The sequence below is a fragment of the Gracilinanus agilis genome, chromosome 3, assembly GCF_016433145.1.
Source record: "Gracilinanus agilis isolate LMUSP501 chromosome 3, AgileGrace, whole genome shotgun sequence".
NCBI classification, from domain to species: domain Eukaryota; kingdom Metazoa; phylum Chordata; class Mammalia; order Didelphimorphia; family Didelphidae; genus Gracilinanus; species Gracilinanus agilis.
The window spans coordinates 475652294-475781168 of NC_058132.1; the positions used below are offsets into that span (position 1 = coordinate 475652294).

Below are 128875 nucleotides of genomic sequence, written 5' to 3' on the forward strand. Positions count from 1 at the left end.
TTAACCCATGAAGAATAATACTGATTCATTTTTGAAGGCCTTTCATTAAAATGGTACATTAATATCTCATTAAATCTTATTGCATCTGAATGAGGAAGTATGTGACAATGCTATTATTTCCACTTTTTTGTAGGAAAAAATGAGTAACAGAAGTTAGATGACTTGTTCAAGGTTACCTAACATATTCAGGTGCACCCCACCCACTAATTAAAAACAAGCTATTTTGGAAAAACTGTGATTTACTAATGGTAAATGTTCTCCTAGTTTCTTCAAGTCCAGAAAACTTCTTATTATGCTCAAAATAAAGAGCAGCCAAACTTCCAGAATTTAGGTTTCAAGACTGCATGTCTTCTTTTGGTTTTAATCCCTTTTTGTTTGTTTGTTTTGCCATTCAAGACCAAATATGATATATCCTTGGGAGAATCCAGCAGCGCTTCTAGGGGGGTAGCTAGCATTCTTGCCTTCTTCACTTTCTCTTTTGAACCCTGTGAAATTATCATTTGAACATCAGGTTCTATTAATAACTTTTCAGAAACACAACATTAGTTTAAACCATGAGATACATGATATCAAATAAATATTGGAAAGAATTTTGGACACCTTAGACTCAGTAATTTGCTTGTGTTATTTTGATAAAAAATATTCATCGTGCCTCTGTTCTGGTCATATGCAAGTAGACAGAATACCTTGATCATGAGGATGCTATAACAACCTATAAGAGAAAACTTATAGACCCTTTGAAGATAATAGGCAAATGGCATTATATAAATAGCAATTTATCTTAGATGTATGGTGAATAATAAAAAGTAAAGATTCTGTCCACAAACTTGAAAAATCTCATGGAAGAATATCTAGATTCATACTGTATTTGTAAGTTACTTAGATGAATTTCTGATTAGAACTCCATTTGATTTTTCAGGATTTTGTTGAGAGTTCTGATACCAATCTTAAGGGAATTTATGGTGACTGCTTAGAGTTTTCCTCTTAGGTTACAATGATCTTAGGTTACAATGTTCCTAGAAAAATCTACCTAATTTCCAAGATCATGTCTTATCTCAAACTCTGCCCATTTCTAGAGTGATCAGCTGATATTTATTATCTTGATTATCTATACAATGAAAACTCAAGGAGAACAGGTTAAAATACAAAAATCTTTTGGATCCCTAAAATAAAAGCGAATTACAAGTAAGATGTTCCTTCTTTTCCTTTGCTGAAAGACTCCAAACTGAAGTCCATTGATTTTTCCACCTTCATTTGCTGTTATAGTCAGAAAACTTCTGAGGTATATACTAAAGCAAGTAGTTAAAATAATCCTCATAGCAACAAAATTGTCTTTTAATTCTATTTTAAATTTTTATTCAATTTTTATTGCCTAAGTCTTCAAAACATAAGCAAAACAGATAACCACTCTCTCGGAACTGATCAATTTTGTACATATATGCTTTTTAATTCCATCAGTCTCCTGCCACCTTCATTTCCTTTCCCCCTTCTTAAGCATTTTTTATATATCTATTCAAGTGAACTTTCATATTTTTATCTTTTTACTCCTGAAATATTGGTCTTAAATTATATTACTCTAGATCACCAAGCAATGAAATGCATTAATATGAATTAATAATACTAAGAATAGCCCAGTGACACCCTATAATAGTTATCACCTTTATTTCAGATGTATTTAAAATAACCACTTTTCAGATTTAAATCACAAAAGATCCATCATATCAATTATTACATAATGAATTTAGAGATCCTGGACTCACTTCCTCAGTCAGTCATGAATAGCACTAATCCCTTTATAATGTAACAGAAATACATCACATTTGTAGAATGAAAGATAAAAGTTAGATACAACACCTTTGACTTACCTGCAGCAGTTAGTTAGTCTCTGTGACTCCTACATTTGGGAAAGTAGCAAGCACTCCCAAAGTTCTTGCAACTCTGATGATCATACTTAGATAGTTATTATTTTTAGTTAATATTTATTAAATCTCAACAGAACACCAGACTACCTTGCAGAACATGGTATTAGACGGCCTAATAATTACTTGTATTATTAAAATTAGCCTGTAAAGGTAGTTACTGAGCTATTTAGGAAATGAATGACTACTCACCAACACTATCCCCATCACTATCTAAAACAGAACTATAATTAACAGAAATCAATGCAAAAGATTTTTTAAAAATCATCTCATCACTACACTCAGGAAGAGAACAGTAGAAAAGCATGTTTAATAATACTTTGTACTTTATAGTATCTTTTGATCTCAACATCTTATAAACATTACACAATTTAGCCTCACCACATACTCTGAAGTGGCTAAGAATTATGAACCTCATTTATTTGATGAGAGAACTGAAGTACTAGGAAGTCCTAAACATAAGGTCACATACAGGATATTCCAAATGTCTTAGTGTAGTTTTAAGACTTAATAATAATTTAAAGCTTAAATTAAAACTTCAAACCATATTAATACTTTCTTACCACCTTGCATTATTAGAATATTGAAGTGAATCTTGAAACCATATACCTAATTAGACCAACACTCTCTAGCAATGGTCTATTTTCCTAATCAATACCTTATGTTCTTTAACTTTATTCAATTTTGCTCTTTCCTTTGTTCTTTAAGAAACTCTCTGAATTCCGCAAGGAATTCAGGTGCTAAAGAAATCAAGTTTATCTGATATTTAATTTCCCTCTCCCAGGATAGGCAATTAAAAAAAAAAGTGTTGTTTACCATAGTGACTGCAAGAAGAAAAGAATGAACTGCTCTTGAAATCAATGATAGCAATTCAGTGCCAGTGTTCTAAAAATAATGCCTCTAATGGGCAGAAGTTACTTTTCAAGAAGTTTTCAAGACCTCAACCATTATTGTTCAATAATCTTGAACATCCTTTACACTTTTTTATAACCTGATCAAAGGCCTAGGTGGCTTCCCTTCTCCCTGGAATTCTCCTCCAATTGGTTTGTCCTTGATGCACAAGATAATTTTCAAAAGCTAATCTAGCACCCTCTCCTATTAACTTTGGAGACCTGCTTGTCGTCCATCTACAGTTCCAATACAAGACATATGCATTAATAGATGAGCTCTGTTGGGTTGTCCATCCAACTGCATATTATTATCTGAGCAATAAACATTCTTTGTTTGATTTTCTTTTTTTGAGAATTATGGGAATTACATGAAAAAAACAGTCTCCATTTTGTAAAACTGACTCCATGTTATGATTTAAGTTTCATTTCCCTGTAAAATCTACCTATTTGCTAATTATGGGAATTGAGTAAGATACTGTTTCATATCCGGGAAAATCTACTTGTTCTCTTTTTCCCCTTCTCGCTCCTGAAACTAACTCACTCATCTACCTGCCAACTCTGAAAGTCCCTAATCTTTCTTCTAATTAGAAATCAGGTTATATGATTTATATCCTGTTTATATCTCATTGAAGCCAGTCAGATTGAGACAGGACTTCAGATCCCAAGACAAACCTAGTAGGAAAAACTCCTTAGAGACCTTAGGCAGATTTTTTTTTTCTTTCATGGAAGAACTTCTTCAAAGGAAGACTGTCTCAAAGATTGGATTCCCTCTTATTTTTAACTTTTCTGAGTCAAGGTAAAATGTATCCTAACATATAATAGTGACTAGGATGACTGAAAGGGCTCTCAAATTATGCTAAAATGTATAAAATTACAATTGGATGCCAAATTTAGCTGAAGATAGGATTTTCAGTAAGAGATAAAGAGGCTATCAAAGTAAGTTTCTCATTTTTTTTGTATGTGTTTTTGTTTCTTTGTAAAATGCACTGAAAAATTTTTGTCTCATGTTTTATCTAGTGCTGTTTGTAGATTCTACTACCTTGAAACATGTCTAAGGGGTAAATACAGCCAGGCAGAAAAACTGTCGCTAAAGAGTTTAGTATGCTAGGGAAGATTAATAAAGTTTCATGCTTAAACAGTTCTCCCAGCTTTCTGTTATATGATGCTAAACTCCTGGTCCCAGTAAATAAGACTATTTCCTCTTTAGTCAGGCAATTAGATTAGATTAGCAGGAGATTAGGTTAAAAAGAAAAAAATCTTGCAAGATACCTACAACCATTTCAGCCAGGGTTAGGTTGGGTTTACAGAAATACATACATAATAAAAGAAAGGAAAACTGTTTCCTTCTTTGTAGTGTTAAACTGGAAAAAACACAGAACTATTAAATAGTCAGAAAAACCAAATCTTTAATCAGGAGAGGGATATGATACAAATATTTAGGCCTCCATTCGGTCACGCTCCCAAAACCACAGAGCTGAGAGCCCTGGCACTCTGGCTACAATATTCCTGGGAGAGTTTGCTACAGGGGTGCAAATGGTGTACAGGATCCTGGGTTCAAGAAGGAAATCTTTCTCAAGAATGAGAGGACTCCAAGCTTAGCTTAAAAGTAAAAAGAAAGATTTCTTAGTAAGATAGGATCAATGGCCAGCAAGACAGCATGAGTGGAACGACCGTGGCGGGTTGCCCTCCACGACATGGCACAGCAGCAGGAGTGGAGCAACTGTCGGGGGTTGCTCCCCAAATGCCCCAGTTAAGGGGTTTTTGTCTCCTTTTCAAGAGTATGGATGTGACTTCTGGCATTTGGTGGGTGGGAAGGGTCTCTCTGGGATCCTCAGGCCTTAGGCTATCAAAGTGTGGCCTGGAGGTGTATCTCTTTTGTCTATCTCAGCCTAAAGGACATCCAAGGATAGTGGTCTTTGCCTTAGGAGTCACAAGGGCAGGAAGGGGGGAAGGGAATTTCCCAGTTCAGTCTGCCTGAGTTAAGGGGTACAGGGTCCCTGCCATCTCTGCACAATGCCCATGTCATCTTCCCCCTCTCCAAATATCTAGGGGAAAAGGGATGAAGGTTTCAGTCTTCTGTAGCTTCTTCAAAACTGGGTATGGTTGTATAGCTGGTCTGCCTACATCAGAGAGAGAGAGAAATGTTGACTTTAGGCAAATGTCCAGAGATCCAGGCTGGAAGTGGCATCTTCAGTGACTCCAGTGAGAGCTTTCGTCCTAAAAGCAACTAGAGTAGTGACAATGTTACAAAAAAATCAAAGGGTTTAAATCAGGGGTTTTTCTGCCCAGCTGGCAAGATTAAAGAAACAGAAAAAAAGAAAAAGAAGAAGAACATAAAATGTAAGAATAGGAATAAAAGATTTAAGAGAACCAGGAGGAAGGGGAAACGGGGTCTAATCATTCCAGAGCATCCTTCAGCTTGTTCTTCTGGCAGAAGAAGAATTTGAGGTCCTCCAGCGGCTCACAGGAATAAGTAACGTCTGTTTCCGCTTCCCACCTATTTCTGGGGGAGGTTAAAGGGTTTAATATGAGAGGTATAAGTCCATGTGTTCTGCCCCTCTAATTTTACCGCTGTGGAAGTGGACAAAATTAGGCTATGGGGCCCATCCCATCGGGGTGTTAGCTGGTTAGATCTACTCCAGGTTTTCAAGTTTACCAAATCTCCAGTTCTGGCTAGGTAGACTAATAAGAGAAGGATCTTGTTAGCATATTCCCTCAGGAGCTGGTGGATCTGCCCCAATTGTTTAGAAAACCAAACAAAACTGTGAATAATTTCGGTATCTAAAAGAACATCAAAGGTTAGAAAGGGTCTCCCATACAACAGTTCAAATGGGCTTACTCCTAAATCTGCCTGAGGAGCAAGTTTGATTCTAGTAAGGGCTATTTGGAGAGCTCGGATCCAATCAACTTTTGCTTCCTCACATAGTTTGGTGAGGGATCTTTTTAGGGTCTTGTACCTTTTGCAAGGTGGCAGGTGGGTGAAATCGATCTGTCAATCCTCACCTGGTGATTCCCCTCTCCTTTGGATGGGCTTAAGGAGGGGAGGGAGTCTGGAAGCTCCAGGGCTGTGTGTTCGAGCCACTGGCCTCAGATCAGGCCCCAGGTATGAGCTAAAACACGGAGGGTAAATTGCTTTCTCTCCTCTACAAACAAAAAGAAAGGCTTTTCAAGGTCTAGAACTCCTAGGAATTTTAAGGTGGAAATTGTGTCCCTGTCGCAGGCAGCCTCGGATGGGTCACCAAGAGGTCATCAATGTATTGTAAAATGGAGCTGTTAGTCAGTTTTAGAGCTCTAAGGGCTTTGTTGAGGGCAGCCCCAAAATAGCGCGGGCTGTCTCCAAGGCCCTGTGAAAGGACACGCCTCATGACTTGTTGGGGTTGGGGGTCTGAGGGGAAGACCCACTCAAATCCGAGAAGGAATCTACATTTTGGTTGTAGAGGTATGCCGAGGAAAGCCTCTTTCAAGTCACAGAAAACCAGTGAGAGTTTCCTGGAATCTGAGTTAGGATTGTATATGGGTTAGGGACAATGGAGTGCACAGAAATTATTGCTTCATTAATATGCCCAAGGTCTTGGACCATAGGCCAAGTCCCATTGGGTTTTTTCACTGACAGGAGGGGAGAGTTCAGGGGCGACTGAGTAGCTCTTCCCCCCACGCCTTGATCCCAAACAATAGAAGGTACTTTCTCCCAGATTTCTGATAAGATGGTGGGAGGTCTTGGCAAAGGAGTGTCTAGGGAACTTTGAGTTGAGATAAGGGAAAATTTAGAACTTAGCTTCTCCATTATGTCTCTTCCTAATAAAGGACATGGTCTTACATCTAAGTATCTTAACCCCTGCTCCAATTACCTGATGCTGTGAAGGCAATGTAGGACCATTGTGGGAAGGAAGGGTGGAAAAAGTAGGTCTTCTATCTATGAGAAACGTAGCCCAATTACCTTCCACCTCAAGATTAACCCTGGGTCCAGCCTTTGTGATGTAAACTGGGCCTGGGGCACCCCTTTTCTGAGTCTTCAGGAGACTGGAAGGGAGGCGGATGCCTCTTGGGTCTTCAGGGTCTCTGCCAAGAGGGACACTGGCATTTGCAGTGTCCCTGTTGTCCACAGGCTGGGCATGGAGATGAGGGTGGTCTTTCCTTCAAAGGACAATCCCATGACCAATGCCCGTACTGTCTATAGGCATGGCAAGAGCCCCTCGGCTTCTGCCCAGGGGTCAAAGAAGTGAAAGCGCCTAGGAGCAGTTTCTCAGGGGTGTGTCCTTCCTCGGTTACCTGGTCCCTGTTGTAAAACACCTTAAAAGCAGCATCTATTAATTGGTTAGTTGGAGTCTGGGGTCCCAGATCAAGATTTTGCAGTTTTTGCCTGATATCTGGGGCTGACTGTCCTATAAAATGGAGGCCTAATAAAATAGTTGCCCCCTCATCAGTCTCGGGGTTGACATTTGTATATTGTTTCATAGCTTCTACTAGTCTGGACAAGAAGAGAGCAGGATTCTCCTCTTTACCTTGAGTAACTTCCCTAAGTTTGCTATAATGTACTCACCTCCTAAAACCTCTCTCCATGGCTTGAAAAATGCAGTCTAACCTATGATTTCTTTGCCAACAATGGCTCTCATTTCCATAATTCCATCCAGGGTCCTGTCCTGGCACAGCAGTAGTGCCAGGGACCCCTGCTCATGTGCCAGCTAGGGCTTTCTCATCTCCTACTGCTATGGCCAAGTCCCATATTCGCTTCTTTTCACCTGGGGTGCAACAGGTAGCAAGAATTATGTACACGTCTAACCAAGACAGATCATACTGTAGGGTGAGGGATTTAGAACCTTCAATGAATCTGGTGTGGTTTTCAGAGCACCGACCCAACTTCTCCTTAATTTTGGCTAAATCTCTCATAGAAAAAGAAACTGTACCCAAGCCAACCCCTCCGGTGAGGGCACCTCTCTCACAGGGAGAAGGTGAGCCCCAGTGGGCTAGGCTGAGGAATGGGCGAGGTACCAGGCAGTGGTGGGTACAAAAGAATGTTTGTGTTGGGAGTGGCTTGGGATATGGCCTTCAGCTCTAAGCCCAAAGGGTAAAGTGGAGGTTTTGGAGCCCAGGATAGAGGAGAGGAAACAAAGGACTCTAGGGTAGATGTAAATTCTGAGGTTGGGGGAAGGGGAGGCTGTGGTTGTATACTTGCTGGAAGAGATGTTATCTCTCTGTTTCTAAGGGAGGTGAAAGTGCCCTTGAATGTTAAGTCCTCCAAAATACCCTCCAGGCTGCTCTTCCCAGTAGGGGCAAGCAAAGGTGTTGAGAGGCAGAGCCTCCTAAATTCAGGATTTGGGTTTAATTTTACAAAAATTCTTATATAGAGAAATGCTGCCCATTTCCCCATCCTCATACAAAATAAATCCAATTGCATGATGGTCTTAGGATTTAGGGTGCCATTGATAGGCCATGCCTCTTGCTTATCTAGGCTGTAACTTGGCCATTTAACATTACAAAGAAAAATCAGTTTCTTTTTGCTCAAGTTGTTTAAAGCCAATCTGTCCCAATTTTCAAGGGGAATCTCTGTCTCTGTCCCATATTGATGTGGAAAAAAGGGCCAAACCCACAAAAAAACTGCAATCCAGTGCTACACACACTGAGAAACCTGCAACCCAGTCCCTCGTAGTGGGTACTGAGGAGAAACCTGTAACCCAGTGCCACACACCGTGCCCACTGAGGAGAAAACCAAAACCTGCCACCCAGCACTACACACAGAGCACATTGGGAAGAACCTGCAACTCAGTGCTTAAACACTGAGAGAACCTGCCACCCAACCAGAACGTCTTCTGGTAACAAACTGGGGAGTCAACCTGGGTAATGGCCTTACATTCTGTACCCTATGGGACTCACAAAGATATCATCAAAAAAATGGGGGTTTCAGGAGTCCAAGAAAGGCTCCTTCCTACCTGAGAAGTCATGTCCTCATGAGCAATCTGGGAACAGGAACAGCTTCCAGGAGAGCCAAAAAAATTGGGCACCAACTGTTATAGGGATTCAAATGGTGGGCCCCTGGGTTCAGGAAGGAAACCTTTCTCAAGAATGAGAGGACTCCAAGCTTAGCTTAAAAGTCAAAAGAAAGATTTATTAGTAAGATAGGATCAATGGCCAGCTGTTAGGATCCGAGCAGATGACCACCCAAGGAGCACACAGAGACAATGCAATCCAAGCAAAGGGAAGTCTTTATTTCTAGCATGCTAGGGGAAACTCAGCAAGAAAGTTCCAGGGGGGCATAGACAGAGTAAAGATTATATACGTTCAAGGTTCCAAGTTGGTGCTATGTGAAAGCAGGATGTTGCTTGGACGTCAGCAGACTTAGGGGCACCCTGCAGTCTCTGAAGTGGAACTTCTGTAGCCTTTGTAGTTAGTGGTTTGGGGCTGTTTCCCCAAGGATGTAGGGTTTTTGGCTGTCTCCTCAAGCATGTAGGGTGGGGGTCGGTCAGCCAGTCACGGTCATGACCATTTACTCTACTGCATTACATTCCCCACTTCTGGTTGTCCATAATGAGGAATCTTCCTCATGGCCACATCATCGTATGTGTCAGGGGAGATCGTGGCCAGGGATTGATACTGCTGCCTCAAGACCATGAGCTGGACAGTGTTGATATGGTCTTTAACGAACCAGAATAGGAAGAGATTATGCTGATTATGGGACTTGTCACAAAAAGGTAGACAGGAAAAACATTTCCTCATGTCCCAAGAGACACATAGTGATGGGGCTTCATGTACAGGCCAAACCTGTCAATGGCTTATGCCATCGCTGTGCCACTCAAAGATTAGTAGTTTAGATGGTCAGAAGAGGTCCAGTCCAGGTTGAGCCCTAGAATTGCCTCTCTAACCATCACAGAACATTCTCTGTATCACCATTAGATCCCAGAAACCTTCTCCTTTCTTAGATAAGACTTACCCATTACAGCTTAGAGAAATCTGCTAAGCAGTAGTCTAGAAACAATTTTCCATTCCCTCAAACAAGCCTTTCACATACCTACAAGGCAGATCACTCAGTCATTCTTACATATTTTGGTAATAATTAACATCTTATACTTTAGTCACAAAACCTGAATTAAGGAACAAGAGGGCTGGATTGAGCAGCTTCATAGTATATATAAATCAGGGCTGTATTATCTCCTGGACCTAGTCCATCCAAAGGACTAAGACAAGACTATATAGGAATCATTTCAAGATAACTGTCCAGAGAAATTCCAGAATCATTTGTGATTTTTCCAACACCATATACACTAATTTTAGAAATTATCTCTAGGTCATCTTCACCTTTTCTGATTCACTGTTACCATCATAAAATAAACATACCAGTTGGTATCCTTGCAAATATTAAGCAATAACTCCTAAGAATTGAGACACTGTACCTTTAGCATAGGGCTTATCAACTGTAAGTTTCAGTTCATAGTACAAATTGGTAAACAGAGGTAACAGAATCTATGATACAGTTAGGTTTACAATGAGCTTTTGCTTACATTCAAACAATTCTTAAAATACATGTTTTAGCAGTAATTCACATAAAAGTCATATTTAGTCAATAAGTACTTCTTTCTCCTTCCTGTGTGCAAGGAAGGGATAAAAAGCTTGTGAGCAATGTATTCTAAGGTTGTTTGGCTTGGTTTAGGTTTTTATTACTTAGCAACCTTGTCTCTTATCCCTCTTGTCTCTTATCCCTCTTTAACAAGTGAGATCATCACAATTTAAAATTTCGCATGTATCAAAATCTTCATAATAAATTATTCTCAACAGGTTTTAGTTTGAACTCCACAACTTGTAAATAACTTTAAGTCCTTTAGCAATCCTTCAATATGTAAGCAAACTGAATGTCAAAGCATTTACTCTCATTCCTTTCAAACCTCTCTTTAAAACAGAATATAGGGGGTAGCTCAGAGAAAGGTGGGTTTTGATGTTTCCAATTGTGGTGAATTTGGGAAACCTGAATTTTTGAACAATACTATAGATGTTATAAAGTTGCTATTAGCTTCCTGTTCATTTTTTTTCACTTTACACAGTGCAGTTACACTTCAGTGGTCACTGTTTCTTCCCTGTCTATTACACAGGAACTGTTCTCATACATTGTTTTTATATGCTTTTAAAATAATTCTTGTATCCTAGGTAAATACAATGTTGTCCAAATTTCTATATTCACAATAGACTAAATTCTTAATGCATATATTATTTTTGAATTACCAAATTTTGAATAGTACATGTTTTAGAGTAACAATTTTACATGCTCATATATTGTCCTAATAATCCTTAAGTTAAATTTTCACTAATATCAGTGTGATTAATGTTAGGTTGAATTCACGGTTGTTAGGCCTCAAACACTTACTAGGTATGTGACCCTGGGCAAGTCACTTATTCCTATTTACCTCAGTTTCCTTATGTATAAAATGAGCTGATGAAGGAAGGTGGCACCACTCCATTATCTTTGCCAAGAAAACCCCAAAAGGAGTCATGAAGAGTTGGACACAACTGAAACAACTAAACAACAAAAACTCATACTTACATAGTACTTGAAGATTTGAAAAGTGATTTATATGCATTATGTATCATATTTTATTTGCACAACAATCCTGGTAAATTTGGTGATATTAATATATTCTGTTTACAGTTAAGGAAACTAATGCTACAAAATATCAAATAACTTGCACAGGGACATAATAGCTAGTAGGCAGGATTCAAATAAAGAATTTCTTGATTCCAACTCCACCATATTATTCATTACATTGTTACCTGGCTCTAATGTCTAAATTGGCATTACTAATTTTACTCTTCCTAATATCCTATTTCTCTCCCTTTTTTTCACTTCCAAAGTTCTAGATTAATAATCTATATCAAAAAGATTGCAAACCTGGGATCCATTAACCAATTGGAACCTACAAGTCCAATGATAGATTTCATGGAGTTGATGAATTATTTTTTTTATAAATACATTTTAACCTATTTAGTTTTCTTTGTAATCTTATGTATTTTATATTACCCATTAAAAATTTTTCTGAGAATAGGCCTATATGTTTCATTAGACTGCCAAAAGGTTCATGATACCCCAAAGTTTAAGAACCTTTACTTTATGCAAGCTACTTCTCCTTTCTCAGTACTCTTTCTCCCAAAATATTTGTAATGAAGTAATCTTCACATTCCTTAAACTACACCTTTAGCAATTATAAATGATTGTATTAATTAATTAATTTATTTATTACCTCCATGATTTTCCTGTAGCATCTGATACTACTTATTGTCTTATTCTCTTAATTCTTTGACGGTCTTTCCTAAAGTTCTTTGTTCCTACTGATATTCTTTAATGTAGTTCCCCAAGGTTCATCCCTTGCCTCCCCTTTCCCAAACTTTTAATATGCTTGTGCTCTGGACTTTTCCACATGGGGGAGGGGTTAGTGGTAAGAATTGATGATGGTTTCAGTTATCAACTTCACTTCATATGCCAGGATGTGGACTAATAATAGAGATTAAGTAACCACACTTTCCTATGGAGAAATGTACAGTTAGGATCGTGCATAATCCACTTTTAAGATATTGTAGCTTTCACTAAAATCTGCAACCTTGCCATTGACTTAATATAAGGCAGTTTCTCTAAAATTAATCAGCTCCTTACACAAGCAAGTTTGAAAAAGGTAAAATGGGCACTCCACTTTTGCTTCTCTCTAAAATTCAATGCTTTGATTTTGACTTATTCCTTCTTGAAAATCCTAATAACATAAATAAATTTTCCCTCAAATGTAGAAGCCACGTGTTTTGTGTAGTTTTGTTTTCCTCCCATAAAATACATTTTGTGAAGGCATTGCAACAGAAAGGTTTGTCTTCTTCATATGTGTCCACTAGGTTTTAAAGAATGTCCATGAAGGAATATATAAATACTCTAACAATTACACAGACCAACAAAAACATCATTATTCCTAATTACATTTTTAGTAAAGCTTCAAGATTGCTCCCATGGTGCTAGAAGCTATCCAATTGTTCATTGATACCCAGTTTGGCTACCTGAAAAAAAAACTGAAGTGAACAAATTTGAGAAGTTAGTCAATGAATTCCCTGGAAAATTAGTCTTTCATCTATCCTAGTTTAAGATATTATAGACACACTATCTCAAGAGATAATTCAATACAATTCAGTTCAACAGACATTTATTGAGCATTATTCATGGATTCCAGAAATCTGGATTTAAGTTCCAAATCTACTAATCACAGGTTCATAGGATCATAAGATGAGAGGTCTAGAAATGGAAGAGAGTTCAGAGACCATGTCCTCATTTGCACGTGGGGAACCTGAATTTCAGAGAGGTTAAGTAAATTTCTTAAGTTCACAAAGGTAATATTAAGGATGTTATATGAACCCAGGTTATCTGTGTTCTTTTTACTATACCAGAATTTTTCGTATATTTGGTGTAGAGTAGAAGATGAATTACTTTAAAGTCATCAAATCTGGGTTCAAAATTGAACTTAATATTAATTAGCTATTAGTAATCTCAGACAACTCATATGTTATAGGCTCTGGATATCACAACATCTACCACCTTCATTTTGTATATAATGGAAGTGAGGTTAAATGTCACAAGTAATAAGCCAAGAGTTGACCTCTGATTCAAAATCCAGTGTTCTCTCCAATTTACTGGATCATGTTATAGTATTGAATTTCCTCATCTATAAAGTAAGGGTATTTAGGGTAGATGCTCTCTATTGTCTCTTGAAGAAATGATCTTAGGTTTCAAAATCATCTAGAAAATTATGTAATATCTATATCATAGCATTTCTGCAAGGAAAACATTTTTGACACTTGGAAATTCTATAGAAATATGTTACAACTAATTATAATAAATGGAGGCAAACATAAAAAGCATTTGAAAAATCTAACTGCACCTACTGGGTTCTGAGATAGAGGAATTAAAAGTTCAAGGATAAGTTTTTTTTATTTACTGGGTAAAATAAAACACAAGTCATTATTTTATATGCAAAAGAGATCTTAGAGATTCAGTTTAACTTCTTTATTTTATAGTTGAGGGAAAAGAGGAGGACCAAGGATAAATGAGCTGCCCATGTCATATGACTAGCATCAGTCTGAGTCAATATTTAAATCCAAGGTCTTCACAATTCCAAATCTAGCACTTTTTTTTATAATACCAAACTGCCTCACAGTTCTGCGAATTGGAATTTTAGTCAGGTGGTCTAGACTAGGATGGTTTCTGAAATGAGTTTCAAGGCAGGGTATTTCTTATAAGGAAAAAAATACCAAAAATATAATTATTAGAATTAGAATAAATGGTCATAGACAAATGATGAAGTTTATGATGCTGAGTAACTAAGCAGACTAATGGATGTTCCTAAATCCTAAGCTGTCAGACCATGACTCCCCTCCCCAAGAAGTTCATGTGGTTCTCTGTTACCTCTACAGTAGTGTCAAGGTTAAATGTCTCCATCTGTCATTGAAATCCTTTAGTAACCTATCTCCAGTCTCCTTTTCCAGATGTGTCACATATTTCCTAGAATACTTACAAACTGTGTGGATTTTCAAGTCTTCTTGTTTAATTGATTAAGCTGAGTACAATCTTTGTAATAACAACATACAAAACAATTTTTTTCTTGAAAGTCTTGTCAAGGAAGCCTTGAAATTTCTAGTTAAGTTCTTATCTGAGACTGCTTATTCACATCTTTTCCAGAAATTGTTTTAGACTTTTTTCCTCCCTATTTAAGCCACCAACCTTTCACCCTCAAACTAATACCTCACATTCAACTATTCTGAAATGAACTACCAGATATAAACACCTCTATATCTCATAATTTCACCTTCTTCATTCTTGTCTCAGAGCTATTTCGATTTTTCTCCTATACCCCTTCTATACCCTCCACGACCTTTGTCTATCTCTCATCTATCCCTTTTCTCTTCTGAATCCACTGTAGCTTCCTTTCTACTATCTTCTTCCACCTGTCTAAAAATATGCTCCTTTATTTTAAAACTCTCTCTTTCTCTCTCTCTCTTTCCCTTCCTCCCTTTCTTTTACATTCTATTTTTGTCCTCTCCTCTCTCTTCCTGAGAAGAAAAAGGGATAAGTAGCCAACATTATCAATAGAACAAGGTCTGATTTTTACTGAAATTTATAGAAAACCTTAAAACATGGAAACATAGGTAGATAATGAAGGATGAATGCAAAAAAGTAACAAGAATCAGGAATTAAATTTTATGTTACTGGTAGAATTCTGAATTGCTACAATATTTTTAGAAAACAGTTTGCTACAAACCTGTTTATACCCTCACTGCTATGAGTATATCTTGAGAATACTACTAAAAAAGAGGGGGAAGAATCTATATGTACAAAAAAATTCTTTAAGAACAAAAATAATAAAGTATTTTTATATCTAATAATTGAAAAATGAACAAGTTATGATCTATTCATGTAATGAGATGTAATTTCTTCTTTAAAATGACAAATGGTCAGAACACAGAAATACAAAGAGATTGAAATATAACCACAAATTTGGAACAATAGGTTAATGTTCACAGTTATGTAAAAATAAAAAATAATTGTAATAAAGACACCCCCAAATATACAAAAAAACAGGTCACAAAAGTCAATATGGCATTTATATTGGGAAATTATTTCATATATTAGTAAACAAATTACAATCAAGTGTGTTCTAAGTTTTATATATGATCATACTTATTTTGCATTTGGAAGTCTTTTGTAGATGATTAAAGGGCTCTTTGTTGATCTCACTTTGTGTTTTTTTAATATATTAATTTTTAAAATATATTCAATATATTAATTTATATTTTCAGAATAGTTGAATAATATTTATTATTAAAATAAATATATTTTAATATATTTAGTATATTAATTTTGCTAACTCTAATAAAACAAATAAAAACAATTAATATCATAAAAATTCACAAAATACATTTCCTACAATGAATCAAAACAATATAAAAGAGAGAACTAAACACATTGAATTTGTGTAGTTTACTTTTTGTTATAAAGGAAGGTCAAATGTGGGTTTCAATAAGCCCTTCACAGGATGGAGACCCCACTTCATGCAGCACACAGGAAGAGGCCCAGTTCCCCCCTCCTCCCCATGGGCATGTGGAGGAAAGCACATCCTCTCAGAGGGCAGAGCCTCCCCTGTCCGTTCTGTTGCCTAATGTTAGAGTGCTTATTGTGAGACTGAACAGACACTACACGGCNTATATATATATATATATATATATATATATATATATATATATATATATATATATATTATATAGACAGAAGGTAAGGGTTGAAAAAAATAACATAGTTCATTCTATGCTCATTTCAAATCTGACTTTGTCATCTTGTTCCACTTCTGTTAAGAGATCCATATACAGGTCAAAAACTCTACTCAAATCTGGTTTTCTTTGAAAAAAGTGGGGAGGGGAAGGAAACAAATATTCATTAAATGCCTCCTACATGCTAAGCACTTTAAAAATATTTCATTTAATCATCACAATAATCCTGGGTTTTAGGGGCTTTTATGATCTCCATTTTACAGTTAAGGAAACTGAAGAAGACAGTAACTGAGTGATTTACCCAGGATCACATGGTATCTGAAGTCAAATTTGAACTTAAGTCTTCCTTTTTCTTAGCCCAGTGCTCTCATTACTGAACCACATAGCTAAAGGAAAGATTGGAAACCTCTGAGAGAACTGAAGAATCATCTTTTCTCCTTAATTTTTAGAAAGTTCCAGATTTACCTTGTTTGTCTGAATTTTACATTTCATTGTCTTTTTAAAATTTCTCATCCAAATCCAATAATCTTAAGCAACTCAAATTTATTTTTTTTTTACTTTTTTTTTTTAAACCCTTAACTTCTGTTAACTTGCCCAGGGTCACACAGCTGGGAAGTGTCTGAGGCCAGATTTGAACCTAGGACCTCCCGTCTCTAGGCCTGATTCTCAATCCACTGAGCTACCCAGCTGCCCCCTCAAATTTATACTTTTTGTCATAAAAGTGGTTGTCTCCTGGTTACTAATAAGATTCTATATTTGAAATTGAAGCTCTGTACTTTGCCTACAGTTTCCAAAATTTCCTGGTATTTTTTAAGTCCAAAAATATGATATTAAAAATTTTTGTTTCTTCACATTTTTTCTGGGAGTTATATCATTTTTATGCTTTTCCCCTGAATTCCATTGCTTTAGTGTGGACCTAATTTTCTCCTATTGTGTTATTTTGAATGTTTTTCTCTTATATGTTTAATCACCTCTGATTTTGTGTTCCATTAATCATTGTATTCAGATGGTCCATTACTTGATTAAACAATTTCCCCAGAATATACCAAGCTGTAGTTCTTGAACTCTTAATGTTTTTATAATTGTATTTCATCAATTTTTTTCTGTGTAATACAATGAATTTTATTTCATGCATTTAAAATCTTATTCTGATGTAGATGAAAGTATATTATTTTTTAGTCATTTATTTGGGTTTATATTTGGGGGTTTTGGTATTATAAGATTACTCCTAAAAATTAACCATATGGAAATATATTTTGTATGAAAATACCTGTCTAGCCCCAATTAAGTCTCCTATACTGCACATAGGGGAAATAGTGAGGGCAGGGGGGGACATAGATTTGAACCTATAGCTTTGGAAAGCATGTATGGACGTTTGTTATTGCATATAGTTGGTAAAGAAATAAAAATAAAAAATAAAGTGAAAAAATTTTAAATAAAACTCATTCTGAGAAGTTTATATAGTTTTCACCAAAAGAACAAAGCTTTCCAAAGCACCCAAAAGAAGATTAACAACCCCTATTATATGGGTTCCTCTCCTTTTATCTTTATTTTTTAATAGTTAATCTTCCTTTATATTTCTCAATGAGTGATTTCCCACCATCCCCAGCCACACTGACATTTCCACAGTTTTTTCATTTTCCTACTATTCTATTTGTTATTTTTGTAATGTTTTTCCCTTATGGAAATTTCTTCTTATTTTCTTTCACTTGCTTTTATATATTCAGTCTATTGGAAATTTTTGTTGTATTGCTCCTTTCCTTGTAATATCTATAAGTTTTTTGTATTTTTATTCCAGCAAATTTTTTTTTGTCTCTGTTGTTCTCTTAGTTGACTTAACATGTCTGCTGCTGATTTGAGGTATTGGAAAAACTAGTTTATTGCCATCATTGTTTCAGCATTTTACCAGAACAACTCCTCATTTGTTTTTGTTTTATTTATTATTACTAACTGTGGAACAATTGCAATAACAAAATTGAATCAGAAAACCAAAACTCAAGATGAGCTATGGATTGCCATAAATGTTTAAAATATTAATAAGAACTTCAATAGCCATATTTGTGGCAAGAGGAAGAAGCACTAGTACTCCTGCTTAATATGGATGAGAAAATTAAAATGGACGATGGAAAGGAGGAATTTGAATAATCTCCACCAGAGAAAATATTCTCTAGTTGGAGAAAGACAAAACAGACACAATTAGGAGGGATCTAGAATTTCTGCTAAGCAAGGCAGAGAAAAATTAAGTGGTTTTCTCAGGGTCAAACAGCTAATAAGTGCCTGAAACTGATTTTGAACTCAAGTCTTTACTCAAGGCCCAGAAAACTACCTAATGTGCTTCTAGACAGAATATATTTCACATGTCTGATAAAAATGCATATTATATGATGTATATTGTTCACTCCATAACATGTAGGGTGAAGAGGAGTCCTTTAAATGAGAGGTATTAAGTTCAATGTTGTGACTGAAACAGACTGAAATGTAATTGGAAAATGTTCAATGAATGTTGAACATTTTTCAATGTTTCAAATTACAAAACAACAAAGATAATATTAATGGTTTTTTCCTTAGCCAACACGACTCTTATTTGAGTTTGACACAATTGCATTGTTACTCAAATAGCAGACATTTTCTGTAAAAAAAAAATGGAAAATGACCTAAATCATTAAGCCTAGACTGAAGTGCCCAGAAATTTTTCCCAATAAAGGAGTCTGAAGCCAACAATGCAAAATGCAAAGGGACTTTATTGTCTTAGCTTAAGCTAAGGGTCTCACATTGAAAAGTTGATGTGGGACTCTGAGCTGTGCTGAGTTGGGTTTTTAAGGGGTAGAAGGCAGCAGGGGACAGGATAGTGGGATGTCTGTAGGCAGCAGGAGACAGGATAGGGGGAGGTCTTCAAGGTAGGAATTCCTTCAGATAAGGGGGAGAGGTCTGGAAGGTAGGAATTCCTACAGACAAGCCTGTTTCACTATAGTGTCATAAGGGGTCTGGATTTTTAATTCTGACTCTTTCTAGGTTCTACATTCCCAACTTCTGGAGTTGGATCATAAAGAAATCTTTCTTAAATATCTGTGTCATAATAGACAGAAGGTGCAGGGGGATTGATCCGGTATTGTTGCTGAAGGACCATAAGCTGTACAGTATTGATACGATCTTTAACAAAGGTCACTGTCTATTTAGGCAGATAAGGGTACATAGTATGAGCAAAGGAATTTTCCTGCCTATAGTTTGCCTGAAAAACTTTTTCACTATGGGGGTACGGTGTTCTATGCTGTCTCTGGGGTACAATGTCCCACAATGTCCCATGCCATCTCCCCCCTCCTCCAAATATCAAAGGGAAGAGGGCTGATGCTTTCAATCTTCTGTAGCTTCTTCAAGCTGATAAGCGGTATAGAATCCCCGAGAGGAGGAAGAGGAGGAGCTATGGGCACAGGGTCTTCAGGAGTATCTCTGCAGTGAATGCCAGGGTCCTGAAGTCTGGGAGACCAGAGAATGTTTCCCTAGACTGGTAGACAGGTCACAAGAGGGAGCACTGTCCCTAAGGCAGAAGGATAGGACCCAGGACTGGGGCAAAAAACTAGAACACCCGATATAAAGAGAGAGAATTAGCACAATAGAAACTGACATTAAACATTAACATTTGGGTATCTTAGCCCACAGATTTTATCTCCAGAAATCATCCTCTGATAGGAATTCATCCTTTTAGGAAATTTGATTCCTAAGTTGTTTGCAGAGATGGTATGTGATGTTTCTCTTAAAGAATATACTTTTGCAAAGCTCACATTAATATGGCATCTATAAATATTGAATAACAATATTTTACAGATACAGTTCTTTATCCCAGATTCAGGAGAAAATAGAGAAAGCTTTGGGTTATATTTCCGTGCTCAAGATCCAGACTTCAGTTGTGGTAAATTAAGGCTGCAAGCTAAAAGTCATTTATTACTAAACTTCACCTACTTCTCAAAAATGTGTTCCCTAACAATTTGATAACTTTCAATTATTAACCTAATAGGTTGTTTGGGGAAATGGAAACATTAATTTTACAATTTGCATTGTGCTGATTATGGGAACTTGCTCCAAAAAGTAAAGGCAGATAGTAAAAATATTTCCTCACGTCCCAAGGGACACATAGTGAGGGGTTCCATGTACAGGCCAAAGCTGTCACTAGCTCATGCTATCCTTGTGTCACTCAAAGATTAGTAGCCTAGATGGTCAGAAGAGGTCCAGTCTAGGTTGAGCCTAGAATTGCCTCTCTAACAATCACAGAACATTCTTTGTCTTTTGCACTTTATCACCATTGGATCCCAGAAGCCTTCTCCTTCCTTAAAAGACAAGTCTTACCCATTACAGCTCAGAGAAATTCTGCTAAGCAGCAGTCTGAAAACAATTTCCATACCCTCAAACAAGCCTTTCACATCCCTACCAGGCTAATCACTCAGTTATTCTTACATATTTTGGCAATAATTAACATATCACACTTTAGTCACAAAACCTGAATTAAGGAATAGGAGTGCTGGATTGAGTAGCTCCATAGTAAATATAAATCAGGACTGTATCATCTCCTGGACCTGGGCCATCTGAAGGACTAAGGAATACAGGAATCTCTTCAGGATAATTTTCCAGAGAAATTCCAGAATCATTTGTGATTTTTCCAACACCATAAACATTAATTTTAGAAATTATCCCTAGGTGAAGGATCCAATTATAAGAGTAGAACATCTATCTATTCTCTTTCACCTCCCTATCTGTTCTCTTTCATCTCTCTTTCTCTCTCCTTCTCCCTCTCTCTTTTCCCCTCAAAACCGTCTGCTTAAAAAGCAGAACACAACTTCCATTCACCTATCACAAATCTGCATACTCAAGATACTAGATCAAGTCTCTTTTTCTGCTGTATTCAAACACAACTCACTTCTTCACTTTCTCTGACTCTGTTACCATCATAAAAATAAACATACCATTTGATATCCCTTAAGTGCTAATCAATAACTCCCAAGAATTGAGACACTGTGTCTTTAGCATAGAGCTTATCAAGTATAAGTTTCAGCTCAGAGTACAAATTGGTAAACTGAGGTAACCACTGAGGATTGAACAAAACCTATGGTACAGTCAGGTTTACAATGAGCTTTTGCTTACATTCAAACAACACTTAAAGCACATGTTTTAGCAACAATTTACATAAAAGTGATACTTAAAAGGAATATCATAAAGCATGTAGTATTACAGGGTTTATTTCCAATTACAAGATTTGAAACCTTTTAAGCACTGTAAACCTTAAAACAAGCCTTTTGACAAGCAGGCTGCGTATCTATTTTCAAGACCAGGAAGTCAAATGTAATAATAAAGTTAGTCAACTTTAATACACTGAGATGAAAAACCATTTATGATAATTTTTTTAAACCCTTGTACTTCGGTGTATTGTCTCATAGGTGGAAGATTGGTAAGGGTGGGCAATGGGGGTCAAGTGACTTGCTCAGGGTCACACAGCTGGGAAGTGGCTGAGGCCGGGTTTGAACCTAGGATCCTGTCTCTAGGCCTGACTCTCACTCCACTGAGCTACCCAGCTGCCCCACCATTTATGATAATTTTAAACAAAAAAAAAAACATTTTTGATCAATTTAAACACTTAAACCTATTTTTAAAAGCCTCTTATGACGGAAAGATAGATAAGGATGGAAAGCAGTCTTTTTGAGACTGTACTGCTAAAAAAACCATTTTACAAGATATCCATGACTTTTCTATCAACTTTTACTTACTTGAACATCTCCTTAAAACCTCTGAAGAATACAATTAAAATATACTCATCTTTAAACGCTTTAAGATCTTACTTATGTACTGTGTTGCTATATCAGTTCCTAAGTTTCAATGTGGAACAATTATAAGTATTTCTTTCTCTTTCATGCGTGCGAAGAAGAGCTTAATAGCTTGTGAGCAGTTTATCCTAAGACTGCTTTGCTTGGTTTAGGTTTTTATGACTTAACAGCCTTGCTTCTTATCCCTTTTTAACAAGTGAGATCACCACAAGTGAATTTAAAATTCAGCATGTATCAAAGCTTTCATAATAAATTATTCTCCACAGACTTTAGTTTGAACTCCACAACTTCCAAATAACTTTAAGTCCTTTAGTAATCTTTCAGTATGTAAAAAACTTAATTTCAAAGCATTTACTCTTTTTCCTTTCAAACCTCTGTTTAAAACAGAATAGAACCTCCAATTTAATTTCCTTTTACCTCAAAACATTGCTACATAACTGATTAAATTCCATCATTATTATTCTGATTTACCATTTGTTGTATCTATTTTGCTTTAGAATTCACATCTATTATTTCTTTATCCATTACTCTTACTTCTTCTGGCTTCTCCTCCTTTACCATTATTGCAAGAAGAGGAAAGGTACTATATTTAATTGCATGTAATCCCCCTATTAGATTCCTGGGCTGATCAAATTTTTCCTGGTTAATTTCATACAGTTTGTATATCATATGTCCTTAACCTATTCAGGTGGAAAACTTAATTATCTTTATAGCCTAAATGCATACATACTTTGTATTCATTCATCATTACTTTCTAGCAATTTAAGTCTAAATACATGTTAATCTCTAGATCACGGATTCCTTCTTATACATTGTACACATTTTAAAAAACAGTTCATACAACCCTAGTTGAATACAACACTTTCTAGAAATTCCATCTTTTGCAAAATACCAACTTCTTAGTACCTGCATTATTAAAACCCATGCATAGATTAACCACTTTAAAAAAAACATCTTATGTGTCATATGATTACTTGTTGCTAGTTCTGACAGCACATACATTAAAAGAACATCTCATTTGAAAAATCCCAAGTTTAAATTCTATAAGTTCTCAATAACAACATTACAACTTTTTCTGAATGACTTTTACATCTACAAAGTAGCCAGTACCATTATTGTCCTTATAGAATAAACATTTCACCTCTGTGTCAGATTGGCTATTAACCACATTTAGACAATTCTCAAATTCATTGAAACCAAGGGCTAACAAACTTCTAACCATGAGTTTTTGTGCTCAATAAAATCTGGTTAATATTTCACATTTGACTGACAAACAGTTACCACAATAAATAAAATTACATTGTACCATATCAAAAATCATTAGCAATCCTCAACTCTTAAAATCAAATCTTAAATGAAAAATGCTTCTAATTGTGGAGTAAAATCTCCCTTTCTGCTCTGAATTTTTCTCTTTTTTTGCTCCTTTGGGGGCCCATCCAAAGAAGAAAGAGGAAAAATCATTGAACCGATATTTGCTTTTGTCCTCTGCTGAGGATTTTTGACAGTGGGAAGTTCAATCTTTCAACTCTCCCCCATCCCCATTTTTTTGTGTGTCCAATTTAAGAATACATAGAGATGAGACTGTGACAAAGACAACAATAAACGGAAACATACAACTTTGTGACAAGCATGTTTTAAAAGGAAAAAAAATCAGTGCTTTAGGATCCATTCTTAAAAAGAAGTACTTGCAGTGACAAAATTGCTATCTGCTCCCAGTGGGAGTTTGGAGGTGAGTTGGTCATAAGGCTGACTGTGTTTCTTAAGGAAAGAACTTTAAATCACCTCCCCACTTCCTATTCAGATTTTAAGTCTGCTTCCAGAGCAGGCACAGCCTCTCCAGTGCTAAAGTCTGGGAGGTTTGAAATGTAGCTGGAGGTTTTGCAGAACAGCCATTAAGAAAGAAATTCCCCTTTGTGAAGCTGCATCTTAAACTCTTCCCCCTTCCTTTGTTTAATCTTATAGCTAGTCACACAAAAACAACACAAACTCAACAGAAATCTACAGGACATACTCTCACACATTCATACACCTTGGAACCCAAAGAAACCACTGAAATAGCATGACGTGGCCGGGTCCCTGCCTGGACTCCTCCCTTCTCTTCCAGTGCATCCACTGGTGCTATCTCAACTTACTGGGGAACTCTAACCCACCAAACCTGTGACTCCAACCCCATAAGGTACCCCTACAGGAATCTCTAATCCACCGAACCGGGAACTCAAACCCCAGGCAACAACCTCCAACCCCTGAAAGTTCCTCTTAAATCTCGGGAACTTGAATCCTGGGCAAAACTCTTGCAGTGGAGACTCCATCCCCACAAGTTATCTATAAATTTCTGGCCAGTCAAGTTGTAGGTATCCCTTGGTCGAGATACCCATGCCAGGCAGAGCTCCTCTCCCCCTTCGGCTTTACTGGGAGCATGTTCAGAGGGTCTGTCAAGGTTCTGGTCTGGCAATAGGCCTTCCCCAGCATAAGCTTTTGATTGGAGCCTACTGGTACTGAGCAGCCTCGGCGGCAGCAAGGATCCTAGGGAAATTCTCAATAGATCTCACTACTGGTCAGAAGTCAATGATTCCTGTGGGATCCCAGAATGAGCCCCCATATGAAGTGTCTGGAGAATTATCCCAATAAATGAGTCTGAAGCCAACAATGTAAAATGCAAAGGGACTTTATTATCTTAGCTTAAGCTAAGGGTTTCACGTTGAAAGGCTGATGTGGGACCCCAAGCTGTGCCGAGCTGGGCTTTTTAAGGGGGTAGCTAGCAGCAAGGGACAGGATAGGGGGATATATGTAGGCAGCAGGGGACAGGATAGGGGGAGGTCTTCAAGGTAGGAATTCCTTCAGATAAGGGGGAGAGGTCTGGAAGGTAGGAATTCTTACAGACAAGCCTGTTTCACTATAGTGTCATACAGGGGTCTGGATTTTTAATTCTGACTCTTTCTAGGTTCCACAAGACCTATAAAGGAGGGGGAAAATACATTGGGTCATTCTGAGAAAATCATATAAGACTTTCAAGGATTACCTGCAGAGGTTCAATGTCTCAATGATTATTAATTTCAAAAGAGGCAGAAAAGAAAAGAGATCTACATTCTCCCAATATGTTTGTCATTGCCATTAAAGATGTCCTGCTTGTGATCTAAATGTAAAAGTAATTGCCTGTAGGTGGAAAGCACTTCCAATTATTCTTTCCTGTGTTGATACTGCATTGATTATACCAAATTCCAAAATATCTTCAGTGCTGGCCATGGTCACCTATAAAGAGCAAAAGAACTAATAATCTGATATAGGATATCACACATCGTAAAAGAATGTCTGTTGTTTAAGTTGAATCCATTGCGTTAGTATACCAGGTCTTGTATCTGGGGCAGCTGAACAATGAATTGCGTATAAAACTGAGGAAGAGAATGGGCTGGATATCATTCAGAAACATGGTTAATAATAATAACAGTAGTTAATATTTATATAAGTCTTCTTATGTGCCAGGAACTATGCTAAGAATTTTATAAATAATACCTAATTTGATTCTTTCAATAATTCTGCAAGGTAGGTGCTATTATTATCCTCATTTTATAGATAAGGAAACTTAAACAAATTAAGTGACTTGCTCAGGGTCACATAGCTGAGTAACTATCTAACAACAGATCTGAATTCAGGAAGATGAGTCTTCCTGCCCTGGCACTCCACTGCACCACTTAGCTGCCATCTGGCACAAAGTAATCACTAAATAACTGCTTATATCCTTCCTTTCTAACATCACTTCCAACTTTAAGCCTCTGAATTCTATCTTCCATAACCAGCTAATTGCAAAGTCCTATTAATTCTACCTTGACAATATCTCTCCCATAAGCCCCTTCCTTTCTATTCCCATCACTACCTTACTTCAGGCCCTCATTGTCTTTTACCTGGCTTAGTGCAACTACAAACCACATTTATAGAGCAGCATTTGGTTATTCTGAGAGGTTCTTTTGGAGTTTCTCTGAGTTAAGTTATGGAGTCTTTCCTGTCAAACAAATATTTGATACTGGCTTCCCTTGATGAAAAGGTATAGTGTTAATAATATAACAGCTTTTTTAAAAAAACCTAGGAAAATCCAATGTCAGACATTTCTGAGAACAAACAGTACTAAGTTTAGAAATCCAGCTAAGTAAACAATTAAGACATGATATATTTTTAGCAGATCCTGTGTAAACAACAGTCAATAATGCTAAGCTCAGAATCCTTCTGATTATAATGCAGCACAACAAAACATAAGCAAAGATCTTGACTGCACTAGAGGGCTTCCCTTAAGACCTTTTGAATTAAAAAATAAACCTTTCTTCTCCCCCCAATAATCTCAAGGTAACAAGGATTTTTTGAATAGGAAAATAGCTGAATTAAGTTCTTTACTTACAGAAAGAACTGGTGGATAAGATCAAGGAAGTTAAAGAAAATGAATGTTATGCAAATTGAACTTTATGCAAGAATTTGTGGGCAAAGGAGGATTTTTCTAGAGCTTGGCATTAACTGCTACCTAATTCCATGGCACTAATGAGGCTTCAGGAGAGAAACTGGGAGAACCATTAAGGGCAGCAAAAAAAGTAGTTAAGAGTCTTAAGAGCAAAGGGCAAGTCAAGAGACATAACTAGTATTGAATTCAATGGTTTTTATGAATGCCCTCTTTTCTTTAATGTCCTCTGATAACTTATTGGAGCTCTGACTCATACAATGTCTAACCATAACTCCAGAATACACAAGAAAAAGCTTGTGTCATCTCTCTTTAAAAACAACAGCAATGATAACAAAAAAACACTCACCTTCTGCCTTACTAACAATTCTAAGACAGAAGGTGAGTATTTTTCTGTTGCCATCACTGTTGTTGTAGTAACAGTTCTAAGACAGAAAAGCAGCAAGAGCTGGGGAATCAGGGGTTTAGTGACTTGCCCAGGTTCATACAACTAGGAAGCATCTGAGGCCAAATTTGAACCCAGAATCTCCTGACCCCAGGCCTGGCACTCTATCCACTGTGATATCTAACTGTCCCATGCCATCTCTTTAAAATGAAATGAAAGGATAATATACTGGGTGTGCTAAAGGTTAAATACATTTTTAGATAAAAATAATAATGTGTAGATTTATTTTGTTTAGTTCTGTTAAACTGTTTCAAAGGAGAACTTTATTTTTTTTCCCCAAAGGGAGTACTATGAGGGAAACAGGAAAACAGGAAAAGGGAGAGAGCCTCTCTCTCTCTCAAGAAAGAAAAAAGCCTCTTTGAAAAACATAAAAAGACAGATAATGAAAGAAGGAAGTCCAGAGGGAGATGTATGGAATATAGCTTAGGAACTTATATACTGAATGAATAAATATGCTTGTTTAAAGATCTATACATGCTAAAAATCTGAGGTATCATAAATCATTATTTCTGTATAGTGTTCTATATATTTTTTCTCATTAAGCCTCAAAACAAGCCTAAGTAATTTTAACAGGGAAATATGTGTATATTATCATTCATGTTTTTATTAACAAATAAACTCTAGAGTTTATAGTTTCGCAGATACCTGAGGCAATAAGCTTAGATTCAAGCAGCTGGTATATGTTAAAGGAAGGAGAGGAACCTATGTCTTCTTGAATTCTATGGCAGACTTTCTATTCCTGTTTTAAAATTGAGGAAAGGGAGGCTTAAAGGCCACTGTCACACAGCTAACAAGTATTGGAAGTTAGATTTGAACCTAGATCTTCCCAATTCAAAGTGTAGCACTCTGTCCTACTATATCATACTAGTTCTATGAATTTTTAAAGTTTTTCAATATTTATTTGCTGCATTAAAATTCCCAGGTAACTCTCTTTTCTGAAAGTACATAACAAGGCCACTGGACAGACATTTAGAATATAGCCAAGAGATAGAAATGATATGGATGATTAGATGATTATTAGATATTCTGTTGACCCATTCATTCAAGATAATTGGCATATAGAGAGGCAAGGAGGTGAAACAAGCAACTCTGGGATCTATTATATTCTTTTTTTTAAATGCTTACTTTCTGTCTTAGAATCAAACTATTAATTCTAAGGCAGAAGAGAGGCAAGGATATTGGGGTTAAGTGACTTACTCAAAGTCACATAGCTAGGAAATGTCTGAGGTCAGATTTGAATCCAACTCCTTGCAAATCCGAATCTTATTCACTTTGCTACCTCCAGGAACTTATCCAGATATTTGATGCCCATAGTAGCAGTGAAAGTTATATTTGCTGAATGAATAATCTGGAGCTCTGTGGGTAGATGGTAATTTGAGCTTTACAGGATTCCAGCATCCTAAAGTGGCAATTGACTGTTGGAAATCTCAATATTGCCAGATTTTCTCAGTCGCCACTAAATAGGAAAGGCACCTTGCCAAAGAGTATCTGGGAAAGAGTTTCACATAGTAAAAAGAAACTAGGTTGCTTTAGAATTAAAAAAAAAACAACCTTGTTACTATTTTGTGACTATCTATTATTTTACATAATGTGTTATTTTAAAAATTAGCATTCTTTTCAAAGTGGCTGAAACTTAGGGCCTGTTCAAGTTCATCACATCATCCCCTTGAGAAGTAAGTAAGCTTTTTCTTTTTAAGTATGTGTGTTTTTCCATAAAATCTGGCTCGAACTTTCTGAGTACTTTTATCCTCTGGCTTTCTAAGATCAAATGCCAGGAAAAAAGAGAGAAACAATGTGAAATTAAAGATTCACAATGTGAAATTAAAATTTATTTGCCAGTTGAGCTCAAGGAAGTATTTATATGCAACTACTTTCTAGATTTGTGAAAAGCCGGACATACTGCACACGGGATTTGGGGAAATGCCAGGATACATTTAAAACTAATATTTAATTATGAAAGACTTACTGTTTCACTGACCGACTCTCAATCATGTATGCTTCTATTTATAAACAAGAGGAGGTAGTATGTGATAGAATGAAATAGAAAAATAAGAGCATTATTAAGCACTCTAGATGAGCTTTCCTCAGCTCTGTCTGGCACAACCAAACTTTGTGCTCTTAAAAAATGATTTCCCTTCAGGGCCACCTAGCAGTGCACATGCGTGCTCCATCCTGGCTGGATTGTGCTATTTTAACCAATGGCTGAAACCACCAGAGAATTCTTTAGATTGTGGCAAGGAATGTGGCTGTGTTTCGGAAACATTTGGAGTGAATGAAGCCCAACGCTGATCCACGTAGCACATTATGATGTGATAGCAGCCTATGCAGGTACCTGGAATCTACTAAGTAAACTTTCAGTCTGTTTGTGCCATATCTGTCCAGGCATTGGGGGCATGCGGAAAGAAATCAGTTTACTACCATCCGTTTCTTGGAAACTCACACTTGGAAATGTTACAAAAGTAGGGAAAAATATTTTTTAAGATGCTCTTTATAAATTTGTGTCATTAAACCAAACACAGGCTTTAGCTGAAACATTATTAAGACTCTTGGGAGAATTTATGTTGACAAGAAATTTGTAAGCATACTTATTTATTGTGTTAGACTTATTTAAGTAAGTATGTGTGTGTGTGTTTATGTGGTGGAGGGGGATGAGAATAGACATCAGGGATTAGTTAGACTGAGCACTAGAAATAAGCCCCAAAAACATTATTGGAAGGGAAAGATTCGATATGCCTTTTTCTCTCAGGATTGGGGCGAGAAGTTCAAATTTTCTCTCAAGCATACAGGAGAGATTATAAGGAAGGGTTAGGGGAAAAAAAACTATTAGATTTCTAATTAATATATTTGCTTATGCTGGTCTTGTTCCATATTCTCTTTTTATAGATTGTAGAGGTCCCAAGGTTGATCATATGATTATAGGTTTATAATGAGAAGACACATTATAGACTTTTCAGTCCAACCTACTCAATTTAAAGATGAGGAAACTGAGACCAAGAGGCACAAAATGACTTTCCCAGAGTCACTCAGCTACTAAGGAAGTGAGGCAAGATTTGAACTCTGGTTTTCCTGGTTCCAAGTTCAGTGCTCCATCCTCTTCACCACATAACAATGAGACATACCAGCTCTAAGTTTCCTCTCTTGCTGTTTGTTCTGTTTTTCGTAAACCCAAGAAAGAATATTGTTCCTGTCTTTAAAATCTGGTCCTGCAGCTTTCAAAGAGAGACCTCCTACAGAGATCAGACACAGGATGGACTAGAGAGAAGAAGGGATCATTAGAAGCAAAAACATATGCCATGGATCATGTGTAAAACTTTAAAAGACCATGAAAAGCAAGATCCATGACCCCTGGAATCTGATTGGTATTAAGAAACCATGGAGATTCCTTTAGCTGAGAGAAGAGCTAAAGAAGGAAACAAGGGGTGCAGAAACTGTTTATAGAGAAGGATTGTAAGCTTGGGTGGGTTGAGGAAAGATGATTAGGAAATATGGTAATCGTTGATCTATTTCATTTGATTTTCTTAATTTTTTCTTTATTGTTTTTACTGTTCTCTCAGAACATTTTCCTGTACTGCCAAATCTTTCTTGCCCTATTTCAATTTATAACCTCTAGTATTAATTCCTTTGGCACTGAGCAGAAACACAACAATTGATTTGTTTAACAATGACTGGTACAGGATCTATTTTTCCCAGTACCAATGTGCTGTACAAATGCCTGGATGTTAACTACATGAGAAATTGGGGATAAGAGGCATTGCACTAAAAGAAAAAGTAAGGAAGTAGTCAGCCTGAAGAGATCATCAGCAAAAGGCTAAGAAAGTATTAATTTTTATCTGTTGATTATATACTCAAAGATCGTCTAACCTGAAACCTAAACCTTCAGTTCTTATTCCTAAAAGATTCTGATTGGTTAGGTAATGAGAAAAGACAAAGCACAGTATTTGTTGTTATTGTTTTTTTAAGGTACAAGTTGTGTCTACCCTGGCAAAATAAAATGAGGGCTCAAAAAGTAAAAAATTACCACTGGGAGAGTCTAATGGTTTCCAAAAGACAAATCAAACTTGGTATTTCACTTAGGTTTACTTTGCTCTACAATGTAGAATTCTTCATGGTTCTACTTAGGCTTCCTACTTCATTATTAACAATAATAATGATACTGATAATAATAATGAGCTAACAATTATAAATTCTTTTAGAAAAAATTATTTCTTTTCAACACAACCTGGGATGTAGGTGCTATCATTATCTTCATTTTACAGATGAGAAAAACTGAGGTAAACAGGGGTTAAGTGACTTACTCACAGTCACACAGCTATTATCTGAGGTTAGATTTGACCTTGACTTCCTCACACCAGGTCTAGCACTTTATCCATTTTACCATGTTAGCTGCCAGATGAATTCTTAGCTATGAGACTTTATAATTGTTAAATACAACCACAGATTAGGAGTTTATTTTGCCTTGTTCCCAGAGCATGAGGTGATCAAACCGTGCTCAGCCTTCCTAGCCTCTAGCTGTCCTCCCCAGTCTCCTTAGCCTCTTTGGCGGATTTCTTAGTTGTTAGGTGAAACAATTTTAGTAACAGTTTCTCTGACCCATGCTTATTATTTAACTCTGCTCCTTTCTGCCCATGATGGGTACCCCTTGCATCTTGGTGTTGTGTGGTCACCCTGGATTACAATCTCCTTGCCTCTATTAAAGATCTTTTATTATTATTATTTTGGTAGTTCCCTTTAGTTCAGATTGACATCATTGCACTGTGCTCTGCATACTTCCAAAGGGAATGTGTGGCCTGATTTTCTCTTTTCTTATATCCTATTATTTTCATAGTTCATACTGGTGACTTGTAATCTTTCAGTGCTCCCAGATAGTTAATCAGAGCTAAGTCTACTTACTGCGTTCATGATCTGAGCTTTGTAAATTCCTAAATCAGGTTAATCAGGTTCCAGTCTATTGGCTTGTTTCTGGTTAGGAATTTCACTGGACTGCTTTTGGAATCAGAGACAATTAACCCACTGGGAGGTTCTGTCAGCTCAGACTGAACTGCACATTCCCCTTTGATCTGAGACTCCTGCCCTGGTTCTTCCATTAGATGCCTCCACCCTGGACTACAAGCTAGAACTGAGTTCCAATTATGTTCAAGAAATTAGAACCACACTGCTACTACTTGCTTCTGAGCTTGTTCCTTCCTCAGTATACAGGGGGACTCATTAGTGATTGCTTCCATCACACTCTTTGCAGATCCACCTCCCCAGTCTGACTGAGAACTGTATAGTGAGAGACTCAGCTACCAGATGGCAGCCATTCCTATGCCTTGAATTAGTTCAGAGATCCTCTGGGATCTCTTCCTGACCAGGTGCTTTCTCTCATGGTTCCCAGATTGAATTTTCTTTTAGGCTCTGCTTGTGTTCATTCTCCTTCACCAGAATCTGAAGTTCTATCTGTGTCCCTGAGCTTCTCTGAGCTAGAAAACTGACTCATTGTTACTTTTTCTTGACTTTCTAAATCAGAATTCAGTCTAGTGCATTTTCTAGATTTGGGGCAGGAGCACTGCTAGAGTTACTAAGTTATGCTTTTTTTTTTCTCTTCCACTATATTAACTCCACCTCTCTGGAACTAATCCAAGAAAATGTTACTGAGGATGTTTCACTATGGATGCAGTAATGGAGGCTGTAAACCAGTGATTCCCAAAGTGGGCACTACCACCTCCTGGTGGATGCTGCAGTGATCCAAAGGAGCAGTGATGGCCACAGGTGCATTTATCTTTCCTATTAATTGCTATTAAAATTTTTAAAAATTAATTTCCAGGGGGCTAAGTAGTATTTTTTTCTGGAAAGGGGGCAGTAGGTCAAAAATGTTTGGGAACCACTGCAGTGTAAACTGAGCTATGCCGCAAGGTATAGGGGGAAATAACTTAGTTTGGAGTCAAAAGACCTAGGTTTTTATCCTCACACTATAGTATTAACCTCACATGCTTTTGTGAAAGTCATTATACTCTCTGCCTCTCAGTTTCTTCATCATTAAAATGAAGGTGTTGGTCCATATTTAGCACTCAAGAATAAGGAAATGATAGTCTCATCATACTCTGATCTGGTCAAACAATGTTTAGCGTATTTGCTTCTAGATGATATAGTTTTGGAAAAACATTGATAAGCTAGAGAATGTCCAGAGGAGGGTAATCCAAATTGTGAAGGGTCTTTCTAATTAATACTGTTTCAAGATCAGTTGAAGCAAGTGAAGATATTACATTGGAGAAGAAATGACTTAAAGGGGGAAGGAGACTTGATTCAAGTTTTTGAAAAAACTTTTTACCATAGAAGTAGGATTTGTCTTTTTTGTCATATCCCCAGAGGCCAAAACTACAAAAAAAAATGAGAGGTAATAAATTACCAACAGGACAACTTAGACTCAATATAAGGTGTGTATACAAAAAGAATATAGGTTCTCTTATAAGACAGTGGTTCTCCCTTATACTGTAGCTCTTTAAGCAAAGACTACATGATCATTCATCAGATATATTTTAAATGAGACTCTTTTTCATGTATGAATTATGTTCAGTAAGCACTGAAATCCCCAACACTGAAATTAGTGATTCTATGTTTATCTCTAAAACTTCCTTCTAGATATGAACCAATGCTTCTAAGATTCCTGTGGATTCCTTAAACATTGCTGCCCTGAATCAGGTGCTTTAGAGATATAGAGGTCTTTAAATAAATGTCCTTCTTCAGTGCCCCAAATTTGAGTCTGTCCTATTGCTATGGAGAAAGGCAACCTATTCTCCCTGTTGAATGTGCATTGTTGTCTTCCTCCTTGCCACTCCAAAGCCATAATTCAGTTCCTGGTTAAAAATGTATACTTCAACTGGCACACAGAGTATGATTCCTGGAATTACATTTAGAATATCCATATGGACTTACATATGGAGAATCCCACATGCTTACCTTCAGATACTTACAAAAGAGTCTAAGAATAAATTCATGTATACCCCTGAAGCAAATGATCAATGATTTTCTTTTAAAGAAATCAAACTTTTAATTTTAACAAGTCAAACCTTTCAATTCTGGACCTAAGCAAAGAGCTTTTGTCTGGTAGAAATATAAAAAGACCTAGTAGTTTCTGTGATTCAAAATTAATAAGGAAATATTATGGGAATAGAGTGATAGAGGCAGAGTGATGTAATAGAAAGATCGCTGGATTTGGACTCTTGAAGTCCTGGGCTCAAATCTTAGCTCTGATGAGTACCAGCTGCGTGACCTTGGATGAATCACTTAACTTCTCCGAAACTTATTTTCATCATCTATAAAATGAAGGAATTTGGATTAGTAGCATCTAATTTTCTTTCTAGTTCTAAAATAATGACCTCTGGATGGGAATTAAGGACATCATTTGTACTCTGATTCATGAAAAATCTTCAGCTGTTAAGACAATGACATGGAGGATTAGTGTGGTGTCTCTGGTCACCTTTCACAATGGAGAGAGGGTTGGTAACTGCTGCAGTTTATGTCATAGAAGATGATGCCCCTGGTTTTTGAACAGGAAGCTTAACAGTTTAAGTTACTGAAAGGTACTTTGAAATTTTTTGAGAAGACCATATGGGCAAAGGAGATAGTACAGATGTCATTTATTATTCTCCTAAGTTGATATCTCAAAGGTTTCAGGGCTACCTAGTTCTTAGAGCACTCAGAAATATTTATCTTCTAACTAGCAACTTTCTAAGCAAACTTATAAAGGTATACATTAATTGGATTCTGAGTCCTACTCCAAAAGCAGAAGAAAGTTGTGATTCTAGATTACAACTAGTATCTGAGATGAGATCAGATTTATTTCCATTTTCTTTAGTAGGATTTCCACTTTGGGGATTTTTTCTGGACTTCTTCAATGAGCATATACATAAAGTAAAAGTTATATGTGTAATAACAATAACTAATATTTGTATAGCTTTAAAGTTTGGCTAGTGCTTTTCATACATAATTTCATTTGATTCTCATCACAGCCCTTTCTCATATCAACTAACCAGGCTTACAGATTTGGAACAGGGGGAAGAGACTTGCAAAAGGCTCTGCAATCCACTCTGTATCTACTTGTTAGTTCATCTTTTATCTTCCCAACATGATATTGTTACTTGTGAGCAGCTAGGTGGCACGGTGAATAGAGAGCCAAACCTAAAGTTAGGAAGACATCTTCAGTAGTTCAAATCTAGCCTCAAACACTTAGTAGCTGAGCAAGTCACTTAACTCTGTTTACTTCAGTTTCCTCATCTGTAAAATGAGCTGGAAAAATCAATGGCAAACCATTCGAGAATCTTTGCAAGGAAAATCCCACATAGAGTCGCAAAGAGTTAGATGCAATTGAAACAAATGAACAACTGTTACTTATATTTGGGGCTTTCCTCTTAAATGATCTTTTGTCCTTGGTGGCCTTCAGATACATCATTTATTACAGTCAGTTCTTTGTACAATCAGCCTTGGCAAAGTAGGATTGTATTTAATTTGTTCTAGAGTCTTAGAGTAGGAAGGGATTCTGGAGTGAGATACAGGGAGGAAGTCAGACAATCTCTATTTTAGAATATCTCTCTAACTTGTGAATGACCCTCCATTTGAATCATTCCAGATGAATAGCTGCCTTTCAAATTTCCAGACGAGCTATCAGAACTTGTTATGTTCTCTCCTTAATTAAGGAGCAGTTTTAAATTACTTCCTGATGGTATATGAATTAATCTCATGCAATATTTGTTGCCAGCTCTTCACTAATGTTTGGTAGTAATTTTGAAGAAACTAACACTACCTTTCATTATAACTTCATTTCTTCCCCTATTCAAAAACCCAGCTTTTATAACAAAGAATTTTAAAAGAAATGGGAGGGCAGAACAGTTAAGTGAAAATCAAGAATTATATGCAAGAATATATAGTATTCCATATCCATAGTGTCCCCCACCACCACAAAGAAAAAAAGAAGGTATATTTTCCTAAATTCTCTCTTGTTAGAATCTTTCTTCCTGATTAACTCTTGCCAAGGTAATATAACCTGGGAATCCTGACCTGAAGCCTTCCTCCAGTATTCACGGAGATATCATTGTATTTACTTGGCTCCACTTCTTAATTCATTGTGTGAGTAGGAGAGGAAGTTAGTTCATGCTTGTGCAATATTGGAAGAGCTCAAATCCAATCTCAGAATGAAACTTCTCTTCACTTTGCCTAGATTCATCATTCCAGAAGCTATTTTTTTAAAGCTAGGAACAAAGAACTACTTTGTACTTTAGCTCAATGAAAAGGAGTCAGCTTGCAGTTCTGACAACTTCTGAGTTCCTCAATTTGCTCTCAGAGACCACTATACAGGCATAACTCAGAAATATTGTAGGCTCAGTTCCATGCTACCATGATAAAATGAATATCCCAGTGCATATAAAAGTTTAGTATACGCTAGGCCATAGTCTATTAAGCATGAAATAATATTAATCTAAAGAAGCAGTGTATATGCTTAAATTTAAAAAATGTTTTGGCAAAAAGTGTTAACCATCATCAGAGCATGCAATGAGTAACGTTAACCATCATCTGAGTCTTTTGTGATTCATAATCTTTTTTTTTTTCCTGGTGGAATGTCTTGCTTCAATTTTCATGGTTGCTAATTGATCAGGATGATGCTCACTGAAGGCTGGACTGGCTGTGGCAAATTTTTTTAACATTTATTAATATTTATTTTTTAGAAAAGTTAACATGGTTACATGATTTATGCTCTTACTTTCCTCTTCACCCCCCCTCATGGCCAATATGCATTTCCACTTTTAACATGTGTCATTGATCAAGAACTATTTCCAAATTGTTGATAGTTGCATTGGTGTGGTAGTTTCGAGTCAACATCCCCAATCATGTCCGCATCAACCCATGTGTTCAAGCAGTTGCTTTTCTTCTGTGTTTCCTCTACTGCAGTTCTTCCTCTGAATGTGGGTAGCATTCTTTACCATAAGTCCCTCAGAATTGTCCTGGGTCATTGCATTGCTGCCAGTACAGAAGTCCATTACATTCTATTTTACCATAGTGTATTGGTCTCTGTTTACAATGTTCTTCTGGCTCTGCTCCTTTCGCTCTGCATCAATTCCTGGAGGTCTTTCCAGTTCACATGGAATTCCTCCAGTTTATTATTCCTTTGAGCACAATAGTATTCCATCACCAGCATATACCACATTGTGTTCAGCCATTCCCCAATTGAAGGGCATACCTTCATTTTCCAGTTTTTTGCCACCACAAAAAAGTGTGGCTATAAATATTTTTGTACAAGTCTATTTATCTATGATCTCTTTGGGGTACAAACCCAACAATGGTATGGTTGGATCAAAGGGCAGGCATTCTTTTATAGCCTTTTGAGCATAGCTCCAAATTGCCAGCCAGAGTGGTTGGATCAGTTCACAACTCCACCAGCAATGCATCAGTGTCCCAATTTTGCCACATCCCCTCCAGCATTCATTACTCTCCCCTTCTTTCATTTTAGCCAATCTGCTTGGTGTGAGGTGATACCTCAGAGTTGTTTTGATTTGCATTTATCTAATTATTAGAGATTTAGAACACTTTCTCATGTGCTTATTGATACTTTTGATTTCTTTATCTGAAAATTGCCTATTCATGTCTCTTGCCCATTTGTCAATTGGGGAATGGCTTCATATTTTATACAATTGGTTTAACTCCTTGTATATTTGAGTAATTAGACCCCTGTCAGGGTTTTTTGTTATAAAGATTTTTTCCCAATTTGTTTTTCCCTTCTGATCTTGGCTATGTTGTTTTTGTTTGTTCAAAAGCTTTTTAGTTTTATATAATCAAAATAATTTATTTTACATTTTGTAATTTTCTCTAACTCTTGCTTGGTTTTAAAATCTTTCCTTTCCCAGAGATCTGACAAGTATACTATTCTGTGTTCACTTAACTTACTTATAGTTTCCCTCTTTATATTCAAGTCATTCACCCATTCTGAATTAATCTTGGTGTAGGGTATAAGATGTTCATCTAAACCTATTCTCTCCCATATTGTTTTCCAAATTTCCCAGCAGTTTTTGTCAAATAGTGGATTTTTGTGCCAAAAGTTGGGCTCTTTGGGTTTATCATACACTGTCTTTCTGATGTCACTTACCCCAAGTCTATTCCACTGATCCTCCCTTCTGTCTCTTAGCCAGTACCATATTGTTTTGATGACTGCTACTTTATAGTATAGTTTAATATCTGGTACTGCTAGGCCCAATTCCTTCACATTTTTTTCATTATTTCCCTTGATATTCTTGATCTTTTGTTATTCCAAATGAACTTTGTTATAGTTTTTTTCTAATTCAGTAAAAAAGTTTTTTGGTAGTTTGATAGGTATGACGCTAAATAGGTAAATTAATTTGGGTAGAATTGTCATTTTTATTATGTTAGCTCATCCTACCCATGAACAATTAATGGCTTTCCAATTGTTTAGATCTAGTTTTAATTGTTTGGAAAGTGTTTTGTAGTTGTTTTCATATAATTCCTGTGTTTGTTTTGGTAGATAGTTTCCTAAGTATTTTATATTGTCTAGGGTAATTTTAAATGGTGTTTCTCTTTCTACCTCTTGCTGCTCTAATGTCTTGGAAATATATAGAAATGCTGATGATTTATGTGCATTTATATTGTATCCTGCAGCTTTGATAAAGTTGTTGATTATTTCTACAAGCATCTTAGTTGATTCTTTAGGACTTTTTAAGTAGACCATCATATCATCTGCAAAGAGTCATAGCTTAGTCTCCTCATTGTCTATTTTGGTACCTTTGATTTCTTTTTCTTCTCTAATTGCTACTGCCAGTGTTTCTAGTTCTATTTTGAATAATAGAGGTGATAATGGGCATCCTTGTTTCACTCCTGATCTTATTGGGAAGGCTTCTAATTTATCCCCATTGCATATGATACTTGTTGATTGTTTTAGGTATATACTATAGGAAAGGTTGTTCTATTTCTATACTTTCCAGGGTTTTCAACAGGAATGGGTGCTGTATTTTTCAAAGGCTTTTTCAGCATCTATTGAGATAATCATGTGATTTTTGTTTGTTAGCTTGCTGATATGGTCAATTATGTGGATGGTTTTCCTAATGTTGAACCATCCTTGCATTCCTGGTATAAATCCCACCTGATCATGGTGGATCATCCTCTTGACCACTTGCTAGAGTCTCTTTGCTAGTATTCTATTTAAGACTTTTGCATCTATGTTCATTAGGGAGATTGGTCTGTTGTTTTCTTTCTCTGATTTTGATCTCCCTGGCTTTGGGATCAGTACCATATTTATGTCATAAAAGGAATTTGGTAGGACTCCTTCTTTGCTTACATATCAAATAATTTGTATAGTATTGGGATTAGTTGCTCTTTAAATGTCTGATAAAATTCACTTGTAAATCCATCAGGCCCTGAATATTTTTTCTTAGGGAGTTCTTTAATGGCTTATTCAATTTCTTTTTCTGATATGGGATTATTTAGGTATTCTATTTCTTCTGCTGTTAATCTAGGCAATTTATATTTTTGAAAATATTAATCCATATCTCCTAAATTGTTATATTTATTGCCATATAATTGGGTGAAATAGTTTTTAGTTGATTGCCTTAATTTCCCCTTCATTAGAGGTGAGGTCTCCCTTTTCATCTTTTATACTGTCAATTTGGTTTTCTTCTTTCCTTTTTTTTATTAGATTGACCAGTACTTTGTCTATTTTATCTGTTTTTTCAAAATACCAGCTTCTAGTCTTACTTATTAATTCAATAGTTCTTTTACTTTTGATTTTATTAATTTCTCCCTTGATTTTTAGTATTTCTAATTTAGTTTTCATCTGGGAATTTTTAATTTGCTCCTTTTCTAGTTTTTTGAGTTGCATGCCCAATTCATTAATCTTTGCCCTCCCTAATTTGTTAATATATGCACTCAAGGATATAAGTTTCCCCCTGAGTACTGCCTTGGCTGCATCCCACAGAGTTTGATAGGATGTTTCATCATTGTCATTCTCTTAAATGAAATTGTTGATTGTTTCTATGATTTCTTCTTTGAGTAATTGGTTTTGAGTTATCACATTATTTAATTTCCAATTAGTTTTTGATTTGCCCGTCCAAGTGCCCTTACTAATTATTATTTTTATTGTATTATGATCTGAGAAGGATACATTTATTATTTCTGCTCTTTTGCATTTGTTTGCAATGTTTCTATGCCATATTACATAGTCAATCTTTGTGAATGTACCATGTGCAGCTGAAAAGAAGGTGTATTCCTTTTTGTCCCTATTTATTTTTCTCCACATATCTATTAAATCTAATTATTCTAGGACTTCATTCACCTCTCTTACTTCTTTCTTATTTATTTTTTGGTTTGATCTATCTAGATCTGAAAGAGGAATATTTAGATCTCCCACTATTATGGTTTTGCTACCTATTTCCATCTTGAGCTCTGCCAGTTTCTCCTTTATGAATTTAGATGCTATGCCACTTGGTGCGTACATATTGAGCAGTGTTATTTCCTCATTGTTTATACTGCCTTTAATCAGGATGTAATGACCTTCCCTGTCTTTTTTAATCACATCTATTTTTACTTTGGCTTTGTCAGAAATCATGATCGCCACTCCTGCCTTTTTATTTCACATTTGAAGTCCCAAAGATTTTGCTTAAGCCCTTTACCTTAAACTTGTGTATGTTCACCCGCCTCATATGTGTTTCTTGTAGACAACATATAGTAGGATTTTGGTTTCTAATCCACTCTGCTATTTGCTTCGTTTTTATTTGCGAGTTCATCCCATTCACATTCAGAGTTATAATTATCAGTCGTGTATTCCCCAACATTTTGGTATCCTCTCCTAGTTCTACCCCTTCTTCTTACACTATTTCCTTTTAAACCAGTGGTTTACTTTAAGCCAGTAACCCTTGTCACCTTCCTTGATTTACTTCCCTTTCTACCCCCTCCCTTATTATTCGCCTCTTTTTATTTTTAAAGGCCTAATGAATTCCCTCCCCCTTCTTCTCCCCTCCCTTTTTTTTGACCTCCCTACTCCCCTACTCCCCTTGGTTTATCCCTTCTGACTTTCTCAGTAGGGTTAAATAGAGTTTTATATCCCAATGGATATAGCTACCTTCCCTCTCAGGGTTAATTACACTGAGTGTAAGGTTTAAATATTACCTCTTAATGCTTTCTTCCTCTCTTTCTTATAATAGTATTCATCCCCTCCCCGTCCCATGCCCTCTTTGTGTGTAATAGAATATCCTATTTTTCTTATTCCTTCAAGATTCTCTTGGTGCCCTCTCCTATTCACCCCCCTCTTTCCTACCCACCCATATCATCTTAGACCATTTAGTATTCCAACCTCTCCCTATGAATAATTCTTCTAATTACTATAATAGTGAATACTATAATGGTGAATAGAGTTCACTACAGAGAATTATACATAACATTTCTCCACATAGGAATACAAATAATTAGATCTTATTGAAGCCCTTAAAGAGGCAAATTTAAAAATAAGAGTTTTCTTACTTTCCCTTCTGTTTCTTATTTACCTTTTCATGTTTCTCTTGATTTTTGTGGTTGGATATCAAACTTTCCATTTAGTCCTGGTTTTTTCTGTGCAAATACTTGGAAATCTTCTATCTTGTTGAGTGCCCAAACTTTCCCCTGGAAGTATATAGTCATTTTTGATGGCTATGTGATCCTTGGTTGTAGACCCAGTTCTCTTGCCTTTCTGAATATCATATTCCAAGCCTTGCGGTCTTGTAGTGTGGAGGCTGCCAGATCCTGTGTGGTCCTGATTGGTGCTCCTTGATATCTGAATTGTCTCTTTCTGGCTTCTTGTAAAATTTTTCTTTTACTTGGAAGCACTTGAATTTGGCTGTTATATTTCTGGGGATTGTCTTTTCAGGGTCTAGAGTAGAGGGTGCTCTATGGATCCTTTCAATGTCTATATTGCCCTCTTGTTGTAGAACTTCAGGACAATTTTACTGAATAATTTCTTTTAGTATGGAGTCCAAATTTCTATTAATTTCTGCTTTTTCGGGGAGACCAATGATTCTCAACTTGTCTCTTCTAGAACTGTTTTCTTGATCTGTAAGTTTCTCGTTGAGATATTTCATGTTTCCTCCTATTTTATTCGTCTTTTGACTTTATTTTATTTGCTCTTGCTGTCTTGATAGATCATTGGCTTCTACTTGCCCAATTCTTGACTTTAGAGACTGGTTTTCTGCTATAAGCTTTTGATTTCCCTTTTCAATTTGGTCTGTCCTGTTTGCCAGCTGTTTGATTTTGGTCTCCAATTTGCTTATTAATTCTTTTGATTTGGGGACATCTTTTTCAAATTGCCCAATTCTAGCCTTTAGAGACTGGTTTTTGGGTACAATATTTTGATTTTTGGCTACAATCTTTTGGTTTTCCTTTTCAATCTGGTCATTTCTGGTCTTTGATTTACTTGCCTCACTTTCCAATTGTGAAATTCTGCCTTTTAAATTGCTATTTTCTTGCCAGATCTCTTCTATCTTTTTCATAATCTCAGATTTGAACTCTTCAAGACTTTGTGACCCGTTTTCATTGTTTTGGGAAGGTTTAGATATGGTTACTTGTTTGTTCTCCTCTGCTGTTTGCTCTTTTGTCTGGATTTTTTCTGTGTAAAAGTTGTTGAGTGTTAAAGGTTTCTTCTTCATCCTTCTCTTTTGGGGTTTCTGATTCTGGCTTGATATTGTGAGCTATGTGCCATCTCAGCTTTATGCTCATGCCCAGGATCTGTTTGCACTCTTTAGGCTCCTGAAGTCTCAGGTCTAGTTGTTCTCAGGGTCAAGCCTCCTGGTGTTCCCCTTGTGCGTTCTTCTGCCTGAAGCTCCTTTAACAGTCTCAGGTGCTGCTTCTGCAGTCAAGCACCTCTCTGCACTGGGTCCCCAATCAAGGTCCACTCTTGCATTCAGGATCAGCCCCTTCGTCTGCGCCTTAGCCTGCACCTGAGTCCGCGCCTTTGCCTGTGTCTGTGCTCAAGGTCTGTGTTTAAAGTCTGTGCGTTCTTTAGCCTCTTGGGGTCTTAAGTCTTGCTGCTCTCAGGAACAGGCTCTGGTGAGCTTCCAAAGACTTAATGGGTGCCCCAAACTTGCTCTTACTCTTTTGCACTGACTTTGGCCCTGTAGGTGGGGTGGGGTGGGGGAGGGGTTGCTCAGCTCGCATTTTAGTGAGAGCTGTTTCACCCCTTTATAGAATGGAAATGCCGGATTCCACGTACCTTCAATGCTGCACCCTGTTGTGGGGTCCCTTCGTTCGTCTGGATTTGTTTTTATGTCTTCTTGAGGAGTCCTATATGTGTGGTTTAGGAGAGGTCAAGCAGCTGCTTTTTACTCTGCTGCCATCTCAACCTGGAAAAAACTGAATCATATCTGTGGCAATTTCTTAAAATAAGACAGCAATGAAATTTGCCTCATCAAATGACTTCTCCTTTTAGAGAAGATTTATCAATAACATACTGTGTAGTTTGATAGGATTTTATCCACAGCAGAATTTCTTTCAAAATCCTCTCAAATCTGGGCAATGTTTTATCAACCAAGTTTACTTAAACTTCTTTGATACTGTTTTGTCTCAGAAAATAGGGAAACCTGAGGAGAGGAAGAAAAGCACGAGAATGACATTTACCAAATAAATTTCCTGTCTTGTATGGCAATTGTGGCACTCCAAAATAATTCCAATTATAAAATCAAGGATCACTGCTCACAGATCACTATAATAGACATAATAATAATAATGGAAAAGTTTGAAATATTGTGAGAATTGTGAAACACAGAAATGTGGTATGAACATATGTTGTTGGGAAAATAGTACTGATATACTTGCTCAAAACAAAGTTGCCCCAAAACTTCAATTTGTGAAAAAAAAAACCCACAATAACTAAAAAGAGCAATTATGTAAAATTCAATTAAAAAAGGTGCCTGGGCAGGGTTATTGCTATTGAGAAAGTTAAGTGAAAAACTGGGATGACCCAGGAAGATGGAAATGTCTCTCTCTCAAGACTATAATTCTTGATTCTGTTGATATTGTAACACCACTACATATGTATTTGTATATTTATATTCTAAGCCCTTCATTAGGAGTCGGATGAATGTATGAAGACCTGAAGACCTTTTTCCTTCTGTAGCCATATGTCCTCCTTGTGGGATTATGTTTTTAAGCCCAGAGCTCAGCAATCAGGAAGAGGGGACATAAGTCAGAGTTATCTGGTAGATATTTAAACAGAAGCATCCTTCACCAATTTTTTAAAAGTTTATATTTTCACCTGTTTCTGCCTTGGATAGAGACTGGAAATAAAGTTCTTATTTCACAGTATCTTATTCCTGAAGTTGAGTTTATCTTAGGAGTAAAACTTTGTTTTATTAGTAACCTTTTTTCTTGAATATATCTGTATTTCCAGATATAGCATCAACCTCACTGCTATTCTTGCACTTTATCCTCCTTTTTAACAAAAACAGCTCAGTAGAGTCAATGAATCTGATAGCAAATGCAACCTTTTGCCCTTCATTGTTCCCAAATTGTCTGCTGAGTGTAGAGATTTCATAATTTCAACATTGTTCAATTATTACATGTTTTAAATTAGTCAGTATTTTAAATATTTTGGTAACTCCTATATCAGTGATGGCAAACCTTTTAAAGACAGAGTGCTGGGCGTGCCCCCTTCCTTACCCCACATAGGAGAGGGAGGAAGTGCTCCCATTGAGTTGCTAGAGAGAGGGGTGGGTTAAGTGAGGAATATCCTGTACAAATGTAGAGAGGGGGAAAGGAGTGGACTGAGCATTCTGCTTTCCTCTAGCTTTGTTGCCTGTGAGCCCCACACCTTACCTACCATTCAGCTTCTTGGCAGAGGGGCAAGTGATGTGAAAAAATGTCATCAGGCATGATGAAGAGGGGGAAGGAAGCAGGTGTACCTATGTCCTTCTGCCTTTCTAGTAATAAACTATGGGGGTGGAGAGTTGGGGGTGGGGGAACTAGGGGTGGGGCATCTGGGGGGTACCCTTGAGCCCAAAAAAAGTGCTCTGCATGCCATCTTTGGCACCTGTGCCATAGATTTGTCATCACTGTCCTGTAGGAATGAAATTGGTTGTTATATAATACTCCAGACTTAATTTTGCTTTTAATTTTCTTTTCATTTAAATTTCTATAGTTATTATATGTACTCTTCTCCAGGTTCTGCTCACATCAGTCTATACCAGTTCATCCAGACCTTCCAATGTTTCTCTGAATTAGTCATCATTTCACAAGGTAAAATAATATTTTATTTTAATGACCATGGTTTGTTCAGTCATCCCCCAGCTGACAGACAACCATGTTTCCAGTTTTGGGTTATCATAAATGTATGATTATGAAAAAATTATTTATGAAACCTTTCTGCCTTGGAATTTCTGAAGGTAAATGTAGGATACGACATTGCAGAGTTAAAAGGAAGAATTTTTGGTTTGCTGTTTATCGTAAAATATTTTATCTTATTTTTCTTAATAGGTTTTGCTTTTATGTACCATCAATTTCTTAATATTCCCTTTCTTACCCAGGTGTCAATATTTTGTAACAAAGAATCACTATAAAGGGAGGAAAAGACATTCAGCAATATATTGTCCACAGCAATATTATATACGGCATTTTGAACCTATTGCTTCCCTATTTCTGACATGAAGAAAGAAGGACTTCTTTTTGTTTATTTAATTTAATTTTGTTTTGTTCTAGACTCACAACAATACATATTTTAATACCTTTCAAATCACATTGACCCCATCAAAACAAAACTTTGGAAGATAACCTCTTGGTGTATTGAGTGCTGTCATAAATATTACTATGAAAAGGTCTCTGTGAATTTTATTATGATTAGAACTATGTATAAATGTTAGGGTCTCTTCCTTTCTTTCTTCCTTTTTTGAAAAAGGTCAGTGACTAGTGTTGCAAGTACCAGAATGTCTTTATCCCTGTAAGGTGCTGAGTTATATGCCCCTTCTTAAAAGGAGCTGGGTAGGCAATTGGGAAGTGTATCCTTAATGAGAAAGAATTTTTTTAGAGTAGAGTTGAAGGAGAGTGTGGGTACAGAGGGAGAATTTTGGCATCTTAGAATATTGATAGTCATAATAGTAGAAAAAAACCATCAAAGTGATAGTTAATAGGTTCTCTACCACTATCTAGCAATATAAAGTCAGATATATCATATGATATCTCTTGTCCTCATTTTGTTTCTGTAAAATGAAGGATTTGGAGTCATTATCAAAGGCCCTTTCACATCTAAAAATAGGAATTCAATTAGGAGAGGTAAGTATATATTCAAGATAGGACTATAGCAATGTTATGACATAGCATCATTATCATTATTACCATTACAGCATATGAGTGACAGAAGTCTGGGGAAAAAAAGCAATTTTATCAGTGGAAACTAGAGCAATTGAATAGGTCTTTATAAATCAAAGTATTTTCCAGTCTTCAAATTGTGTACTCATCAAGAAATATCACTTTCTGAAGTGCCAGACAATCTAAAATAAGCTAATTTTAACCCCTAATGGGCAATTGAGGGTGATGGTGGACTTCCAACATTCCAAATTATAGATTAGGCTAGTCTTCTCTCTCCTTGAATGGGCCCCTCCCTTTCCTCAAGAGACTGAATTTAGAAACAGTTTAATGAAATGCAGATTGGAAGTGTTTGGACATCTTTCTATGCCATTTTTGAAGTGACTGGGAATTATATCATGTGGACTACTGTTCTCTTTGCTCTAAGTCTCTGAGAAATACATAGGAAAAGATATTGCATTATCCTCCCTAGCATTCCAGCAACCTTTTTGGACTTGAGAATATGGACAAATACACCCATTTAGAAGCACTATAAAGGTTAAGAGATTTAAGGGGAGAGGCATCTTCATCTTTTACTCCAAAACTCTGTATGTGGGTATCATTGTCACTCGTACCTCTATCTTTTTCTCTGTGTGTATGTGTGTGAGTGTTTCTGTCTCGGTCTCAGTGTCTGTCTGTCTTTCTCTCTGTGTTTCTGTCTCTGTTTCTATCTCTGTCTGTTTGCCTACTTGTCTTTCTGTCTGTCTCTCCTAATTGTATAGGTGGGCTTAGGCCCTAGGTGTCCCACCAACCTTGGAAGAAATGATGATGATTTACACATAACAGGTAGGACACATATACTGGATAAGAGCAGTTTCTGACATTGTGTCTTTTTTTCCCCTTGTGTATCTTGATCTGAACATAAAAAATCAATTAATTAGTTCATTATTAGTTAGACATTCCCAGCCTTGGGAGTTAAATATGTATATTTGGATATCCAGAGCAATGCAGAGATGCTTCAAAATAAAGAAACTATTGATGTAATTGATATGAATAATAAAAATAACAAGAATCATTGATTATATCAATAGATACAGAAAAAACATTTAACAAAATATAACATTCCTATTAAAAATACTGGAAAGCATAAGTATAAATGGATTTTTTCTTAAAATGATAAGCATCAACTAAAACCATAAACAAGTATTATTTATAACAGGAAGAAGCTAGTAGCCTTCCCAATAAGATCAGAAGAGAAACAAAGAAGTCAATTATCACCAATATTATTTAATATTTTTAGACATCCCAGTGATGGCAATAAGAGAAGAAAAAGAAATTAAAGAAATCAAAAAATAATTAAACTATCTCTTTTGGCAGATGATATTTTGATATATGTAGAAAGTCCTAGAGATTCAGATAGAACATGAATCAAAACAATCATAACATTCAGCATTGTGTCAGGATATAAAATAAAACCTCATAAATCATCAGCATTTCTTTATGTCTCTAAAAAAGAAATAAAAATGTAGATCAGTAGAGCCAGACATACAAAAAAATAGTACTACAAGGTAATAGTAACATTTTATTTGACAAAAGTAAAGATCCAAGTTTTGAGAATAAGAATTCACTATTTGGTAAAAATTAATGGGAAAACTGGAAAGCAATCAGACAGAAACTAGGTATATACCAAAATCTTAAACCATTTACTAAAATAAAATCAAGGTGGATACATGATGTAGACAAAACAGGAGATATCACAAGCAAATTAGAACAGAGAATTTATCTATCAAATTTATGGATAGGAGAGAAATTATGACAAATAAGAAACCAAGAGAATTGTGAATTATAAAATCCATAATTTTGATTCTACTAAATTATAAAGGTTTTGTACAAATAAAACTAATGCAGGCAAGATTAGAAGAAAATTAGAAAATTAGGAAAAATTTCGTAGACAGATTTTTTGGTAGAGGTCTCATTTCTCAAATTTAGGGAAAACTTTATCAAATTTATAAAAATATGAGCCATTCTTCAATTGATAAATGGCCAAAAGATGTGGAAAGTTTTTGAGTTAAGAAATCAAAGCTATATATACACATTGTACACATATGAAAAAAATGTTCTAAATCATTACTGATTTAAAAAACGCAAATCAAAATAACTCTGGGATATCATTTCATACCTATCCACTTGGCAAAAATTATAAAAGGGCAAAATGAGAAATTTTGGAGCAGATGTGGAAAAATGGGGAAACTAAATACACTGTTGGTGGAAATATGATCTGATCCAACCATTTTGGAGAGCAATCTGGAATTATATCCAGAGACTTACATAATTGTGTAAGCTCAAATCCAGCAATACCACTGTTAGGTCTATTTTCCAAAGTGATCAGGGAAAAAAGAAAGGAACTAAAATGTTCTAAAGTATTTATAGTAATGATCTTCATGGTGGCAAAGAACTGGAAACTGAGAGGATGTCCATTATTTGGGGAATGGATGAACAAGTTGTGGCATATGATTGTGATGGAATGCTACTGTGCCATAAGAAATAATGAGCAAGTTAATTAAAAATAGAAAGAAGGGTTCTACATGAAATTATGAAAAGCAAAATGAATAAAATTAAGAATAGAACATTATATACAGCAACAGAAATAATCTTTGAAGAATAACTAGTGAATATTCATTCCCAGAGAAAGAACTAATATATAAATGTATATGTGTACATCAGTGATTCCCAAAGTGGGTGCTACCACCCCTGGTGGGTGCTGCAGCAATCCAGGGGGGTGGTGATGGCCACAGGTGCTTATCTTTCCTATTGCTATTAAAATAAAAAAAATTAATTTCCAGGAGGCTAAGTAATATTTTTTTCTGGAAAGGGGGCGGTAAACCAAAAAAGTTTGGGAACCACTGGTACACACACACACACACACACACACACACACACACACACACAATATGTCTTACATGTATCTATTAGTTCTTTGTGTGTATGTGTGTATGTTCATGCAAGTATGTGTGTGTGTTTTGTCAAATGATACCTTCCCTAGTGTCAAATAATGCCTTCTCTACTGTGGGGAAGGGAAGGATGGTCAGAGATATTTGAGAATTTTAATGGAACCAACAATAATTATTTTTTTAAAGTCAATAAATACAAAAACTAAAGTAGAAAAAAAAGAAAAAGATATGAGGAGCTTCTAAATTCATCAGTAGGGGCTTGTTGATATTATAATTGGTTTCCTGCTTTGGAGAGAATGACCATACACAGGAGGAGAAACCCAAGTTCTTACCTAGCTTTGCCAAAAATCATTTGACTTGCATTAGCCATAGGGCCATTCCTGACCTCATCAACTGACCCAACCATGGGAAGGAATAACCTGTCCTCTGGAACTGGTATTGTACCATACAATTCTGGGATAGTGCTAAGCCTAACAAAGTGCTAAGCCATAGAATAGGAGAACTGAATTCAAGTATTAGGGACTTATATACTTATGTTGCTCCTTCCCCATTAAAGGGAACAGGACAGATATAAGAATGCTTTCCTCAGACTTCATGACCTGATTTGGGGCTTGAGGAAGAGTTGATTCTCAGCAGTGGCTAAACCTGTGGTAGTATTCCTGCTCTAGCATAGAAAAACAGTGACAGAGTTCAGATGTCTGTCCAACCTGGTCTCCTCCACACAATGCTCTGTGAACTATCCTTTAATTTATATCCTCCTCATTTTTTCCAGCATTTCTTCTTATCACTTTTATCGATAATAAAGTATATATAAAGTTATTTATAACTTTCATATTAAGTAATGAATAAATCCTGGCATTTCCCACAGGTATTTGTACCTTAAGTGGGATTAAGAAGACAGAATAATTATTTAGGAAAAAACTCAGAGATCATCACTTTCAATATTTCTTATACAAGTAAGCTCTAAAAGCTCTTTTTAAGAGATGTGGCCAAGGCAATCTATTTCGTTTCCCTCTTATCTGTACTCCTTTTGACTTCTTTAGACTTCATCATCCTTTTACTCCAGGATTTTTCCTTCCATCCCAACTTCACCTCTGAGGAAGCCTCTTCAAGGCAGGGACTGTTTTATTCTATATTTTTTTCAAAGATTTATATCCCCAGTGCTTAGCTCAGTGCCTGGCATATACAATAGGGGTTTAAAAATGTTTATTGACTTACAAAATGTTCTTTTTGTATATATTTGCCATGTTGGGGCAAAGAAAACTTCTTTTTCTTAACACTTCAATGATTTGAGTGTCTTTTCAACATAATATCAACACGGAACTAACAGGGTGCTGGCATCAAGCCTATCCCTAACATGCACTCCTATTTCTGGGGTTTTCTTAAGAAAATCTATCAAATTAGATTTTTTACTCTCAAACCTAGGGCACATTGAGTAGATGAAGGGAAATATTTAGGGAGCTACCCTTAAATGGACTTTTAAATGATTGCAAAGTTATCATCAAATAGAAGACCAAATGGAAAACTATCTGACTTCCTCTTTCCATAGTGAAATATTTCTATAAAGAAGCAATAGTAGGGCAAGTGTAAAGTCAAATAACTTTGAATATATAATTTCATACATAAGTAATAACGATTTTTAGGATCCAGGAAAATCCAGGGGCCCCTCCAACTTGCTGTGGAGTAGGTGATTTATTTCCTTATATTAGATAAGATGCTAGACTTGTCTACATTGATCAAATTCACATTTTAATCCAACTTTTCAGTTCTACTTTCACTTTTCACACAGAGCTTTAAATTTATTTTTCTTTTTACTTCTTATATCCATCTTCTTTGCTCTGATCTACAAACTCAGTGTGAAATCTCAGTTGTGTCAGAGCAAAAAGTAGCAAAAGTGGGGAGCTTCCTATTATAATGTGAGACTTTTCTGTTATATTCCAGTGAGTTTCAAGTCTTTTTCCAAGGAATGTGGCATAGTTTAGAACATGATATTCAGGAGTTAAATGAAAAATTTGAAATATAAGTTGAAATTTCATCAAAATGGAATATATGCATTAATAGATTCTGTCTATGATGATTCTGTTATTAAAAGAAAGAAACTCCCAAAGTGAGGGTTTTGGACTTAAAGCTAATTGACCATTACCTTTAGGAAATTCTGCTGTTTTGAATCTTCTATGTGTGGCAGGCAGTATTTCTCATCACTTTTCCACCATTCACCTCATCATCAAGTGAAGTGCTCCTCTCAATGTCAGTACAAACACATGTAATTTTCTCTTTGTTTCATTTGATTTCAGGCATCCCTAAACTTAAAAATTGAAAATTTTTTATTATATGAATAAACTTCAGTATCTTTTTTTCTCAGGAAATATGGGTAATGCCTTCAATTATTGTTTTCAGTTCTAAAATTTTAGAAGTCTTTGGGATTCTTGATAGTATATTGAATATATAAAAATAACTTACTGTGAAATAGATTATTATTATATTTAAAATAAACCATTGCCTCATTCATTGAAAAACTATTGATTTTGCTCTTTTCCACTAATAAACATTACATAAATTATCACAATATATTATAAAATATACAGTTTCTTCATGGCAAAATTTGATTCTGAACCATACCATATCATCCTTCATCTTCCAACTCTAGTTCCTTCAGCAATTCATAAAGAATTTCTCATCTCCCTACTCTCCTGACAAGTCTTTTCAATATTCTCATGCCATCTTTTTTTTTTTAAAACACTTACCTTCCGTCTTGGAGTCAATACTGTATATTGGCTCCAGGGCAGAAGAGTGGTAAAGGTAAGCAATGGGGGTCAAGTGACTTGCCCAGGGTCACACAGCTGGGAAGTGTCTGAGGCCAGATTTGAACCTAGGACCTCCTGTCTCTAGGCCTGGCTCTCAATCCACTGAGCTACCCAGCTTCCCCCTCATGCCATCTTTTTAACTACTTCCTTCCCATAATTCCCTTGACATAGCATAACACTTCACATTTCCTGTTTTCTATCCCCTGAACAATTATTGTTCACAGGTGCTGAATAAATATTTTTTATATGAATGAAAGTAAGAAACAAGCTTCAAATAACTAGAAGTCATCCATTACTTCATTTATAAAAAGATCTATTAAAAATCATATCACATCCACAGAAATTTTTCTAAATGAACAAAAGTCCTGGGAATTTTACTCTACTTCCTGCCCACTACTACAGTCACAATTATACAATGTAAGCTTAATAAAACTTAATTACTACATTCCCTAAGTGTCTAAAGCTAATTCTTTCCTATTTGAACTTTACTTTTACTGCTCAATCTTCTTTTCTTCTAAGCTATTGACCTTTTTCATTTAGGATTTCATTAGGAAGAGGAAATTTCTTGTTTCTGCAAGAATTTTCCATGATTCTATTAAACTGCTTAACTAAGAGCTACAAGAAGGTCCTTGAGCACTGGGAGTATATATGAGGACAGGGAGAGGGTGAGATGGTGGAAAGAAGAGAATCCTGCTTAATTAAAATTTCTTTCTTTTTATATGTTTTCACTTTAACTTTTTGGGTGATTTTTATGTATTTTGTTTTGTTTCTGATTCTTAATAGCAGAACCTTGATTTATTCTTTCAAAGAAGGAAGATAGCATGCTGCACTTGGAAGATTTTCGGTAAGATGTTTGCCATTCTTAATTATGGGATTGGTTCTTATTTATCTTTTGGGGTTTTATAAGGTTTTCTAAGAAATGTATTAATGGAGTGGGTGTGCTTCATCATGAAAGCATGTCAAGTATTAGGAAAAGGGCATAAATTTTAAGTCATGGCTTTGTAGATCTAGAAAAAATGAAAGGTAAACTCAGAGTGAGTTCTACTTCAATTCAACTTAAAACACAGGGGCATAAAACTTTAATGGCTTCCAAATATTTGAGAGCGGATTGGAGAACTACTAAAATTGATCTCCTTCATCTCACTACTTCCTAGAATATTATAATTACTGAAATTTTATTATATACATGACATTCTGCCTCTTCCCTTGCTTCCTGGGCCTTGACACAGACTATATTTGTTAGAAAGAAAAGAGCAATCAATAACTCTCTTCCCACATGAATGAAGCATAACTCTCTTCTTTAAGGTAAGTATAAATAATGCTGACTTTCAGGTGTTCTAGATATTGCTTAAACACGGATCCCTGTGGTTTTTGAGAACTTTTACCCATCCATCAAGAGTTAATAAGAAATATTATTCTCTCTTGACTCAAAGATCTGTTAAAGATACTTAATGCTATATTCAAATTATAATATAATTTGAGCATGTGAGAAGAGGTAGCAGAGCTCTTAATTATTCCCCTGTAATAAGTGATTTTTCCTCTCTCATTTGCCCATCTTTAGCGCTTAATTCTGATCAAGATCTTCAAATACCCAGACTAACTAAGCATCATTCAGTTAGGAAAAAAATTCCTGGGAGTATATATCCTTACAATTCCCTGAAAAAAGGATCTAATCAATAACAAGTATGACCATTTGAAATGAGGCTCACAAATTATTCCTACATTCATATTGAGAAATAATAGTTAAAACCATAAATGTGTACTGTTTTATTTTTATTGCTCTATTTTGTTTTTAAATTACTTTCTTCTTCAACTATATATTTTCCATTCCCCTGTCAAGAGAGGTATGACTTACAAGAAAGAATAAGAAATTACTGGAAAAAGAGGTTTAATATAAGTAACACATTTGTCAAATTATTCTGAAAGTATATATATATATATATATAGTGCTTTAAATTCCCCACATCTATAAAGAAGGAAGGGAGAAGTATATTTTCATATCTCGACTTTGGAGCCAAACTTGATCATTATAATCATATCACATCTATTTTTATTGTTCTTTTGTTTTGTTTCTTTCCAATTACATAGTTGTAGTACTATCTTTTTGTTGGTTGTGCTTACTACATTTGTTTCAATTCCTATATGTTTTACAATTTGTTTAACAAATATACACACATAGCACACTCAGGAAATCTCACATATGGAAAGGAATTCATTCAGAAAAACAGCAAGTTTTTACAGTATCTAAACAGAGGTCATCTCTTCTTGAAAAGTGAATTTCCCAGCCTTTGTTAGATCTCTTAGGAAAGGAAATCCACCACCTCTTACAATGGCCCATTCTATATTTTGATAATTAAAGTTATTAAAATTTTGTTTTTTTTTTCACAAGCCTATCTACCTGAAGAGGATTTTATTACTTATAGCTTTACCCTTGGAAGCCAAGAAAAACTAATTTAATCCATTTCCCCTAAGTTATCTTTAATAGAGCCTTATACAACCTGCTCTCTTATCACCTTCTTGATTATTCCAATGTGAATGAATTCTTGTTAGTCAATGTCCTTTCTAAAATGTGGTACTGAAAACTATACACATATTCAATTGTCCAAGAAATAAGTCCAACCTTTTCTTTATAATAAAGATAACACCATTTTTATACACAAAGATTAGGAAAGTGGGGTCCCTAGAAAGTGGGGTTATTTGATGGTATTTTGTAAATGGTGAACAATCAGCTCTCCAAAAAAATGCTACTTTTAAAGTATAATCTGAATTATTAACATTTTTCCATCATTTTCTTAAGTATATGCATGAACAAAACAATATACCAGTTCTTAATTTCTAGCATTCAGTAATTTCCAAGATGCAAATATTCATGATAATCATTTAATAATTGGCTTTCAATAGCTAGAATGAGCTGGTTCCAGGACAACCCAGGTCATTTTTTTTTTATTTTGTATTTCAGGTCCTCCCTGCCCATTACACTCCTAACATTTCTGATTTTGAAACCATCAGAATCAACCTATTTAGCTGACTTCAAGCCAAATATTGTTATTTTGCTAGCAGATGATCTTGGTATTGGAGACATAGGCTGCTATGGTAATAATACAATAAGGTAAATTCAACTCTTCACTTTTCTTTGTATACACATGATGTTCCTTTATAGGAAAGATGAAAGGAATGATTTGACAGTGTTAGTCAATTCAAACTGCAAACACAAACATTTCAAAGTCAAGTTACGACATTTAAGAAAATGAATTCCCCTGAAAGCACGTAGACAAAGTATTCTTTTTTTTTTTAACCCTAAACTTCCATCTTGGAATCAATATTGTGTATTGGTTCCAAGGCAGAAGAGTGGCAAGGGCTAGGCAATGGGGGTTAAGTGACTTGCCCAGGATCACACAGCTGGGGAGTGACTGAGGCCAGATTTGAACCTAAGACCTATGGTCTCTAGCCCTGGCTCTCAATCCACTGAGCACCTCAGCTGCCTCCTAGACAAAGTATTTTGATTAAGACCAACACTGATGAAGGGAAGACTACTTTACTAAGTTTTCTAATCTATTAAATATTAATAAATACTTGAGTTTAAATGTTATTTCTTTGATTAGGGATAGGAAAACTACAATGCTTCAGAGCTGTATAATGAGGAACTTAAATCATTATGTGAATATATAAAGTGAATAAGGTGCTTTTACTATAATTATTTTCAAATATAATGAAACCCAAAAGTTCACTTTTCAAGTACATATAATTTATATTTCACTTTAAAATGAATTAAACCAGAGAGGATGTGGCAAAATCGGGACATTGATGCATTGCTGGTGGAGTTGTGAACTGATCCAACCATTCTGGCTGGCAATTTGGAATTATGCTCAAAGGACTATAAAAGAATGCCTGCCCTTTGATCCAGCCATATCATTGTTGGGTTTGTACCCCAAAGAGATCATAGATAAACAGGCTTGTACGAAAATATTTATAGCTGCGCTTTTTGTAGTGGCAAAAGAACTGGAAAATGAGGGGATGCCCTTCAATTGGGGAATGGCTGAACAAATTGTGGTATATGCTGGTGATGGAATACTATTGTGCTCAAAGGAATAATAAACTAGAGGAGTTCCAGGTGAATTGGAAAAGACCTCCAGGAACTGATGCAGAGTGAAAGGAGCAGAGCCAAAAGAACATTGTACACAGAGACTGATATACTATGGTAAAATCGAATGTAATGGACTTCTGTACCAGCAGCAATGCAATGACACAGGACAGTTCTGAGGGATTTATGGTAAAGAACGCTACCCACAATCAGAGGAAGAACTGCAGGAGAAGAAACACATAAGAAAAACAATTGCTTGAATGCATGGGTTGAGGTGGACATGATTGGGGATATAAACTCGAAACCACACACCAATGCAACTATCAACAATTTGGAAATAGGTCTTGATCAATGACACATGTTAAAACCAGTGGAAATGTGCATCGGCCATGGGTGGGGGTAGGGGAAGTGAAGGGGAAAGTAGGAGCATGAATCATGTAACCACGTTAAAAATGAATATTAATAAATGTTTAAAAATTTTTTAAAAATGAATTAAACCATTTCTTTTCCCCCTTATTAGGACACCAAATATTGACAGACTTGCACATGAAGGGGTGAAACTTACTCAGCACATAGCAGCAGCTTCTGTTTGTACCCCAAGCAGAGCTGCTTTATTAACTGGAAGATACCCTATTCGATCAGGTTAGAAACCTTCTTATGTTGTCTCAGAATCAATATTTTCTATATATTCTTTTAAAAATTCTCATCAAAGAGTTAATTTCTTGAATAATTAGAGATACCAAGATCTTTAAAATTTGTGATCAAAATAAATTTCATATGCCCTAATATAAAATTGAATATGAATTTTTCCAAAGCCAATTTCTTATTTTCTTCAGAATTCATTTTTTTCTTTAATTAGTTTGTTTTATTCATTTCATTTTTTCTTCATTCATTAAAAAAATTCTTATACGATTCTTTATGTGTAGATTCAAATTGCAATTTAGTGTCTCAGTGTGTCACTCCTAAGAATTGTTAATGATTTCTGTCTCTGTTTCATAGAAAAATTATAATTATTTCCTCCTCTAGGAAGATGAAGAAATTGAATAATTTTGATAATCTTGAATGTTTGAGAATTATATGGGACTGACTGTTTTAAAATATCTAATCTATCACAAACAGCATATGTGGATCTTATTAGCAGGTCAAATCTATCTACCACCCCATCAAAATCAGAGTAGCTGACACACAAATAAATTGGACTCGACAAAAATTTCCATCAATTTTTGTTTTGTAGTGATCAAAAAAATTTCTCTCAATTCAATTGTCCTGGTATCTCCATATTTTTCTAATACAGAATCCAATGTCTTTTTTGCATTGAAACACTGAGACTTCTTAACTACCTAGACCAGTGATGGGCAAACTATGGCCCTCGAGCCCTGAAATGTTCTATCCACCTTGCAACATTATTCCTAATGTGACGAATATGAGTAGGATACAATACAATGAAACTTCAAAAGAGTTGCCTTAGAAACAGACTGGCAGATGAGCATTTCCTTTCCTTTGGCCCCCTCTTTAAAAAGTTTGCCCATCACTGACCTAGACTCCTAGAATATGTTCTTTGCATTGAAAAATTAACAGTGATCTTAAATTTTTCTGACTTAATGGAATTGTATTTATTATACAAGGATAGATTGGAAACATAACACATAAAGATCCAAGATAGCCTTGTTTTTCACCTAAGCTGAGCATAAACAATTTAGTCTTGGAACTTAATTGAGAATGGTAGAGTTGAAAGAGAAGTAAAGAATAAAACAATGTTAAAAGAGAGAGGTACAAACAAAAAGATTAAGCAAGGGTGAATTAATAGGACACAATAATCAAAGTTGTGATTGCAACATTGTAGGAATAAGTATTATAACTAAAATAGATGTTTTGCATTCGTTGTTCTCTCAGAGACAACATACTTTCCCAATGTATAAATTTTCCTTTGCTTTTTATTAGTTAACAATATCTAGTTTGCCCAGTGCCCTTTGCAGTAATGTCAAAATTAGTAAGTACAGCACAATAAAGTGAGACAAGCCAAGGGTACTGATTCCATGCTTTTTAAAACTCATATCTTCCGTTTTAGAATCACTAGAAATATTAATTCTCAGACAGACGAGCAGTAATGGCTAGACAATTGAGATGAAGTGACTTGCTTATAAGTATAAATAATATATATTATAAATAAATAAAGTTATAAATAAAATTATAAAGTAATTATGACTAAAATTTATTTTATAAATAAAAATTAATCTTGCTATAAGTACATATAAATAAAAATTAATCTTGGAAACTTTATAATAAATTGTTAAGTATTTATTGGTTAAGAGAAAGCAAAAAATAAAGTTTATAGCCTTTCTAACTTAAAAGGAAGATCAGGTCCTGGATTCCAGCCTGACCTGGTTTCCTCTTGCCAGAGATTGTAAGCCAGACAAGAGGCACCTGGAAGGCTGCAGTGGTTCCCAAACTTTTTTGGCCTACTGCCCCCTTTCTAGAAAAAATATTACTTATCACTCCCTGTCACATACTATCACCGCCCCCTTACAGTTATTCACCGCTCCCAAATGTATCTGTGGCCATCACAGCTTCCCTGGATCGCGGCAGCACCCACCAGGGGGCGGTGGTGCCCACTTTGGGAATCACTGCTCCAGAGAGTGTGACAGGAGCTAAGAGAGCATTGAGCTTCCTCATCACCACCCCATTTTCAAACCTCATCTAAGCTCCTCCCACCAGATCCTTCAATTGGCTAGTGAGGACTTCTCAGGTCCTGCTGGCAGCTCAGACATGTGATGATCTGATTCCTTTATTGAATTCTTCCTGAATTGGCCTGGGTTGGAGGTCCCCTAGATATTTAATTCACACACAAGCCTAGGAAGTGGCGTAGGCCAAATTAGAACCTAGGACTTCCTATCTCTAGGCCTGGCTCTCTATCCACTGAGCTATCCAGCTGCTACCTGATTCCATATATGTTAATACAGTTTTATACTACTTTTAAGATATAAAAAGTTATAATCTGAAAGAATTGACTAATTCTTTGATGAAATGATGGAACAAATATTTGATATTATGTAATACATATTTAAAATAGCACAATGAATTAGACAAGATACAAGGAAAAAACTAACTCCTTTGTAATACATAGAGGGTAAATCAGTTCTGACATTCTATGATAGTTTTTCTCTCATAAAATTCATTGCTAGCTTATTAGAACCATAGGTATAGCCCAGGTCTCATGACTTTTAATGTAAACTTTCCAATACCTTATGCTAGAAAATTTGCTTTTTAAAAAATAATTTAAATATAGTTGATTAAAAAAGTAGTCTTATAAGAATTTAAATTTAGGTTTTATGCTAAATATGAGAATTCTAAAGTAATATTGTTGTCACCGATTTAAAAATATTAAAGCATAAGTCAAAAATGACTTTTAGCAGCTTTATTTACAAAGAAGTGGAAAGAGTGAAAGTGGGAAAATGTAGAAGAGACAGAAAGTACTGCCTAGATACCAATATCCTGAGTTTAATCCTAATGTCTCCAGACTACAAATGCATATTCAAAAGTGAATCTCACCAGAATCCAAAGTCCTAATTAGGAAGCCAAAATTCAAAGAGCCACGAGACACTTAGTGCACGCGAGACCAAAACTCACCCTGAAAGGAGTGTCCAACTGAAGCACCAACAAACAGAGAGGATATTCTCACAGAAGAACCAAGGAAAGAATCACTCCACTCACTACTGCAAACCAACACAGAATCCAGGGAAAGAGTCTCCTCCTCCAGTGTGGCTCACCACCACAGAGTGCATGACTGAATCTTTGAGATGGCCTTTTTAAAGCAGTTTTCTTGGTATCACTTCCTGTTGCTCCTCCACTTTACAGGAACCAATTGCAGTCTTTCAATTTACCTAGCACTGAGGGGATAGTGGTTGGAGTGCAGTGACTTTTGGAGGTGTGAACTTACTCTAGTAACTGACTTGAGAACTCTCTTAGTGTCAAGTAGGGGTACCTTAAGTTCTTGATTTGTTTAGCTAAAAATAGACAAGGGGAGTTAATCCTATCTTCACAGTCTCAAAGTTGCATATCCAACCAAGAAGTAATTAGACATTAAGAACATTTAGCATCATAGCTCTAGTTCTAGAATGAACCTCAGAGACAACCCAATCCACCCTTCTCATTTTATAGATAAGGAACATGGAATAGAAACGGAACAAATAACTTGCCCAACGGCACAAAGCTGATAAAAGTCAAATCCAGTTCTTTTGACTGCATAAATTACGTTTTTTCCATGGCACTATGCAATATCTTTTGGATTATTACATACAATATTGAATCAAGTGAAATTTGAAAATAGGTTTAAAAGGGTTCATATGCATGTTAACTGATTTATGACCATATTTTTAATTTATAGCTCATTTAAAGCATAGTAATATTATCTTTTTTAATGTGTCAATTGTTTTACTTGTCAAAAGCAAAATAATAAATTAATCATTGAATTCACAGAAATATGAATTCCATATTTCTGATGAATTTTAAATAACATTTTAAATCAGAAAACAAATTAATATTTTAATTTTACTTTTTAAAAAATTTTCCATGTTTACATGATTCATTTTCAATAAGTTAATTTTTAACAAATCATGTTTCTTTATAAACTATATTCACCTAAGGCATGGTTTCTGATAATGGCAATCGTGTTCTTCACTGGACTGCAGCATCTGGAGGGCTCCCTTCCAATGAAACAACTTTTGCAAAGATACTACAAAAAGAAGGTTATGCTACTGGACTAATAGGTATGTAGATTTTTGAAGGAATTCATAATGTTACTGTTTAGAGAAAGATAAAGACTACTATCTTAAGTGTGTGGGGGGAAAATTTTGAAGTATGAAAATATTTTAATGAAATATGTCAAAGTTTTACAAATAATATCTTTTAAAACCTTACACATATGTGTGCATATATGTGTATATATTTCTAAACTCCTGCTTTGTTGACAAGTCATTTATTTATTTTTTACTTTCTAAAATTCCTTACCTTCTGATTTAGAATCGATACTGTGTATTGGTTCCAATGCACAAGAATGGTAAAGGGCTATTCAGTGGGGGTCGAGTGACTTGCTCAGGGTCACAAGGTTCTGCAAGTCATTTGTAATAAAATTTCTGTACTTATCTCCCCACATGGAAGCAAAATGTCTACATTTGAACCTCGTTACAATAATTATGACTAGGTTTGCTTTTTTCTGTGAGGTTCAATAGAATGGTATACATAAAGTGAGGCCTGAAAAGAAGAACTTTCTCTTGATAGGGAAAGAAGGTTCAATGTTCACTATTATAATTGCCTACCCACATATGCAAATTAAATAAAACACATTCATATTAAATAGGCTCCCAAAATTGTTTGAAATGTCCTGGTCAGAAAGCTTTTATTAAGTATCTCCTATGTGTCCAGCAAAGGCTATATCCTTTGGTAAGGACGATTAAACTAGAAGAGCCAATGAACCTTTGTATTCATGTGATACAGTGAAAAGAATACCAGAGAAGAGGGCAGGAACTCTCATCTTCCTGAATTTATTTCTGGACTCATACACTTACTAGCCATGGGATCCTAGGGAAATCATTTAATTGTATTTGCCTCAGATCCTCACTCATCTGTAAAATGAGCTGGAGAAAAAAAATGGCAAACCACTCCTGTATCTTTGCCAAGAAATCCCTGAATGGGACAGCAAAGAGTGAATGACTATAGAGATTTTATTCTATGAGATCAATTGTCCATCTCAAGTCCTCTGCTTGAAAGAGTGTGCAAACTTTTCAAAGTAAGAGTTAGAAATTCAAAGTCTACTCAGATAAAACAAAACATTGTATTGATCAGTCTAATAAAACACTGCTCATTCTGTATTTAGAATATACCTCAACTGACAAAAGGGAAATCTGATTGATTAACAGTCCTGTGGAGCTAAAATTGGTCATTGTGTTCATTTGAATTCTATTTTTTTAGTGTTATTTTTTCCTTTTACAATTTTTAGACTATTGTATATGTGTGTATGTGTGTTACTCTCCCAGTACTAACTTTGCTCTGCATCAATTCATGCAAGTCTTTCCAAATTTGAATGAATTATTCATACTTGTTTTTCAGAAAGTAGTCATACTCTATTACTTTCATGTACTGCAATCTATTCAGCCATGTCCCATTTTGTGGGTTCCTACATTATTTTTCATTTTTGCTACCACAAAAGATACTATTGTGAATATTTTGATATTCATAGAACCTATCTCTCTATCTTTGATCTCCTTTGGGTATTTGCCTACCAAAGGTAAAAAGGTATATACAATTTAGTAACTTTTCCAGAACATTTATTATTTCTTTTTAGAATACTTAAATCAATTTATATTTTTGCCAACAATGTTAATAGTTCTTTTTTCTGTGTTTCTAATTTATTAATGGAATTTCATCTCATCTCTAAAATTTGCTATTTTATTTTTTAGTAATAATTGCTGTATTTTGTTTATTTTTAACTACTCATTTTTTTAAAAAATTGCATTCCAAATTCTGTCCCTCCTTTCCCTTCCTGAAGGCAAGAAATATGATATCAGTTATACATATAAAGTTATGCAAAAACATATTTCTACTCTAACCATCTTGAAAAAGAAAAGCAAGAAAAATAAAGTGCATAGAGTATACCTTGATCTGCACTCAGAGTTCATCATTTCTTCTCTGGAGGTGGACAGTATAGTAATTTTAATAGTTTACCTGTTTTCCTATATAGCTATGGAGATGCAACCAAAGAAATAATTTCAAGGACTTCTTTTTAAACTTCATAAAACAAAAGTTAATGTTTGTGAAATAAATCTAAAATCTACACATAGGAGATATATATGGGTAAAAATATTGGCATCCATTCTAGCCTTTCTATTCCTGTCAGAGTTTAAACAACCCAGGAATAACTTCCATTCTTATAAAGACTATGGGTACTCTCAAATCAATGAACACACTTATAATGTAAAACAATAACCATTATAGACATCAGCCTTGATGATGGATTCAGTTTTAACTCTTTAACTTTGAATTTTCAGGAAAATGGCACCTGGGACTCAACTGTGAATCCAGCACTGATCACTGTCATCATCCATTGAACCATGGTTTTGACTTTTTTTATGGAATGCCATTTTCCCTAATGAGTGATTGTGTATACTCAGTGCTGTCTGAGAGACGTGCAAGACTGGAGATAAGACTTTACTTTTACATTCAGATTATAGTCCTAGCTACATTCACATTTACCATTGGTAGGTTCACTGGTATATTGTCAGTTCCATGGAAGATAATTATAACCATTGCCACCATCGGTTTTTTAGTTTTCCTGTTATGGTACTTCCTTCATATCTTAATTAAGCATGGAGACTGTTTTCTGATGAAAAACCATACTATTACTGAACAACCAATGGTCTTCAAAAGAACTACCTCCCTAATAGTGAAAGAAGCAGTTTCATTTATTGAAAGGTAAGTTATGGTTGTTTCTATATTATGCCACTTATCCCAATACATAAAGAATTAAAGTCTTAGGAAGTATATAGTGTTTCCCCCATTTAAGTACTTTAGCTTTTTTAGCAAAAAAATATATTTTTGTAATTTGGCTATAGATTACATTTTGTTCAGTTGTGACTGAAACCATTTTTTGATGAGTGTTACTTTATATGAACTGTAAACATTACCATGTATTGAGAATGTAGTCCTTTGTTTCCATTTTCCTTCTGTAAATTCTACCTACTCAAATAGATCTATAATCTCATAGATTTGTGCCTTCTCTCCAGTCCTGTAGTCCCTATCCCATTTAGGCCAGCTCCTCCTTTTCAACTCTCATCTATGTCCTTCAAAATGACAGAGAGGTTCCTAATTCTGTTTCTGCTGACATTGCCAGGCTAGTGATGGATCACTGGCTATCCATATGTCATCTCTCATTCTTGCCACTCCTCTTTTTAACATATAATTTTTTGGCTAATGTCTTTTAATCCTTTTCATCACAGTTTCCCATTAGTTATATATTAAAAAGCTTACTTATTCCCATGATGTTTCTCTATTGTTCTTTAGATTACATTAATTTTTAATTCTTCCAAAACAGTTGCTTTTGAGCAGGAAGTGGATAGCTGGCTGGATTGATTTCAGAGAATTAGAAAATTCCTTTATAGATCTCAAGCTTCCTATGAAAGCAAAGGCTCTACTTGACAATATTAATGCCCTTCCAGAGTTGTTTTATAGTAGTGAGACAAGTAATGCAACTGCCTCCAAAGAATCTTTTAAAGTATGAGCCACTTTTGAATGAAAATTTATGAATATATGGGGCAGCTAGGTGACATAGTGGGTAGAGTACCAGGCCCAAAGTCAGGAAGACCTTATCAATTCTAGCCTCAGATACTTGCCAGCTATGTGACCCGGATAAGTCATTTAACCCTGTTTACCTTAGTTTCCTCATTGGCAAAATGGCAATCCACTGCAATATGTTTGCCAAGAAAATCCAAAATTGGGTCACAAAGAATTGTATACAACTGAATAACAACATGTGAGCCCAAAATATATCTTCAGCTATCCTTGGCATACATTGAGATTTCTAGTGCTTAAAATGTCAGATTTGCTTCTGATGATGTACATTGACAATCTAACAATCAGTTAAAAAATAATTACCCAACACTGATTTGCCAAATGCTATGCTAAAAGTTAAGGATAAAAAAAGAAAAGAAAAAAGTCATTCTAAAAAAATTCACTTTCTAATGGTGGAGATAATATAGAAAAAAATTATGTATATAAGACATATGCAATGGAAATCAAAGATGATCTCAGAGAGAAGGCATGGGAAATTGTATGACAGAGGGGTGAGGAAAGTAAAGAGGGGATAAGGGAAAAAGGAAAACAAAACTTTATTAAGCATTTATGTGTCAGGCACCATGCTACTTGTGTTTTTACTTTATGATCCTAATAGCAACTATGGGAGGTGGGTGCAATCTTTTTTTTTACTAAATAAGGAAACTGAGGCAGCATTTAAATGACTTACCCAGCAGCACAAAGCTAGTAAATGTTCGATGTTACATTAGAACTCAAATCTTCTTAAGATTATTGCTCTAACTACTGCCCCAATTAACTGTCTTTAAAAGAAGAAGAATCCCCCAGGCAAAAGAACCAGTCAGTGAAAAAAGAACTAGGAGATATGTGTAGAATAGCACATATGCCAATGCAGCTCAACACTACAGGGCATGGAGGGGACTAAAGTATAAAAAGACTGGAAAGGTATGAAGGAATCTGGTTGCAATGGGTTTTGAATATCAGAAAGAGAGGTTCTATATCTGAATATTTCCTACTGTAGGGAACAGAAAATTAGACGTATTTATTGAGGAGGTCCGACTTTGGCAGCTAAGTGGAGATTATACTAGAGTGGGGAGAGAGACGTAAGGCAGAGGAGACCTAATTTTTAAGACAGCTGAAAAAAGTTTAAGGCAGTATTAAGGTAGGAAAACAGAAAACCATTAAGTCAGGAAACCAACTGGAAGGCAATTTCTATAGTCCCAATGTGAGTTGATAGAAGACCTGTGTCAAGGTGATAGGTAACTAGGTAACTAGGTCATGCAGTGGATGAAGTGCCAGGCTTGGAGTCAGGAAGACCTGAGTTTTCAAATCTAGTTTCAGACCCTTAGAAGTTGTGTGATTCTGGACAAATCAATTAACCTCTGTATGCCTCAGTTTCCTCAATTATAAAATGAGAAGAATATTACCTTGAAAGACTGTTATGAAGATCAAATAAGGTAATATATGCAAAAATATTTAACACTGTGAATGAAGCATGATAGGCATTTAATAAATGTGTGTTTCCTTACTTTCTTCCATGAAAGGGAAGAAAAAGAAATAAAGAACAAAGTACTTATAACAAAGAGGTATAGTCATCTAAAGATTTGTCCATAGATATTGACTCTAAATGATCACTCTAGTGCAAATATCAATAATATGGAAATAGATCTTGATCAATGACACATGTAAAACCCAATGGAATTGTGCATTGGCTACTGGAGGGTGTTGGGAGGAGGGGAGAGAAAGAACACGAATTTTGTAACCAAGGAAAAATATTCTAAATTAATTAATTAAATAAGAATTTCCAGAAAATAAAAAATAAAATAAAAATTCCATAAATAAATAAATGGAGATTTGCCCACAGTAGAAAGTTTCAGAGGATGAATTTGGAGATAGGTAGAAATTTTCAGAGGTGGAATTTGAAGCTCAGTCTTCTGAGCTTTCTATTGTTTCATGTTGCCTCATCTGATTTTACTTAGTGAAAAACAGGCAGCACATATCAATAATTGACTTTTCAGCCTATTGATATAAGTATTAAAATTTGTATTTTGTATCTTCACTTATTTAATCTATTTTTTTTTACAATTAAATGATACCAAAAAAAATTTTTTTTATTTTAGGAACAAGCACGGGCCTTTCCTCCTCCTCATTTCCTTCTTACATGTACACACACCACTTGTAACTACAGAAAAATTTCTTCAAAGTAGCAAACATGGATTATATGGGGATAATGTACAGGAGATGGACTGGATGGTGGGTAAGTAAACTTCTGCAAATTATTCTTGCTATCTAATTAGGGAAATGATATTAAGGAGGGAAAGAATAGATTGATTCAAATAAAATCCAATAACCAAAAAAATAATAATGCCAGGTTTTTATGGAAACCTTTAAAGTCCTGAAATGCCCACATATGTTTAGTTTCTCTTTGGCATTATGAAATCCAGATCATTATTAATTTTGAATTATAATTATTCTAACAAATACATCAGAAGTTTAATTATATTGTCTTGAACATTTTGAATGCAATGTTGAGTAGAAACTTAGTCACCTAATATAAATGCTGAGTATTGCTTAGAGGCAAATACAGGATATTTAGATAGTATAATGGATAGAATGATTGGCCTGAAGTCAAGAAGACTCATTTCCCTGATTTCAAATCTGACTCAGACATATACTAGCTGTGTGACCCTGTTCAAGTCACTTAATTCTGTGTACCTCAGTTTTCTCCTCTGCAAAATGAACTGTAGAAGGAAATGGCAAATCACTCCAGTATCTTTGCCAAGAAAATCCCAAATTGAGTTATAAAGAGCTGAATAATTCAACAAAAACTATATATACCTCCAAGTATAAAAAAAGAGAGATGTGATATTTTAAATTCCCTGTGCATATACAAACATTCTGTTCAACTGTGTCAGGATCATATCCTAAACATCAATGGTGTCAGATTCAAATAGAAATGCTCCCTAAGGCTGCATATTAACTTAGAAAATGACAAATTAACATTATCTCTGTTTTATTGCCTTTTTATTGATTTTATTAAACATTTCTCAATTATATATATATATATTTTTTTTTTTTAAACAATTAACTTCTGTGTATTGGCTCATAAGTGGAAGAGTGGGCAATGGGGGTCAAGTGACTTGCCCAGGGTCACATAGCTGGGAAGTGTCTGAGGCTGGCTTTGAACCTAGGACCTCCTGTCTCTAGGCCTGACTCTCTATCCACTGAACTACCCAGCTGCCCCCTCAATTAAATTTTAATCTGGTTCTATCCACCCTAGTTAGTTTTGTGACTTTGGTGGTTGTTTGAGTTCTCTGCACCTTATTTGGCTTACCTAAAGAAGGAGACAGACCTAGGCTCAATTAGTTAAAAGCACTTAGTAATGTTCTCTATATTTCAGACATTTTGTTGTGCTGAGAATTCAAAGAAAAAGCAAACAGTATGTTTGCAATTTAATGGAGGAGAAAGTACATTAAAAGGTACATACAAGATAAGAGAAATGTTCTGGGAAATCAAGATGTTCCCTTTTCTTTGTGATTCCAGCAGATAACATAGAGACTACAATGCATAGGGAGGGGGCACATGTGATACAGATGCTAAAGACTTCTTTTCCCATTTAATGTTGTGAAATTTACTTTCTAGGTTGAGGCACACTCAGAATATCCATAGCATATCATTATGTTTTACAATCTTAATAATACAGGAATATGCTTGCAAATGTTTAACAACTGACTCTGATTAAAAATATATATATATATTCATAACATACTTCAGAGTTTAATATCAATTATAAACATTTTCTTCATCTCTTTCCTGGCCTAGACAGACAACAAAACAGCAAATCAAGCCCAGATTTGTAGCATTTGCTGTTATCTAGGGTGTAAATGTTCACATTGAAAAAATTAACAATTCTCTCTAGTGAGCAGGCTCAAGTTGGTTCCAACACATAACTGAATTAATAGCTTTAATAATAATATTATAAATAACTCCTAACATTTAGATAGTGTCTTAAGAATTTCAAAGCACTCTATGAATTTTATTTCATTTGATTTTCAACCCTGTTCCCCAACAACACTGGGAGGTAAGCTACTATTATTTTTATTTTACCGCTGAGGAAGCTAAGGTTAAAGCCCCGTTAAGTGATTTGCTGTTGTCACACAATTAGTAAATGTCTGAGGTATGTTTTGAACTTGTATCTTTCTGAACCTAATATGCCACCTACCTATCTCTATTATATTAGTAGAATCACAATTTCTATTGATTAATACAATCAGAAAACATACAAACATATTGATTGAATTACATAATCAGATAGTAATAGAATCAGAATATCATCAAATGATCAATTGGATATTAATTATGCACCAGACTATAGTAGGCAATGGAGTTATAAATATAGATATAAGGTCATTTCTGCACTCAACCATGTACCCTATCAGAAGAATACATTACATTCACAGATAAATACCAGATTTATACGAAGTGATTTGGGGTAAAGAATAATACCCTGAGCATTGAAAAAGGTTTCTTAAAGAAGTTAGCATCAAATGAACCTTTAAGATTACATGAGGAAAAAGTAAAGGAGGTAGAACATTCCCCCTAGGAGTGTAGCTAATGCAAAGTCTCTTAAGGAGAAAATGAATTAAGTTATATGGGGAGTAGAAAGTAGGCCATTAAAGCTGGACCACACAGTGTTTTGGGGAGATAGCATTGTGAAATTAATCTTGAAGGTGTAGTTATTAAAAATGAGGAAGGCAGATATTAAAAGGGAGAATAGTATTTTAATAAAAGCCATGCTGATAGAGATAAATCGACCACGTGCCTGTAAGAAACCTATTCAAACCTCGCCTCAGCCATTTTACCTTTTTAATCTTTGGGTGCCCAGGTAGCTAAAGAGGAAGTTCCAAGTCACTTCCCAATATTTAAAGCTGTCCCTCACCTTGAAGATGTAATCTAAAACAGGAAACCCGTTGGACCATGGGAAATGTAGTTCCAAGGTCCCCCACAGGTCCACAGAAGTTTGTCAAACACTATATTGATACATATATTGAGGCTCAATCCTTCCAAATAGAACCCCAGGTGATTTTAACTAACACAAAGGCAGAAGGATATTAAAGCTGAATAGAGGAGGGTTGTTTTTGTTTTTATTTTTTGTCCTCCTTATGCAATAGAACATCTTGAGCAAGGCAGTAGTAAGACCATTTCTTTAGGCATAACGTTTTGACATCTATTTGGAAGATTGATTGGAATAGGGAAAGACTAAAAGCACTGAGACCAATTAGAAGGCAATTGAAATTGTATCAGGCAGAGAAGATGAAACTCTGAATTGGGGTGACTATGATATGAGTACAGAGGAATAGATAGAAGATGGCATCAACAGGATGTTGCCATCAACAGCAAGTTGATGGATATAGAGAAGTCAGAATTAGAGGAAAGGACTACACCCAAGATACAGACATGGGATGATATTGTCCTATACAGAAACATGAAATTTCAAAGGAGAGGTGGATTTGAGCAAGGAAATAATGAGTACTATTTTAGAAATGTTGATCTTGAAATTTCTATGGGATACCCAAGTAGAGATAATACATTAGACAGTTCAAAATGCAAAACAGAAACTTAGTATAGTTATGGATATATAGATTCAGGATATAGATCTGGATATGAAAATAATTGAATGAATGAAAATTAACTAGATTATCTTAAAACAAAAAGAGAAGTCTCAGGACTGGACCCTGAGGAATGTTCATGGATAATGGGCAAGACATAGATAATGATCTTGAAAAAGAGAGTGAGTAGGATTGGTCCTATAGGTAGGAACAGAATAACAATAGAGCAATGTCATTAGAACCCAGTAAAAAGAGAATACAATATGCAGAAGGAGGGTAGTGATTAATAATAGCAAAAATTGAAGACAAATCAAGAAGGATAAGGACAGAGGAAAGGACATTGGAGTTAGGAAGAAAGAGATTATCAGAAAAAGATTTCTTGAATAAACAAGAAATAAAATTGTGAAAAGCTTTTGCATGAACAAAAGCATTGTAGATAGAATTGAAACAGTTAAATGAGGGGAAAAATCCATACTTGAGAGAGAAGCAATGCAAAAGACATGCATTTTTGGCATGTCTAATGCAACACAGGTTTGTTTTGCTTGACTATATTTACTAGTTGAAAAGGAAAGGTTATAATTTGGAGAAGGGAGTAAGTTAACAGTGAATGTGAGGGAAATGTTAGCATTGCAAAACAGAAAAAGTGCCTGTGGAACACTTATATCCTGAAAAAGAGGCAAAATGAAGCTTAAAAGGGGACATAGACAAGCAGGACAATATTAAAATTACATTTTAAATTATATATGTATATATGTGCATGTGTATACAAATATTTCTAAATAAGTTTATTATATTATACAAATATAATACATATCAAATATATTTAATAAAATAGTAGTAGTAGATCACACAAATAAATATCTAGTAGCAGTAGCAACAGCAGCAGTAGTAGCAATAGCAGTAGTAGTAGCAGTAGCAGAATTTTTAAATAGTATTAATAAATTCAATGAAGATATAGGGTGTTCAGAGAAGACTAGCACCTCTGGTATGAGGGTTTGCTGAGCCCTTTTCAGGATTCTTCATCTAACTTTGGTGTCCATTTTTCACCCAACTCTCGCCTATGGCTCCAAGAAGCTGTAGCATGCACAGAGGCCACACTCCTGTAAAACCATATCAGCAGATGGACTAACTCAAGTTGAGGGTAACTGAAAGGCCTCACACCCATCAGTGAGTTAGGGGGAGGTCTGCCTTCATTTGTGAAGACTTCCCTTGGTGGAATGGGTAGATGAGAACAATTTGTTCCAAAGGCCACAAAGGCAGCTGAAGTAGGCAGTGTGAAGCAGGGTCAGATACTGAAAACTCCAAAGTTATCCACAGCACTCTGAGCCATCTTCAGTCATCTTGACTCTTGCCTTCCTCCAGATTTCAATGTAAAACTGATGACTCTGTATAACTCTGTCTCAAATCCAGTTGACAGTAATGTCAGTGGTCATCTTCATAAGAAGGATCCCATCACCTAAGAACTAATCTCATGTTCCAGTGATGCATTAATGAGGGGCACCTGAGATGACACTTATTCTACCTACTCATTAAAATGTCTACCAATCTGGATTGTCTTGGATATATTGTACATTGTATATTGTATAATGTATATTGTCCAATTACTGTCTTTAAAAACAGACTGGAGCTTATATTTGAGAATCAGCCATCAAAATGGTTGATGATTTGGGGTACCAACACACTTTTTGTTATATTTTCGAAATTTGCCAATAATGGGCAATTTTAACAACTGGATATACAGTTTGGGATGCCTGAAAATCAGTTGGGGATGCCAGACAGGTGATTAGCAGACAGGTTAGGGCAGAATAAGCATATTTGGAAATCATTAGCATAGAGATAATAATTAATTCCATGGGAACTGCTGAGATCTGGGAGAAGAGAAACCTAAGGGCACAATCTCCCTTTAGCTTAACAGATGGTAATATGTTTTTAGTTTTAGTTTTTTTGGTTTTGATTTTGTATTATTTTGTTTGGGTTTGGTTTTTAGGAGCAGACTGATAAGATTTGCTTTTGGCCTAGAAGGCTAAGTAGGCACAGAAAAATTAGATTTGACACAAATAAATATCTAGTACTTCCTTAACAATTAACTGGTCTGGTCTTGTAGAAACCATACTATCCACTTTTTACAAGTATACGCTCTTTTGGATAGAAGGCAGGGCCCTGTACTTCAGCAAAAGAAGCAAACATTTCCTTTTCCTGAATAAGAAAGTTTGTTTCTTCTAAGAGTCCTGGGGAACATAGGAATGAGATTAGAGAGGAAGGGAAAATAATTAGTCTCCCAAAGAAGAATTAAGGAAAAGCATTTCCCCTCTAAAGAGAAGGGTCAAAAAAGAGAGAAGCAGTGTACAGTCACTTGGATAATAAAGCTAAAAGAGCCCAGTCCTATTTCTTAGGAGTAGTATTAGGTACAAATTTCACCTTTTATGCTGAAGCAGTTTTCAAGCTGTTGTTCAGGGTAATCCCCTATAAAGGGGGTTCTCCACCTAAGGGGAGAGCCATTATACCAAAGCCACCACAACACCCCTTTGACATACTTCTTGCCCAAAGCTGACACCAAGGTCCTAGAATAGTAGAATATCAAAGCTCAAAACTAGTCTAAGCATTCCCAATCCTTTTCAGGCCCTGTATTCCTTTACATTCAATGAAATTTCCTACCTCTTTTCAAAATTAAAGTAAATAAATTCCCGAGTTTAGCATTCATGTGCACATAAGAAATTAAATAGATGAATTAATTCTGGTAAAAAATAGAAGCTATTTGCCATATATCCCCCATATATATTGACAAGTTTCTTGTATCACATAGTGAGATTCATACTTCAGGTTGAGAAATGCATGTAGTTTAAAACCTTCACTTTACAAATGGGGAAACTCAGACCCAGTGAAGGGAGATTCCCCCTGTTTAAACAGCTAGTTTGTTAAAAAGTCAAGATTAGACTACATCACTCTTGATTCCCAGTTCAATGTCCTTTCCAGTGTACTAGTTGTCTCAAGAAGTATCTAATTGGTTTATTTCCTAACATGAACAAGGGAAAGGGGAAATAACCTCTGTGTTATAAAATATTTATAGCAGTTCTCTTTGTGGTGGTAAAGAACAGGAAACTTAAGTTATGTCCATCAATTGGGGAATGGCTAAAGAAGTTGTGGAGTATAATTGTGATGGAAAACTACTGTGCTGTAAGAAATGACAAGCAGGTTAATTTTGAGAAAATATGGAAAGACATACATGAAATTATAAAAAGTGAAACTAGTAGAACCAAGAGTACATTATATGCAACAACAAAAATAGTTTGAAGAATGATCTGGTCATAGCTACCTCAAGAGTAAGAACCAATAAATAGAAATAAGTAAGATATAGTCTTATATATACACATACATATTTTTTATTAAATTATGCCTTCTCTAATAAAAGAAGAGGAGAATGGGAAAGATTTGATTGGGTATTTTAATGTAATAAACAAGTTAATAAATAATTATTTTTAAAAGGATCTAATTGGGTTGATTTGAACCAGCCAAACGACCCTCTAAAACAGAGGTCCTATCAATGTTTTGTGTCATAGACACCTTTGGCAATCTGGTGAACCATGTGGACTTCCTCTCAGAATAATGTTCATTTCCCTACAGGAAATACCCATTTTCAATGGGCAGCTAGGTAGTACAATGGATAAAGTACCAGGTAGAAAGACAGGAAAACTCATTTCTTGATTTCAAATATAACCTCAGGCATTTACTAGCTATGAGACACTGGGCAAGTCATTTAACCCTGTTTGCCTGTATTGCTCATCTGTAAAATGTCAAATAACTCTAGTATCTTTGCCAAAAAATATCCCAAGTAGGATCACAAAGAGTTGGAAAATTGAAAAAAGAATGAATAATAACAGGATAGCACAGTGTCTGTTATTAGTAGGTGCTTAATAAATGTTTATTGATTGATTGATTTGAGTTAGAAGTTAATGAAAATAAAAATGCATTTTTTTTTCATCCAAGTTTATGGCTGTCCTGAAGTATACTTCATATTAATAACAACTGTGTTAGAACATCTATTTCCCACTCTAGAGCTCTAGAACTTGGTGCTCACTCAGTAAATTAATAAATGGATGAGTGTTTCAAGGTTGGACAAGACCTTATTGCTTTAATGTGAAGCCCATATCCTTTATTCTTCTGCACCATGTAGGTGGTCATTTTTTATACTATAGATATGGAATATGAATCATTCATTAGTTTGGATTCCTTCCCCATTTATAAAATTTCAGTAGATGTGGATTTTTTTGAGCTCTTCCAGAATCTGTGTCCAAACCATATTTTTCTTTTGGACTTTGGTTGTGTTTCCTTTGATTTTGCTGTCCCTTTCTGTGTCTGCATCTTGCTCTTTGGCTCCATAAAAAGTGTTTAGACTTAAGTGTTTTTTTTTTTTAATTGTTTGCTCGTTTTTCCTATCTAATCCTTACTTGATGTTATTTTTGGCTTATTTTCTGGATTATTACTAGTTTACCAGATAGTCTGAGGGCTGAGAGCTCTGAGAGTCTTCTCTCCCTGTTGATTCAATTGACCTTTGAGATGCTGATCATTTAAAGATTTTCCTCAGACTTGAGTGTAAGCTTTTGATCTCAGTCTGAACTTGATTAGGTCAGGTCCTGATTAGATTCTAGTCCCAGGCTTAGGCTTGTGTTTTTTGGTCTCAAGGTGTTCTTGATTCAATCAGGTACACCCTTGATTGCCCTATCCTGGAGCTCCCCCCTTAGTTTTGGACAAAAAGATCCCAGGGAGGCTCCCCCTGAGAAATGTGTCCTTACCCCAAACCGTGGTTTATGTCCTCACCCCAAGGCCAAACTGTGATTCCTGGCTTCCGTCTGGTCCCATGTGGATCAGCCACCTTTGGCCCAGATTACCCTGGGCTGGGACTCCAGACTTCTCCACAGGTTTACAATTTCAAGGGGTGTTATTTGGCTTAGATCAATTTTTGCCTGGCAGGATCTCAGGGTCTGACTTAGCTTAAGCTTAAGTTCAAAAACCCGTGAGAACAGATGTGTGGGGTGGGGTGGGCATGGTTTTGCTCTTGGTTTGCTCTTCACTCCCTGTTATGCCCCCTGCTAGCTCCACTCCCTTCTCACCTCAGTTCCCCAGATGATTGCTGTCTACCTTTTGGGGTTTCTTTTTTTGAAGGTTGTTTCCCTTTGTCTCTGCTGGTTCTTTCATTCCTGTATTTATTTTGTGGTGATATTTTACTCTTGGTTAGAGAGGATTTTCGTGGTGAAACTGCAAGCTGCTGCCCTAGTTACTCCATCTTGGCTCCACTCCCAGAAGTTTCATGATTTCAGTAGATGTAGAAGTAAAAGCCCTTTTTCAGAGTGACCAGAACAATAAATGCAGCATTTTAGACTCTTTTGTACACTTTTAGCAGTGAAACAAAAAGGGAGAAATAGAATATTATCCAAAGGAAGCATAGAGTACCACCACCCTTCTTAACTCAAAATTCAACTAATATTAAAACATTTTCCCCTATGGTTTAAATGAAAAAATGAAAAATAGAGGAATCATTAAAATATTTTAAATAGCATCCATAAAGACGATTTCATAATTAGAAAATAAATTTGCTAGGATTTTACATTCTTCCTTGGTTCTCCTTCTCTTTACCATAATTTGATTAAATTACAAGACAAAGTTTTATTTACTGATTCTCAATTTTCAGAAACAAAATATCTCACAGTTCTCTTATAGGTAGCTTTTGAAAAGAACTGCTAGAAGAAATGTAAAGCTATAGATTTAGAATCAGGGATATCAATTTATAAAAATCATCAACTCAATTACTTTAAAATGGAAAATTACTTCAAGCTAATATTATTAAAATGTTATATTTCTATGGAATTTCTTACTATTTAATATACTTCTTGTCTAATCAAATCAAATATAATCTTTCTCCTTAGGTGAAGTTCTTGAGACTTTGGACAATCAAGGTCTGACCAAAAGTACCCTAGTTTATTTTGCTTCTGATAATGGTGGGTCTTTAGAGTCTCAGATAGGAAATGAACAGCATGGTGGCTGGAATGGAATATACAAAGGTGAGTCTTCTCATATTAACTTATTCTTAGACATTTGTTTCTGTGGGGGAATAATCCCTGTTCAACTCTTCCCATCTCACTCACTCAAATGGAGAAAGAATTTCCTTGGAAAGAATATATAAACTAATCCTAGAAAATCTAATCTGTTTAATTGTTCAAGGGATCCTGATGTGGTACTGTCTGTTTTGTAATTCTAGGTTTAGTCAGAGGGAACAAAGAGGCAACTCTGCATGATTCCTTAGAGTGTCTTATGTACATTGAACTGATGAAGGATTTAAAACATTAAGGAAGTCACAAAAAATTTTAAAAAATGGGAATTGATCTCAAGCTCTAAAAGAACTCAAAAAAAGGAATTTAAAAATCAAAAAAGACGGTTTAAAGAAAAATGGAAAAAAGAAATTAAAGTAATACATAAAGAAAATATCAGCTTAAAAAGTAAAATTAGTCAACTGGGAAAAGAGGCAAAACAATCCAGTGAAGAAAAGTGTCATGAAAAGTAGAATGGACCAAATGGAAAAGGAGGCTCAAAAGATTATGGAAGAAATTCAGGCTTTAAAAATTATAATTAAGGAGGCAGAGCCAAGATGATGGCTTAGTAGCAGGAAAAATTTGGAGTCCCTCAGAAATTTCTTCCAAACCAATCATTACAAAGCATCTCAAAAGTAGAGAGGTCAAAACAGGACAAGTAAAGGATTTCTTCCACTGAATTTAGTGTGAAAGGTAGGCAGTGAGATGGGATTCCCATGCTATAAGGGAAGCCTAAGTCCAAGTCCAAAGCCACCTCCAGGAAGCAATTCACCAGCCAAAGCTCCAAGTCAAAGATTCAAGCTGATGACCCCTTGGACAGGAAGTTCAGAAGTTTTTCTAGTCCTTTTTCCACATCACTTCCTGCCCCTTCCTCCACTTCACAGGGGCCAATCACAGCTTCCAAATTGCCTAGCACTGCCCAAGAAGATAGTGTCTGTGGGATCCACCTCTCATTCTCTGAGGGTATAAACTCTTATCAAAGGATTCACAAGTTTCTGGAGTTGTCACCCATTTTAGTTAAGAGACTTGAGAATTCCCTTACTTAGTGTTAAGTAGAAGTGTTTAAATTTTTGGTTGATTAATTCAAAATAGACAAAGGGAATAAAGAATTCTCTTTCACAATAGTAAAACTATACTAGTGGGAAACCTCAACCTTCTTTTAATAGATCTAGATAAATCAAACCAAATAAGAAATAAGAAGGAAGTAAGAGATGTGAATGAAATCTTAGAAAAATTAGGACATATATGAGGGCATAAAAACATTGCAAACAAATGCAAAAAAGCAGAAATAACAAATGTAATTTTTCAGCTCATAATGCAATAAAAATTATCATTAGTAAGGGTACGTGGAGAGGCAAATTAAAAATTAATTGGAAATTAAATAATTTTATTCTCCAAAACTGGTTGAAGAACAAATCATAGAAACAATTACTGATTTCATTGAAGAGAATGACAATGAGAAAACAACACATCAATATTTATGGGATATAGCAAAAGCAGTACTCAGGGGAAAATATATATCCCTGAGTGCATATATCAACAAATCAGAGAGGGAGGAGGTCAATGAATTGGGCAAGCAACTTAAAAAAACTAGATGGAGAACATATTAAAAATCCTCAGATAAAAACTAAATTGGAAATTCTAAAAATCAAAAGAGGAATTAATAAAAATTGAAAGTAAAAGAACTATTGAAATAATAAATAAGACTAGGAGCTGGTATTTAAAAAAATACATATAAAATAAGGTATTGGTTAATTTAATTAAGAAAAAGATAGAAGAGAACCAAAATAAAAGTATCAAAGATACCTCTAATGAAGAGGAAATTAAGGCAATTATTAAGAGCTATTTTGCTTAAGTATATTACAATAAATCTGGCAATCTAGATAAAATGGAAAAATATTTATGAAAATATAAATTGCCTAGATTAACAGAAGAACAGATAGAATTCTTAGATAATCCCAAATCAGAAAAAGAAATTGAAAAAGCCATCAAGGAACTATGCAAGAAAAAGTCACCAGGGCCAGATGGATTCACAAGTGAATTCTATCTAACATTTAAAAAACATTAACCCCAATACTATACAAACTATTTGACAAAATAGGCAAAGGAGTCTTACCAAATTCTTTTTATAATACAATTATGGTACTGATTTCAAAGTCAGGAAGACCAAAAACAGAGAAGGAAAACTATAGACCAATATCTTTAATGAACACAGATGCAAAAACTTTAAATAAAATACTAGCAAAAAGACTACAGCAAGTTATCACAAGGATTATTCTCTATGATGAGATGGAATTTATACCAGGATTACAAGGATGGTTTAATATTAGGAAAACCATCAGCATAATTGACTATATCAATAATCAAACTAACAGAAATTACATGGTTATATTAGATGCAGAAAAATCCTTTGGCAAAATACAACACCCATTCCTATTAAAAACACTAGAAACCATGGCAATCAAAGGGACTTTCCTCAAAATAATGAGTAGTATTTATTTAAAATTATCAGCCAGTATCATCCACAATGGGGATAAGTTAGGAGCCCTCTCAATAACATCAGGAGTGAAGCAAGGATTGCCATGATCAACAATATTATTTAATATTGTACTAGAATGCTAGTGGTAGCAATTAGAGAAGAAAAGTAATGGAAATAATTAAAGTAGACAAAAAGGAAACTAGACTATCACTCTTTGCAAATGATATGCTGGTGTACTTAGAAGATTATAGAAAATCAACTAGTGTGTAAATAGAATTAGCTCGATCCCATTAATAGTCAAAATTCTACTCAACCCAGGCGTGCTAATGATGTCACTCTCAGCTCCCTTAGTGGGGAAGGGAGACGAGTTACCCACACGTGACAATAAGTAACAAATCAAGAATAAGGGACTGCCCTTTGGGCAGTCCAAATCAATGTAGAAACTGCCATTTGTTCATTAGAATTAGAGGTGGACCACAGGAAGTGATGAAAGACACAATCTCTTTAAGTAAGTGAGTGAACTTCCTGTGGGGGGAGTTGCCCTCTCGAACTGGAAGAAGAAGCATCTCCTGAGACCACAGACAGATTACGCTCTATATTGTCACGTGGGTAAGTTAGGCTGACTTCCTTTGCCTAGCTGGGCCAATTCTAAACTCTGCCTATCTGGCTGTTGGGCCCTGTGGCTTACAGCTTCATTATTAAGCTTTATAACCTTCTTCTCTCTCAGTCCAGACAGGACTAGCCTCTACTTTTCTCTTTATTCCTACTTTTACCTACCAATTGTAAATAAACTCTTCAACCCAATGCTGACTTGGGTCTGATTTAATTACGGAATCAACCTAATTGTTGATTCCTGGCGGCCACATAATTTTAATATATATCTATAATACATAAATTTTATTCCTTACACTAGCTGAAATAATTAATAACTTTAGCAAAGTTGCAGGATAAATATAACAAGTATTATATTTATTAAATATATAAATCATCAAATCATCAGCATTTCTATGTTTCCAACAAAATTCAGCATTAAGAGTTAGAAAGAGAAATTCTATTTAAAATCACTCTAAGTAATATAAAATGTTTGGGAATCTATCTACCAAGACAAACACAGGAATTATATAAACAAAATTACAAAACACTTTTCCCACAAATAAAATTAGATCTAAACAATTGGAAACACATTAATTGCTCATGGGGAGGCCAAGCTAATATAATAAAAATTACAATCCTACCTAAATTAATTACTTATTTAGTACCATACCTATCAAAATACCAAAAAATTTTTTATACAACTAGGAAAAAAATGACAAAATTCATCTGGAAGACCAAAAGATCAAGAATATCAAGGAATCTAATGAAAAAAAAATGTGAAAGATGGCAGCCTACCAATACAAGATCTTGAACTGTAATATAAAAGATCAATCATCAAAACAATCTTGTACTGGCTAAGAAATAGAAGGGTGGATCAATGGGATAGACTATGAGTAATGAATCCAAAGATCCCTGTTTTGGGGATAAGAACTCACTATCTGACAAAAACTGCTGAGAAAATTGAAAAATGTTATGGCAAAAATTGGGTTTAGACCAATATCTCACACCTTCTACCAAGATAAACTCAAAATGGGTATATGATTTAAATATAAAGTAACATTATAAGTAAATTAGGAGATGGGCAGCTGGGTAGCTCAGTGGAGTGAGAGTCAGGCCTAGAGACAGGAGGTCCTAGGTTCAAACCCGGCCTCAGCCACTTCCCAGCTGTGTGACCCTGGGCAAGTCACTTGACCCCCATTGCCTACCCTTACCACTCTTCCACCTATGAGACAATACACCGAAGTACAAGGGTTAAAAAAAAAAAGTAAATTAGGAGAATGCAGTATATTTTACCTATCATATTTATAGAGAAGAGAAGAATTTAAGACCAAACAATAGAGAATATTACAAGATGTAAAATGAATAATTTTCATGATATTAAATTAAAATTTTTTGTAAAATAAAACCAATGCAACCAAGATTAGAAGGAAAACAACAAACTGGGAAATATTTTAAAACAGATTTCTCTGATAAAGGTCTAACTTCTCAAATATATAAAGAACTAAGTCAAATTTATAAAAAACCAAGTCATTCCCCAATTGATAAACAGTCAAAGGATATAGATAGGCAGTTTTCAGATGAAGAAATCAAAGCTGTAAATAATCATATAAAAATGTTCTAAATCCCTCTTGATTAAAGAAATGCAAATTAAAATAACTCTGCCATACCACCTAGCAGATTGGCCAATATAGCAGTAAAGGAAAATAATAAATATTGAAGGATATAAGACAAAATTGGGACGCTGCTGCACTGTTGGTGGAGTTGTGAATTGATTCAATCATTCTGGAAGGTAATTTGGAATTATGCACAAAGGGCTTTAAAAGATCAGATACCTTCTGATCTAGCAATACCCCTACTAGGTCTGTATCCCAAAGAGATTTTTTTAAATGGGAAGGGGCATGCTTGTACAAAAATATTTATAGCTTTGATTTTTGTAGTGGCAAAAAATTGGAAACTAAAGGGATGTCCCTCAGTTGGAGAATGGCTGAACAAATTGTGGTATATGATTATAATGGAATACTATTGTGCTCTAAGGAATGATGAACAGGATGATTTCTGAAAGAACTGGAAAGACCGATGTGAACTGATGCAGAGTAAAATAAGCAGAACAAGGAGAACTTTATACCCAGTAACTGCAATAGTGTGGAATGATAAAATGTAATGATTGCTACTAATAGCAATAGAATGATCCAGAACAATTCTGAGGGACTTATGAAAAAGAATACTATCCACATCTAGAGAAAGAACTGTGGGAGTAGAAATGCCAAAGAAAACATATGATTTATCATTTGTTTATTTGGGTATATGATTTGGAGTTTTGGTTTATAAGATTATTCTCTTACAAAAATAGATAATTGGAAATATGTGGAATTTCTTGTCAGCTCTAGGAGGGGGGAGGGAATAAAGGAGAGACAATATTAATCATGTAACTTTGGAAAACATTTGTAAATTTGTTATTGGAATAAAATAAAGATACATTTTTTAAAGTATATGAATAAAAGGCACACCCCCCAAAAAAAAAGTTGGAATCAGGAAAGATTTTGTGTAGACTTTGTGATTTTAGTTTGGACTTGAAGGAAACTAGTGAAGCCAGGAGGCAGAGAAGAGGAAGAAGAGAATTCCAGGCATTGGAGAAAGTAGATTTAAATTCACAAAGTAGGAAGATGAAGTATCTGGTTCTAGGAGTAACATGGAGGCCAGAAACACTGGATCACAGACTACTTGAAAGAAAATATGGTGTTGGAAGTCTGGAAAGGTAGGAGTGGGTCAGATTACATAGGTCTTCAAAAACCAAACAAAAGATTCATGTTTGATACTGAAGGCAATGTGTCAGAGCCAAAGGCAATGTATCAGAGCCACATCTTCACAAACATGTATCCATGATTTAACTGAGTTTATATTCATCTCAAATACAAGCACAAGCTTGTTAAATATAATCCTGAGAAATATACCAACAAGCTAAAGAATAATATACAATTAATAATGAATCATTCTTGTTATTTAAAAATGCATTTTAAGTCTTTTTTTTAACCCTTACCTTCCTTTTTGGAGTCAATACTTTGTATTGGCTCCAAGGCAGGAGAGTGGTAAGGGCTAGGCAATGGGGGGCAAGTGACTTGTCCCCATTGCACAGATAAGAAGTGTCTGAGGCTAGATTTGAACCTACGACCTCCCATTTCTAGGCCTGGCTCTCAATCCACTGAGTCACCCAGCTGCCCCGCATTTTAAGTCTTTAAAGGTATTAGAAACAATAATGGATACAGAAATTCCCATGTGACACAAAATTGATGGTTGAATGAGTTCTCCCCACAAAATACATTTTAATACCTTCTCCCCAAGAAGAAATGAAATATTGTGGTAAAGGTTCTCTTAAAACAAAGAAGAAAGATAACTTACTTGTGAACATATTTCCTTTTATATTTTGTTGATTATGAATTTTGTTTCATTAAATCAAATTAAGGAGGCAAAGGCATGGGAGCCTGGGATGGTGGAATCAGGGTACCAGGGATATTGCGGTGGCCTGGAGTCTTACCAGCAGGTCATGTGATTGATGACCCTACAAGCATGATGGATATCTATCCAACAGTGGCTCGTTTAGGAGGAGGAGAAGTGCCAAAAGACAGGTAAAGACACCCTTATATATAATCACTCCATATCATTTGCAAAAGAACTATGAATTTTTTCCAAATTTTAACATGTGAAAAGTGTTTATGTAATTTACTATCAACATTTAAAGGTATAAGATATAGTACTCACTATATTAGTGTTTGGGAGGAAGACCAAAGAACTAAGATTATATAATTTGTATATTTGTTTTATTTTTATATATGCATCTCTAATTCTCTTGTTTTAACTTTTAAAGGAAGCCTGAACTTATGAAAGGTTTCTAGAGTTGAATGAGTCTGATTAAAAAACAAGCATATATAAAATTTAAGTCTAGAAATTTTATTTTAGGCAGCCAGATGGAACAATGGATAGAACACTGAACTTGGAATCAGGAAAACTCATCTTCATAAGGTCAAATCTATCCTCAGACACTTACTAGCTGTGTGAACCTGGGCAAGTCACTTCACCCTGTTTACCAGTGGTTCCTCATCTATAAAAATGAGCTGGAGAAGAAGCTGACAAACCATTCTAGTATCTGCCAAGGGAACCCCGAATGGGGTCACAAAGATTCTAACACAACTTAAATAAGTAAACAACAAAAAATGGACAATAATAGCACCTAACTCCCAGAGATATATTAAACCATATTTGTAAGGTGATTCATAAACTTTAAAGTACTACATAAATTCTCTCCATTATTGTTGCTATTATTTTAAGAATAAGAGGAGTCTTTAGCAGTCAACAATTTCCACATACAGATTAGGAAACTACAGCATAGACAAGTACTTTTACTAAAGCAATTCTATTCAACAAATACCATGCTAGTTTCTGGGAATACAAAAAATAGATAAACACCCAGCACTAAAGGAGCAAACATTCATGTGCAAACCCATGCATATACATACATACACTTAATATGGGAGAAAATATCTTATCCAATGATTTTCAGTCAAGTGGAAAGAAAGAACAATATTTGGAAAGATATTGAAAATAAAATCATTTAGGCCATTTGTTTTGGGATTGTTTTTGTTTCCCATTACTTCTGTATAAGATTTCAACCAAAAGTGATGCTAGAGCTAAATTATGTGAAATATTTCTTAAATATTTATATCATCTTGCTTTAGTAACTAAATAAATACAAATGACTATTAATATTCACTTGATCTTTTCCTAATGAGTAGAGACTAGGCATTTTTGCTATGGAGGTCATATAATAATAATTCTAGAACTGGAAAGAGTATAAGATGTCATCAAATCCAATCCCCTCATTTTACAGAGGAGACAGAAAAAAAGAGAGGCTAAATAACTTGACCAGGGTCATATAGCTATTAAATGACCGAAGTGAGATTTTAACTCAAGTCCTCCTAAATAAAAGGACTCTGTGGGGCAACTGGGTGGCTCAGTGGATTGAGAGCCAGGCCCAGAGACAGGAGGTCCTGGGTTCAAATCCGACCTCAGACATTTCCTATCTGTTGTAATGCAGGGTTGCTAGCAGAATCCTTTGGCTCTTACAAATTCAACTGTAAGCATCCCTGGCAGTTAAGTTTTAGAATTTTCAGAAAGTCAGTTGGAGCCTGAGGCTATAAATAGTGCTGAAGTTCCAACTGAGGGGCTTTTGCCTTCTGGCTTTGGCTTTTCCTGTTGGTTTTGCTTCCTGGCTTTGCCTTGGCCTGTGCTCTGGTCTTTGGGCAATTTGAACCTAGCTGATTTCTCTGGACCTCTCCCTGACATCTCCATATTACATCCCTGCTATTTTCCCTGAATTTCCCTTTGGGACCCTGGGAGGAAGGGTGGGGTTGGGGTGATTAGACATTTGTGGGTTTAGTTTTCTATAGGCAAGTAGGACATCCTTAAATCAAGCTATCCTTTATTTTATTGATCTAGTAAATACTTTACTTTAAGGCAGTCAAATTTTCGTGACTGGGAAAGCAGACTCTCAGTCTAACCCTCTCCTGTGACCCTTCCCCCACCTTCAGCTTTCTCCCTAGGAGCTGTTACAAACCCTAACCCCTCTCTCCCTCTGATTATCCCTGATATTAATAAATCCCCTTTGTTACCTACTCAAAGCCTCTGGTGAATCATTGTATCAAAGATTAAGGCAAGGGCTGGAGAGGGAAGGAATTATTTTCTTTTTATTTCTTGAGGAAACCCTAGACATCCATCTTGGCAAGAAGTACCCAGTCAATACTTCCTCCTCAGGCATCAGTTTCACTGGCAGGGAGGGGCCCTTTTGTCTCCTCCCTCAAGGGACTTTAGAAATTAACAAGAGAAACTTCAGCCAGACCTAAAACATTTCTGACAGGCCAAATTCCTCTTGTACCTTAGAGATACCTTCCCTGCCTGAAGAACCCAGCCTATTTCCTCCCAGTACCCTCTGTCTCTAGCCTCAGTGAATAAGCCTGTTTGAGCTACCATCCTGTATACTCCCATTTGTTCCCTTACCTTCTTATGTACTACCTACCCATTCATCCCTTCCATACACTCAGTTATTCCCTTCATTCCTCATTTATCACTCTATCTCCTTTTATCTCTCCTTTAACCAAGATTGCCTCACTTCTTTATAACACTGTGTGACCCTGGGCAAGTCACTTGAACCCCATTGCCTACCCCTTACCACTCTTTCGCCTTAGAACCAATACACAGTTTTGGTTCTAAGATGAAAGATAAGGGTTTAAAAAATAAAATAAAATAAAAATGGGGGGGGCAGCTGGGTAGCTCAGTGGAGTGAGAGTCAGGCCTAGAGACAGGAGGTCCTAGGTTCAAACCCGGCCTCAGCCACTTCCCAGCTGTGTGACCCTGGGCAAGTCACTTGACCCCCATTGCCCACCCTTACCAATCTTCCACCTATGAGACAATACACCGAAGTACAAGGGTTTAAAAAAAATAATAATAAAAATAATAAAAGCACTCTGTGTATTATATTATGCTGCTGCCTTGTATAAAAATTAGTTTATATTGTGCAACTCACTCCTTCCATTGTCTTTTCTGTTTCCTCAGAATGATTGATGGTCAAGACCTGATGCCTCTGCTTTGGGGAGAAATTCATCAATCACATCATGAGTTTTTGTTTCATTATTGTGAATCATATCTGCATGCAGTCCGATGGCATCAAAAGGACAGTAAGTAGAACATCCTCTGCTCAAAGCTCTAAAATTCAATGGAAGTAGCATTAATTTTAGAAAATATCCTATGGTGGCTAGGTGGTTCAATGGGTAGGGTGCAAGACCTGGAGTGTGGGGGGGACTTGAGTTCAAATCTAGCCTTGGACAATTCTTTGCTGTATGACCATGAGCAAGTTACTTAATCCTGTTTGCCTCAGATTCCTCATCTGTAAAATGTGCTGAAGAAGAACATGACAATTTACTCTATTTTCTCCATCAAAACTCCAAAAAGAATCACAAAGAGTCAGACATACCTGAAACAAAAGAACAATAACAATGAATTTCCTTGATTAATAAATAGTTCTTCCTCAATTCCACTGTGTTTCCCTTCTTAAATATTGAAATTTGGGTAAAATTCTTTATGTGTCTTAAATAATGTTAGCAGTCAGACCAGAATAAAGTGTAACATCAGTAATGCTCTCTGAATTGCACCTTTCAAATTGTATATTCTTCTTCTTCTTTCAGGTGGCACAGTGTGGAAAGTACATTATGTGACCCCAATATTCCACCCAGAGGGTTCTGGTGCCTGCTATGGGAGAGCAGTTTGCCCATGTTTTGGGGATGGTGTAATTCACCATGACTCACCTTTGCTATTTGATCTCTCAAAGGATCCTTCGGAGACTAACCCCCTTTCAGCTGACACCGAGCCCCTATTCAGTTTAGTAATTGCAAGAGTAGAACATGCTGTACAAGATCATCAAAGTACACTAACACCAGTTCCACAGCAGCTTAATACTTTTAATAACATTTGGAAACCATGGCTTCAGCCATGTTGTGGTACATTCCCATTGTGTTGGTGTGATTAGGAAGATGGCCACAAATAAGAGAATTTTAGCATTCTATAGGTGACAGAAGTCACTTCATATCTTCAATTAAAGTACATATGGAAAGCCACTGTGAAATCACCAACAATAAAATAGAATTTTTCGTGCAAAATAAAGTGTAGTATGTTAAAATATTTACTAAGTTATTTGTACTATAAAACTTGTAAAATTGCAAAGTACCAAATCTCATGGGATAAATAACCTGTAAAGAAACAAACATGAAACAACTTATCCTTACACCCAACCAGTACTAATGTAGTCTTTAGGATAGAGTTCAAGATATGTGACTTTTAGAATCTAGCTGGGCCTTTAAGAGATAATTGAATTGGGGGTAGCTAGGTAACATAGAGGATAAAGCACTAGACCTGGAGTTGGAAGGACCAGGGTTCAAATTTGACCTCAGATACTTTCTAATTGTGTAACCTTGAACCAGGGTTCAAATTTGACCTCAGATACTTTCTAGTTGTGTAACCTTGGACGAGTCACTTAACCCCAGTTGTCTAGCCGTTAGTGCTCCTCTGACTTAGAATCTATACAAGATTGTAAGGGTTTAAGAAAAAAAAAGAAGAAATAATTGAGTTTCTCTATCTGTTGCTCAGTGTTTATAGTAGTCCACACACTCTAGTAATTATCTCCTATTTATCCTTTTTTTATCTTCTTTGTACATAAGTGTAATAAATTACATGGCATTTATGTCTTGCTAGTACTTCTCTGTAACCACCTTCAGGTTAGATATAATCTGGGGTTTTCAAGGGTTATGCTAAAGATATAAAACCCAAGAGGTCATATGTACCTGGAAAGACTTTACATATGGGTCCCGATAAGTGTGTGTAGGTTTGAGTAAGAAATGAGTACAAGTTTGAATATGTAGAGTTCAAGGTGCCAGTGAGGTACCCCTATAGAGATATTTGGAAGGCAGTAGAAAATTCAGGTCTAAACTCTGAATAAAAAAGGGGGATAAAATATACTTAGGAGAAATCTGAACAGAAGTAGAAATCAGCTGGATGAAGAGGGCATAGAAGGAAATTCATGAGAACAGAGAAACTAAAGGGACAGGGATGCTGTTGAAGGCTTAAGGCATAATTTTAGTGAGGGAGGAAGTAGTAGGCTCAGTTTAGACAACTCTTATTTAAACCCCATTTTTGTTACTTCATATATTATCTTAGGAAACTGAGAAAGTTTATTTCAAATCTTGTATAATTTCTAAGTTTTAAATTAAAGTTCAAATTTTTTTTCAAGCCTCTTTCCTAATTCCTTTGTTCCTAACAAATCCAAGAAATGCTGTTGATATTGCCTACCCAAAGCATCTTCTAAATTGAAGTAAATGAAAAGTGAGATTGTAAATTCTATCATGCCCAATAAACAAGAATTGGCTCAAGCCAAATATGTCTTCAAACAATGTGGAAGTGTCCTTGGGTTCCCCACTGAAATGAGCTATGGAGGTAAAAACTTAATCAGCTTGGGTAACTATTTGGTTCAGTGGATAAAGAGCTAGACCTGGAGATGGGAGGTCCTGAATTCAAATCTGACCTCAGACAATTCCTAGCTATACGATCCTGGGCAAATCATTTAATCCTAATTGCCTAAGCTTTACTGATCTTCTATCTTGAAACCAATATTTAGCATTGTTTCTAAAGTAGGAGGTAAAGATTTAAAAATAATAATAAAAACTTAACCAGACCCAACTCAATCTTCTCATCTATATCACCAAAAGCTAGTATAATCTTATGACCAGGCATGACTCCTTCACTATTATAAAGAAATAGGGAAAGGATTGAGAGAAAATTATTCTTCCTCCTCCTTAGTTATTCACCAGTTAGAGATGCTTTGGGCTCTCTAGGGAGAGGGCTTAAAAATGAGTTCCCAAACTTGTATTCAATGACTGTAGAGGGTAGATTTCTTTCACTTTGACCACTGATCAATTAATCTGTTGGTTATTGCTAGTGTAGTATAGAGAAGGGGTCATACAGTTTTTTCAAGCTTTAGCTGAGTTCCAAAAAGCAGTTAGGGTTTGGAATCTTGAGGAAAAGACAGTTGATTAGGGTCTCCCGTGGAGGGAGGTTGTCTGATCAGCCAAGCTGCCTCCTTACCTAGCTGTAGTATTGAAATTTAGCCTAGCTTTGATATATTTACTTAAGAAATTATTATTTTGGATAAACCCTTTATATCTTCCTTCCCTAATATTATTTCCTACCTTCCCTCCCTTACCTTATGTGTCTGTGGAGTTAATAAGAAGAGTAATTAGAGAGGAGTTCAAAATCTGTGAAGGGTTAATTGTTATTTGACAATATTAGATATAGAGAAACTAGTCAATCATCATTTATTCCCTTTAGATAGCAATAGCATGTAAGCTGAGTAAAAGGCTGGTCCTTACTCAGACTTCATCTTTGCCTCCCTTCCCCCACCTGAGGTTCCTGAGACAACTGTTAGGGCTTTCCTTTGAACCACTTTCCTGACACATCAACCTTTAAAGATAATAAACCCTTTTGTTGTTTCAACAGACCTATTAGTATAATTGGTCAGTTAGTTATTTAAGAGAGGGAAGAAGAGGGAAAGAACTAACATACTCTGGGCTTGAAGGGAAGCCGAGGCATCCATCTTGGAGGAAGGTGTAACTTCAAAACAAGTCCCTTCCTGTGAAATTAACTAAGCCTGTTGTTAATTTCAGTTTAGTCTATTTCCCTCAGCCTGGGTTTGAGTCTAAGTCCCAGTCTGTAAAGCCTGCTGTTTGTCTGTTTAGTTTAATTTCTCCTCTCCCTGAAGATTTCTGTTTCCCTAGATCTTGATGGACTAATGGCCATGATTCTAAATTGGGGTTCGTCCTAGTTTCATTCAGGAATTTTTCCTTTTCTGAGGGAGTGTAAAATTCCCCCAAAAGAAATTCAACATCGTCAAAACTAGGGTTAAAAAGTGTGAACACCCGCTTTAATTCTTTTAGACTTTTGTAAGGCTTTTCGTAGAATCTGGGAAAATGGCGTTTTAAAACCTCCAAATCACTAGGAGTGAATGCCTTGTATGTTTTGACATGCACCACCCCCTCTCCAGGTTGTACAATAGTCCTGTCTACTATTGGTAGTACAGAGACCACTGTATTCTGAATTGGTTGTTCTTTCTCTGGTTCCTTTTGCCCCCAAAATTTTGATTCTACAATTTCAAGTTGCCAGATGGTATGCTTATCAAGTTCCTTCCCTTCACGTAATTGCCTCAACACTTGGAACAGTAGTTTGATGTTCTCTACTAGTTCCTTGCTATCATTATCTTGTTTTGGATGAGATGCCTTATAATAATTAAACAGATGAGTCAGGACCGCTTTTGAAATTGCCAAAAAATGCCATAGAGACAGAACAATTGCCACTGATGTTGGTATGAAGCATATGAATTCAGCTAAAGTGAATGCAAACCATTTGTAATAGTCATAGATTTCAATTAATTGTTGTATCAAGTTTGGTACTTTTATCAGCCAAAACGTATAAAGTCCCTGCATAAAAGACCAAATAAGCAGTGACAGACTGCTTAATACAAAGATTATTCTTGTGAAATTCATTTTCTTTTTCTTCAGAAGATAGTAGGTTTCATATGACTTGGCTCGCCAGACCGTTTCATATTTTTTAATCATCACAGAAGACAATTAACTTTCTTCATCCAGAGTTTCCTCACCTTTAAAATGTGGTGGTTAGAAAAAGAGCATCTGAGGACACTTCCAGTTCTAAATCTTCGAGGCCAGGGAGAAGGAAGAGAAGATGAGCCAAGAAATGAGGCTGATGAAAGAACAAGTGAACTATTAGCTTTCTCCTAGTTGGACTATACCAACTAATTGGGCCTGAGGCCCAAGATCACAAACTAGTCAGTAGCTGGGTCAGATCTAGAACTGATGGTTATAACTCTTTGAATCCTACTTTGCTAGCAGCTAAATGGCTCAATGGATAGAGTGCTGAGCCTAGAGTCAAGAAGACCTGAATTCAAATTCATCCTCAGATATTTATTTGTTATCTATGTGTCCCCAGTTAAGTCACTTAAACTCTGTATGTCACAATTTCCTGAACTGTAAAATGAAGATAATAATAATATCTCCTTACCTTCCAGGGTTAGTATATGGAAAAAAATTGAGATATTTGTAAAGAACTTAACACAGGACCTAGCACATAGTATATGCTTAATAAATATTTTTTTTATTTATTAATATTGTTTTCTTCCTTTCTATTGCTCTTCTACTCTAAAACATGGATTACCTGCTTTCTTCAAAGCTAAAACAAATAATCTTATCTACACAGAAAAAATAATGCACTTATTTAACTTATTTGGTCATACAGAAAACTAACCTATGGTTTGAGAGGTCAATAAAACATTTCCCTCTAGTAATAATAGCTAGTCTCTATATTGACTTTTTTTTAAACCCTTACCTTCTGTCTTGGAATCAGTACTGTATATTGGTTCCAAAGCAGAAGAGTGATAAGTGCTAGGAATGGGAGTCAAATGAGTTGTCCAGGGTCACACAGCTAAGAAGTATCTAAGGCCAGATTTGAATCCAGGGTCTCCTGTCTCAGCCTTGCTCTCAAACCACTGAGTCACCCAGCTGCCCCCTCTATATAGAATTTTAAGGATTGCAAAGCATTTTACAAATTTTGGGAGGATGTATGCATATGTGTTTTGTATTTACCTTATTTTTTATGTGTGTCCACATGAGTCTGTCCAGATGTACCTTTTAAGGAGGCAGGCATGAATAGATATATCTCTAGAGTCTCATCTGCCCACAATTCTCCAAAAGTATCTTTGACTCTCACCAGGAAAGTAGCAAGAGATTGGCACTAGAATCTAGGCTGTTTTTTTTCTTCTCAGAGAATGGGTACTAGGGTGGAATTATATCTACCCCCATTAAAAAAATAGGGGAAATATTTTCTAGACTCAAGTTGAGATCTTGATTGCTATCCCTTAGCAAGAAAAGAGTGCCTCAAGCTCTATATCCAGGTTTGACTCTCCACCAAATGCCAGTTCCAGAAATACCACACATAGCTGATAACAAACACATTTATTCAAGCCAATAGAAAGCAGAAATCGGGGGTTGGGGGGGGTGAAATGCAGATGAGAATATGCTAGACAATGGGTAGTGTGAATGGGCTCTTCCACTGGGAGATGTGTGCAGGTGAATATTTGTATATTTGAGAGAGACAGACAGAGACAGAAAGACAGAGAGAAATAGAGAGACAGTAACAGAGAAAAAGACAGAGACACACTGACAGACAGAGAACAAGATCTTGCCCCAAGGGGAAATTCCCCCAAGTCTTTGGTATAGTAAGCGGGTGGAACATGATCAAAGTGCTGACTCTTTTACATAGCTTTTTCTCAGTCTTTTATTTCTCTCTTTAGGGATCTCTCTTGAAAAGAATGTGAAACACAGTATATTCTTCTTTGAAGCTAGAAGCCAGATGATCAAGATATTTACTCTCTAGGGCTCTTTTGCCAAATTAACCTTCATACATGTATGCAGAAATCAGTCTCCATCAGTAAGGCAAGTGTTATGCTGATAGGCTTTGAGACACAAATTTCACAAATAGTATCTATTTTATCTTTATAACAACTCTGGGAAGGAAGTGCTATTACTCTTTTCATCTTACGTTTGTGGAAACAGGTTACGAGACTTTTTTTTTTTTTTCAGGGCCACACAGCTACTAAATATCTGAGGATTTGAAAACAGTTCTTGACTCTAGGTCCAATACTCTTATCTACTACACCACCTAGTTTCCTATACATACAAATAGGGTCCCTTTCTCCATAGTTTCAGTTATCTGGGTAAATTAAAAAGCATTGCAAGTCCCCTTCTGGAACAGTTGTTTCTGCTTTCATTTTCACTTCCTTGCACTTTTATTATCACTTTTTTTTCCTCTTTGTGTGTATGTGTGTGTGTGTGTGTGTGTGTGTGTGTGTGAGAGAGAGAGAGAGAGAGAGAGAGAGAGAGAGAGAGAGAGAGAGAGAGAGAGTTGTGTCTTTGTTTTTCATGATGGGGTAGAAGGCTGCAGAATGCCTAGTTATGCTTCAGGAGTGGGAAGAGAGAATGTGTGTGTGTGTGTGTGTGTGTGTGTGTGTGTATTCAGCAGGACTTCATTTATACTTAGGGTTTTAGCCATCTGTAACAGATCTTGGAATATATCCCCTTTAGATATGGGAGCCCTACTACAGTAGTTTATTCTTTATTTTTCTAATAATTGTCTTCAAATCCCTATTTTAGTTTATCTGTATAACAGTATTACATCATCCTTTCATAAAGTGGTTTATATATTTTAACTCATTTGATCCTTACAAAAACCCTATAAAGTTTGTACTTTAGAAATAATCTTCATTTTACAAATGAGAAAACTCAGGCTTAGAAATATGTAAATTGTGTAGAAAAGCCCAGCTAATAAATTTCAGAGAGAGAATTCAAATACAAGCTCTCCTCTGTCTAGGAAATGAAGTACTGTTTTCACTACCTATATTGTCTCAATGTAAAAATAAATAAATAAACAAACAAATGAATAAATGAATGAATGAATGAAACAAAAAACCCAGATGACTTCTATTTCCATAGTTTCTCAAAAGAACATTTTGTCTTTTTTTTTTTCCAAATGACATTTTTAAATCCTTTGAGGGGAAAATAAAAATCCATCAATTTCTAAAAGATGAGAAGTGATAAGCTGATATAGGGAGGACTAAAGGCACAAATTGCCATTTGATGATTAGTCATTAAAAGGCTTTTCCTCGTTGAGAATTTCTGAGTTCAGAAAGTGGAATACATTCTGGGCTTTTCACCATTAATGGAAGCTGATTTAAATGTAGAAGAGGAGTCAAAGACTAATTGGCAAGGTTATTAGTAGTCGGATTTTGTTGCCCTCTTTCTGCAGAAACATGCTGTTAATTTGAGGGTTATTGACCCAAATCTCTACTGTATTAAGAAAAAAATTTAATTAGGTTCATTTTACAGATGAGAAGACACAATATGCTAAAGCAATTTTGAAAAAGTCACACATAAAAAAGCAGCATCTCTCAGTTCTGACTTTACACTTGTTACATATATATATGTAAAAAATACATATGGATGTTACCTTTGGGATATATACAGCCAGCTAGCCACTGATTATCCATATGTATTTTTTGCTGTTCTTCAGTTAATTTCAGTTGGATACAACTCTTTGTGACTCCATTTGGGGTTTTCTTGCCAAAGATACTAGAGTAGTTTGTCATTTTCTACTTCAGCTCATTTTTATAGATGAGGAAACAGACAAACAGGGTTAAATGACTTATCTGGGGTCCCACAGCTAGTGTCTGAGGCTAGATTTGAACTCAGCAAGATGGATCTTCCTGACACTAGGCCCAACACTCTATCCACTATACCACTTAGCTGCCCCTATCTACATGTATATGGTTCTTATTATGTTTTTTAAAAATCCATATGTATTTCATTTTTAAAAATACTATATTAATTTCATTCCTCTGTGCCAGCTCCCTTTTTTGTCTAAGAACCTTTTGTCCCTCTTTGTCCTAAGAAAATTTTGTTTATTCTAGGTCTCAGACAAAGTGTAATTAGAAAGATACATTTATGATGATGGGAACGAAAGGTCTATCAGGATATGCAAAAAGCTGCCCTCTCCGGATTCTGGTCAATCAAATGTGTTAGATCAGCTGCTGGGCATTTCAGGAATTAGGGCATCCTGTCTCCTTCTTTCCAAATGCTATTTTTCATTTGTTGGGCTTTTGCTTTTCAAAAAAGTAATTCCTTCACTAACCATTAAACATGAATAGTCAGTGACTCAGTAAACCTTTCCAAATGGACATGATCCAGCTTTGATGTGATCTTTTGAGCCCAAGAAGTACTAGAGTTATCAGGTAGAGTTGCCTGTGGGCAGGGAACATCTCTGTATTAGAGATATGTACTAGCAGGGGGAGCCCAAGCAGTAGCCTGGCTACAGATTAGATATGGATTCTGAGGGGACAATGCAGAGTGGAGGTAACATGTAACAATGGTCCTTCAGCAGTCCTGTAAACTATTTTGTTTTCTTTCTTTTTTTTTTTAAACCCTTACCTTCTGTCTTGGAGCCAATACATATTGGCTCCAAAGCAGAAGAGTGGTAAGGGTAGGCAATGAGGGTTAAGTGACTTGCCCAGGGTCACACAGTTGGGAAGTGTCTGAGGTCAGATTTGAACCTAGGACCTCCCATCTCTAGGCCTGGCTCTCAATCTCCTGAGCTACCCAGCTGCCCTCCTATTTTATTTTCTTAAACCTCCTGGCCATGTACAAGAGTAGTTTGTACTATTGCTTGTTAATTTAAATCTTTCTGACAATGTGTGTTTGTAAGTCTTTTGTGTTAGCATTTTTTCCATGTTAAGAAAATAAATATAGCTATCTCATATTGTATTTATATTTATGCATTGAATTTACATTCAATATTATATATAAAGTACCTTTCTGCTGTCATAAACCTTAAACAAAAATTTTATAAATTGTATGAGTGATATAAGAAATCAAAGAGTTTCAAAAAGAGGTATCTCAATTTTATTAATTAGAAACCAGGCTCCCTTAAGTGTGTACCCAGCCTGGTCCATCTCTTTGGTTGTAGTTGAGCCTCTTAAGAGAAAAAGTAAATTCAGTGTCCTAATGCCTTGGCTCAACAGCAGTTTTAGTTGTTATACTATAATAACATCAATCTCAAATATCCATTTCAATTGGTTGTTGTAGTCCAAGAATGGCATTTCTTTAAGAGAGGAAGTGCTGGGGATTGGAATACAATTAAACATTGAGAAGGAAGATTGGGGTTAAACTGGAATACATATTCAGTGAGGATATAGTGCTGAATCAGATAGACTCAGCAACACATCTCCATATGGAAAAGATCCTGATCAAACATGTATGTTGATTCACTTACCTACTGTAATTAGAGAGACAAGCATAAGATGCAAATTCAAGCTCTGCCACTATCTATGTGATATGAGAAAAGTCATTTAATCTGTATTAACCTCAGCAACCTCATCTGCAAAATGACCTGGAGAAGGAAAGGGAAAATCATTCCAATATCTTTGCCCAAAAACTTCCCCCCCGAAATGGGGTCATGAATTATTGGACTCAACTGAAAGGACTCAGCAACAAGCCAACTGAATTATCTGGACTCTTGAGTCCTTTTCTACTTCTAAAGCTATGATCCCATGTTTTAATAACTTGGCATATGGTTTTTCAAAGTTGTTGTGGCAAAATTTTAATAATAATAATCTATGACTAACCTGGTGATGAGCTTCTAACTAGAAACTAGTCCATTAGTGAAATTATATGTTGTAAAATTAAGTGGAAAACATTTTAGTGTCCCCAATCACTGTCCTTCCAATTCCCACTGATAAAAGACTATAAGATCTTTCTGTGCCTGTTATTAGTTGATGTTTAAAAATATTTTATTGATGTCTTTTGTTTTATATTACCTATTCATCCCACCCAGAAGGCCATTGTTTGTAATATTTTTTTAAGGAAGTGAAAAAAATTTCATCAAACCCAATTGACACATTGAAAAGTACTGATGCAAAATTCTATACTCATGGGTCTCAACCACTACAAAGAAGTTGGGGAAGATGTCTTCTCATATCTCTTTTTTGGGACTAAACATTTTCTTTTGAAGGGTTTGTGTTTGTTGTTCTTTATACTTTGCTTTAGGTCTTTCTGTATTGTTTTTCTGGCTCTACTTAGTTTTACTTTCCATAACTTTGGAAACAAACATCTTTCCATGATGTCCTACATTCATCATATTCACTAAGGGGACATAATGAAAAGTGTTGGGCCTGGAATGAGGATGACCTGAACTCAAATCTCGCCTCAGATACTTCCTAGCTGTGTAATTCTGGGCAAGACATTTAACCTCATTTTCCCTCAGTTTCCTCAACTATAGAATGGAGATATGCATGTATGTATATATATATATATGTGTGTGTGTGTGTATGATTTTTTCTTTCTCTCTCTGAGTCTATAGACAGGCATAGAAACTCATGTATATGTACACATACTTTTATTTATATATATATATATATACCTGTCTGACTCTTCATTAGCCCATTTGGGTAGGTCAAACACTAGGTTACTCCCATCATCCTCCATCTCTGCATCATCCTGCTCTTGCAGAATGCTACTGGAGAAAGTTATATAACATTGTGAATGAGTTTCTTCAAGTTTATTTTATCTAATCTCAACTGAGCTCTTATATTATTAGTTCTTTTGTTCTTCTCTTATCGATTCTTTATTATTTCCCCATAGCAGGTGTTCCAAATCTTCCCTTCTCAACTAACTACAGTATCCTTCTGTAACATTTTCTCAATGGAAGACAAAAGTTAGTATGCTGGGGATGATGCAGTGGATACCTTCATGTCCTCTAAGGCTCCACAGTGCTTGCTTTAGCAATCTTCTTGGATATTGGAACAAATTGTTCTCATCTGCTTATTCTACCAGGGGAAATCTACACCACTTGAAATATACATTCAACAGACTTGAGGCAGGTCAGTCATCCTCACTGTGGTTTTAGCCCATATGTAGCTATGGCTTTATCAAGGTGTGGCTACTATGCATGCAATAGCTTCTTAGAGCCACAGGTGAGAGTTGTAGTATACAGAATTGGGGTGATATAGTTTTTTCTAGCTTTGGCTGAGTTCCAAAAGCTGTTAGAGGTTTGGAATCTGGAGGAAAAGGCAGTTGGCTGGATCTTCCGTGGAGGGAGGTTGTCAATGAGCCGAGCTGTTTGATTACCTAGCTTTAATATTGAAATTTAGCCTAGCTTTGATATATTTACTTAAGAAATTATTATTTTAGATAAACCCTTTATATCTTCCTTTCCTAATACCATCCCTGCCTTCCCTCCCTTACCTTAGTGTCTGTGGAGTTAATAAGGAGAGTAATTATAGAGGAGTTAAATCTGTGAAGGGTTACCTAATTGACAGCATTAGTTATAGTTAGTCAGCCATCATTTATTCCCTTTAGATAGCAATAGTACTGTGTAAAGCTGAGTTTATAGGCAGGCCCTTACTCAGACTCCATCTTTACTTCCCTTCCCCCACCTGAGGTTCCTGAGACAACTGATAGGGCTTTCCTTTGATCCACCTTCCTAACAAACATCTTTTCAAAGAAAATAAACCCTTTTGTTTCAACAGCCCTATTAGTGTAATTCGTCTGTTAGTTATCAAGAGGGAAGAAGAGGGAAAGAGACAACATACTCTGGGCTTAGAGGGAAGCTGGGGCATCCATCTTGAAGGAAGGTGTTACTTCAAAACAGGTCCCTTCCTGTGAAATTAACTAAAGCCTGTTTGTTAATTTCAGTCTAGTCTATTTCCCTCAGTTTGTGTTTGAGTCTAAGTCCCAGTCTGTAAGCCTGCTGTGTTTGTCTGTTTAGTTTAATTTCTCTTCTCCCAAGAAGATCTCTGTTTCCCTTCTGTGTTATACTCCTGACTTCAGTCCTATTATACCCTGAATCTCCTTTAATCCCAGCCTACCTGTAACAGAGATTACCCACTTAGCAAGTCTCCAACATCCTCCTTTCAAACTCCCTTATACCCCACCTTTCCTCAAATTTCCATATAACAGAGTTGAATTAAAGGTAGACAAAAATGCTGGATGAGCAATCCTCCCTTAATACATCACACATTCCATTAAGTATGTACAATGTTCTAGTTATTATACTAAACCTTGAGTATACAAATACAAGGGGAAGGGAGTCATTCTCTGCCCTCAAGAAGCTTACATTTTATTGGGGAAAAAATAACATAAAAAGGGACTGAAAAATTGGAGGGCATAGAAGATATCAAAGCTCCCATTAAGAATTACAGGCTGGCACTTGACATAATGATGATGATAACCAAAATTTTAGTGCTTACTATGTAACAGGCACTGTGCTAAGCATTTTACAATTATTATTTAATTTAGTCCTCACAACAACCAGAGAAGATAGATGGTATTATTATCCTCATTTTACAGATGAGGAACCTGAGGCAAGCAGAAGTTAAGTGACTTGCCCAAGGTCACAAAGCCAGGGTTTGTGCCTAGAATTGAACTCAGGTCTTCCAACCTTCAATTCCAGCACTCTGTCATGGTGAACCAAATATGTGCTAAAATATTTCAGAATAAATTGAGATGTGTTGTAAACTTCAGAAGGCAGGATTTTTGTCCTTTGTTATATCTCCTATTCATTCTACTATAAAATAGTATGTGTACTCTCAATGTTATTGAAGAAATACATCATTTTGAATAGACATTTTAAATGTTGGCATGGATAAAATATCTCCTTGAAATCTAATCCTGATTTCCAGTGTTGCCTCAAGCCAATCACTTAACACTTCAGCATTCAGGCCTTTTCAGCTATGAAGACAGGAGACATAAAAATGATGTATTGAAAATTAACTGTTGTTCACAAAACCTTTTAGTTCCAGATGAAAGCTGTTGTGTTGGTACTAAGCGGTATTATTTATTATTCCTGAAATAATTCTTTGAGTTTTAAGCATGGCTAGCTTTCTCAGAGCTGCAGATAAAACCTAAAACTAGCTTGGAAAATAGTACTGGAAGACAGCAAACAACTTTCAAATGTATACTTCTTTTTCAAGGCTTAAGGAAGAGAGAGACATTTTTTTTTCTTATCGTCCCTTCTGGCATTTGCAGACACACAATTGTGTGTGTGTTCTTTTCGTACTATCCATTCAGGCGCGTACACACACACACACACACACACACACACACACTTTTTTCCCCAAGGGCCTGTAAGAATTTTCCAGTGTTCTCACCAAGGCTCTTACACCAGACTGATCAAAGTTTGCACTTTTCCTTCCCTAGGGTTTATCTCAGTGCCCTCCGCTAATCTCTTCCTGGTTCTCACAACAAACTTGGAGACTTTGGACTCTGCAGCTTTTTCCGGTGTTCTTTCGCTTGTTTTGTGGATGGGGGTCGGCCGACTTTGGGGGTGGTCCCTGATCACCGAAAGAAGAGGGAAGTACTGGCTGAATGGCGCTCCAGTCCCCTGCAGGTGTGTAAGGTGCTGTGCCGCCGAATTTGTGCCGAATTTGTTTCCGAAATTCAAAGCTATCCAACCCGTGTTTTCCATCCTGCAGCCTCTTGTCTTAAATGGTTGTATGTGCAGACATTTTAAGTCAGACTTTTCTTTCTTTCTTGCAAACAAGCAGCCCTCAAGACTGGCCATCTGATGTTTCTTCTTAGCTAGGAATGCTCCCTACACTTCTTCCACTCCTGCTTCCCAGCTTCTCCAGGCTAATTCCTAGTTCTGAGTAATAGGGACTTGAGAGTTAATTCTCCCTCCCCGTCTCCTCTGGGCCTCGGGTACCCACAAGCGACCCTGGCAGTGGCCACCTCACCCTGAATTGTGGTGCACAGAAGTGAAACCCCGAGTTTCAGGGTGGGACAAAGACTTCAGAAGGCTCCGGCCGGCTTTTGCCAGTTGTCTTGGCTGTGACTTCCTTTCATGAGTCTGGCTTTCAAAATGGCTACTGTTAAGAAAAATCAGCCACTGTTTGTCAAGAAACATTCGCAGTATCTTTTGTAAAGTGAAAATACGCCCTTGCCTTTTAGGGAGAGCTGGAAAGGAATCCCCCAAGATGAACTTGGAAAGTGTAACTCTTTGGGGATAGGAAAGAAAGTGAAGGGAAAGGGAAAGAGAATGTGGAAGTGTGGAAATTGCTATTCCTCACGGATGACTTCTGTTTCCTTGATACAGTCCTGAAACCGTTTTCAGTTTGATTTTCAATTTTTAACTTGAGGCAAATAAAAATAGGACGAATACATTATACCCGCGTTGACTTTGCCTTCCTGCGCTGCCGTCTGTTCCCCTTCTTCAGCAATAAATATATTTCCCTTTAATCTTAGCAATAAATTTTACTTTCTGAACATTTAACTGCTTTGGCTGCAATGCAAAGGAACTCGTTGCTCGATAAACTTTGATGATGGTCTGTAGGGACATCTGCTGGCTCATCTCTAGAAAAGTTCACTACTTTAAAAAAGTTGTTTGCTTTTTAAATTTAGACATCATCTCATATGACTCACCCCTGAAGTATTATAACTTTGTGATTTCATAATCAAACTTTGTTCTCTATAAATCCTGGCTCTCTCTCTCTCTCTCTCTCTCTCTCTCTCTCTCTCTCTCTCTCTCTCTCTCTCTCTCTCTCTCCCCCTCTCTCCCTCTCCCTCTCCCTCTCCCTCTCCCTCTCCCTCTCCCTCTCCCTCTCTCTCTCTCATTTTTATGACTCCAGCAAAACAGGATGAAATGAAAAAAGCGTTGCATTTGGAATCATGCACGGTTTTTATTAATAATCACTTAAAATTGATAACATTTTACTAGTGAGAAAACCAAGACTTAGGTTAAATGTCATGCTCATGGTCAACGAGCTAGAAAATGTTAGTGGCAAGATTGAAATCCAGGTTTCCCAACTGCAAATACTCAACTCTGTCATAACAATGCCTCAGCTGCCTAGGCAAGGCAAAGATTGAGATTATTAGCTGCCCTATAAATAAACTAAACTTACTGAAATGAAGAGTCTAGAATTTAGTCAGAATTGTTCATTTAAAAGGAGAGGGACTACATTATTAATATTGTTGTATATGAAGATCAAATTTGCAAGCTCTTTATTTTTCTTTCCCCAGTAGGATTAAAATCACCCCCACCTTCTGCTAAGGAATTTGCCTGTGACATATTGGTAATGCATATCTGTTGGTTGATTGAAGTGATAACTCCCCCTTTAAAGTGCATTATATTTTGCCTTCTCAATACTTGGCAATATCCAATCCTTTTTAATAATATTGGACACCAATAACTCTTTTCTTGACATTAGCCAGACTAAGTTAGTAGAGGATATCAGTGTGACCTGAGGGTCTAGATGATCCACTTGTTACAGTGTTACTTTGATAGGGTAATCCCCCTGTAAGGAGTAAGAGTGAATGTATCTGGGAAAAAGTAGAGAACACCCAAAATGCAAGTAAGGCAAGTCCTTCTCTCTCCTTTTATCCTTTGACCTTCACTACACTTTTGCTGATCTTAAAGGTTGCCACCAACTGCCTATTACACAGAATGAAAAAGAAACAGAGATTTGAACATCAGTCCAAAATAGCTAGGGCTTTCTATTAGCTTAGGGGTTCTTAATCATGAGAGTCCTTTGTCCTTTTAGCATATATTATTTTTCATTTTTAGGGCCTACTCCATCCTACTTGTTACATATGTACTTCTGGGAATTTGTGCAGCAAATGATTCAAAGCCAAACATTCTCTTGATAATGGCAGATGACCTTGGCATTGGAGACTTGGGTTGTTATGGCAATAACACACTCAGGTAAGAGCTATACCTAATGGCCATTTTAGTTTTATTTATAGAAAAGAAAACTTGCTTACTAGACAAGAAAGACAAATTCTCATATTTGTTTAAAGAAAAATAGAAATCCAAGCCTTTCAGACATGGAATTGTTCTTTGTGAAATTTACATTTGAAAATAATGGAAATTGCCACAAGATTTTGTTATGACAAGAAACCAGTGTACTGAATGCATATCATATTCAACTTCTTCTTTCTTTCCATATAAGACCTTGTGTGAAATGGTTCGGTTTCTCTCACTGCCTAAACTATTCCCTTGAAACAAATTTTTACCTTCAGTAAGTATAACAACTCTTTTCTAAAAATCAGAGTACTTGTATTTCTAAATGTACTAAAAGTTCTCTATTAAATATATTCAACTGCCTATTACCCATAATAATTACATTGACAGGAATAGCATGAATAATCCCAAAAAGGGTAAACTGAAATAATTTCTATTTGGCATTGGAATTAATTTTCTGGTATATAGGTTTTATTTGTTTAAGGAGCATGTTACCTTCCTAATTATGTTGGAGAACTTAACAAAATTAATTCAATGTCCAGGGTACATACTAATTGATGTCAATGGAGAAATATTCCAGTAATATAATGGAATTTTAATAACTTTAATAATAATAATGGAATTTTAGAGCTACAAGGAACTTAAGGATCATGTAGTACATTCCCATTAGATGAGAAAACTGAGGCTTGGGAGCAGTTATTTGCTTAGTAAAATGTAAGCTTATTGAGGGGAACACAATTTCATTTTTGTCCTTGTGTATTGAGAATCTATCAACTTTCCTAGGGTCTAGCAGTCATTTTATAAATTTTTGCTGAATTTAATTAAATTTCATGGCTTGTCCAAGGTACCACAACTAACCAGTTACTGGATTCTCACTATTTCCTGATGTCTTCTATTTTCTTTCTCATTGGGTAGAGTGGAAAAAAATTGGATAAATCAAGATATTTAGGTTTCATTGGTTGTTTTGAGAATTAGTTATAAAGGCATAAGAATTCTCTGGACCAGTTTCTTTCAAAAGCTGTAAAACTAGGGGAGTGAAGCAAAAATCCAAAGTTCCTTGGGGCTGGTGAGTGAGGTGAATAATAACCAATGGAGGCTGGCAGAGTGTTGCATTGCCTTGGTCCCCTAGTCAGGCTGCCCTTGATCGAAGACTTCCCCCCTCACGCCCCCACCATGGCCGAGAGCTACTGGAACACAGTGATGGTTCTGTACAAGAAGGGCCCCACAGTGACCCAGGCCAAGTCCAAGCAGGCCATCTTAGCAGTTCAGAGAATAGGAGATGTGGAAACTTCCAAGAAATGAGCTGCTGGCCAAAACAAACAGAACTCCATCCCAAAGAACACAGCCAAACTGGATCAAGAGATTTAAGAACTTCACCATGACAGAGTCACTCTAGAAGTGGGCAAAGTGATCATCAAGGTCAGCAGAGCAAGTGACACACAGAATCAACTGGCCACAAAAATCAATGAAAAGCTCCAAGTTATTGCTGACTAATGGTGCAGATGGGCCATATCTAATAACCAAGTCTTGGGCAAGATTGAAAGAGCCATTGTTCTCCAGCTTCATGGAAAGGACATTGGAAAGCCTCTTTAGACAGGACCAAAGAGGAAATGAACACAAAGCCTCGAAATTAGGTCCTTCAGACTGATCTTATCTGGCAGGTTCTACTTCATCACCAGAACCAATTTGTCTCTTTACATTGCCAAGCAGAACACAGGGGTATCAGACTTGATTGGGGGAGGAACCTTCCAAACCTATACTTGCTGTAATAAAAACAAAAAACAAAACCTTGCAAATTAAAATAATTCTCCTGACCTTTTTTCCCCTTCCTATTCTGAAGATCGAGGAGCCAGGACTAATAATCCTCTTGATTTTGTCAGAAAATGTTTATCTCTTTAGAAGCAGTTATCATTTTTTGAGGTATTGGAGCATATGTTGAAATGAGATCAATTTAAATCAATTTGTTTTAAGAGGATGGTTAGTGTGGAGGGGGTTGTATCTGTTAGCATCCAAGGATCCTGCTCCCTGATTTGCAAAGAGTGCAAATGTGTCACCAACATAAGTGACCCCTTTTCTCCCTAGCCTGCATTTTCAAGAAAAACTAATAAAAGTGTCTTAACCTTCCAAAAAAAATTCCTTTGAGTACTGAAATTCTATGATTCCATGACTCTAATGTGATAAGGATGTTAGCATTTGAAGCTAGAAGTGACTTCAAAAATCATGTAGGCCAAACTCTTCTTGCATATGAAGCAACTAATAATAATAGGTGACATTTATAAAGTATTTTTAAGTTTGTGAAGCACTTTCCTTCATTATCTCCTTTGAAATACCAACCACCTTATGAGTTCAGCTACTACAGGTTAATTATTGTTGTTGTTGTTTTTCTTTAATCGTTCTAGTCACATCCAATACTTTGTGAACTAATTTGGAGTTTTCTTGGCAAAGAACCTGTAATGGTTTGCCATTTCCTTCTCTGGCTCATTTTATAAATGAAGAAATGTGGCAAACAGGGCTTAGAGACATGTCCAGTACCAGATAGATAGTACATGTTTGAATCCTGATTTGAACTCAAGAAGATGAGTCTTCTTGACTTGAGGCTCAGCACAATGCCACCTATCTGTTATTTTATTATTGTTGTTGTTGTTACTATTATCATTATTCCTATTTTATAGATGGGTAAGCTATAGTTGTAATCAGGCAACTATGTGACTAAGAAGATAGACTTCTGGGGTTGGAGTCAGAAAGACTTAAGTTCAAATCCATCTTCAAACCCTCACTAACTATGTGACCAATACAAGTCACAACTTCTGTTTGCCTTAATAACTGGAAAAGGAAATGACAAACCACACCAGTATCTCTACCACAAAAATGTCAAACAAGATTATAAAGAGTCAGACATGACTAGACAACTGTATGACAACAAGCTATAATTCAATATGATTTAATGGCTTGTCTTGGCCCCATGTTAGTGATGTTAATCAAAACTAGTTATCTTCTGACTTTAGGCCCAGCATCTTTTCCACTATGCTATTCTCTCTCCCAACTAAGGACTCAAAAGCTTTTGCCTTGTTTGAAGTCACATAGATAGTAAATTACAGAAGCAAGGATGGAACTCTTCTAATCACTCCAAATCTAGTGTTCCTTTTTCTCTGCCTACCTGATAGGCTAAAAGAATAATGCAGTTTCCAGACTGAGTAACTCAGAGATTAAGAAAATCTAACTAAAAGAAGTCTATTAATGTTAAGAAAAGAATATTTTTCATACTTCAGTCATTTTACTTATATGACTATTTAAATGAAATGTTAAAGAATGAAATCAGAAGGGGCTTTTATTTATTATTTAGAGTAGATTTAGGAGAATAGTGATAGAGATGTGAAAAGAAAAGAAAAAGACATCAATGAAAGGTTTTTAAAGTATACCAAGATCAAAGAAGGATCAGAAGATAAAAATTGGACAATGTTGGTAGAATAATATTAAATTATATATTTGTATATGTATGTGTATGAATATTTAAAATATGTTATACATTAGACATTATTTGTTTTCTTATTTGCTTTTTTAAAATGCTCATATTTGTTGATGTTAGCTAAATTTATATTTTTTAAATGAAAAATTAAAATAATAATAACATAGGACATTGTTGTCTCAAGAAAACCACTTGAGCAAGAGATTAATTCAGTCAATGTTCACTTACTTTAAAACTGGTTCAGTATTACAAATACTTTCTCATCAACATGCATTGACATTGGACTGTTTTTCTTAGGACCCCAAATATTGATCGCCTTGCAAAGGAAGGAATCAAACTCTCACAGCACTTAGCTGCTGCTCCTCTATGTACTCCCAGCAGAGCCGCTTTCCTGACAGGTAGACATGCCTTCAGATCAGGTCAGAACCCTGCTGGTAATAAAAAAAAATTGAGTAATGTCTGGATTTTTGCATCTTTTGGATCTATCTTTGTCAGCATAAGGAAGTCACAGGAGTAGTTTAATGAAAGGGAAATACATACAAGATAAAAAGAAAAATAAATAAGATAATGTGCATGTATGTTTTCACCTTACCAATCCTGCTGATAATTCATTGTTTCATATGCCATTTTAAAAATTGAAAGTAACATTAATGTATGTTTAAGATGTTTTCAGAAAACCAGATGTTTGTCTATTGAGGTAGTAGTAGTTGATTCCATTTTGCCCATCGTGGAGTAGGTTTTACCTTCCTTTTTCAAAGGCAGTGCTACAATGAACTACAATCTGCACTAAGTCTTGAAACAGAAAAAAACCAACTAGCTAATTCAAGTTGATCTTGTTAAAAGAGCATTGACTTTTCCAAAAATTTCCCATCCGGGGGCAGCTGGGTAGCTCAGTGGAGTGAGAGTCAGGCCTAGAGACAGGAGGTCCTAGGTTCAAACCCGGCCTTAGCCACTTCCCAGCTGTGTGACCCTGGGCAGGTCACTTGACCCCCATTGCTCACCCTTACCACTCTTCCACCTATGGGACAATACACAGAAGTGCAAGGGTTTAAAAAAAAAAATCCCATCCATTTTCTCATTCATGTATTGCTTATAAAAAGGACTGTTTTACCACTTGACATCTAGAGTTCCTGAAACCTTTACCTCTTTGTGTAAGAAAAGGTAATCTAAAAACAACAAAAAATATTACACTAACCTCATCTAAATACTCTTGTTTACTAGATTCTAAATCTTGCTTGATGATTTTGTCTTCCACAGCTATATTGTTAAGAGTGGATGTGTCAAACATCTTGAGTCTGAGGTCTTCATCAGGCAATAAGATTCTCCAATGAGACCTCACCAGACAAAAATATAATTTGGAAATATTTAATAAAATAAATAGTAGACTAGAACATGGATGATGTTAATATCTGGCTTTCTAAGTCAATATGCAGTCCATTTTTATATTGGATTTAGTGACTTTCATATCTTTTTGAGTTTGATATAACTGGTCCTAAATAAAGATCAGAAAAGCCTAGACCACTTTTGGAATATCACCTCTGGCATAAAGCATTTTTTAGAGTGACCTAGCCTTATTTTTTTTAAATCCAGAATTAAAAATAACTAAAGAGAAAACTAACAGGAAAAGTATCTCTTTAAATAATAGGAATGGATGCCACTAATGGATATCGTGCACTTCAGTGGAATGGAGGTTCAGGAGGACTTCCCACAAATGAAACAACTTTTGCAAAAATACTACAGAAGGAAGGATATGCAACAGGACTTATAGGTGAATATAACAATATATTATTTGAATCAAATTAGCACTAGACTTGCTTGATTGTTAGAGAACTTCATTTATCTCCAAAAACAAATGAAAAGTAATCATTAGTCCCTGTAAAATCAAAGGTGAACCTGAGTTCTATTAAATAATGCATAACTTTGTTATATTTTCAGGAGAATCAGTCTCCTCATTCTAAATCACTAGGCAATGATTAGTTTTTTATTCTGTCTGTTAATATTTCACTTTTCTTACTGGCTAACTTGTAACATAGTTTTTCTTTTTCCAGAAGTTATACTTTCACTCAAACTTTAACAAACCTGAAATCAGGGTTAGCACTTTCTTGTCACATGAACTTATTTCAATTCAATTTAAAAAACATTTATTTCATTGTATTATTAACCATGAAAGTACTTCTGACTTCCCCAATATCTTCATTCTAAGTAAGGATGCTATTTATTGTTCCTACTATTTTTAAGATTAACACTCATTGCACATATTCTTTTCTCAAAGTAGTGACAAGTTCTTTCACATATATGTTTTAGGAAGAAGAGGAGGTAAAATATTAGGCCATCAAGCAATATAGACCAATTCTTTAATTAAACATAATTTTCTAAAAATGGATTTTATATGTATTTATAAATTTTGTTTTTACACTTTCTAAATTTCTCCCTGAATCCCTTCTCCTCTTCCTCACAGAAATCCATCCCTTATAGGGAAGAACTTTTTTTAGAAAGGAAAAAAATCCAACATTACAGTGAAATTAATTAATATATCAAAAAATAAATACTACATAATTAATATTTCATATGAATTCCCTTGTATCCCCATCTCTATAAGTGTGCAGGTGAAAATGTGTCTTCTGATATTTCTCTGAAGTCAAACTTGTTCTTTATAATTTTAAAGCATTTATTTTTGATTATTTTGTTAACCATAATTGTTAAGTAACTAGGTAAGCAACTTTCTGTAATCTGTAAGTTCTGTAATCATTCCTGCTCCTCCTAACTATAAGTTTTGATCATCTTCATTGAAACAATTCCTACTCTTATGGCTTCAAAGGACTCAGAGAAGAGCCCAGAAATAAACTAAGGAGATTGATATAGGGTAGCTAAACCTTAAGGAAAATAGTAAATGATTCAAGAGGAGATCTTGAAAGCTTTTATCTTACAAATTAAAAAATCTCAGACTTTTTCATAACCCATGATTCTTAATCTCTTGATACTGAATGTTACATTTATCACTGACAGATTTAAGCTTGAACAAACTTAACTGTGTGTTATGTGTGCTTTTTTAAATTATATTTTTACTATTGTATTTTCATATTTAGAATAAAATAATGAATTTTAATTTCAGAGATGCTTTGAGACTATTTAATATTTGAAAATATAATATAAAAATGACATTTTCTTCCTTCTGTTTCCAGGAAAATGGCACCAAGGAGTGAATTGTGAATTCCGAACTGATCACTGCCACCATCCATTAAGTCATGGATTTGACTATTTTTATGGCATGCCTTTCACACTTATAAATGATTGTCAAATAAATAAACCCCCAGAAGTAGATGCTGCCTTTAGAGCTAAACTTTGGGTTTACACCCAGGTAATTGTCGTTGGGATGTTAACACTTATCACTGGCAAACTTTCTGGCTTAATCTCAGTATCCTGGAAAATACTGATGTGCTTGATTACTCTTAGTTTTCTGTTTTTCATTTCCTGGTACTCCAGTTTTGGATTTGTGCAGTATTGGAACTGTATCATGATGAGAAACTATGAAATTACTGAACAACCAATGGTTTTAGAGAGAACAGCAACTCTTATGCTAAAGGAAGCAATTTCATTTATTGCCAGGTAAGCTAACTGCCATTTTATTAAAGAATATTCAAGAACTTCTTGAAGGTCTTAAATTTTTTCCTACATTAGTTTTTAGAAGCTTATTTTTTATGAAGGCTATGTGATGAATTCATCAGAAATTTCAATGAACATGGAAACAAATAAAATATTTAATAATAGTTTCTATTGACAGAAAGAATGTACTTTGTAAATCTCTTATCATAGCTTCTAAAAGTTACCACTATGGTTTTATTCCTTTAGAAACAAGCATAAGCCCTTCCTCCTCTTTGTTTCTCTGCTGCATGTCCATATTCCTCTTGTTACCACAAAACAGTTCCTTGGGAAAAGCAGACATGGCCTGTATGGAGACAACGTAGAAGAGATGGACTGGATGGTGGGTAAGTGAAGTATATGAATTTTTTAAAATTTAGTATTATCTTGAAAATTGAAAGTAATAATAATTTTCCCCTGCCTTAAGATGTAAGAGATAAGGATATGCAATTTTTAAGGGTATATTTTGTTTTGCTTTTATATCAGCTTCATAAAAAAACCCTCTCTTACTCACAGAGCAGCCCTAAAAACAACAATGAGAGAAAACACAATTCATGAAAACTAGCCAATATTTTAACCAAATCAGTATGGAAATACAATGTTCCACACACATAGTCTCCTAGTTGTGCAAAAGGAGGGAGAGACATTTTCTCATTTCTCTTCCAGAGACGACCCTGGTCATTACAATTACATAACAAATAATTTTGTTTTCTTTTGTCTTTCTTTCCATTTATAGTATTATAGTTCAGGTACCTACATTGACATATACCTATATGCAAAGAAATATATTTTTGTGACAAATATATATGTTTATGTAGTAGAAATATATTTATGCAGAAATAGAAAACTACATATATATTTATATGTATTCTAAAGTTGTTCTCTTTGGTTATATGTTTTATGTTTTTACATTGTTTACATGTAGATTTACAATCTACATTGTNGTCCCTAACACTACATTGTTTTTAAGTTTCTGCTAATGCAAAAAAATAGTGTAAATATTTTGATGTACATATGACCTTCCTTTGTCTTAGATCTTTTTGGGAAATATGATTAGTAATGGTATCTTTGGGTCATAACTTATATGCATTTTACTCACTTTCATTTAAAAAAATTTATATATTTAAAATATTTTTCCATGGAAACATGATTCATAATTTCCACCCATTCTCTTCCCTCCTCACTGCCAGAGCTGACAAGCAATTCCACTGGGTTATATGTCTATCATTGTCAAAATCTATTTCCATCTTATTCATATTTGCAGTTGTAAGAAAACTCTCTTACAGAGGTAAATCAGAAAGGAAAACCCTGAGATGATGTTACTGAGGTTAGCCAAGAATGTTGACTAGCTAACTCTCAGAGCACCCTAACGGACTGCAGGGAGCCAATGGCTTCTCTCTTCCAGCTCTCTTCACCCTTATAAAAGATTATTTGATTATGTTTATTTTAATCAAAGTTAGTTTGATAAACAAGTCTTAAAGGGAAGTTATTAGGATAGTTGGGAAGTAGGGATGGCCCTCAACCTTAAGCACAGATTTGGTTATCAAATCTCTGTCAGCTTTTGAGCTGAGCCCAAGGCTCACAGGTTTGTTGAGGTTTCCTTTCTTTCTATTCTATGCTATATCTATGCTAGCTTTTATAAGTTCAAAGTCTTTAGCAATAGACCGCAGTATAAAAAGAGATTCTGACTTCAGAGCTGGGTTAGCCCTTCTCTTCAGGCTAATGTCCTAAAGATAGATGTTATACTTCAAGCACCCCTTCAAAATCCTTTTTGTACAAAAGTACATTCCACAGGAATTCCAGGCTGAGGAATCAGTTGGGAAAATCCCAGGAATAGAGGTAATTTCTATCCCGAGAGGCAGAGAGAGACCAACTTTTAGGTCTGAGGTCCAGGAAAGAGTGACTAGAGAGAGCAACTGTCACTCTCCTCCCCTCTTTTTCTTCTCCCCCTTCCAACTACCTTCGTTGTCAATTTCCTTGCTCAAACCTTCCAAATCTTTTACGTGGGATTTTTGCCGCAGTATCAACCCCTTTCAAGCAATGAGCTAACCAGCTCAGTAATGTGAACTATTATACTTACCCTTAATTATGCTATGCTATTTGCTAAACTAAACCTCCCAAAATAATAATTAAAAAAACATTATCTACACTATGTTATTCTAGATTCCTAACTATCTACCCTAAGCTAAGACATTTTCTAGGAAAGGTTTGGGTTAGGAATTTGGGGTTTTCAAAATGAATGCAGACAATAATAACAATTTTTACAATACAGTAACATAATGAAAATCAATAATCACTACTATTTCTTCAAGGTATGCAATCTTATACTAATACAACAATTTTCTATTTTATTGTGCTTTTAAATAACAGTTACAAACTATGTGTCCCAATTTGTTACATAGGAAACATTTGAGTATATTTCTCCTTTGATTGTTTCATGTATAATTTCTTGTGGGTCTATATGACTGCAGAGCAGCTAGATTTTTTTTATTTCCTCAATTTCTTTTTGTTTAATTGTGCTATTTGCCTCCTTGAGCTTAGTTTTAAGCTCTTTTATTATTTCATCCTTTTCATTCAAGATTTCTTTATGACCTGTAAATATATAAGTTGCAGTTTTTCTTAAATATTCCAGACTTAGCATTTCCCAGTCTGGGCATTGAAGTTTAAAATATAATCTAATAGGTGTGTTACTTCCTTTCACAAATTGTCTCCTCATGTATTGGAGATTTTGTTCATTTAAGTTTTCAAAGCCAAGCCCGTCCTCTGCTGCTTCGATCACTCTGTCAAGAAACTTTGATGAATGTTCTCCACTCTCCTGTCTCAACTTCTCAAATTGTCCCCAAGTATCTGCTCTTTTTGAAAAACTTTTCATTGCCTCTAATAAGTCTTCTCTGGCCTTAGATAAAATAGATTTACATTATTATATAGCTCTAAATCTGTTCCTTCCTGTGGCCATGATGTTAAATTTGTATTGTTCCTAGTCTCCTCAATAAATTGTTGCTTTTCTCTTTTTGAAAATAATTCAAAGAGAAAAATTTCAGTGTCCTGGAAATTTGTATCATAAAGTCTAATTGCTCTTTTGAATTCTTTTAATTCTTTTAAGCATTTTACAGTTTCAGAAACCATGAAGGCCTTTTCTTCAGACTTTCCGAGTCTGCAGCTGTAAACTGCTTATGTGTTTTATATGAACTATTCTGGCATCTGGTTGTAGGCTCATATGGTCTCTTAGTGGCAGTATTTGTATTCACCCCTCAGCCCCATCTGTCTTTTCTTACTCAGTTGCATTGTTAGTTTTAGTTGTGTCTTGTTGTGTGTTAATATCTTTGTCATTTCGTTTTTCCTCACTTAACCATTTCTCTTAGTTGTGTTAACTCCTCCCTCATTGCTAACATCCTTACTGAGATTTCATTGTCTTTTGATTTTTTCCCACAGATCAGATGGACACATTTTTTTCAGGGCATAGTATAATTGAATTAAGGAGAATATCACTCCAGCACATGTGGGCATAAAGGAAATTAAACAGTCTAAAGTAATTTTTAGTTCTTGGAAGCTTTCATAGATGTAAGCAGAAAACAAATATAATCCAGAATTGTGACAAAAAATAAGATGTAAATCACATAAAATAAATGTCCTATCAAGGCTCAATAACTCACGGCTGTGTGTGTGAGGTGATATCTCAGAGTTGTTTTAATTTGCATTTCTCTAATCAGGAGGGATTTAGAACACTTTTTCATGTGCTTATTGACAGTTTTGATTTCATCATGTGAAAACTGCTAATTCATGTCCTTTGACCATTTGTCAATGGGGAATGGCTTGAGTTTTTGTAAATTTTACTTAGTTCCTTATATATTGGGGAAATTAAACCTTTATCAGAGAGTTTTGTTATAAAAATGTTGTTCCAGTTTGTTGCTTTCCTTCTAATTTTGGTTGCATTGGTTTTGTTTGTACAAAACTTTTAATTTGAAATAATCAAAATCATTAATTTTACATTTTGTAATATTCTCTATCACTTGCTTGGTCTTAAATTCTTTCCTTTCCCATAGATCTGACAGGTATACTATACTAGGTTCACCTAATTTATTTATGATTTCACTCTATATTTAAGTCATTTACCCATTTTGAATTTATTTTGTTATAGGGTATAGGATATTGATCTAAACTTGATTTTTTCCATACTGTTTTCCAATTTTCCCAGCAGTTTTTGTCAAATACTGAGTTCTTGTCTGAAAAGCTGGAATCTTTGGTTTTATTGTATACTATCTTGCTGAGGATATTTACCCCTTCTATTCTATTGATCCTCCCTTCTATTTCTTAGCCAGTACCATATTGTTTTGATAACCACTGCTTTATAGAACAGTTTTTGATTTTCCTGTCCAGGTGCCCTTACTAATTATTATTTTTATCGCATTACGATCTGAGAAGGTTACATTTATTATTTCTGCACTTTTGCATTTGTTTGCAATGTTTCTATGCCCTATTACATGGTCAGTCTTTGTGAACGTACCGTGTGCAGCTGAAAAGAAGGTGTATTCCTTTTTGTCGCTATTTATTTTTCTCCACATATCAATTAAATCTAATTCTTCTAGGACTTCATTCACCTCTCTTACCTCTTTCTTATTTATTTTTTGGTTTAGTTTATCTAGATCTGAGAGAGGAATATTTAGATCTCCCTCTAGTATGGTTTTACTATCTATTTCTTTCTTGAGCTCTGCCAGTTTCTCCTTTAGGAATTTGGATGCTATGCCAATTTGGTGCATACATATTGAGCACTGTTATTTCCTCATTGTCTATACTGCCTTTTATCAGGATGTAATTACCTTCCCTGTCTTTTTTAATCATACTTGTTTTTACTTGGGCTTTGTCAGAAATCATGATCGCCACTCCTGCCTTCTTTTTCTCATTTGAAGCCCAAAAGATTTTGCTCAAACCCTTTACCTTCAACCTGTGTATGTCCACCCGCCTCATATGTGCTTCTTTTAGATAACATATGGTAGGCTTTTGGTTTCTAATCCACTCTGCTATTTGCTTCCATTTTATGGGCAAGTTCATCCCATTCACAGTCAGAGTTATAATTATCAGTTGTGTATTCGCCAACATTTTGGTATCCTCTCCTAGTTCTCTTCTTACACTATTTCATTTTAAACCAGTAGTTTGCTTTAAGCCAGTTGTCACCTCCCTTGATTTACTTCCCTTTCTACCCCCTCCCTTATTATTCCCCTCTGTTTATTTTTAAGGCCTAATGAATTCCCTCCGTCCCCATTCTTCTCCCCTCCCTTTTTTGACCTCCCCACTCCCCTGCTCCCCCTAGTTTATCCCTTCTGACTTTCTCAGTAGGGTTAGATAGAGTTCTATATACCAATGGATATAGCTACTCTTCCCTCTCAGGGTTAATTTCACTGAGGGTAAGGTTTAAATATTACCTCTTAATGCTCTCTTCCTCTCCTTCTTATAATAGTATTCATCCCCTCCCCTTCCATTCCCTCTTTGTGTATAATAGAATATCCTATTTTTCTTATTCATTCAAGTTTCTCTTGGTGTTCTCTACTATTCAACCCCTCTCTTTCCCACCCCCCATATCATCTTAGTCCATTTAGTACCCCAAACTTTCCCTATGAATAATTCTTCTAATTACTCTAATAGTGAATATTATATTAGTGAATAGAGTTCAATACAGAGAATTACACATAACATTTCTCCACATAGGAATACAAATAATTAGATCTTATTGAAGCCCTTAAAGAGGCAAATTTAAAAAATAAGAGTTTTCTTTCTTTCCCCTCTGTTTCTTATTTACCTTTTCATGTTTCTCTTGATTTTTGTGGTTGGATATCAAACTTTCCATTTAGTCCTGGTCTTTTCTGTGCACATACTTGGAAATCTTCTATCTTGTTGAATGCCCATACTTTCCCCTGGAAGTATATAGTCAGTTTTGATGGGTAGGTAATCCTTGGTTGTAGACCCAATTCTCTTGCCTTTCTGAATATCATATTCCAAGCCTTGCTGTCTTTTAGCGTGGATGCTGCCAGATCCTGTGTGATCCTGATTGGTGCTCCTTGATATCTGAATTGTCTCTTTCTGGCTTCTTGTAAAATTTTTTTCTTTTACTTGGAAGCTCTTGAATTTGGCTATTATATTCCTGGGGGTTGTCTTTTCAGGGACTAGTGTAGAGGGTGATCTATGGATCCTTTCAATGTCTATATTGCCCTCTTGTTGTAGAACTTCAAGGCATCTGCAACTGAGTCGGCGCCTGCGCTCAGGATCCGCATCCACACCTGTGTCCATTCCTGAGCTCAGGGTCTGTGTTCAAAGTTCTTGCTTTCTTTGTCCACTTGGGGTCTTAAGTATTGCTGCTCTCAGGAGGAGGTCCTGGTGGTCCCAGGTAGCTACCCAGGCCTTAATGGATGCCCAAACTTGCTCTAGCTCTTGTGCACTGGCTTTACCCTGTAGGTGGTGTGGGGGGCAAAGGGGTTGCTCAGCTTGCATATTAATGAGAGCTATTTCACCCCTTTATAGCATGGAAGTGCCCAATACCATGTACCTTCAATGCTATGCTCTTTTGTGGGGTCCCTTCGTTCATCTGGATTTGTTTTTATGTCCTCTTGAGGAGTCCTATATGTGTGGGTTAGGAGAGATTAAGCAGTTGCTTTTTACTCTGCTGCCATCTTAACCCGGAAAGTCTAGAGTCACTTTCAAACATTGCCTTGTCTCCCCTCCAATGTAAAAATTCTTCCTTATGCACCTCTTTTCTGTGAAATTATATCCCCCATTCTACCTTTTCCTTTCCCCACTTTTTTAGTGCTTCCCTCTTTCTCAATGTTCCATTTTTCTTTTGATATTATCCCAATATAATAAACATATCTATACCTTCTGTCCAAGTAGATTCCTTCTAATAGACATGTTGACATATTCTTAGAGCTTAAACATTCATGTTCACCTTTTTATACTTCTTTTGAGCCTTTTGTTTGAATTTGTACTCTCTATTAAATTGTGGTCTTTTCATCAAGAGCAATTAATTAAAAGACCTCTCTTTTGTTAAACATGATTTTTCATTTTTACTCAGTTTTTTAGGGTAAATTATTTGTGGTTATAGTTTTAGCACCTTTGTCTTCCAAAATGCCAAATTCTAAGGTATCTATTCCTTTATCATGGAGGTTCTAACTCTTATATGATCTTGACTAGTTGCACAGTATTTGAATCATTTCTTTTCTTGCTATTTATACTATTTTCTCTTTGACACACAAGCTCTGGATTTTGGATATAATATTCCAGTGAATATTCATTTTGGGATTTCTTTCAGGATGTGATTAGTAAAGCTTTTCTTTTGCTATTTTGCCCTCTAGTCCTTACATAGTTAGAACCCCTAGTAACTGTGACCACTTCTTTTTTTCACCCTGAAGATGTGATTCAGAACTTGGTAAAGTACCCAAATGGTACTTGCTCCTGCTCCCAGTGATAGTACAGGGGTCTCCTGTGATTTCTTTCTGATCAGGTATTTAACCTGTCACTGCTTCCACTGCAACAACCTACCACTTCTATTGTACTCTACTCTTGGCCAGCCCCCACCCCTTTATACATACCTCTCTTGTCTTCTTAAGCTACTCCAGGCTTAAAAAAATGACTCAATGAATTTTCGTTGGCTTTCATGCTCAGATTGTTTTGGCATGCTTTTTGAAGGTTTTATATAGAAGGTGTATTGGAAGAACTCAAAAACTATGTGTATTTTACAATTGTGGCTGCATATATACACACATATACACACAATATTTTTAATACTGTATTGCTTACAATTGGTTTAACAATTAGTCTAATATTTATATTATATTCATTATATCTACTTTTCATGTTTGTGTGAAACAAAATTATTTATAATTAAATACTTAATAGCTAATAGAAGTTTTAAAGATCAATTTAATAATCATAATAATAACAGGTCAGATCAATATAGTTAATGTGATTCATTATACCTCCTTTCTATCAAGAAGTGACTTGGAAAATAGACCCTTTTTGTTTCTACCATGTTGTTGTCAGTTTTATTTTTTTACTTTATTTTTGATTTCTTTATTACAGGTAAAATTCTTGATGCAATTGAACAAGAAGGCTTAAAAAACACAACATTTACTTACTTTACCTCAGACCATGGAGGGCATTTGGAAGCTAGAGAAGGACAAGCCCAGCTTGGTGGATCAAATGGAATATACAAAGGTATCAATGAATCTTTCCTTAGAAGATCAGAAAAATAGTAAAGAAATATTAGATTAAGTCAATAATGTTATACAGTGGAAAGGGTCCTTAAATAAGGTACAGGAAAGTTCAGTTGTAGTCCTGGTTCATCTACTAGCTACTTTGTAATTTTGGGTGATCTTGATTGGTATCCTACTTAAACATAACTTATTTATGGGCTGTTCCACCATGATTCCTCCCACCAATTGAAATATAGTTGAGAGAATTGAAACTGATTTTAAGATTTCCTTTAGCAGAGTAATCTGAAAAGTATACCTGCCATTCAAAGAAATACAGAATGTCCCAAAGCCAACGATGTTTTATTTTTGTTTTTGCTTTTTTTTTTTTTTGGTACCACTTATCCAAACTGAAAATATAGAGTTGACAGAATTTAATGATGATATTAAAGAAAAAAACAGAATATTGAGGAATGATGGTCTAGTATCTCTTCCTCGTGCTATATACAAAGCAATAAAATATAGGTGAAACCAACAAGGTTTATTTCAGTTCAACTTATATTGTTAATAATGTGTATAATTTGATTTTTTAGATTAGGTATCAATAATGCATTTTCATATTATGTTTATTTAGATTTTTATAAATATGTTCTGGTAACTTATTACTCTGTCATTCAAATTATAGGAGGCAAAGGCATGGGAGGCTGGGAAGGTGGAATTCGTGTCCCAGGAATATTTCGATGGCCTGGGATGTTACCAGCAGGTCAAGTGATTGATGAACCTACAAGTCTGATGGATATCTACCCAACTGTAGTTCATCTAGGGGGTGGTAAAATGCCCCAGGACAGGTACAGAAATAATTCAATTTATTTTGGAAGGGGTTTTTTCCCCTTTTATTACTGTGTATTTAAAATTATTTATTATCATTTAAAAACAGTAAAATTTTGGAATTACAGTCTATAATCTCTAGCACTAAATTAAGTGACATTTTAGGAAGAAATTGTTAATGTTTACTTGTCATAATATAGAACTATTGGGAATCATATTTATATTCTAAGATTTCTCTATCTTTGAAAATCTTCTTTTATAATTTTTCAAATGCAGTAACTTGTCCCTATGTCACAAATCTGTACGAACATATTTAGTTTTTCGGTTTCCTAGTGACAATTATTTTTGGCCTTATTTTAATATAAAGGAACTCATAAGTTAAACATTAGATTGGTTAGTGCCTGGAGAACAATGGCAATCATATTTATTTCATCCTTATGTAAGAAATACTTAAAAATCAAGACTTGCATGGAATAGTTCTATAATACATGTTTGTCAAATTGAGAAAATATATCAAAAGTTATAATTCTCTACAAACTTCATTTTTCCTGTATATAAGATAATTAGGGAACATATTTACTAAATGACAAGCAAGATATAAGTATCTATTGCTATATGTGCTTGTTTTGGGTGTGTGGGTGGGGGGGCTTTATTAGGGTACATTTTTTAAAAAGAACAAAAGTCAGCTGGAAAAAAATGAATACCACTGCTTTGTCATTCTGAATAAAACACCTAATTTCAAGAATCTTTCAGGAATCAATTAAAAAAACTTATTCAAAATAGAAGCTTAACTTGATTTTCATCAGCTTTGGCTCTCCAACTCTATTTGCCAATTCTTCATAGTGAAAAAATGAAAATGAAGACTGCAGATGGAACGATTATTTAAATAAGCATATTCAGCAGCAGTAGAATTTTTTAAATCTATGTCAAATACCTGAGGCCAGATTTGACAGTTCAGGAGTGTTTGAGTTTTGTTATGAGTTGAGATGGCAGATATTGACATAACACAGCTGAGGAAGTATTGACTGACTTGTATACTCTCTCTTTAAACAGAGTGATGGATGGCCACAATCTGATACCTTTGTTACAAGGAACTGTTGAGCACTCTGAACACCATTTCCTATTTCACTATTGTGGGATTCACTTACATGCAGCACGGTGGCACCAAAAGGACAGTAAGTATGAAATTTTCTTTTTTCTCACAGCAATAAAAACAAATTCATTTCTTTATTATTTCACCTATAATAGAATTAGTTAAATTCTCATTGATCACTGTGCTTTATAAAAATAACAAAAATTTTATTTTTGTACTTTTATAGATAAATAAATTATATCTAAAATATCCATTTCAATTACAATGAAATTTTTAATTAAGGAATTTTGAGGTTAGGGAGAGGTAAGGGAAACTGATTTCATTGCTCTTGTACAGCAGTTTTCAAAATGTAGACCAGGAACTGGGACCTTTTCAGTGTGTTAGCAAAATCAAAATTATTGTCATTATAATATTAAGACATTTTAATTTCTAATATTCTGCAAGAATGAAAATATATTAATGGAAAGATAGGCAAAGAAGAATAGAAAAGTGTCTTATGTACTCTGGTATGTTTCATTCTTATCAATGAATTTATCAAATGAAATAATATTGTAATGCTTAACACTGTCTCCTTAATAAGTGTATATTTCCACTCCTGTATAGTATAAAAAAAAAAGGAAATGTGATTATTTAGACTAAGAATCCACAGCTAAGGTATTCTAAGATATTACCACTAATTGTGTCAAAGCTTAAAATGTGAAATATGAAATCTTCTGGTGGGAAATAATTACAGCTTGAAGCCCATCACAAATCAGAATTAAATATACTTTGGGGGGTAGAAGAGCTATGATGAATTTTAGTGTGTGATTTCTTTTAGATGTATAAAGAGTTCAAAATATGGTGATTTAGAAAATTTTTACAAGAAAAGATAAGAATTGTGTTAAAAATGATACTCATGTAGCTTAGCATATGATTTGATAAACAAACTTAAAAATTTATCAACATTCAGAAAGTCTTCATTTAAAATGATACATTTTTTCTCATAATGACTAAGAAACAATTTCTGTTCATGAGGTAAAGACAAAGATTACTTTGTAACAGAACAAGTGATTATAGGAGTCTTCTCTTTTTCATCTGTATAATGTTTTTATTTCATACTAGGTAACAAAATCTGGAAGGTTCATTATATAACTCCAAATTTTCACCCAGAAGGATCTGGAGCTTGCTATGGGAGAGGAGTCTGCCCATGTTCTGGGGAACATGTAACTTACCATGACCCACCTCTGCTATTTGATCTTTCAAGAGATCCCTCTGAGATGAACCCTCTTTCACCTGATACTGAGCCCTTTTATCATACTGTGATTGAAAGATTAAGAGAGGCAATAATGGAGCATAAGAATACTTTCAACCCTGTTTCCCAGCAATTTTCTATGAACAATATCATGTGGAAACCATGGCTTCAGCCATGTTGTGGTACATTCCCATTTTGTTCATGTGACAAGGAAAGTGACGATGCCCACACTGCTCTCTAGATATTTAAAAACAAGTAGAACATAGTTAATTTTGGAGATCTTTTTAAGGCAATTTGATTAAAAGGTAAGAGAAATCAAATCATTTTGGGCATAATTGCAAAATATTAGGACACAATGAATATTGAATGTATATTTCATGAAATATAATAGACATAGTAGAAGATTACAAAAGAAAAATAATATATGATTTACATGCTAGCAGTCTCATAATGTCAATCAAAACTTTCCCACAAAGTTGTTGTATGTTTTATGCACCTTCATTTTAGGCATTGGATGTTTCAATAAAAATGATCTATTGAAATTTGCTCTTAAAATCTTAGGTTGGTATGAACCATGCATAATCTATATTTATACAGATTTTGACATGGAAAGGAATCAGTATATGCATAATTATGTTTGAAATAGACATTTCTCTAGAATATTAAATTCATTCTCCATTCTCAATATGGGGAAATAAATTTCAGTGGAAAATTGCTTTTAGTTGTCCTGAATTTTTCAAGTCCTTTTATTTCTAAATACAAATGCTGAAATTCATGTCTGTCATATAAACTAATGAAAATCAGTGATTTCATTTGAATATCCCTAAAATCTAAGAGAGTTAGATCTGGAAAGAACTCAGGAATCATCTGGCCCTATATGTTACTTTTTTTTTTTTAAACCCTTACCTTCTGGCTTGGAGTCAATACTGTGTATTGGCTCCAAGGCAGAAGAGTAGTAAGGGTAGGCAATGGGGGTCAAGTGACTTGCCCAGGGTCACACATCTGGGAAGTGTCTGAGGCTAGATTTGAACCTAGGATTTCCCGTCTCTAGGCCTGGCTCTCAATCCACTGAGCTACCCAGCTGCCCCCCACCATGTTACTTTTAATGATGATGAGGCTGATAGCTCACTCATCTGTACTCTACAGCTTATAGTTTTGAAGAAGATATATGACTAACCTTTGTCAAATAATTGCTGAAGGGCAAAGCAGATCTTATATCTTACATCTCCCAACCTTTAGTCTATGACTTTGATTTTATTGTGCTGATTTAATTGTCCATCTCCCACCATCCACTCTCATATTCCCCTCTCCCTTAACTTTTCCCCTCCCCATAACCTCTCACTCAAAAGCTACCAACTCTTCCACTACAATCTCTGAGCTGCTTGCTCTATAAGTAACAAATTAGATCTCATCTCAAGTCTTTTCTTTTTATAGTCCATCTATATTTTTATGCTGGCTGAGACCCATCTCCTTCTGAAAACACAACTTCCCTGCCTACCCTTTTCAATATTGGTAACAATTACACTCATACCCCACGTCATGGACCATTCAGGGGGAATTGAATTATTCCTTGATCCCAATTGCCACTTCCAAGCTTTCCTTTTATCAACATTATTTAATTATCCCTCCACTTTTGAGTTTCCTTCAATCCATATTTATTACCAAACCAGGGTTCTGTTGGCTATTGTCTACCAACCTTTGGGATGCTTTGCTTCTCTCTTTAGTGAGTTCAGTTTCTCATCCCCTACTTCCAATCATTTGTCAAGTCCTATTATTTCTGTCTTTATAATATTTTGTGTTTATATGATCCCTTGCTTCTCTTACCACCTTGTAGTAGAATTAAAACAGTAGCCTGCTTATAGGTCTTTCTGCTTTGAATTTCTCCACTCTCTAATACATCCTCCACTCAGCTATAAAATTGATCTTCCAAAGGTCAAGGTCTGACCATGTTGCACCAACTTCTCCCATTCAATAAATTTAGAGGAACTCCCAGTTGTTTCCAGAATCAAACATTAAAAAAAATGCTCTCTCTCCTCATCTCTGCCTCTGAGCTTCCTTAGCTTTCTCTAAGTCTCATCAAGTCTCTTATTTTCAAGAAATATCTCTTAGTTCTTCTTAATCTTAATTTACTTCCAAGACTACCTTCAATTTATTTCCATATAGATTATTTTCTAATAATATAATTTGAATATTGTTTTCCTGCCACAGATTAGATTGCAAACTCTTGGAGATCAAGAATTATTTTTTTTCCTTTCCTTTCTTTGTATCCCTATAGCCTAGCATGGTAGTTGTTATATACTGAGTACTTACTAAATGTTAGTTGACTGACTAAACCCCAGGACTACTGTGAGAATCAAATGAAATAACATGTAAATCACTTTGCAGATCTTAAAGTGCTACATAAATTCTGTTATATTTATTACTAAAGCATATATTGTTCCATTGGTTCCTAGGTTTCTCCACATGAGTATATTTTCTTAATCTACAGTATTACCCAGTATTTCTCTTTTAGTTATTTGATTTATTTTGAGTACTGTATACCCATCAGAAGCCATGGCCTAGTCACAGTCTTGATCTCATCAAGTTTAAGTGATACCAAATAACTCACATTTATTGATTTCGTATTAGGATATCCAGATCCTCTTTTCTGTTGCCTAAATTTGGGGCACTTGTGTGTATACTCAAGACCACAGGTTTTTCTATTATAACATTCTTTGGAGGATGTACACTAATAGAATTAAAATATTATTCAATATTGTACTAAAATACTACCTGTACCAATAAGAGAAGAAGAAATTAAAGGAATTAGATATTAAAATATCTGCTATGGTTCAGGATAAACGAACAAATGTGGTTTGAAGTCAAGAAACTGAAGAATTACTTCAGAATAATCTGCTTTCATGTAATAGATTACTGACTAGTTAGGACAAAAGTTAATATAAACATACAATTAGCAGAAAAAGTACAAATGAAATGAAATTGGAGAATATAGTGGTTCCAACCTTACCTCCTTAAAAAACTATGTAAGAAAAAATAATAATATCTATCACTTATTTATCACTTTATATTTTGAAAATTGTTACACATATTTTATTTGGTTTTCACATCTCTATTAGATAGATACTATTATTGTCCCCATGTTATAGAGGAGAAAAAAAATATTGAGTGTGATTAAGAGACTGGAGAACATTGGAATAAAAGGAACTTTATTCAAAATGATGAATAGCATTATCTAAAATAATCATCAAGGATTAGCTATAATGTGGATAAAAGCCTTCTCAATAAAATCAGAGGTAAAACAAGGGCACCTCCACTACTATTCAATACTACCTTTGGCATTAAGAGAAGAAGAAATTAAAGGAATTAGAATAAACAATGAGAAGATAAATATATTATTCTTCACAGATGTTATGCTGTCATGTGTAGACAATCCTAGAAAATCAACCAATAAACTAGTGGAAATAATTAACAACTTTATCAAAGTTGCAGGATATAAAATAAACCTACAAAAATCATTGGTATTTCTTTTTACTATGAATAAAGTACAATAACTTGCATTTGTAGAGATCATAAAATACCTCTGAGTCTACTTCCTGAGAGGAACCCAGGAACTATATGATCACAACTACAAAGCACTTTTCATACAAATAAAGTCAGATCTAAACAATTGTAAAATCATTAATTGCTCAGAGGTTGATCAAGCCAATATATTAAAACAGACAATTCTACCTAAAAGAATTTACTATTCAGAGACATAAAATCAAACTACACAAAAATTATTTCACAGAGCTAGAAAAAATAACAATAAATTTAATCTGGAAGAACAAAAGACCAAGAATATCAAAAGAATCAGTGAAAAAATAAATAAAGGAGAGTGCCTTAGATGTACCATATCTCAAACTATATTATAAAGGAACAATCATCGAAGCAATCTGGTACTGACTGAGAAATAGGATAATGGATCAATGGAACAGATTAAGCACTGTATACAAAGAAGTAAACAATCATAGTAATCTAGTTTTTTATAAACCCAAAGATCTAGACTTTTGGAAGAACTCACTATTTGACAGAAATTGGGGGGGAACTGGAAAAGAATATGGCATAAAATAGGCACAGACCAACAGTCATAGCATATACCAAGGTAAAGTCAAAATAGATAAATGATTTTAAAATAAAGTGGGTACCATAAACAAATTAAGATAGCACATGTTAAACCTATAATATATTACATGTTATCTTGAAGATGTTGCAAAAGTGGCAGGGAGAGAGAGAAAGTATATCATAAAATGTCAGAAAATAATTATTAAAGATCACATCAGCATGTTATCTGTGGAAAAAATTAAAAGACAGATTTGTCCACAGTCACAAAGCTAGTAAGTGTCTGAGGCAGAATATAAATTCAGTGCTTTGGAATTTTGTCCAATGTTTGTAGCCATTGCACAGCCTGGCTGCATAAAGATATAGATTAAAAACACATAAACTTTGACTTTTTACTTCTTTTAGAAATTTAACAAATGCAGAGTAGTCACCTTAACAAGGAGGTCAAAAAATTCAGAAACAGGTACAGCAAATAGCAAGACAACAATGAATAATATTTGGTCAGAATGGAAGTTTGTTTAGTAAAAAATTAAGAAACAAGCTTTTTGAAAATTTAAAAGATTTTACTAATGTTATAAAACAAAGGTGCTAATGAAATGGTTTGAATGAATAATTGGTGCTTGCTGATAATAAACAGGAAGCTAAGTGGGCCAGTAGCTAACTAGAAACACCTGGGTAATGTACTAAGGATGGTAAATATCCTAAGCCAGACTCAGCTAAGGAATAAAACAATTCTCCCTTAGTGAGGTCTATATCCCTTTAAGAAAAGCTCTCCTTCAAACAAGGAAATGATTCCTATTGGTGGTTAGGAGGCTTGGCAAGAAGAGGTCCTTGGTATTTCCTGTCCTATAGTAATGAGTCTCTAAGTTCACTCCAGAGTATTGAAACTATAGCCAGTACTAAAACTGAAACGAGGTAGGACACTCTTAAGTTTGAACAAACTAGGGTTTATTTAATTTAATTAACTAAGGAAGGAGAGCAAGACAAGGTAAAGCTAAACTCTAGTTATTCTTGCCTTTCAGATCTAATCTCAGAAAGATGATGCGACTTCCTGTTTGAGTCCTGGCTGACCCAAGGACCAGCCTTGGGTCAGAGATGAAAGTGGACTAATTTGCTGATATAATAAGTTAAACTGCTGGTGAAATAATTGGTGTATCACAGTATTATTGCAAATTGGCTCGCTATGATCTAAACCTGCCTGAGCTAAAATCTAATTCCCATGTTCCACCAACCACCTCCCGGTTCCCAAGGGGTAGCTGGAAAAATGAGAAGTGAAAGACCCAAGTCCTAGGTCTGCAGGGTCTTATATAGCCTGGTTCTAACTGCCAGATGGCACCTGCCCACTTTGGCTCATGGCAAACTCCAACATTCCAAACTGGGCAATTGACAGGATACCCTAAGGAAATATGGCAGTATTATTTTGCATATCACACTAAGAAAAACAACCCCAGGAATGTATGAAGAAGAAGCTGAAGAAAAAAATGCAAAATGGAAAAAGTTAAATACCCTGTAGTTCTACAAAATTCAACAATTGTAGCAATTTAGTATGATAATCACCAATTTGGACACAATCATCTTTGTCTCTTATGAGTGATAGCACCTTTCTCCCAGCCATCCATTTTTGAAACATAAGCATCTTCTCGTTCTTATTTTTCTCTATCTCATTCATTTGGATCCAGTCAGCCAGTAAGTGGAGGCATGCAACTCCATTCATATCTCTGGCATTGGTTTCTTCTCAGGTCCTACCATCACATCAGTCTAGGTTAATCCCTCACAAATTCTGGACTAGATTTCTACATAACCTTCCTGGTCTAGCATAGGGCTTATTATGTTTATGCCTGTGCTACAAAAATGTGTTCCAAATATGACAGTCCCATGTCATATAATACTTTGGAAAATGATGTGACTGGAGTCAGAAAAATGTGGCTTATAGTTAATAGCTCCTCTAATGTTGCCTTTTAGAATTTCATATTTTTACTTATAAAAACAACTACAACCACAAATACAAATTCACAAAAAATAAGCATACAAATTCACAAAAAATAAGCATACATAGCTATACATACACACAATATCTTTAAATAATAAATACTTAAAAGATTAGAAGCAATGAATATAAATACTAATACAATTCACAAATAGATTAACCCAAAACAACCCTGTTTGATATAGCCAGAATAAGTAAAAGTATCCTCACTGCACAGATGAGATAATTGCCAGAGGTGATATGACTTGCCAGATACATAGCCAGTAAATAACACTCTAACAACTTTTAACATCTAGTACAATACTTTTTCCCTTGCACCATACTGAGCTAACCTATGAGTAAACAGCAAAGTATTATGGGAGGTTAAGTTATTATTATATATTAACTTTTAAAGAAATTTTATGTTGATAACAATAAATAACAAATAAAATGAAAAAGAAAATTTCAGTGGTCTCAGGTCAACTGCTGTTTTAAAAAAATTTGTTTAGAACATGGACTTTGTGCTTTGGATTGATCATAAATTATTGCATAATATAATTGAATAAGATCTGTCAAAGAGCTTTCATCTGATAAAAGTATCTCAGAGCACCATTGCCCTTTCAATTTTCAGGATGTTGCAACAAATTGCTATAATTTGGGAGAGATTTTCCAAAATTTTTACATACATTTAAAAATTCTAAACAATAAAAATCAACTAAAGTGATCACTTCCATAACTTTAGCAAAACAAAAAGAGGATTATACAAGAAACTGTACACCTATTATGTAAAACTTGCTTTTCAAATTCATTATGTAAATCAAGATAATATTTGTAAAGTACTTTGTAAACCTTAAAGCACTATATAAATGATATGATGAAGATGATGATGATATAACTTTCAGAACTCCTGCTTATCTATCATTCCTTCTGGGTTTCTTTGTGTTCTGTGCATTTCTTTTTTTTAAACATTTATTAATATTCATTTTTAATCTGTTTACATGCTTCATACCCCTAATTTCCCCTTCATCCCCTTCTATCCCCCCACCCATGTCCAGCGCACATTTCCACTGGTTGTAACATGTGTCCTTGTTCAGGGCCTATTTCCATATTGTTGTTAGTTGCATTGGTGTGGTAGTTTCGAGTCTACATCCCCAATCCTGTCCACCTCAGCCCACGCATTCAAGCAATTGTTTATCTTCTATGTTTCCTCTCCTGCAGTCCTTCCTCTGAATGTGGGTAGCGTTCTTTACCATAAATCCCTCAGAGCTGTCTTGTGTCATTGCATTGCTGCTGGTACAGAAGTCCATTACATTCGATTTTACCACAGTATATCAGTCTCTGTGTACAATGTTCTTCTGGCTCTGCTTCTTTCACTCTGCATCAGTTCCTGGAGGTCTTTTCCAATTCACCTGGAACTCCTCTAGTTTATTATTCCTTTTAGCACAATAGTATTCCATCACCAGCATATACCACAATTTGTTCAGCCATTCCCCAATTGAAGGGCATCCCCTCATTTTCCAGTTTTTTTGCCACTACAAAAAGCGCAGCTATAAATATTTTCGTACAAGTCTGTTTATCTATGATCTCTTTGGGGTACAAACCCAACAATGGTATGGCTGGATCAAAGGGCAGGCATTCTTTTATAGCCCTTTGAGCATAGTTCCAAATTGCCAGCCAGAATGGTTGGATCAGTTCACAACTCCACCAGCAATGCATTAATGTCCCAATTTTGCCACATCCCCTCCAACATTCATTACTCTCCCCTTCTTTCATTTTAGCCACTCTGCTAGGTGTGAGGTGATACCTCAGAGTTGTTTTGATTTCCATTTCTCTAATTATTAGAGATTTAGAACACTTTTTCATGTGCTTATTGATACTTTTGATTTCTTTACCTGAGAATTTCCTATTCATGTCTCTTGCCCATTTTTCAATTGGGGAATGGCTAGATTTTTTATACAATTGATTTAACTCCTTGTATATTTGAGTAATTAGACCCCTGTCAGAGTTTTTCGTTATAAAGATTTTTTCCCAATTTGTTGTTTCCCTTCTGATTTTGACTACATTGTTTTTGTTTGTACAAAAGCTTTTTAGCTTGATATAATCAAAACCATTTAATTTACATTTTGTAATTTTCTCTAATTCTTGCTTGGTTTTAAAATCTTTCCTTTCCCAGAGATCTGACAGGTATACTATTTTGTGTTCACTTAGCTTATTTATAGTTTCCCTCTTTATATTCAGGTCATTCACCCATTCTGAATTTATCTTGGTGTAGGGTGTGAGATGTTGATCTAAACCTAATCTCTCCCATATTGTTTTCCAAATTTCCCAGCAGTTTTTGTCAAATAGTGGATTCATGTCCCAAAAGTTGGGCTCTTTGGGTTTATCATACATGGTCTTGCTAATGTCGTTAACCCCAAGTCTATACCACTGATCCTCCCTTCTATCTCTTAGCCAGTACCATATTGTTTTGATG

The 128875-nt window shown here is 35.4% G+C and overlaps 2 protein-coding genes and 1 pseudogene across 2 annotated transcripts; all 3 read left to right on the forward strand.

Annotated features, from left to right (window-relative positions):
* The first annotated feature begins 52631 nt into the window (after window positions 1-52631).
* ARSL (arylsulfatase L) lies at window positions 52632-86623 on the forward strand. The gene is made up of 10 exons (XM_044666987.1): window positions 52632-52654; window positions 54770-54919; window positions 56412-56533; window positions 60535-60657; window positions 62935-63358; window positions 66313-66449; window positions 75723-75857; window positions 82418-82580; window positions 85561-85682; window positions 86190-86623. Exons 1-10 carry the CDS (start codon window positions 52632-52634, stop codon window positions 86528-86530), a joined length of 1740 nt encoding a protein of 579 aa, XP_044522922.1. The 3' UTR covers window positions 86531-86623.
* A 12840-nt stretch (window positions 86624-99463) lies between these two features.
* LOC123239699 (arylsulfatase D-like) lies at window positions 99464-121054 on the forward strand. The gene is made up of 10 exons (XM_044666988.1): window positions 99464-99555; window positions 101728-101865; window positions 105668-105789; window positions 107016-107138; window positions 108553-108976; window positions 109220-109356; window positions 117077-117211; window positions 117872-118034; window positions 119068-119189; window positions 120209-121054. Exons 1-10 carry the CDS (start codon window positions 99470-99472, stop codon window positions 120577-120579), a joined length of 1821 nt encoding a protein of 606 aa, XP_044522923.1. The 5' UTR covers window positions 99464-99469; the 3' UTR covers window positions 120580-121054.
* On the forward strand, window positions 103078-103690 carry LOC123239700 (annotated as a pseudogene).
* Window positions 121055-128875: the final 7821 nt, after the last annotated feature.

Excerpts from the sequence above, each read along its gene's own strand:
- ARSL (XM_044666987.1), top strand. The coding sequence starts at position 52,632 with ATGCTGCACTTGGAAGATTTTCG. Across the intron at positions 54,920-56,411 it reads TATGGTAATAATACAATAAG|GACACCAAATATTGACAGAC; the intron begins GTAAATTCAACT and ends CCCCCTTATTAG. Across the intron at positions 66,450-75,722 it reads GGAGATGGACTGGATGGTGG|GTGAAGTTCTTGAGACTTTG; the intron begins GTAAGTAAACTT and ends CTTTCTCCTTAG.
- LOC123239699 (XM_044666988.1), top strand. The coding sequence starts at position 99,470 with ATGGGGGTCGGCCGACTTTGGGGGTGGTCCCTGATCACCGAAAGAAGA. Across the intron at positions 101,866-105,667 it reads TATGGCAATAACACACTCAG|GACCCCAAATATTGATCGCC; the intron begins GTAAGAGCTATA and ends TGTTTTTCTTAG. Across the intron at positions 109,357-117,076 it reads AGAGATGGACTGGATGGTGG|GTAAAATTCTTGATGCAATT; the intron begins GTAAGTGAAGTA and ends TCTTTATTACAG.